The sequence below is a fragment of the Schistocerca cancellata genome, chromosome 6 (assembly GCF_023864275.1).
Source record: "Schistocerca cancellata isolate TAMUIC-IGC-003103 chromosome 6, iqSchCanc2.1, whole genome shotgun sequence".
Taxonomy (NCBI): Eukaryota; Metazoa; Arthropoda; class Insecta; order Orthoptera; family Acrididae; genus Schistocerca; species Schistocerca cancellata.
The window spans coordinates 458300060-458444238 of NC_064631.1; the positions used below are offsets into that span (position 1 = coordinate 458300060).

Consider the following 144179-nt stretch of genomic DNA (forward strand, 5'->3'; position numbering starts at 1 on the left):
AAAGGATGGGATACATTGAGTGAGCACGGCTAAAATAGGTTAACTTCCGATGTTAGCAGCCGACGGCACACTCCTCCTCCTCTTCTCCCTCCCCCTCCTACCACCACCACCACAACCACCACCACCACCACCACCACCACCACCACCACCACCACCGTCATGTCAAAACTGTCTCTCCGACAAGCCTTGATGGTGACGTGACGTGACATGACACGAATCTCCTTACCTTTGACGGCCTGTGTGAATGCCACCATTTGAAATGCAGTGTGGAACTTTTTGACATTACGCAACGTTCCTTCAAATGTGAATCGCCTTAAAACTGTGTGTCAGTCATGAGACGAACCCAGAACTTTCGTGGACGATGTTGTTGTTACCAAATGAGCTCCAGTTAAGACCCACGAACCGCCCTCACAGCTTTGCTTGTGGCAGTATTTGACTTCAAATGTTTCAAATAGCTCTGAGCACTATGGGACAACATCTGAGGTCATCAGTCCCCTAAAACTTAGAAATACTTAACCCTAACCAACCTAAGGACACCACACACATCCATGCCCGAGGCAGGATTCGAACCTGCGACCGTAGCGGTCGCGCGATTCCAGACTGAAGCGACTAGAACCACTCGGCCACAACTGCCGGCAATATTTGTCTCCCACATTGCAAACTTCGCAGAAGCACTTCAGGAGACAGATATCTTCGTTAGAAGCACCATCGACATTGCTGATGGCACATTAATATTGCATAATCATTGCTATCCTCAGTGAAAGTGAAGAAGAATTACAGGATATCTAATAGTACAGAATATAGATTGAGAGTGAAACGAAGGAAGAAGAAAGCTTTGAGAAATAGCAGGAATGAGAACAGCGAGAAACTTAACATCAGGATTTAGGGTCAAGAATTAGATGAAGTTAAGAAACTCTACTACCTAGGCAACTAAACAGCCTATGAAAGACGGAACAAGGAGGACATAAAAGTATACTAGCACTGGCAAAAAGAGCATTCTTGGCCTAGTATCAAACGTAGGTCTTAATATGAGGAAGAAATTTCTAAGACTGTACATTTGGAACAAAGTGGAACATGGACTGTGGGAAAACCAGAAGAGAATCGAAGCACTTGAGATGTGCTGCTACAGAACAACACTGAAAATTATATGGACTGATAAAGTAGCGAATGAGGTGGTTCTGTGCAGAAAACACCGACAAGAACGAGGGACAAGATGGTAGGACATCTTTAAGGCTTCAGGGAATAAGTTCCACGGTCTAAAGTGAACTGTAGAGAGTAAAAATTGTAGAGGAAGACAGAGATTTTAATACATCCAGCAGATAATGGAGGACGTAGGTTGCATGTGCTACTCTGAGATGAGCAGGTTGGCACAGGAAAGGAATTCTTGGCGGGCCACATCAAACCAGTCAGAAGACTCATTAAAAAAAAAAATAGTGAAGTGTCCATGAAGTTACATAAAAATAGCCGCTGGAGCATGCAGCTCTCGCAGCAACGCAGGGCGAACTGTTACGTAGGATTTTAGATGGTTTTTCTCAATGTTTAACTGACAACAGGGATATTTGAGTGGCGTAGCAAAATGCAAGGCAACCATTAATTGTGCTATACAGGTTAGGTGTTTTATGTCCATAAGAACCTAAATACTGACGAGGAAGAAAACTACAGCCAGCCTCACTATTTTTTGTAAAGGAAAGTGTGATTAACAAGCGAATTCAGCCCTTAAGACCGTCGTCAGGCGGCAGCGAGGATTTCTTGCACAAATTTCACATTTTTTTTCTCTAGTGCCGAAACTACATTCGGTGCAACAAATCAGTCGATAAAAACTAGTGTCACCGTTGTTCTTTTTCTTCCTATGATATTTCCGAAAGTATCTGCATTGTTCTCGGGCCGTTATAGATTAAAAAGAAATCTTCATTTGCGACAATAAGTTTGTTAACTCAAAGTAATCGGCTAAAGATCGTCTACAAGTGCCTAATTTGACCTAAGTGTTCGCGACATTCGATGTAGTTTGCTTGATTAAAATAATTAGGTTAGTCACCCTCAATGTTCAGTGCCACTAAGCTGTCAGCGGTATGATCCGAGTACTTGGAAAACATTTATCGAATCCCCTTGTGTTGTTTTCCTATTCCGAGCCACCTCACTGCATCTCCGAGCGCAGGAAAACTTGTACATACCTGTTATGAACTTAATCCGGTTTCTAGTGAAAGATAAAAAAAAAAGGAAAGCGTGACACGTGTGGTCGTCAGTGTAGTTGTTACACGAGATGTAATACGGAAATTGGAATTTGTAGGGAGAGTCTGACAATGAAAGCAAAATGCACAGCGACACATGGTAGGTTCTTGCAGCTCTTTCGCTAATCAGTCTTGCTCCAACTACCACGCGAGTATCTGAAAAAATTATTAGATGATAACGGAAAGTACATCGTTCCGTTCTGTTCACTGCCCACACGGACACAGAAAGAAAAAAAAAATTCCGCTTTATTCATATAAGTAGTAAATGGAGGAGAACAGACAATTTTAGAAATCCAAAAGGCGTCCTACACAGCATCACATAGTCACTTAGTAACTAAATAAGTAGCATACACAATATCTTCAGTTGGAAAGACGACATAGATAATACTGTGGGGAAGGCGAGCCAAAGGATGCGTTTCATTGGCAGGACACTTAGAAGATGCAACAAGTCCACTAAAGAGACAGCTTACACTACTCGTTCGTCCTCTGTTAGAATATTGCTGCGCGGTTACCAGGTGGGATTGACGAAGGACATCGAAAGGGTGCAAAAAAGGGCAGCTCGTTTTGTATTATCACGTAATAGGGGAGAGAGTGTGGCAGATATGATACGCGAGTTGGGATGGAAGTCATTAAAGCAAAGACGTTTTTCGTCGCGGCGAGATCTATTTACGAAATTTCAGTCACCAACTTTCTCTTCCGAATGCGAAAATATTTTGTTGAGCCCAACCTACATAGGTAGGAATGATCATCAAAATAAAATAAGAGAAATCAGAGCTCGAACAGAAAGGTTTAGGTGTTCGTTTTTCCCGCGCGCTGTTCGGGAGTTGAATGGTAGAGAGATAGTATGATTGTGGTTCGATGGATCCTCTACCAAGCACTTAAATGTGAATTGCAGAGTAATCATGTAGATGTAGATGTAGATGCCAATGGCTTAATGAATTTTTGATTAACAGACTAAAACCATTACGCTATACTGAACGGCGGTTGTTCGGTGGAAACGAAAATGCATGAACGATTTATTAGATAGACCCATCGTATCTATCCGCTAATTCACTGACCTCGGTGTTGTGTACAAGAAAGTTTCGTACTGAGATGTTACTAGGGGATTGCAAAAGATTTGGACGAAATTTCCGTAGAAGGCAATATACACAGAGGTGACAAAAATCATGGGACACCTCTTATATCGTCTCGAACCCCCTTTTGGCCGGCAACAAGTTCTTGGAAATTCCCGGTAAAAATATTGAACCATGCTGTCTCTATACGCTTCCATAACTGCGAAAGCGTTGCCGGTGCAGGATTTTGTCAGCGAACTGATCTCTCGATTATGTCTCTCAAATGTTCCATGGGATTCATGTTGGGCTATCTGGGTAGGCAAACTGTTCGCTCGAACTGTCCAGAACGTTCATTAAACCAATCGCAAATAATTGTGACCCAGTGCCACGTCGCACTGCCGTAATAAAATAAAAAAATCGTTGGTCCAGAACATGAAGTCCATGAATGGCTGCAAATGGTCACTAAATAGCCGAACATCCAGAGGACCCCGTCCATTCCATATAAACACACCCCCCACCATTATGGAGCCACCACCAGCTTGCACAGTGCCTTGTTAACCACTTCGGTCCATGGTTTCACTGGGTCTGCGCCAGATTCGAAAACTACCATCATTTCTTATCGACTGAAATCGGGATTCATCTGACCAGTCCACGATTTTCCCGTCTTCTAGGCTACAACCGATATGCTCAAGAGCCCAGAAGGGATGTTGCAAGCAATGTTGTGCTGTTAGCGAAGGCACTCGCATCTGTCGTCTGATGTCACCACAAATTTCCTTCTGTGGTTGCTTCACGCTGTGTTGCTTGTCTGTTAGCACTGACAACTCTGCGGAAACCCCGCTGCTTTCGGTCGTAAAGTGAAGATTGTCAGCCACTTGGTTCTCCGTGGTGAGAGATAATGCCTGGAATTAGGTATTTTCGACACGCTCTTGACAGTGGATCTCGGAATATTGCATTCCCTGACGATTTCCAAACTGGAATGTCCCAAACGTCAGGCTCCAACCACCATTCTGGGTTCAAAGTCTTTAATACCCGTCGTGCAGCTATAATCACGACCGAAACCTTTTCACTTGAGTCACCTGATCACAAATGACAGCTGCGCCAATGCACTGCCCTTTTATACCTTGTATAAGCAATACTACCACCACCTGTATACGTTCATATCGCTGTCCCTTGACTTCAGCCACCTCAGCGTAATGCTTATAACACATTCCTATAGTATGCCTCTATTACCGAACGTTAGGAGAATGTCACATAGTGAAATTACTGAGCGATAATACTAACAGGCTATGTGAAGTACCTACAGGTACAACACTTAAGAGATAAGGCGAATGGAGGCAGACTTGCTGGAAGAGCGCATAAATATTACACCAGAGTTTGGTTAACAGACACGCGCTAATACAACAGTAAAATTTTAGTCCATACGGAAGTGTACCATATATCCTCAGAGAATTTCAATAAAAATCTCTGCAGTCTGTTTTTTTGTGTACGTTATAGATAATCTTCCGCTCTCTTTATTTCATCGCTGCTACTCGGTGGCTCGGTGCTACAGTAGATAACGAATGCAAAGGTTTGACTGTTACTAATCACATCTTTCATCTCTGGTTGATGACAAAACTGCAGAGTTGCACAGTGATTCGGTATCCATTTAACGCTATAGATACTCCTATAACTGTTTGGGTACGTCAGTTCAAAGGCCGGGGGAAGACAGTAACATACCATATCCAACAGGACCATACCTAGTAAAGCACTTGGGTCATAAAAACAATCTTGATGACTTCTTTACTTGTTTCTTTATCATCATAATGTCAAAGAAGAAGACGGAATTTACGTGTTTATCTGCGTCTGCTGTCTCTGCGAATAAAGCAAGAGCGTTTTTGAGGTCTCGGATGAATCCTGTTCGCTAGATTGAGAGAACTTCCTTGCTTCCGTACTGTATCTCGCTCAGGGATCACGTGAATAAGAAAACAGAAACTATAGAGTGCGCACAGAGGTGTTTCTCCCTAGATAAATAGTATAAGGAATAGGCTAGAAAATGCTGGTGCGAAGTACCCTCTACCGCGCATTATACAATGGCTTGCGGAGTAATAAGCAGGCGCGGATTCTGCCACGTCGTGTTTGTTCCAGCAGTTCGGGCAATATTTTCGCCTTGGGCAGTGCTCCGCGCAATCGAACACACATCCAAGACGAGAATTGCCTTTACGTAGATCCTGAAGCTGTAACGGCAGCGTTGCGTCCTGGAAGTTACCAGAGCACGTGTCGCTATCAGATGGCGTGTACGGACACAGCACGCTTCTCAGAACACCGCCTCGGATCCGCCTAGTGGTCACACAGCGAACAACGCAACACGTTTTGCCAGTGGCAGTGACTGTCTTATGAAACCAGAGCGCTGCATGGAAAATTTTGTAATCGGTTCTAATCGTTGTGCTCAGTTCTATGGCATTTGTGACGCCAATAACTGCCTGTCCTCCTCATTCCTCTAGATGGCGCTCGTAATGCTAGCTAGTAGAGTCCGTAGTATTCGTTATTCAGCGTACATCATGGAATGAAGACTTCTACGGAATTCACTGCTCTGGTCTTGATCCGAATGTTCGGTGGACTAGTGTCAGAGGTTCGGGGTTCGGTAAATATTTGGCCTTTGTCAGTTATTGCTTTATTCATCTCTGGAAATGATTTGTGCACGTGAATAATGGTGTATGTGAATAACTTGAGATGTGCGGTGGAGGATGTTTTGTGTCACCCCCCTTTTCCCTGTTCTAGTGGTGACGAATGAATGACTGTTTGCAAGTATCCATAAGAGTTAGGTTGTCTTTCATTTTACCTTCGAGGCCCTTCCGTTGGATATGCGTAGAAGGAATATACTGAGTGACCCTTCTATGAATGTACGCTCTCAGAGATTTAACAGTACCAGCCTTGATGCATACAGCCTCTTCTGTGGAGCCGCGCGGGATTAGCCGAGCGGTCTTGAGCGCTGCAGTCATGGACTGTGCGGCTGGTCCCGGCGGAGGTTCGAGTCCTCCCTCGGGCATGGGTGTGTGTGTTTGTCCTTAGGATAATTTATGTTAAGTAGTGTGTAAGCTTAGGGACTGATGACCTTAGCAGTTAAGTCCCATAAGATTTCACACACATTTGAACATTTTTTTTTCTCTCTTTTGTGGAGTCTGCCACTGGAGATGAATGAGCGTGCCCGTGACGCTTTAGCGCTAATAAAGCTGACCTGAGTTGAAACGCGTTACTCTTCTTAAGGTCTTCCCTACTTCCTTTAGTAATCCGACGTGGTGGCGATGCATAATGCCTGAGAGTACGCCGACGAAAGACTAATTTGCAGTAATAGGAAGAAAACTAACGATAAAACTGTCTTTGAATGGTGACCACGAAATATACAAAGTTAAAAAAAAATGGCTCTGAGCACTATGCGACTTAACATCTGAGGTCATCAGTCGCCTAGAACTTAGAACTAATTAAACCTAACTAACCTAAGGACATCACACACATCCATGCCCGAGGCAGGATTCGAACATGAGATCGTAACGGTCGCTCGGCTCCAGTCTATAGCGCCTAGAACCGCACGGCCACTCCGGCCGGCTACAAAGTTAAAGAATTCTAGTGTCTTGGAAGCAAAATCCGTGACGGTACGAGGCAAGAGGGGCACATAAGTAAACCATTACACGCAAAGAGGGAATTCGTTGCCAAAAGAAGTCTACTAATATCAAATATAGGTCGTAATTAGAGGAAAAACCTTTTGAGAAAGTACGTTGAGCACAGCATTGTATGGTAGTGAGTCATAGAGTGTGGATAAATCAGAGAAGAAGAGAATCAAAGCATTTGAGAGTTGGTGCTTTAGAAGGATGCTGAAAAATCAGTTGGACTGATGAGATATGAAATAAACAGGTTCTGCCCAGAATTGGCGAAGAAACGGGCGTATGGCGAACACTGATAAGAGAAAGGGGCAGGATGATACGGTATGTGTTAAGCTATCAGGGAAGAATTTCAGTGGATCTTAAGGGAGTTACAGAGGATAATAACTGTAGCGGAATACGGAAATTCGCACATCCAACAAATTATTGAGAACATAGACGAAATTGGTACAAGAGAGGTATCAGCGGCCTGCTGCTCAAACCAGTCAGAAGACAGATGACTCAGGAAAAAAACTGTCAGTCTGTTGAGAAATATGCATCGGTTTAAGCTACCTCCTTCATAGATTACACTTCTTGAGGCTTCTTCCACTTAATCTGACATCCGCCTTTCCTACAATTCGTTTTATGGGGTCTTCCGATTTGCATCGTTCTGTCCATATGCATATACTTAAGGAATTTGGCTGATTCCACTGATTGTTCTGTAGTCGTGTAATCACACAACAATGGATATTTACGCCTACATATGCGAAATCGTTCGCAGTTGTGTTGTTGGTTGTCGACTGCAATCCCATCTCTGTCTTTTTGCATTTTGATACTATTTCTAGCGCTACAAAGTCTCTGCATGCAACAGTAACATCAGCGAACAGCCTCACCCACTTGGTCATATATACAGTGATACTACTATGTCTCCCTTCGAATCACACCCAACGTAACTTTTATGTGCGAAAATTTGTCCGCAGTAAGAACGACATCCTATCTTCTGTTTCCTACGAACTCTTCAATCCAGTTATAAAGCTGGTCTGGTATTTGGCACACTCGTATTTTATTGGTCAGTTCAAGGAACGCTAGGGCAAGAGGTGGACATAGCACTTCCACTTGTACCATAACTAATACGGCATTGAGGTATTCACGCCATGTTTCAGGTTGAAGACCGCTTTACTTGTTTGCGTCATTCCATGTAGTGGTCGTTGCCGTTCTTAAGTCCATATCTCGCCAATAACGGTAGCTGTGGAAGATCACACTTAACAAAATACCTGCTTCCATCTTTAGGCTGGCAGGCGATGTGACGAAATTACGTATTTTACTGTTATCTGTGAAGTGAGCTGCCGCAGTGGCAATTAACTTCTTAAATACAACCTAATTAATCACTTACTCGGCAAGCTCTGGTGTTAGTGGAAAAAGACATCAATCTTAGAGGTAATTAAACAAATATATTTGTTTATTTTTTGCTCCTGTTTTTTCTACAGTCAAGTCTTAGTGTTGAAGATGTATAAACAGGAACCCTAATCGCAATTCTAGCAAAGTATATGATGCAAATGTGGATTACTTTAGACTGATATACAGTTCCGTAATTCCACAGTGAGAAGATAGTAAAGTACGTGAAACATATAATACATTTTATTTCTTAGGAATTACGATAGCCGCGTGTTGACAGAGTACCTTGATATTTCTGTTGATAAGCTGCAGAAGAGCATATGTTTCTGAAACACAACGTACGGGCAGAAACTTTGTATTATCATTGTTTAGGTACGACAACAAATATAAGAAATCAAGAAACGTATTCGTGTTTCTGTGTCTAGTTACCCACTTTCTGCTTCCTTCAATTGCCTTTTGTAAACAAAATTACAGTTCGTGCACGGCGATAATCAATTTTCGTGGAGACTAATGGAACTTTTTTCGTGCTTGTGGTTATATATGCAAGTGCGACTATATAAATAAATGAAGCAATACAAGGACACGACATGTTACAGTGGAGCGTGACTTAAGGTGATAATGCACAGTCGGCTTCACCAACGTGTCGCTCAGTACTGCGCGGATAACTCCAACACAGAACATATTACTCACCAGTCCTCCTTTTCGAAGTCTGAACGAAAGTAACTACATTATTTTTAAGTCATTGCTCAATCCAGCTGTAGCGCGGGCAACTCTGTATATGGAAACAATGTCATTCGGCTGACGAATTTCGAGTATCATCGGTTGTCCTCCGTGTTTCTAGATAGGCACAAACTTAATGAGCTCACTATAGCATGTATCCAGAGACTAAACTCAAGACGGTCTCCCGCCGTTCCCCTGTGGGAGTATAGAACTAATTACAAGCAGTTGCTGAGGAATGATTTGCAACCCAGGAGAAACATGTAATGAAAAGAAGCATCACAGAAACAAGCGCAAAACCAACACCTTCAGTATGACACACACATATTATCTGTTGCGCTTGCCACTATCTTGTTCAGTCTACTGTGCAAGGTTACTCAGCAGCGGAATAATCTGCCGCACAAACGCAGAATGCTCAACGTTAGAATTGCAGATACATGGTCATAGTTCCTTCGTACTGTAAACGTAAAAGTCAAAAAATTCAAAGAGGGGATGTATGAGTTAAAGAGTCGGAAGTTGCATAGAATCAGGAGTCCGATTTTCTTTGCACATTGCATAAAATTAAAACTAAATCACCTTCGGCACGGACGTCCACAGAAATTTATTCAAAGGTGGAGCAGGACGGGGAAGGCAAAACTTTTAATATTGCCTTTTTTTAACATAAATACGTATTATTTCCAGCTGTCTGAACAAGAGGCCTAGCGCAATCATAGGAAATCACTTGTAGAAGCGTGTGAGAATTCTGTGATGAACAAAATACTCTGTATACCATATTCCAGGTGGGGAAGTGGCATCTGCCCCCCTCCCGCCAAGCCACCCCCCCCCCCCTCTCTTGCACAGACGCTTACGTCCTTTGATAGATAACAGTCAAGAACTACATAACAAAATAAAACTGATTCCTGTGAATATTTCTGCGTCTAGGTTTGAACCAAATGCACGGAGGACACTTCCAGACATCTGCATCCCACCAGTCTTATGCATGATACGTAAAAGTGGACAACGATGTATCCTGTAGCAGCTACAAGTGGCATCAGTTTTCACTTAGAATTATTTATTTATTTTTATAATAAGCTTGACGTAGCTGGAGCAATATAATTGTGTTCTGTTGTGGAAGTTTGCTATCGTGGATGAAAACTTCGGATATGAAAAGTTACACAACTTCGCTGAGAACGATGTAGGCATTTTTATACACGGATTGGAATAAGACAATTATTGATTGTAGACGAATTTGCAGCCTTGCAGTGGGAAGACAACTTCGTTATTCACATTGATAGCAGCTTTTTCAAGCACTTGTAATGTAATTACTAATAATGATCATGCTAATGAAAGATAATTAACACAAGCAGAAGGTCTGGGATAACCATGAATAAAGATTCATTTTGAAAAAGGAGACTGAGTGCATGTGCGCCAATACGTTTTCTTTTAAGTCACTTGTAAACCACGTTGTAGGGTAACACATGAGGTAGCTTAAGTGTCTAGCAGTGGTTGTGGTATGCGCAGTACAATAAATCTGTTTGTCAGAAATGCATGGGTTATCCTACAACGTGGTTTTCAGGTGACTTAAAAGAAAACGTATTGGTGTGAATAAGTGTTGGAGATGATGACGAAAGAATACAGAGCGGCTTTAATAACCTCAGCTCATGATCCAAATTTTGAACATGTTCCGAAAATCTAACTGTGAACGAAAACATAGTTTCGTATTACGCTAAAACTGCTACATGTAGGTTTTATAATTTTTTCCCCTTCACGCGTTTTGAAGACTTTAATTTTAATCTTACGGCAGAATTTCTGTAATTCACTCTTCGTTTGTACTACCGAGAAATGTTGGTGATTTTTTTGTTTCCTGGATTGCTGTTCGGTATGAAACATACGTTGTACAATTTCAGACGTAAATTATCTTGAAGCTCGCCACCAAGAACAATTTATCAACGTCTTGGTGGCGGAAGTGCATCCAACTGAATGATACCAGCGTTGTTCAAAATCTTGAACACACAATATTGTTACACGTGAATAGCTTTATACTGGTCGTACAACATGTTTCACTACTGTAGTTTATTTTTTTTTTAACAGAGGATTTACGCAGACAGGGCGTTTTGATCCACAGCGTGTGATTTTTATCAACCCACTGTGCAAGTAAAGCTGTATGTTGTTAATAAAATGAAATGTGTTCATCCGCTTAGTAAAAAGGCATGAAATTGTGTGTTTTGCTATGGTTCCATAAGCTCTCACAATGCTTATCGTAGTTTCCTGCGCCAAGTACTCTATCGTCAATTTTATTCGAAATCCTTCTGGAGCAAAATTTACTCGTAAACCTTTTCTTGTGAGGCAGTTTGACTGAACTTTCTCTGTTATGAAAAATCTATAAACTTTATTTCAACAGAAGCAAAATTGGTATCTAACTTGCCTAAAAAGAAAGTGTGTAATTGGGAGTTTTCTCGTGTATTCCAAGTCTATGTAAGAAATTCCTGGCGAGAGTGAACCACCTAAATTTCACGCATGGGACAAGACGTAAAATTGAGTAGTGAAGGTAGCTTATCGTTTACTCTGATTACGTAATCAACGCATCTGACAAAAAAAGTACACTTCTTTATAAGGCGTTATTTATCGGGGCCAATGTGCCTTTGCCTTCGAAATAAGTATTTATTCTGTTGAACAGCTCAAAAGAGAACGTCTGTACTCTCACACTGAAGTAATAATTTTTACTACTGGACTCCTATAGTGACGTGTAATACTGTCGGCTGTCATCACAGACTAGCAGAGCGCCTGTGAACAGTTCGGATTACAGCAAATTTTATACTCCTAGCGTCACCGAAACAGAAGTTGACGTGAAATGTCTTTGTGAAACATTTTGAGAATAAGCGTTTACGTATAAATCTAAGCAAAGAGCATATCTTCACACGCTGCCTGAACTTTTGCCACTCTCCCCATGCTATTAACGGGGCGAACCTGTAGAAATGATTTTCTTACCTCCAAGAAGTAATGTCGCTTGCGTGATCAAAATCTTAAATCGCATTAGTCAGACGCTCTTACTAAGGCACAGGGTTATTTTGTGAGTATTTACTAGAACGCTGCCATATTTTCCTGGACAAAAAGGGCGGAGCTCCTGCAGTTTATTTTTCTTCATATAAGATCGCGTTAATATTATTATCCGCTTCAGTCTCTCACAAAGAAATTAACACCGAGTAATAAGCTAATTTGCTCAATACTCATTACAAACACACTTTGAAAACATTCTACCTCGCAAACAGGCGTTTACAGTATCCCAGAAATGTTTATGAGTAAAGCAAAAATATTGTGTACTGCAAAAAGATTCCCGCGAAACTTGTAGAAAGCAAATTTCCCCCGAGCCAGCGCAGCCACTCCTCACTCGCTGGCGGCTCGCCCCGTACTGCAGTTCTTCTCTTTCACGCTCATAGCCCCTAGTGGAACTTCAAACGCTTGTATGGTGCTGCCACCTAGCTAGAGAGCAGCGGAGACTCGGCGCCGCTACGGGTATCGCCGCCGTGTGGAATAAAGCCGCAGTTCAGCTGTGGCCGTCGCCGAGTGAGGATCTCTCCGCAGCGCGCTGAACTTGTACTGATGTGACTAACGCCATCTTAGAGTGGATTTTTTTTATCGCGCAAGATTATTTTAAGATATTCGTCATCTTTATAAAGCGAAGTAATGCGTTTTTCGTCAGAAATGCTTGTTTTGAAATTCTTTTGATTCATATAAAAGACAATTCCGGAGTGTTAGGTTACACTAAATCCAAAAGAGTTACAAATGATCAAATTCAGTGTTAGTTGGACGCATATATCTTGCTCCTATTAATGGTTAAACTTGGAGAATCCACAAGCCAAGCGAATTGTGGAGCTTTATTCTTACTGCCTCGCGTCGTCGCGGCGCCAGATAGACTCCACCTCCCGCGCTCCCATTGGTGGGCGCTCGCTGCCTACGTCACGGGCTGCTTCGAAGCTACAAGCCAGATATCAACAATTGCACGCGGCGGGAGCGCCAGTCACAGTGCATACTGACTACGGAGAGGTTGGAAGGTGGTATAGATGAGTGCGTGTGGCCAGGAGTTTGACGGGCGAACCCCGCTAGCGTGATTGCTCCATAGTCCAAGTGTCGCGTGAAGTCGAGAGCTCCGGAGTTGTTTTTTTTTTTTAATAATTTGAGTTTGAATACTGCCAGCACGTAGGTAACCCATCATCGGGGAAATCATTCAGACTCCTCGGAACTGGCGAGGAGCAGGCCTCATTTTCTGGCCCCTAGTGTTTTGTGTTGAGAGGCGCCCACTTCGGCTGCCTGTTGCGAGCACCATGGTGCCCCAGCAGCAGAGCGATACCAGTCGCTCCAACAGTCCCACGTCGAGTGGATTACCTATGTTCGGGTCCCAGCTTGTCAACAAGGACTCTTCCACACCGTACACAGATGCCACCCAGGTGAGTTAAGTCAATGGCACCAAAAGTTTAACATTTTAATGTATCGCTGGGTCCACCGTCATTTTAGTTGCTAAAGCCGATTTTCGATTGTTGCGGGTGCGTATTGTTGAGGCGGAGGTGATTGATTCTTGAAACGGCAGTGTTCGTAGTGGTGTGTTTACAACAGTAACGAGCCAACAGAATACAATGCGTTTAGTGCGTTTAGACTTACATTTTCAAAGACGATTACAGTAGTGGTCAACAATGAAGGTTCGCTAATCGTAGGCGATTTTTGTCTTGGCGGTTTAGTGCTTGTAATCTCTCTGTTAGTCTTCTGAAAGATTATGGATCATTGTTGAGTTGAAGCATTTAATTTTCGCGGTGTTCGGCACCATTTTCGTCACTTATTAAGTTCTTGCTTTCTTTCTTGGGAACTGGCATTGCACCGATCTACGTGTAGTAGACTTGATTGGAAACTAAAAAACTACGTCGCGAAGAAGAAAAGTGATTGGATTAATTTTTGTAAATATGTATTCGTTCGGAGAAAATCCCTGTTTAGCCTGTTGTTCGTCACGCTATGTATCTTTACGATTCGACAGTACTTTGACTTCGAATGTGGTTTAAATTGTCAAAACTCGAGAGGTGAGACGGTAGGTTACATGTCTGATGGATCCAATTGGCGTCGACAACAAGGAACATAATTTCTGTAAGGTAGGATTTAGTTACGAATACAGTAAAAGCATTTGCTCTTCGCGCAACTTCTCTGCTATGGCGTAAAATTCGTTGTTCCCGTCCAAAGCAAATAGGAACGCTGAATAACTCGTCGACACGCAGTCACACTGAAGGTACTGTGGTACTTAGTTAACTTTGTGGAACCTTATTTACAATCTAAAGTAGTTCTCTGGTGCTTTGTTGGGAAACGAGGAACTGTCTGTCACTGTTGTGTCCTAGAGTTGTCAGGAAGTTCGGAAAGCTGCTGTAGTCCCTGATGTAGCCAGTTTCTCCCCGCCTTCGTACTTTTTTGCCGTGGACGTTGCAGACTCATTGAATCATCGCCGAACCGCGAAGACAGCGCGCGAAAAACTTGACGCAGCGCTGACGCGACGTAACGTTCAAATGTGAGTCGCCTGACAGCTCCGACGTCGTAGATTTCAAGAAGTAACGAGAGAAATATTTTGTTCATTTTAGCTTGGTATTTTGTCAGACTCATGAACTGAGTGAAATAGGATTCTGTAAATACTTCTATCACCAAAAACATCTGTAGTTCGGCAATCATAGTTGGTTCGGACATGTCAACGGAGGGAATCCGACCTCACCATTCTAAACTGGTCTAGGTAGAACAGTGATTGAATACCTCGTTCAGTCCGTGTTGAAAAGTTACATTGTGTGCACTGTACATTTCCATCGTGCTGACAAGTCTTGCTTAACAGTGCAAAACCCTATAAATTATTAAATCTCTTGTGCATCTAGTTGTAATTTTTTCATGTTTAGCGTCATTTCGTTCATGTGATACGTCGCGAACAATTTCTTCGTTTCAAAGTGCGGACTTTGGATTTCTATAATACTTTCGTGAACTGTTTTCACTGATGTTGTCAAAGGCGGGTTAGTGTATCACTCGTCTGCTGACGAATTTTCATCCGTTTCCCGTTTGATATTATGAGTGGTTCGTGAGATACCTAGTAGTAGTCGTATACAACAAGAAATGCTTGCAAAATGGCTTAGGACTGCGAAAACATGTATCATCTCTTGTGACATTTAATCATCCAAATTCCTGGTTTAGCGTAGTGTAGATTTTTCGTCGTTAGTTCGTACGAAGACGTTATACTTTCGTCGTCTGCGTTAGGTTTACTTGATAACTCGCCAGTTATTAGGCGAGCAATTGTTTCTCAGATGCCGCAGACCAATTTGCATGTCGTACACCAGGTGAGGAAGTTTTTCTTACGTTTAGCGTTCTAACTTTGTTCGCGAGAGACGAGGTGACGGAAGAAGTTTCGTAGTGTCGCTCCCACACGTTTTTCGGGCATGTGTTTACATGTACAGGTGGAACACTCACTTGGGACTTGTTACCAACATTGATTATCCGAATTTATTTTGCAGTTCTGGTTCGTATAACTAGCGCGAACATGACGTTACTTTCGCGTTTACCCGATGTATACTGTATAAAAACGCAAGTCAGTTTTTCTTATGAATGGTTTCATAAAATAAAGACGATGTACTGGGAATACTTACCACCAAAACTTTTATAAAAGACCGCGATGCAAAGTGAGGAGAGAGGCACACTCTGAGACTTTAGGCTCTGGCGACCGTGCCACAAGAATCGTATGTGTCCTGTAATATTTTGATCCACTGCGTTTGCTTCAATGTCGGTTCGCGCGCTGTAGTGAAAGTGCACGCCAAAGTCCCGCGCTTGTGTGGTTGCGCGCGCGTTCGCTCGGGCCTTGGCGGACGTCGGCCAAGGACTTTAGGGTCTTAAGACTTCCGCGTCCCAGTGCGCGCACACATCCGCCAGGCGTGGACAGAGTTAAGATTACAGAAGCGGGCTCTGTGTGTGTGTGTGTGTGTGTGTGTGTGTGTGAAGTTCTCCGCGGGCGCCGAATTTAGAGAGCGCTGATGAGGAAGGGCCGCGCTGAAGGCCGAAAGACTCGGCGCCAAGTCGCGCCGGACCTCACCTTGCACGTCTCGTATATAATCCGACGAGGGCGCCTAAAGAGGCAGAGGACGCGGCCAACTACTGGCGAACGGCCGCGTATCGTTCGTCCAGCGGCTTTGCGCAGCTCTGGCGGTCAACCTTAGCGGCGAACTCGCGCTAGGTTGAAACCTCATGAGCGCATTTCTCCATTTACTGTCTCGTTATTTCGTGAGCCCTCTTCGCTGTCCATCCTCAGGATCGGTAGGTTCGTGAGAAACAAGTACGGTCTTGTAGAGAGTCGTAAGAGGCGCAGAATACTCGCTCTCTTGAACCACACCGAAAAGTATCGATAGTAAACGTAACGCTGCAGCCCGCTAACTTCTTCAGACACGTTTCTGTCGTGAATCAAGAAAGTTACGAAAAGCGGTACACAAGATTACGATGCAAGTCACATCGTTGCCGACTACGTTCTAAATTTCGTCGTTACCATTCGCCCATCTCGCGTTCTTGATCATTTTCGCGCTACAATCCGTGCCAATAAGGTTGCATTGTTGGTAATCTTGATTAAATATGAGTGCAGCGAAAATACGGTTTCGATGAGTCGGTGTGTTACAGACAAATCTGAAATTCGACGCGTTTGGTATAGTTCACATTGCTAAAATGTTCAATGCACAGTCGGTGTATCGTGACGTTTTCAGTTAAGTGAGTAAAAGAAATTTTATAAACACTCGTTTGTGATGTAGGAATAGATTGTTCTTAGCCACATCCTTGTAGCACACTGCGTACTTCACTGGTAAATGACCTAAACTTCAAGGCGCAGAAAAAATTGTTCAAATGGCTGTGAGCACTATGGAACTTAACTTCTGAGGTCATCAGCCCTGTAAAACTTAGAACTACTTAAATCTAACTAACCTAAGACATCACACACATCCATGCCCGAGGCAGGATTCGAACCTGTGACCGTAGCGGTCGCGCGGTTCCAGACTGAAGCGCCTAGTACCGCTCGGTCACACCGGCCTGCTATGGCGTAGAAATCAGCCGTTTTAGCGTATTGGCCTACCATTAAATGTCGCGTTCTCCGTAGGAGTTTAGGTTCTCAGATTCCTGAGTGAAGTTGTAGTATCGCTTATGCTGATTGTGAAATCAGATCATTTCCGTGACGTTTTAGGAACCATTAGGCGTCATAACTAAATTGTTCGTAGGTGACATTGCGTGTCATTCTTCAACTAAAAGTAGATAAGAAATTCATATAAAATAGTGACGCTGCATATGTTCGGAATTGTTTCATAAAGCGCTTCCCAAGCACCATTACGTTGTTATGGTTGTTCGGTCGAAACCGACGACAGTGAATAAGAAGCGTTTATAGAAGACTGCAAAAGCGTTTGCCTCTCACAGCGAAAGCACAAATCCAAGGCAAACAATTTCAAAGTTAATTCTAAGCCTGATGTCATATTCGTCTTCCATACAGGTTTAGTTAGCTGGCGGAGTCGTAATTATTCTGTCGAAGAACTACGTATACAGTAACCTACGCGTTATCTTATAATTTGGTAATTCATTTACTATTTTAGACGGTTAGCGAAAAAATACATCCTATTGTCACATTTCAGCTGTCTAGTACCGACTGCCAGAAAAACAGCGATGAATTGAAAGTAAAGCTGAACAGATTGCATTCCTCGTACGTGGATATATAACCTCTCTCTGAAGCGATAATTGCGAATCTTAGGTGTTTAAGACATTTTACATTTTAGCGTTGTGTGAACTATTTATATATAAGTGTAATGATACGCTTACGGAACAATCACGAGAGGGCAACAATCTACAGTTACAGTCATGGTACTTGTCTTACGCCCAGCGAGGTCTGCAGTTTTATCACTTTTCTTCACGTTGTGCTGTATGCTGTCGCTAGAACTCTCGTGCCGCGGAAGAACGAATCGAAACCGTTTGTAGCAGCTGTAGGTGATATCAAGGCCACTAAGTTGCTAAAACACACTGTTGAAACTATCAAAATGCACTGTGTAAAAAGTTGCCGAAATTTAAGTCACGACGCGATTGGAAGACTGAGTTCATACCTTCAGGTACTGACGTACTTTCCTTTCTCATTTATACACAGCGTTAGGTGATCCAAAGTGGTCGAGTATGGAGTAACATTATTACATGTAAATAGGGTCCTCCGTACGTACCTCGTACACCATAAACTCTAAAAATTATTTCTTGCATGACGAGTGTGTGTCGAGTATGTTACTGCATTGTCTCTTACCGTTAGTTTGTGTGTGCGCTAATAACGTTTTGACGTTATGTTAGGAGGTACTGCGCGTGCTGCCAAATAAGTTTTCGCCCGTGAAGAACTTATCCGCTCGCTGCTGTAGTTGATAACGTTGAAGTGCTGCAGTGAAAAGCCCGCACACCCTGAACGTGACAGCGTCAGTTACGTCGCGAACGTTATCTGCTTCTACAGCCTTCCCAACGATTGGACCTGTGACCTGCTTAGTGTACCCCGCAGCAGCCTGCGTTAACGACTTTTTTCCGGTTTCGCGCGACCTTTGGCAACTGAAAATGACTCATTTGCGGTCCGTACCTGTGCCGCGCTACAGTCTTGTCCAAGCGAGTCTTGGTATGAAATGCACAAGGCAAAAATTGAAAAATTCCTGACGTATCTCACTGTGGAGCGTTTCTGCTGATCGGCTCCTTAAGAAAAGGAACTTGGGTGAAGCACATTACGGTTCAAAGAAGACACGTCCAACAGCTTTTCAGTCTACACACACACACAAAAACAGTGTCAGCGATCGAGGTAGCTGATAGGTGAAAACACTGGACTTATTATTCGGAAGGCTCTGAGCACTATGGGACTTACATCTGAGGTCATCAGTCCCCTAGAACTTTCAACTACTTAACCCTAACTAACCTAAGGACATCACACACATTCATGCCCGAGGCAAGATTCGAACCTGCGACCGTAGCGCTCGCGCGGTTCCAGACTGTAGCGCTTAGAACCGCTCGACCACTCCGGCCGGCTATTATTCGGAAGGCAAGTGGTTCAAATTCGCGTCCGACAATCAGGACTTGTCAGTTACTTACTTTGATTACTCGAAACAAATTGTGCTCAACGAATATTAATCCCAACTTTCGCGAAGTGTTCAGTATCTGGTGAGCTCGGCTTCAGGAAAAACTCTTGCTATTAATTTCGTATTATGTGCTGTGCCCAATTATTATTGGCGAGGTTCTGTGGTGTATTTAGTCTCTCTTGACCATCTTGATCGCTTTACGCAGAGCAGCATGTACGGTGTAGCTGTATGCGAAAAACTACCTTTCACTAGTTGTTTGTAAGTATGTTACTGGAACAGACAATTGTACAGCTGCTCGTGCTAACAGTAAACTACAGTATATCCAGTGGGAAGCGTTTTGTCGGTGACGTCGTGAAGCTAGGACTGCAGCTTTAGGGCAGCAACTCCGCCGTCGACGGGACGAAAAACAACCATGTAAAGATTTGTCGAAGATATTTCTTAGACAGATCTCTTACTAAAGCGAGGACATCGCAACTACATTTTATTAAGGTGTGACGCCCCGTCAAAGATTTCAAAAAAAAATTGTGAAAGACTTTCTCCGAAGTTGGATACAGGCTTCCCTAAAATATCAACAAAGTTTTTTTAACAGTGTAATAACATACCTAACGTCGTTCGTCATTTCATTACTCTTGAGCTATTATAATTAGGCCTAATTTTATTCGTAAGGATCGTTGTGATCAGAAATGTTGAAGTATATCTGTAACAAATAGTTTATCTGGTGCCTGAAACTACGCGGACGTTAACCACTGAACGCGACGCACTGGCCATATATTACGATCTAAGCGAAATGAATATCATTCCGTATGTCAGCAGCTCTTGGTCTAGTGCTGCCTGTGGATCATGGGGTCCCGGGTTCAGTTACCGGCCGAGTTGGGGATTCTCTCTGCCCGGGGAACGGGTGTCTGTGTTGTCCTCATCCTTTCATCATCATTATTATTTTGGGGTGGTGATAGGAATGACATCCGGCCACCCCTTGAACTAACCACGCCAATGTCTCTCTTAAGCGTGCCGACCCTGTGCAAAGAAGAAAATAAGATTTCAGTGTGTGCTATCACTATCGAAGACGACGTCTAGGGAGACTTATGGGAGACTTATAATTAGATAAGTGTGCGTCCCAATTAGGAAGACATGCACATCGGGACGACTTCCGAGAGTGCAACGCATCGTTCATAATTATTACCCCGTCGAAAATGAAACAACGAGAGAAGAATGTATTTACCTCGCATGTACATTGTCACAACTCACTTTGACGAAGGGAACTTGTAGATGTAACCGGGATTCGAACTCGTGTCAGTGGTGTTCTTGCTCTTATCAGTCATCGCTCAGTGGTTGTACTCGCTTGAAACCTTCTGGTCAATAAAAAGAGTTCCGTAAAAAGCAGTCGTATTCGTAATTGAAGGTATGTACCACATTATATACGTTAAATAGAGAGCTCAGTGATCTTTGCAATGCAGTCGACTACATCACACCGCTGGTCCCTTATACCTTTGCTCATTGCTGCCGAGATTGGCCTCAGCATAGTACCGTATTTCCAACTCCACTGCCAGTACTACGGGAACAAAAATTTATGTTTTCTGTTCGATACACACATTGTTCAGCACAATTTCACACACATCGTCGTCGAAAATTGGCCTCGTCTGTAGATGGAACCAGGAATTGATAATAGCACAGAAATGCACTTTCGGCCGCGATAAAAAGGAGATCGGGTAGATTTAAGTAATAAACATGGAAACTCCAGATCATCACCAGCGCTAATCGAAATAGTCTCCATTGTCGGGCACGAGGGTTGATAGCCACAAACTTAAAACCGAGTGATTATTCATAGAACGTAACAGTGGTAATAGATACTGGCGTGTATTGAGTAAAGTTGTGTTCCAGTAGTGGAGTCCACTGTTACGGGGAGAGGAGAGTCATAGAGTCGCCTGGATGTGTTGTTAGGTTTCCATGCCGGTGGGTTGCATAAGTAGCAGGGGCACGCTGTAGGCTGCGATGATTGTGGCCCGCCATACCAAGGTCCAGCACTGGAAATTTGATACGCGTTTAGGGGGCACTGGAATGCGAAAACCATGGGATGATTAGACCATTCTTTTGCATTAATACATAATAAAAGAGATTGCAAGTAATTCTCCGAATTTCCTCGTATCGACAGGTCATCTTAATCTATGAACTTGGTTTGAACGCCAATTTAAAGGCATAATACAATGTAGAGGTTCCTTGGTCTTCATCCATTTAGACATTCATGAATTTTCTTCAAATAATAAAAATTGAATCCTCATCTCATTATGTCTTCCGTACTTCATAAAATTTTCGTCCATATACCAACTTGCAGTGTACTATTTGGCCTTTACGGTTATGTATTTGACCTGTTCAAATTTTCTTTTCCATCGCTTTCCAGAATTGACTGCAACCACCCGCCGTCAGTGAAGCTTCAATTTTTGATTACCATGACTAGTTTTGAATCACCAAGGGACTCATCATCAGATGTTAAGTCGTTAGGCGATTTGCAAGCGATTACCGCAAATAAAAATTGAAGCATCATTGTGACTGTTATTTCTGGAAACCTTTATTCATCTCAGTCGCAGTGTTCAACTAACATAACAGCTGCGTTTGTAAAAAAATCCCGTAAAATGGTCATGCAATATCGTTCTGTCTCATGATCGTAGGCCAGATCGCCGCCACGTTGTGTGACCTCCTACTTCCGAATCTTTTCGTAATCGTAATAGACCGGATTACGTTAAATATCGTTTTCACAATTGGTATTTTCTTACTGACCTTCCGCCATTCTGGAGTTCAGTCTCTGAGATTGTGCCATGTTCCATCATATTCTACCTCACTTTGTTAGTGTAATTGCCTGGATTGAAACGATCTGATTGGCTATATTTGGGGATTAATTAGGAATGATTGGTATTTGATGCAATTACAATTTCTTTTTCGTAAAAAAATTAAGTGGGAAATTATAACCTCCAGAACTGTTGTCGCTAATAGGTCGTTTCCAAACGGTCTTGTTCCCACCATAAGTAATTCGCTTATTCTGAACGTAGTTTCACTTATGTACTAATGATGAGCTGCCCATACCAAGTAGATTCTGCGGAAATACAGACTGTATTTTGCTCATGCTATATCAGATGCCTAACGCAAATGTGCGTCTTACGGTATCAGAACTATGACTTTGTTGAAGTTCTTTAAATTTTTCTTTCGACCATTTTTCACCCCACTTGTGCAATGTTAACTGTAAATACTAATGCAGGTAAAGGACCCCGCATCGTCATACCTTTGTTAACGACGCTGCCGTGAAAGAGTCATGAACAGTTTTGCAATAGAACGTAAGCTCCTCAGTGGAAAAAAAGAAAAAAAAGAAAAACCTGCCCACATTGCACCAGATGGTTCAGTTGTTTGCGGGCGTTCTACGATACTCGGAAAACTGCTTGTTTTGTCAGCTAGGTAGCGCATTGGGGAAACATTGGAGTCGAATTCTGTAGGACAGTGGTGCAGATCTCTATCTGGCGAATCAAATTTATATACGATATAGCAGTGCGTGTTTTGTTAAAAAGTTCGATGATCTTGCATCTCCGAAGGAACGCATCGTAATCCTTAACAAGACAGGTACTGCAATATCGTATTTAAGCGCCGACACTAGGCAGCGTCTCGCTATTAAAATGTCGCCCCCCCCCCCCCCCTGAACGGGAATTAAAGTAAGTGTACGGGTGCTGGTTGTGACGCCTAAATGACGACAAATGGAATTTTGGGTTTAGCTGTGGGTCGGGCGCAGATTGCCAAAGTGGTTACGGCGAGCGCTCGCGTAACACTGGAAATTCGCTTTCGAGTCCTTGTTCGGCAAGCGTTTTCATTGTAGTTATTGGATTATATAGCTGATGTTTCTCCGTATACGCAGCCTACCATCATACGCAGCCTACCATCTACATGGCTATTCCGCTAATCAGCGCGGAGAAAAACGGACGCAAGTATATTTGCGTGCGAGCTCTGATTTCCCCTATTTTATTATAATGATAGTTTTTTCCTCTGCAGGTCGGCGTAAACTGCGAGTACATAACATCCAGTCGTAGTTAGATTCAAATGGCTACGGGACATAACATCTGACGTCCCCTTGACTTAGAACTACTTAAACCTAACCAACCTAACGACATCACACACATCCATGCCCGAGGCAGCAGTATTCGAACCTGCGACCGTAGCAGCAGCGGGGTTCCGGACTGAAGCGGCTAGAACCGCTCGGTCGCATCGGCCGGCGCGGGTTCAGGTTTTCTGTAGCTTCCGTAAATTGCTTAACGCAGATGCCAAGATAGTTCTTCCTCTAGTCCCAGGTTGTGGTTCATCTCAAATGATCTCGTCGTTGACAAGACGTTAACATTAACCTTCCTTGCATTCTTGTCTTGTTACGTTCATTAACTAACATGAAAAAGTAGATATTACGAGTGTGGGCAACATACTCTTTATTTTCAGGCACGCCCAACATAACAGTTTCGCACTGTTCATTTTATGTGCTCGTGATTAAGAATCGCTTCTCTGCGAGCGCTTTTGATTCGAATCGAGTTAGCAGATGTCTCGCTTCGGCGCAAGTTCTAGGTTTGGTGGGTGAGTTTTTACAATTGCTAACCGTCGGTGCAACACTTGTTATTCTTTTGTTTAAAAAAACAGTGTCTGATAATGTCTAGCTGAAACATGTCATGAAATAATGTGAATAAATAAAGTAAGTGATCTAGACAGAAGTCGAGCAGGAACCTTGGATGGTTCTGAAGATTACGTAAGTTAGCGGTGCACGAGTTCTCACACGCGTACCGGAGCGCCGAGTTCGTCCTTGGGAGAAGCGTGCAGTACCCCCTGTGGGCCCCGTCGGTTTTCCCCGGTAGCTCATTCACCCGCCACTTCTCGGCATCGTCGCGCTCGTCATCGCGTCGCATCTGCGGCTTCACCGTTACCGTAGCAGCGTGACTGGCACCGCCGCCGCCGCTGCCTCTGTTGCGAAAACCCTTGGCGAATCGACTGCGGCGCCCGGCTGTCTGCGCGGCCGGCATAAAAAAGAAAGTGCAGCTCAGCTGGCACACACACACACACACACACACACACACACACACACACACACACACACACACACACAGCCACAGCCACGGCCAGCTGAGCGCTCGCAGCTCGCATTGTCGCGCCTGTTCGTTTGTTCGCCCATCTGTCACCACACAGCGCAGCTGTACCGTCCAACGCTTCTCACTTCTCGCATCCCGTTTGGTGTCGAGCCACGAGCAACATTGATATACGAAACTTCACGACTTATTTTATAAATGGGTCAGGTAATTCACCACCTCGTCAGCCGGAGTCACGTCCAATCTTCAATATTTACCGGGGCCGCGCGTTGCAGCATCGTGCTCCCATCGTCAGGTCCATGAAATATTCACACTTCACGGGAATCAGCGCTATACGCTCACTATGACTTGACAGACTGTACAGGAAATGCTGATGACCGACCGCAAATGATTCTGCTTACTCCTCCACTTCCAGCATCTCCCGCGCAGTGTGTCAAGTTAGTCATCGCGAATCATTCTATACACCTGATGATGACAGCATGCTGCAGAAACGTTTGGTGCCAATTAATAACCGGAAGAAAAACGTAGTTGCAGCTGAGAAGTGTTACTTTATAAACCTCGCAATATCAACGAAAGCATCAACAAATTCCGTCCACGGGCAAATTTATAAAGTGGCACAGTTTACTCCCCTTCGATGTGGTTGATTTCTGGATTAAATGATGCTGCGTTTTCTTCGGTATTGCTTGTGACGAAATGATTTATGACCGTCCCGATCCCAAACCGGAGTGTTCGCACCACTCTTAGTTCCTGGCGTATTCTTTTCCAGGTATGTGCTGTAGCCACATTTATTACACGAAATTGCGGAAGGGCGCGTTTCAGCTGCAGCATACGAATTATTTAAGGGAAAAAACCATCATCATCACATTTCTGTGAATACGTAGCGTCATGTTACTACCACACTGACACGTCGCACAGGAGCTGCTTGAAGCGAATATGAGGGAACTACATACTTGTACGTGTCCAGCTTACCTCACACAGTGTGTAAAGTTACATTGCGCGAATATTGGAAAAAGTGCTGAGAGATACATACTTCTCGAAAGCAGGGAGTTTTTTCTTTTGTTCGGCACTCCTGAAGATGACAGCATGGTGCCAAAACACACCTTGTCAGGTGTTTTTTTGAAGAGGTTAGGGTAATTTTGGAGAGACCTCTCATCCAGTTCTATTGTGATATGCGTACATTTACTTTTAATACGTTCCAGTGCGCAAGTGATTATCAGTCATATACGTGTTATTGCTGTCGTTTTCTACGGACCATTACTCGCAAACCCTGACGGTGCGCTGTGGAAAAACCAAGTTATTGTTCAGTTTCAACATTGAACTGTAAGTCCCTCAGTAATTGATCGGGTGATTCAATGGAAGGCAAGGATGCAGAAGGTGGTCTGTTTTGTCTGAAGCCGACCTTCAAATTGCGGACAACTTTTTGTGCACAAGTTCCGGGGAACTACATTGAAACTATTTTTGTTCATTTTCATTTTGCAACAGTGCGAAGAAGGCATGACTAAAATTGTGGTTGTTTAGAATAATCGTCAGAGACGTTGACGTATATTGAAATTTGACGATGCCGTAGTAAAAGTCCGCTGCTTAGCTACACTGCTACAGCTTACGTGGGATATCTGGTTTCTCTCTCGCTCTTTCTCTTTTTCTTTCTGCCGTATAGTTGGTGAATAGGCGAAGAGTCGATACGATGGTACTTCTAGCAGAGATAGTCACATTATTTACCTATTTAGACAGCGTTTCTGAGGTCTAAGAAGTCTACTCTTCGTTTACCAAGTTTTAATTTTTTCCTCGCTTTTTTTTTTTTTTTTTTTTTTTTTTTTATTACTGGAACAGCTCACTTAGATGAATGGCATCGTATATGTCCGATATAACTGGTGCATCCCTCCTCACTTACTCGCAATTAAAGCAGGTATCTGTGCTAAATTTCTCAACCTCTGCAATCGCTTTTATGCTTCCCGAGATCGCGTTCGTTGGCTCAAGAATAGAGAGCAGAAATTGAACAAGGATAAAAATGACGTAAATTTAAGATATAAGGAAGAAACATTGTCAGCAAAAATTTCGCAAAGTTCTTTGCCTATTGACTTCAATTTTCCGCACAGACACTACACACTTAACAAAATTTTGATGGCCATAGACAAAAGTTCTTGGTCGATTTACTTCAAATTTTGCACAGTACTCTAAAAAACGCTCAGACGGGCATAGGCTGTATATGTTTTTAAACTACGCTCTATAGGTTTTCTATTAAAACACTGCTAGAAGCAGTCCGCCGCTCGTGGTCTCGCGGTAGCGTTCTCGCTTCCCGAGCACGGGGTCCCGGGTTCGATTCCCGGCGGGGTCAGGGATTTTCACCTGCCTCGAGATGACTGGGTGTTTGTGTTGTCCTCACCATTTCATCATCATCCAGGAAAGTGGCGATATTGGACTGAGCAAAGATTGGGTAATTGTACGGGCGCTGATAACCAGGCAGTTGAGCGCCCCACAAACCAAACATCATCATCATCATGCTAGAAGCACTCTGGACTCACATTCGGGAGAACGACGATTTGATCTCGCGTCCGACCATCCTGATTCAGGTTTTCCGTGAATTCCTTAAATCGCTTCAGGCAAATGCCGGGATGGTTCCTTCGATAGGGCACGGCCGACTTCGTTCCCCATGCTTCCCTAATCTGACGAGATCGATGACCTCGCTGTTTGGTCTCTTCCACCAAATCAACCCAATCCAAATGCTAGAAAGAAAAGAGCTATGCTGTGAAAGTGTGTTACTTAATTTTCTTTCTCGAAGTCAGTTTTAACGACGATATCAGGGCATTTAAACCATTACACAAATTTTCTTCCATGTATATTATTTCTCTTTAAGTATAAGCAATCGGTTTTAACAGAAAGCAACAAAATGGTGTTTATGCATAATCGGCTTATGATTAAAATACTACTACTACTACTACTATTACTACTATTACTTCTGAGTCGCCCGAAAATTCGTAATCCTACCCGTTCGCAGATTAAATCCATCCAAAATTCTGCCTGAAGCCTACTATCCTCCCAGACCCAAGACTTCGCACACCCCGTATACCAACAGATTTACCCAGTCAGTCTAAGCGACTTCAGTTTCAAACCAATATTTCCTTTGCAACACAGTCAGAGAGAGGGCAGCTTCGTACTCGAATACCATAGAGGGCGGCGCAGTGAGACGTTGACGTTCAAAAGGAATACGGGTAAGAAGTGGCAACAAGCGAATTTCGAAGAAAAGCGATGCCCTCACTGGTGCTGTGGAAATCCCCCGACGGCCTCGAGTTCGACATGAGAGCCCTCAGCCGTCCATTGAATAGCCAAAAGGGCCTTAGGGGTTGACAATGCCTGACCCGACTAAGCTCCCTGCCACTCCTTGCTTTAGAGGCAGAAGTAAGCGGTACAGTTAGGTGCTGCGCTGGCCAGACAATAGCGGCGAGGGTCTGGCGCGTTTGACGGATGGTGGGCCCGCCCCTGTCCTGTTTCCTTCCGAATGGCGGCTTTCTTCAAGGAAGGATGTGAAAGCTCGCGCCTGCCCGCCGTGCCAGATGTTATTTTTCTGTTACTGTATTTGCGGGACTGCACTGTCCATCAAAGAAGCAAAGCAGGCAACACTACCAGAAAACATCCTTCTCTCTCTCTCTCTCTCTCTCTCTCTCTCTCACACACACACACACACACACACACACACACACACACACACACACTCTTTACACGAAACGATCCTATTTCCGCGCAAGTCACCATAGCGGAGACACCACGCATATAATAAAGGCAATGACGACCAACGACAAAGCTCGAAATCGTAACGGAAATCGGCAAGATCCCGCGTGTAATGAGGCAAATGAGAAGGGGCACTACATCAGTAGCGTGTGTAATAAGTTGAGAATTTGGGTACGACGGGAGGCGTGCTAGGGTAGTCCGTGTGGTTGTGCTGGCCGCTGTGTCCAGATGGCGTTGTGGTCAGCGCATCTGCCTAGCAAGCAAGAGACTGGAGATCGAATCCAGGTCAAGCACAAATTTTCAACTTGCCCCACTGATATAAATCAGTGCCTAGTGGCATCTAATGTCTATAATTCATTTGTCTTTCCAGCGTATTATGAGCCATTCCTACAACTGTAAATTCTGCTTTGTGAATGTGCCTCACGAATATTCTCTAATTCGCAACAGTATGTCAAGTTATCACGCGTGTTTCGCACTACTGGAGAAAGTCTAGTGTAGCCCACAAGAACTCGTATAAGTTGGCCGAAGGTACTTGTGAGAGTCACAGACCTACGCTGGAGCCTATGTTATATCTTCACCATGAACTGTATCACTCAGCCATAGCGGGAACTATAACGTTGAAACATAATATTCCTGTTTCGCGATCAGCATCTTGTACGCAGATAATCCAGTAATCTCCTCGTGATTGCGTTTCCTAGTTTCGCACCGTGTAATGATGTAGCATGTTTCCTAGATATCTGGTGTGTGGTAGTCGTTTAATGACCGCTAGGAACGGCGTGCTGGTTAAAAGCGCTTGAGACTTAATTCGGGAGGGACTGGTTTGGATTTGCGGACCAGTCATTTAATTTAAATTGTTCCGCAATTATCGTAAATTCATTATGATATGTGCCGCGGTGGTTCCTCTGGAAACCACGCGACTAATTTCCTTCCGCATCTTTCTCAAGTTTCCTTGTAAATGACATTGCTTCCCAAACAGTTAGGCGGCCGATATTACAGTATTGTTAAAGTTTCATCTTGCGAGAACCTTTGCGGGAAACTTCGACAACAATTTTTCGGCTCAGAAACTGTTAATATTTTTTACGTAAATCGCTGTGCGACGTGTAGTTTATTCTTCCCACGCTCCATCCTTGAAACGGACGAAAAGAAACTTTTAGTAAATTGTACCCAACTGCCACGCACGTCAGTTATTCGCAGAAAACACAAGTAGATTTACTGAACCTTGGGGACGTACAGCACTGATCTTCATTCTTTCTTCCAATTCTGAGATCGCTATAGGTTGTGAACGAGACGATGGAGAGCCTTAACCAGGACATATACTCAGAGCCCATAGGTTCAAAGGCTGATCCCGTTCTACTAACCGTTGCAGTTTGCTGTCGCAAGTCATAAATGGAGAAACGGATATCCCAAGAATATCCACGGGAATTTTTGAAAGAGGGATGGCGATATTTTCTGTTTAATGTTCCGTAGGTAAATTTAGGTACTAATGTTGGAGAAGTAATTGTGAAGTATGCCGAGCGAATAACTCTGATAATATTCCAGTCGAGCCATAGAGCCCTAGAGTTTTCAATTTTTTTTTAATTAGGTGAGGTGTCAGGATTATTCCTTTGAGTAAGCTGCAACCTACTTTGTGTAGCAAGCGTTTCCAATAAATAACGGCGTATTACTGTTCTTTATTTACAATGCTGTGTTTTACATTGTTGTAGAACAAGCTTTGAAGGAACTTAGTGTTACATGTTGATTCTTCGAATAAATGACGATCTGGCACCTTACTTTCGTAATGATGAATTACAATACATCCATTCGTTCCAGAGTACTTCCTGTCCTCTGAGAAATTACTCATCAACGTATTTAGAATTTGTTTGAATATTCAGATATGGCAGTGAGAAATTTTCTTCAGAGATTAAATACAACTGTGTCAGTTGGCTGTGCGTCTAAATGTACATACGTAGAAAGCCACCGTATGGTGCGTGGCGCAGAGTACCTAGCACCTAAACTAGGAATCTTCTTTCCTGATCTGCTCACAGGTGAACGAGAGTAAAACGACTGTCTATATGCCACTGTACGAGCCTGAATGTTTCTTATCTTCGTGATCCACAGGCGAAATGACCGTTGGTGGTAATAGAATGGTTCTGCAGTCAGCTCTAAATTTTCTCAGAAGTACTCCTCGAAAAGTTGGTTGTCGTCCCTCCAGGAATTCCCACTTGAGTTCACGGAACATCTCCGTAATACTGGCATGCTGATTGAACCTACCGGTAACAAATCTACTAGCCCGCGTCTCAACTGATGCGATGTTGCAATCCGACATGGTGGCCATCCCTAACACTTGAGCAGTACTCAAGAATGGATCGTACTATACGCGATTTATTTGCTGATGACCCACACTTTCCTAATATTCTTCCGATAAACTGATGTTCACCATTCGTCTTCGCTACTATCGACCGTTCGTGCTCATTCCATTTATACTGCTCGTGGTCTCGCAGTAGCGTTCTCGCTTCCCGAGCACGGGGTCCCGGGTTCGATTCGCGGCAGGGTCAGGGATTTTTCCTGCATCGATATGACTGGGTGTTGTTGTGTCGTCTTCATCATCATCCATCCCCATTACGGCCGGAGGAAGGCAATGGCAAACCACCTCCGCTAGGACCTCGCCTAGTACGGCATCGTTCCCCTACGCTCCGTCACGGAGTATGGGACTTCATCATCATCATCACTGCTTTTCAACTTTGCACTTGCTATGCTCTTCACGTTTAGAGGGAATACCACTTCGGCTGACGCGTGAAGGGGAATTTGGACACAGGATGGAGGTGTGGTAGGGAAGTGGTTGCAGTCGTGCAAAGCGACAGCGGAACGGTAGCGTGTGTAGTGGTTAGCACATCTGCTTAATGAGCTTGAGACCCGGGTTCGAATTCCAGTCTTGGTACAAATTTTTATTCGTTGCTTCAGTTTGCATATACTGTATTCGTATACCTAGAAATTAATCGACTTTGCCGGCCGATGTGGCCGAGAGGTTCTAGGCGCTTCAGTCTGGAACCGCACGACCGCTACGGTCGCAGGTTCGAATCCTGCCTCGGGTATGGATGTGTGTGATGTCCTTAACTTAGTTAGGTTTAAGTAGTTCTAAGTTCTAGGGAACTGATGACCTCAGATGTTAAGTCCCATAGTGCTCAGAGCCATTTGAACCATTTTTAATCGACTTGACTGTATGAAACAGTACACGACTGCTTCTATTTTCGAAAGTTATGGTCTTGTACATTTTTCTACATTTAGAGCAAGCTGTCATATATAAGACCATCTAGAAGTTTTGTCTAAGCTATCTCGTTCCTTCCTACAGTTTCTCAACGACACCTTCCCTTAAAACACAGCATGGGATTTAGCATGGGATTCGGAGTACGTGTACATTAGGCGCAGAAGAGACGTGAACACCTGTACCATATCTTCAGTGCCAGTTGGTCTATTCTTCGGACGGACGCAAGAACAGCCGAGTTGCTGGTGGCGAATGCAGCCACCGTACAAGGTCGCCAGTTCCGCGCAGCTACTACAGCCATCGCGTGGCGCATTCTACCGGCGGCCGGCACACGAGAATACTACACGGCGTATCGCAGGGATCTCCGATGTGCTCCCGCTACCAGGACGCGCGTGCGGCTGCATATATCTCTGTGCCAGCCAGGTCCCGGTACGCCTCGAGATGTCGCGACACACGAGACCCCTGCCGCGGGCTTGTGTTGCCTTGTTCCGTTCCACGCTGCCTCGTCGTATTGTTCCCCCCTTATCCTGCGGAACGCTCGTGCGACGGTACCGCCACAACTCTGCCGTCTTCCGCCTCCACATTTCACCACCAGCGCCGCCACTACCACCTCGTTCTGTGGCTGGTATTCACATCACCGAAACTCTGAAGGCACTGCCTACGTTAAACGTGCGTGTGCACCACAGACCGATAAAAAGTAGTTCGCATCCGTCTTGCAGTCAGCAGCCCCACTGCACACTTGCGTGTCCGTGGTGACAGAAAATCGTTGTAAAGTGTCTTATTTCTTACAGAAATAACTATTTAGTTGTGAATTCCACATTTCTTAGTATGCAATGCGTGGGCGAAAGTATTCATCGAACCACAATCAGACTATTTGTCTACCGTTCCACTCTCCACCAACACTTCGGAAATACGAACACCTAAAACTTTCCGTGCTAGCTCTTGATTTCTCATTCTATCATAATGTTCCTCGCTCTGTTGGAGGGCGGCAACAAAATATTTTCTTAGGAGAAAGAGTACCACCGCAGCAGTATCTTTGAGAATGTCCTTATTCCATCACACAACTAGTTTCGGCGGCACATTACCGCCATTCTCAGAGTCCACCACTGCCAAAAGAGTAAATTTATTGTAGGACACTTGTTACTAGCACACGTGGGATTTCATCAGAACTCTATACTCGATTCCCTGTTGATTCCAAAGCCATTTTATTTTGAGAACTAGGGGAGACACTGTAATACGAAAGCTTGTTTTGTGACGAACTTAGCGGCGCGACTACTTAACTGAGACTTTGGTCAACGATGGCGACAGTTGAAACGGAATGATTGTACGCCATTATTGGCCGGAGATCCACTCCGGGGGTTTTCGGCTGCCTTGTGCAAGTATTCTTATTTGACGGCACTTCGGTGACTTGCGCATCGTTGATGGTGATGAAATGATGACAATAACACCCAGTCCCCGATCTGACGGAGAATCGCCGGCCGGAGTGGCCGTGCGGTTCTAGGCGCTACAGTCTGGAACCGAGCGACCACTACCGTCGCAGGTTCGAATCCTGCCTCGGGTATGGATGTGTGTGATGCCCTTAGGTTAGTTAGGTTTAGTTAGTTCTAAGTTCTAGGCGACTGATGACCTCAGAAGTTAAGTCGCATAGTGCTCAGAGCCCAGCCTGACGGAGAATCGAACTCGGGACCCCGTGATGTAGAGGCAGCAACGCTTCCCACTGACTACAGCATGAGCTGCGGGTGGCGGCAGTTGATCAGAAGCGAACAGTGGACATCATTGTATGCCGTGCACCTGGGGGTGACATCACCAGCAAAAAAACTGGACAGTTTGTACGTTTGATGGTCAAATCTGTTACAATAACTATTTTTTCAGTAGTTTATAGTTGCTGCTATGGTGTCAAATTAGCGACTCATCCTCTTCCAAAAGGTTTTGAAATACGCTTTCATATACAGTGCAGTGAATGATGAACTGCTGTAACGAGGCGCGCTCCCGAAGGCCGAGGATCTCTTGTAAAATGGGGCATCACCATCCACTGTGCAGGTGCCTGCGAAGCCTCGTCGACCGTTGAGCGGTGAGAATTCGACTGCGCGCCCGGTAACAGCTACATGGCGCCGTTATACGATGTGATGTCTGCAGTCGCGGTAGTAACGACCCGGAGGCTGCACCAACGCCTCACCTGCAATGTCTTGAAGCTGGCCCGGCTAGAGCACACGTTTATCGGTGGCGTACCAGCTAGACCGCGAGTTCGATTCCAGTTGCCGTCCAAACTGCCAGATGCATGACGCCGCGTAACTCCGCCCGAAGTTTCAAATTTACATTGGCGGACAATGTGCGAGCGAGTCCATCGTGCTGTATTTTTAGGAAAAAAATTACAGTCCTGTGAGTTTGTAAAACCATTTTTCACTTTGTTTCAGAAAGAAATATACTTCATATCTGCCAAAAAGAACAGTGTTTGAAAGTAATACACTTAGCGATCCGACAGTTCATCGATATACAGCAGCTGTAATGTCCATCCTGTAATCTTTACCGAAAGAATCAGCAAAAAAAAAAAAAAAAAAAAAAAAAAGTTATGGAAGAACAGAAATCAGTATCAGTCCGCTCAATAGTCCTGGTATAAATGAGTAAAGGGACATAGCGATTATTAACGGAACACGAACTACTAACTGTGATTTTGTTAGGTTGCTACACTTGACTAAAGTCTTTAACTCGGCCATTGCTGGTAGGGGAGGGGGAAGGCAATCAGTGTATTCGAAGCAGTCTTCTCAAGCTGTCTGTGTGTGAATAACTTCATAATTCTCGTATCTAGTGCTGCTACATATCCCTGGTTGAAACAGCTGCACATTCCCGCTGTTGTACGAAGCGAATTACCGCACGATGCTCCAGCTGAAATGTGCTGCGGGATTTTGGAAAATTGGAAATCTGTGGTAAGATCTTATGGGACCAAACAGCTTACGCACTACTTAATCCAATCAAACTAACTAACTTACGCTAAGGACAACTCACACACCCATGCCCGAGGGAGGACTCGAACCTCCGACTGGACTACGGCGTCTTGTCACGGTCCGCGAGGCTATCCCGCGCGGCCTCGGAATTTTGTTTTGGATCCTTAAGTGCCATGTCACAAAATTGCAGCGATGATATGCCATTTGCAGGAGGACTGCAGAGAAGTATACCTTCAAACAGAATATTAATTACGTAACATTGTTTTTTCGTGGTAATACCCAAAATTGTATGACTTCTCAGTGTCCGGTAGTTCTTAGAGGTGGGAAGTGTAGGTACTGTAGTTGCCCAGAGAGGACGTGATACATTATCGTGGACAGCTGCTTCACACGCGTCGTCGGACTGAGGGCAAGAACTCTTACTGCTGCCGTCCATGCCGTAACTTCTCGAGTTTCGCGTCGCCGGCCGGCCACCTCCGTAGCACAAGTGGCGTTCCCAGAATGCCCCGCGGCCGCAGTGTTGCGTGTCGTGGTCGCCTGGGAGCCTTCTGGCGCTGACATCGGACCGTCCGACTCGGGCAAACAGTTGATACCCGCGGCGCCACAGATAACGGGCCGAGCACATAAACACGGGCGCGCACTCCGGCTCTCCCGTACACAAACTCTGCGTCACGGGGGCTCTGCGATGCGTCTCCACTCGTGCTGCTGGCCGCTGGCCAGTTCTCATCCGAGCCGTCTGTGGCGCAGACGTAGCATTTCTGATCGCCTCTGTCTGTATGTAGCGTCCGACACTGGTCTTGACTATTTGTCGCACTGTCCCGAAGAACTGAAGATTCTTGTTGTATTCGTTCTGGATATCGATTCTGTTGACTGAATGCTGAAGACTGTTCGATGCAGTTATGCACTGGAGTCTGTCCTATGCAAGTTTCTTCATCTTTGTACAACTATTTCGCCCTACATACGTTTGAACACCTCGCTACGTTACCATATTGAAGATTCCTTGATGCCTCGGGAGGCAGTGTCCCATCAATCACTGCAATTAGTCAAGCTGTGCCACTTTTCTCACCAGTTCGATTCAGTACCTCTCCATTCGTTAACAGATTTGCTCCATATTTAAACGCCCCGTGTATTTCGATGGAATCCGATAATGGGTGCGTACAAGGCAGTCTTTGTGATTGTATGTCTATATCGAAACGCATTTGCCCCTCATACACCTCTAGCCACTGTTTTCATCTGAGGTGCGTCAGCACACGTTCAGTCTTTAAGTAATTTGTTTTGTTGCCCAACAACCGAATAATAACCACTGTGAGTCAACGTGGAAACATCATGAACTGTGTGAAAGCTATCCGTCGGAGAATTGCAGTGAAAAGAAATATTCCAAACGTCATTTCTCATAAGTTACATTCTGACGTTAGTAGCCGGCCGGGGTGGCCGAGCGGTTCTAGGCGCCAGAGTCTGGAAACGCGCGACCGCTACAGTCGCAGGTTCGAATCCTGCCTCGGGCATGGATGTGTGTGATGTCCTTACGTTAGTTAGGTTTAAGTAGTTCTGGGGGACTGCTGACCTCAGATGTTAAGTCCTATAGTGTTCAGAGCCATTTGAACCATTTTTGACGTTAGTTTGTGCAGCAACGATCATTGTCATACTTATCCTATAAGTTGATACACACATGAAAGCAGTCTGTGGATTAATATGTAATTTCGAAACCTGTTACAGTGCTTTCTCCGTAAAGCAAACGAAGATTAAATTGTGTGTGGTTGCTGCTGTTTGTATAAACACGCTGAAGTAAGAAAAACCTGCACCGTATTAGCGGCGAGGTGTGACTCCTGACGATCTTCGTCCTACTAGATGGCGCAATATGGATCCATACTTGACAGGGCGGAACGAAACGTCGAAACATTCAACAGTGCATTTCAAATGACAACATTCACACATCCTCAAGATCGAGGTCTCTCTTGAAGAAAGTTGGAAGAGGTTGGAGTCCGGTTGCAGGTGCCGTCCGTTAACATCGGAAGTCACGCTATTTCACCGCGCTCGCGTAGTAGTGTATTTCGTGCTTTCTCGTCATCTTAGTTTCATTTTGTTATGTTGCTTTGTTTTCGTGTCGCATCACAGATGTTCCATGACGACTCGGATATTTCTTACAAATGTGACGTTCTTCCACAAGAGAGACAGGGATATCAGAATATCAAAACTGAGGAAGCAGTTTCCGCTGAATGACGTTTAAGTGAAAAATTCTGCTCCATTGAAGGAGAAAAATAAGATTGTTTCTGACGTCCTTCGCTATGCAGGAGCGAAACAAAGAAATATATTCGTCAAGGAACTTGTATAGTGTAATATGGGCCAAAGCGAATCGACGTCTTGTTTCCACGTTCTGCGTCGTATGAACCTTCCACGATTTTCACGCTGACGTCTGACGTTCCGTTCGGTTGACGTCTAGGGTGAATCGGCCTTTATTCGCAGTTAGAGTGCGGGGTCCGTTTATCTGTTCCGGTCCGTGAACGGCGCTCCGCCGAGAAACCGGACCCGGCGTGCGGTGCAGTGGGAGCTGGGAAAGGCATTTCCGCGGGTCGCAGCCGGCGGCCTACGGCGGGCGGCCAAAGCTCGCCTTGCAGATTCCTCCCCCCTCATGAGTATTCATCGGCCCGCCGCAGCCCTTGTTGGTGCAGAGCACGCTTCGGCGCGTAAACACTTCCACGCCTCTGCTCTCTGCGAGGCCGCTGACAGATTTGTGTCTTGTTGACGACCTCCTGCGCAGGCCAACTCCTCCCTCGTATGGTGTACGACTCCGAGAAGGCGACCGTGGGAAAGTTTCCTGCGCGCGTGTTTGGTCTGTGCGGCCGGCGTCTCCGTTAGCAGATAACGCCGAGAATGTCAACAGTTCGTCGACCAGACGTTGAGGAAATTCCAGGACAGCAGAAAGTTAATTGCTGCTGACTGGTCAACTACTGTAGTGACCTACAAATGTAATATTGCGAATATATAGTTATTGTATGATTATATGATAGCGGAACAGACACTGGTAGCAGTTACTTCTGTAAAATATCTGGGAGTATGCGTGCGGAACGATTTGAAGTGGAATGATCATATAAAATTAATTGTTGGTAAGGCGGGTGCCAGGTTGAGATTCATTGGGAGAGTCCGTAGAAAATGTAGTCCTTCAACAAAGGAGGTGGCTTACAAAGCACTCGTTCGACCTATACGTAAGTATTGCTCATCAGTGTGGAATCCGTACCATGTCGGGTTGACAGAGGGGATAGGGAAGATCCAAAGAAGAGCGGCGCGTTTCGTCACAGGGTTATTTGGTAAGCGTAATAGCGTTACGGAGATGTTTAGCAAACTCAAGTGGCAGACACTGCAAGAGAGGCGCTCTGCATCGCGGTGTAGCTTGCTGTTCAGGTTTCGATATGATGCGTTTCTGGATGAGATATCGAATATATTGCTTCCCCCTACTTATATCTCCCGAGGAGGTCACGAATGTAAAATTAGAGAGATTCGAGCGCGCACGGAGGCTTTCTGGCAGTCGTTCTTCCCGCGAACCATACGCGACTGGAACAGAAAAGGGAGGTAATGACAGTGGCACGTAAAGTGCCCTCTGCCACACACCGTTTGGTGGCTTGCTGAGTATAAATGTAGATGTACACTGTTTTTCGAAGATCAAGTATGTGCAAAATTTTTGTTGCAGTAACGCATGTAGCCAATTCCCCCTCCCCCCCCCCCCGCCCATCCCCTCCCCTAATTGTGTGAATTGCATATATGGCTGTCAGTGAATGGAGTAAAACGTGCCTTTACTTGGTTTCCATTATGCAACTGTTTCGACTGTGATGCGACTTGCTAATCAGTGCGTAAAAGTACGACGGTCAGAACGGTCGCACGTGGGTCTGACTCTAGCAACGCTTCAGTTCACGTTTTTAATGTGCCTAGTGTGATGCTACTAGGTTGTAGTAACTCTGTGGTCAAGGTTCCAGCGATGCGTAGTCTACTAGGGGCCAGGCAGACACAGTTCTTTGTCGAGCGCCAAGTGCTCGATATAGTGCCTGTTTTCCAGATAACTTAGAAATGCATTTTATTTAATGGATACCATGAACTACAGCTTTTAAATGTTTCTGAGAATTAATGATTTGACTCAGTAGTTTTTTCACTTCATTAAAGCCTGGCAGTTACGACGAAACAACAAACCAACCTTAGTGATAAGACACACGTGTAATTACCGCCAGTTTTTGTCTCCGCAGATGGTTTGTTGTATTGATAATTTTAATAAAGTGACATACAGCTACTACGCTAAATCATTTTTCCTTTTTTTTTTAATTAAAAGTTCCCGGCGAAGCAGGACAGGCTACCCACTGACAGTATTTCCTCGCGCCACTGTAATCTGACAATCAGAATAATTTTTATTCCAGCTTTATCAGACTTCACAGTCAGTGAATTGACAACCGTGTCTAATACGGTAGTTGTAACTTGATACAGTTGTCATACGTTGGACAGAGAAGTCTTATAATTTGGTCGTTCTCCAACGATTACACAAATACATGTATAAATTGGGGAGTTTCTGGCCACTGAGCCAAATACGTACATTCTAATGGGTTGAACCTACGCATTCATTTATAAACGCCTTCATTGACTGAACTGTGCCGTAGTGGAACAAAATAAAGGGAATTTCTACTCCATTCAGTTCCGACCCGTGTTCAGTGGATGCAAAATCCCAAGATAGTTTCCTTATATTGCTCGTCGCGTTCATCAGATTTGGGACGTCAGTCCCTCCGCCCCCCCCCCCCTCAACCCCTCCTTGCATCTACTAATGACTTCGTCGTCAATGGGACGTGAATGCCCCCCTCACCCCCCTCCTTGCATCTTCAAACCTTCTGCTCCGTCTCTAATTCTAATGGCGTTGTTGCCTTCAAGGCGGTAAACCCTAATGATCGTTCCTCGAACCAAATCAAGAATGGGAGTTAATCTAAATCTAGGTCATTACCGACGGAGCTATAGCCCTCTGTCATGTAAGAAAATAAATCGCCATTGGCTCTGTTCCTACAGTTTAATCGCTGACACAATGATCGTATTTCACAAAGAGTATAATGTTTCTCTTGTAACCTCAAAGCTGCCATTACTAACATACATATAATTTGAAGATATCCTTTTTTCCTAGGTTTTGTGCTTCTCTGTGCCTTGTTCACCCCCTAAGCGTCCACACAATCGAGATTTCAGTTCGACATTTCTATAGGCAAATAACACCGTAAGAATAGTCAGTCATTATCCCAGCAGCAGATGGACTGAATGGCGATTCCGATATTACGGACGGTATTCGCCGTTTCAGCGATGGGGTATTGTCCTGGACAGCGGCGAGGCAATGTGAAATGGTACGCAGCAAGTCACGTATCCAAATTTTACACTATTTCACAGAACCTGCTAAGTGCCTCGTGCATTCCCATCAATTTGATGCCAACTCGCTGGCCTCTTTTTTTTCATATTTCATCAAGCATTCTCTCATTTGGCTTCAAATGATTTAAGTGGACCCCGGTACAGATTTTCCCACCACAGGAGAAATCTTTCGTGGTCGAAGGAAATCGAACATTGTACTATCTCGTCAGTAACCTGCAACTTTAACATATAAACCATGGAGTGCAGTTATATACTTCAGTGATAAGGGACACTGTAGTTTATTATAACCAAGACTCGTAGAGATCGTCTTGACTGTACTACATAAATTAATGGCAGTATAATCGTTTTATGTAATTTACAAAAATTTGTAAGCTATGTTTTTCATACTAGCAGCACATGGGAATCGGGCTGCAATCCCGAAAGCAGTCTTAGTGGAGGATTTATAAGTAAATAAAATCAAAGTGTGACAATGGACTTCTTATGCCGGAAAAATATGATGTAACGATTTGCCCATAGGTGATAGGTACTTTCTCCCTTCTCTGCCACGAGAGGGACCGTTGGACGCAAATGTGTTGGACAGCGACTGAGAAGCAAAGCTCTCTTCCTGGAGACCGCGTGGTGTCGCGGAATGTTAGTGGGACAGCGGCAGGAAATATGTGGGAATTTCCTGTGCAACATCGCAGCGGCTGATACGACGGTTCGCGCGTCACGACTGGATCCCGCCTCTGTCGGTTCTCTCTGCAGCTGGTCTACCCAACTTTTCAGGCACTTAACGTAAAGTTGAGAGACGCGTTACGAGTGGGCGATGGCGATTTGTAGATAGCGATAAATTGAGCAGAGTTTTGTGTGTGATTCGGTTGTGGATGTCTTGAGAATACCATTGCAGCATTCATTTGAATGGTCCAAATCAAGGTGAGCGAAACACCCATTGCCCTGTCAGTTCTATATGTGCAATAAGTGCATGCTGCGCAATTGGAAACGCTAAAAACCTTTGGGCTGAATTGGTCTCAGGTCTCCGAAGAGGATGGCATATGATATCCATTAGGACCGTGCACACTGTAACCTTCGCACTGCACTGGGTGCTTGTGTTGTTCTCATCAGCGGAAGTGGCGAGATTGGAAATGGAAAGATTGGAAACTTGTACGGGCGCTGATGACAACGATGTTGAGCGCCCCACAAACCATCATCATCGAAGACTTCTCTTTCTATTCTTCTTATCATCCGGCAATTTTTTGCTCCTGATCCCATCACTTCCATTCCATCGTCAAATGCATTTCTCGCCATCATATGCCATGAAACAACCCACTCGATTCGTACTTCTCTCGGTGCCTAATCTGTGTGATGCACTTTCTTTTTATAACGTATCCGGTTGCTTGCTTTTGACACCCTTCCGCACATACCGTTTTACACGAAATTCACTGCTTGGTTTTTAAAGAAGAGTGAATCTCCTTCTTTTGTAATTTCATAATGTTTTCACTGGTTCCAGTGGCGAGTACTGTTTGGAAGATAGTGTTCTAGAGAAGTTGACAACACTCGTTACGTGAATTTTGGAGGAAGGACCCCTAACCTCGCACTCAACGCTCTGTGATTTGAAAAGGAAGAGCCTGTGCTATATTTATGATCGCGAACAGCTGTCCTTGCTTCGGCTAGGGGATGGAAATAAATATCTGCGCTTAGAATAAGCTGGAAATGATGGCTGTACTATAGAACCCGGCCTGTTCTCATGGGTTGGGTAAAAGAAGGCGCGAGAGGGAATTGAAACGATGGGAATGTAGGTTTCTTTCCATTGCATGATGACAGTGACCAGATGGTTATCTTCCAGATTCTTGTCCTCTGCGTGCTTGTTCTCTGTCTGAACTGACCTCCGTTCTTCCGTTGATTACGGTGTAACTCGACAGGCTATTCTCACATTAGAATAATGTTCGCCAAACCATGCGGACGTAACACACCGGAAATCCATAAAAATCATGTAATCCACAACTATTCGATGATCTCGAAGTCCGAATGATATGTTGTTGTTGTGGTCTTCATTCCTGAGACTGATTTGATGAAGCTCTCCATGCTACTCTATCCTGTGCAAGCCTCTTCATCTCCCAGTACTTACTGCAACCTGCATCCTTCTGAATCTGCTTAGTGTATTCATCTCTTGGTCTCCCTCTACGATTTTTACCCTCCACGCTGCCCTCCGATGCTAAATTTGTGATACCTTGATGCCTCAGAACATGTTTTACCAACCGGTCCATTCTTCTTGTCAAGTTGTTCCACAAACTCTTCTTCTCCCCAATTCTCCTCAGTACCTCCTCATTAGTTATGTGATCTACCCATCTGATCTTTAGCATTCTTCTGTAGCACCACATTTCGAAAGCTTCTATTCTCTTCTAGTCCAGACTAGTTATCGTCCGTGTTTCACTTTCATACATGGCTGCGCTCCATACAAACACTTTCAGAAATGACTTCCTGACACTTAAATCTATACTCGATGTTAACAGATTTCTCTTCTTCAGAAACCCTTTCCTTGCCATTGCCAGTGTACATTTTATATCCTCTCGACTTCGACCATCATCATTTATATTGCTTCCCAAATAGCAAAACTCATTTAATACCTTAAGCGTCTCATTTCCTAATCTAATTCCCGCAGCATCACCCGATTTAATTCGACTACATTCCATATTCTCGTTTTGCTTTTGTTGATGTTCATCTTATATCCTTTCAATACACTGTCCATTCCGTTCAACTGCTCTTCCAAGTCCTTTGCTGTCTCTGACAGAATTACAATGTCATCGGCAAACCTCAAAGTTTTTATTTCTTCTCCAAGGATTTTAATTCCTACTCCGAATTTTTCTTATGTTTCCTTTACTGCTTGCTCATTATACAGATTGAATAACATCGGGGAGAGGCTACAACCCCGTGTCACTCCCTTCCCGACCACTGCTTCCCTTTCATGCCCCTCGACTCTTATAACTGCCATCTGGTTTCTGTACAAATTGTAAATAGCCTTTCGCTCCCTGTAGTTTACCCCTGCCACCTTTAGAATTTAAAAGAGAGTATTCCAAGTAGAACTATTTTATTCTGCAAAGATGCTCACCCTGTGTTACAAGGTAATTTGCCAGACCCACGCGTTGTGGAGTGTGCCTGTGCCTGTCCCCGGCAGTGCTAGGGCATAACAAAGAGATTGTCATTGTCGAGACTTGTTCGAGCGACTTTGGTCACGTTTGATGTGTCTGGGGTTTGAAATAAAGAACGCTCCACCAGCGTCTCACTTGAGGAAGTTCCAAAGGCTGCTTCTCAGACGAAAGAACCTTTGGCGTGCTACCTGCCGGCCGTTGGAAGGGCGAAGAAAAAGCAGCGTGTTGTACCAGCAGACCTTAGGGCTGCCGTTCCAACCAATCTCGCGAACCCGCATTGCATTTCATGAGCGCCCCTCCCTTACTGCATACAGGCAGGCGCCAAAGGAAACTCACAACTTCCGACGCCCCTGTCTTCTTCCTCCCACACAGTCGCCACGCCCTTTGCTTGCTTTCCCCTCTCGCAACACCCCCCCCCCCACTCTCCCCTTCCGCCCTCACCCGTCTCCTTTTTCCGATCCTCCGCGTGACACACAGCCGCCTTTCCAAGTAAGACGTTTACGGCGAAGAATAAGTTGCGTGCCGATCTGCGTGTAGCGGGATATTGCGGGGGTGTTTGCTATTCCCCGCGCGGCGCGCTCAACAGTTTCCGATGTTTTCGGCGCGCGGTTGCCTGCGCCGCTTCGCCTCCGGAGTTAAAGCTGACGGTCCGTTGCGCGCGCGTGTTCTTTAAGCACAGCGCCTTGGCCGCACTCTGCCCGTGGGTCCCCAGAATAGACACGGCTCTGGCCGATAGCGCACCCGGTGGCGAACCGGCCGTTCTGCCCACCAGCTCATCCACTGTCATAACACTACCGCCGGGACGCAACATTTATCAGCTCCCCCCCCCCCCCCTCCCCCACTCAAACGCACCAGCACATCCTGATGGCCTGCCACAGGGTCACCCATGTCGCGACTGTTCCGATGGGTGGTGCTCGAGACTTTTATAATTGGTGATTTTGTATGGGCATTAGTCCATGGTGTAAGACAGAGTGCAGAATTTCAATTCTGAAGCCACTAGCCAATCTAACGACCCTTTTATCCGAATATGAAAAAATACCCCGCTGTCTGTCTCTCCTTATGAAATTTGTTTTTACATCACACCATATCAAATTGTTTTAAGAGAGTACTGGGATTCAACATAAGCATTTCTAACATAAATGGCTCTGAGCACTATTGGACTTAGCCGGCCGCGGTGGTCTTGCGGTACTAGGCGCTGCAGTCCGGAACCGCGGGACTGCTACGGTCGCAGGTTCGAATCCTGCCTCGGGCATGGATGTCTGTGATGTCCTTAGGTTTAAGTAGTTCTAAGTTCTAGGGGACTGATGACCTAAGATGTTAAGTCCCATAGTGCTCAGAGCCATTTGAACTATTTGAACTATTGGACTTAACGTCTGAGGTCATCAGTCCCCTAGAACTTAGAACTACTTAAACCTAACTAACCTAAGGACATCACACACATCCATGCCCGAGGCAGGATTCGAACCTGCGACCGTAGCGGTCACGCGGTTCCAGACTGAAGCGCCTAGAACCGCACGGCCACACTGACCGGCAGAGAAGTATCAATGACAGTGTGATGCCGACCGTTGTTAGGCGAGCTGCGGTCATGTGTCAAATAGTTTTATCTGATGGAATAGAATGACTGTGAGAGCAGTTGTTGTTTAATTTTTATCTCTTTGACAATGATTTAATATCAGCTGGTCTGCCTCCTGTGTACGTTATATCCAAATGATTTATACATGTTGAGCTACATTCAGATCTGATGATGACACCTTTAGCGTGTTGAAACCGATCATCTAGTAAACAGTATTTAAGCGATCTTGGCTTTTGAATTATTTCTACAACAGGGTGATCGCCCCACAACACATTATGTATTCACTGCTAAATATTATGCAAATGCCGGCCGGTGTTGCCGAGCGGTTCTAGGTGACCGGTAAGGCCACAGGTTCGAATCCTGTCTCGGGCGTGGATGTGTGTGATGTTCTTAGGTTAATTAGGTTTACGTAGTTCTAAGTTCTAGGGGACTGATGACCTCAGATGTTAAGTCCCATAGTGCTCAGAGCCATTTGAACCATTACGTAAATGTTTTCTGTTGCTCATGAGTTATGCCTCCAGCAATCTCCCTCAGAATATTGTTCAGCTAGATATTTTGTGTGGTTCTTTGTGGGTTGTTAACAATATTGTCCATCAGTTTAACAGATTCAATGGGCAAGCATCAACCCACAAATCCAAAGTCTTGAGCTCAGTCCTCATTCGGTCGTAGGATATTTGAGTCATTAGTCGCGTAATGACAAAAAACCGTTCGTGGACCATCTTCACCGAATGTTGCGCGGTCAGTGGCAGGGCCATTAACTTCCAGGTATTGGGGCCTCCATGGCAGTATGCGACCTGTGCCCTAAACTGAAGGTCTCCCTCCCTTTATTTTTGACATCCTCACGAAATATTCTACTGGTAATGGTAACGTGCGATTCCATCCCGTGATTCACCTCATAAGTTCACGGTGAAGGGTTTCCTGGGCGCTTGTGAAAGGCTAACCTTTCACGCTTCTCGCTGTAACTGTGCGACGGTTACGGAATCAGGTTCGTTTTGTTATTCGTAATAGTAACGAGCAAGTTGCGATACCGACGTAGTCACCAATGTTATTCTAAGACATGCGCATGAATATGATGTCTTGCTGTTATTTCTCTCTCCTAAAGACATAAATAACTCATTTTTATATAGCTCGTAAGTGTTATCGAAAGGAAGAGAAATTTCTTTCGTGACAGTTGTAAAATAACATTACTATGCTGGGGTCAAAGTACTAGAGTTATACTTGGCTAGTTTTTTTAGGTGTGTAATGACTGCAAGTAATAAATTTGTAGCAGTGCAGAAAATCAGATGCATGCATAAATCAAAATCGCTCAACCCACATCGTGCTAGACTTGGTTCGAGTGCCTCGCACAGTGTCACCTTTTTGACACACACACACACACACACACACACACACACACACACACACACACACCGTACATGTACTAGCAAGTTGCCTTACTTTACCGAGTAACACGGACTCAAAGGAAATATGTTTGGATTTCTTTTTGTGTGATATGTATCCTTTACCTCGTCTCAGATTCTACCGCTCAGTAAAATATTTTCATTTTTTTGCGCTGTATGGCAGTGCCAATACGTAACAGCATTATCGGAGCAGTGTTGCGGTATCTAAATTGTGGCATCGGCGTTGTGTTTGCTTATCTGTCTCCACGACGTAATATGTTATTCACATTACTTAGAAATTGCGTAATAGTGCCTCCTCACTTAAAGGCTCTGCTGGAACGTTGGAGATACGTTTGTGTAGCATAATCATTGCAACACACAGATGGGTTCGGAAGAAGACTGTTAAAAGGTGTGTAAGAACATTGTTATGTAAGGAACCTGCTACTTAGTGACATTGTACGACCTTTGAGAGCTTTGGGGTCAGAACATGTGATTACGATGTGTGGCCCCGTAATAAATATTTTTCTTGGATGAGTAAGCTTTCTGGTGAATTAAAACACTAGTAGTTATGTATAAGCTAAAATAGTAGTCAATAACAGATCTAATAATGAGGGAAAAAGGTTAAAATTATTGCTGCTTAACCATAAATAAAATCAAAGAGACAGAACCAACCACCCGGAACTCTTCTTCGATGTTTGGAGATTCTGTAATAGTTAAAAATTACAATGCAATAAATTCAGTAGCGAAATAAGACCTCTCACAGCGCTGATGCTAGGTTCGAATCCTACCTCGGGCATGGATGTGTGTGATGTCCTTAGATTAGTTAGGTTCAAGTAGTTCTAAGTTCTAGGGGACTGATGACCTCAGATGTTAGGTCCCATAGTGCTCAGAGGCATTTGAACCATTTGGTTCTATAATCTCAGGTTCAAAGCGCAATCGAGATCCCTCGTATTGGAATTTTCGGCTTTGGGACTCATTTACGGCGACGTGTGTCGTCTAATTGTCAGTCATTGCTAGTGATCTCTCAGAAATATTTAGATCAGAAGATGGTGTAATTCGGACGAAACAAAAATAAAAATTCTGCCGGACTGTGCTTTGTCCGCAGAAGTGAGCCTTGTCCTCTTAAAGGAACGACCTCTGCGTCCGTTTTATTCAGTTTTGGGGAAGCTCCGAAAATTCAAAAGTGATTGACCGGACGGAATGCAGAGTCCAGTGCCTTAAATACTCCGCCTGCTCTGTAGAATGATTGGCTAGTTGACCAGTGAGTTATGTTCTTAAACGTATCAGTGACATGTGTCTTGATACAGGTAAGAGTTGCAGCCAGTTGCGTGTCGTCGGCGCGGCCGAATGACAGATGGCTTTGGGACGCAGTTATTGCCTGCCTGCTGGTCGAAGGAGCTGCCGTCAGCGCGTGCGCCGCAGCCGAAGAGACGGCGTGGGCGGCGGCGGCGGCTTGGTCCGGCGCCAGAAGCCAAACACTTTTGGTCTATTCCTAGATAAGCGCGGGCGCTATTCCTAGATAAGAGCAGCCGCTATCTGCGTGGCCCCAACAGACCACCCGGACGCCCAAGGTACGTCTCCCCGGGATGGCGCGGCCGTTTTTCGCTGGGGATATAGCGCCTCGGTGCGGCTAACATTTGATATTTCCCACTCCCGATCGGTGTACCGCTACGCGAAGGCCGTACCGCAGTACCAACGCCTGGAAAGGCTTCCAAGGTTATCTGGTGGAGCGGCGACCGGGTGTCGAATATCTCTCCCGCCGGTTGAGGCCCCGCCGCCAGCTACTAGATGCTCGCAACGGTCAGGGAGCAGTGCCAGTTACGATTAGTCGCAAGTCACCAAACGTACTGCGCGGCAGCTGCCGCTATTTATTTGTAACCACCAACGTGACTTCGTCGTTACCCGCCGCCGCTCTCGACGCTGGCGCGTCCTTAAATTGTTATATAATTCCGGCTCTTATTTACAGCTGCCGGAACACACCTGTGCTTAATGAGTGCTAATTCGGCAAGGTCAGCGGGAAATTGCGCCTAGGCTGCTGCCGCCTTAGTGTCGAAGGCGGCGCCATTACGGACCGAGATCTGTATCTGGTCGCTGACGCGCCGCGCCATGGCCGTTTGCGAGCGGAGGTAGGCCGTAACGAACGTGGGCAGCGAGTGTGGAACATGGCATCCAGTGTCGCTGTGTTTATCTTGCGCTGTGGAAACCGCGCACCAGAAACATCCTCCACAGGGCTTTATATTCTCGGTGTTAAAACCTGTGTCATGCTTGAGTTAAAACTCGAGCTTCTGTTAAATTCACAGTCTTGAGCGTTACGAGTGCCATGGCAGCACAACACGTAGGTAACACTCTTTTTGACTGGTTTGATAGGGCTTGCCATGAATTCCTCTCCTGTGCGAACCTTTTCGTATCAGAGTCGCACTTGGCACTTGCAAGTTACGTCATCAATTATTTGCTGGACGTGTTCGTCTCGTGTCTTCCTCTACAGTTTTTACCCTCTGTAGGTCCCTCTAGTACCGTGGAAGCTAATCCGTGATGTCTTAACAGGTGTACTATCATCCTGGCCGTTATTCTTGTCATTGTTTTCCATATATTCCTATCCTAGCTGATTCTGCCGTATTCCGTTCCGGTTTTCCTCACAGTCGTCATTCTCTACCAAATACAATGCTGTGCACCAAATGGAAGTTGTCAGAAATTGCTTCCTCAGATTAAGGCCTATGTTTGACGCCAGTAGACTTCTCTTGGCCAGGAATACCCTTTTTACCAGTGCTGTTCCGTTTATGCCCTTCTTGCTACGTCCATCATGGTTTTTTGCTGCCTAGATAGCGAAAATACGTAACTTCGTCTAGTTCGTGATCCCCAATATTACTGTTAAGTTTCTCGCTGTTCCCACTTCTGCTATTTATCACTCTTTTCACCTTTCTTCGACTTACCCTGTCCTAATAAATCCTGCACTCAATAGACTGTTCATTCCATTTAGTAGATCCTGTAATTCTTCTTCATTTTCACTTAGGTTAGCAGTGTCATCAGCGGGTCTTATCAGTGATATATTTTCACCTCGAATTTTAATCCCACACTTGATCCGTCCTTTCACTTCCGTCATGGCTTCTTCCATATGTAGACTGAACTATGTGGTATTACACAATACACACGGAAATATCAGAAAATTCCTTTCACAGCTCACGTTCTTAATCGCGCGTAATTTTGATCATTTTTATATTACCTTGGCGCTGAATTTTTTAGTTTATTGAGAGTACAAACACAGGTACAGGCAAAGTCTGTATGTTAACGAGATTTGTGGAATGTCTTACGAAGTGTATTCCTTGTTTCAGAATAACTTCATGGGTGTACCAGAACCAAATGGTTAATAAAGATAATAATTAATAAATAAACAACACTCATGGATTAGGCGTTAGGCCTATTCTGACTGGCCAAATGCACCGTACAAGGCAGTACAAGGAGCGATCTGTTTGCGCGGTGAATGATGGGTAGTGAAACGACGAATCGTGAGTCACATGATTAAAGATGATGGTGGAAACAGTGAGAAAACTGTTCGGTGACGTCGTCATGATGTGGGGTAAGAGATGTGGCGGCATAACTGAATACGTTGCGCAGAATGTTTTCATATAAAACAGGATATCCTACAAAATTCAAACTGTTCCCTTAAGTACCTGTCTAGCCAAAACCTCGAAAATCGGGGCATTTCGAAAATACCCCACAAAGTTTTTCATAGGTTTACGCTACAGATCAGTCCGCTACTAAACCACCTTAATCCCACATTTATTGGCTTTGCCAACTCACAGCCAACATTAGAGTACGAAACAATATCCCAAAAAATTCTGTCGTATGCCCAGAAACAGCAATACACATGAAAGCCAGTAACAAAGTTTGCAATGTGTAGTAATAGCCAGATCAGTTGTCGCCATTATCGCGCTATCCATGTCGAAAACGAAGGTAAGCAATTCGTATCTCCGCCGAAACAAGTCATTAGATTCAACGATTCTCATTGGCTACGGCCAACGGAAACGAGTTTCCAGCAGCAGCATACAGCAGAGGAGCCGCCGATACTTTTATGTGCAACCGAACAGTGTCTGCTGCTTCAAAAATAAAGTTACATTGACAAAATTTGTGTTCGGGCTTGTTTGACAAAAGAACGGATAGAAAGGAGCTTATACTGGCTGCTTAAACAGTACATATGTTGCTGTTGCTCGCGGCCTGAGGAGACTCCCTGGTAACTGGAGAAACAGTGCGTAACTGTGTAGTCGGAACGGCCGCGGCGTGGCCATCAAATGCGGCCAACAGGTGCTGCCGCGCCGAGGTATTAAAAGAAAAGCCCGGCCAGGCGCGGGCAGCGCCATATCCCGGCGGCAGCACGTGTGCCCCGGCAACACGTGGAGTGGCTGCACGTGCCACTGCCTCCTCTTCCTCCTCCCACCTCCTCTTCCTCCACGCAGACTCTCACTCTCGCTCACAGCTGCTGCCGTCGCTACAGGTAGGCGGAGTTTTAATTAGCGCGCTCGTCCGCAGGCTGCCAGCACGCACTGCGCGCGCGCCCGTGTGTATGCGTGTGTGTGTGTGTGTGTGTGTGTGTGTGTGTGTTCTGAGCATTCGTGCGTTCACGCGGAAACAACGGCCTTCGAACATACTGCGTGAAATGGGCGGAGCGTTTACGGCATTGGACTCACTTTCATGAGGACCTGGGTTCAAATCCTCGTCAATCGCCCCGAATGAACACTATCCATCGTACTGTGTAACACTCTGCTGTACATTTCGTTAACCTTCTGTTATGTAGTAATGGCGCTCTTGACGATCTAGATTGTGAATGTAACAGAAGCTTGAGCTTCATCTCATACATGACGTAGGGGGAACTCAGAGAGGACATGACAGCCTTGTAGAGGATGTTTGTGACGCACCGTTTCCACAGCGCGGGTTAAACACACACACTGGACGCCATGTTTCTTACTCAAGTAAATGCTGGAATGATCCTCCTCAACTGCCGATTTCCGTACACATCCATCTAGCTGAATTGTTCAGCAGTACTTGTGGCGGAGGAAAGTAGCCGTTCCCTGAAGAACGCCTGACTCGCGGTATGAGATGACACAGAATGTTTCCTGGCAAGTGATGTCACGTAGGTTCCGTAAATGCGGGTCTTTTGCGTTAGTTACTAATTTCTGTATTCCGTATGTTGTTAATCTCAAGTGCAGAATACGCATTCCCGGGCGTATCTTAAGGCCTGAGGCGCCCTCAGGTTTAAAATGTGTGCAGCGGAAGGGCAATTAAAATTTTGTGGAACAGTCTTTAGTTGCTTCTTGTGTCGTAGTTCGGTAGAGATTGTGGGTAATCACTTACGTGGAGAAAATCACATTTAAGAAATTTCAGTGCAGAGACAAAAATCGATTGACTGAAAACGGAATAATCCCGAAACTGTAGTGGTTCTATCCTGTGTACACAGCCACAATCAAATAAGACAACGCTCAAACTTCTTACAGAAACTGTGGACCCTTTCCTCAGAAAGTTAGGAAATCAGGGTCGTACTAAATGTAAAGCTTTCAATTTGCGTCAGCCTGCAGACGAGGGTGAAAATATATCACCAGGAATTCCGTCTAAATGGTGCTGCCGACGTGGCGTAATTGGCTGAACGCAGAGATCAAAGACTGCAGATGATGCGGCAACACCTCTTCCCCAAGTTAAACGACTGGAATGTTTGCCTCGAGCTGTGATGGTGTTAGCGAGTGCGACACGTGACTCATGAGCTAATCATCGTTCTTTCTCTGTAATATACGGTCGAATTGACTGCCTCATCAACGGCTGCATGATGTAAGGTAGCAAGACATAGGACTAGTCGTGAAGCAAAAAAAAGTTTTTAGAGTTACTTTGCCAGACCTCAGATGTTACCTCGACGATGTGTACCAATTGTTGCTAGAATATAATCAGACCGGTACCAAGAACAGGTTATCTGGACCTAGACTTCGGGAGAAAATTGTGTACTACTTCAAACATTTGTAAGGGCTTACATAGAAACCCCATTACTCGTCACTATTTTATCAGTTCCCTCCATAAATAATGCTGACCATGAACGGTTCCTCCCACCAGCCATGCCTCCTCAGTTGAGTCATTAACCCGTCTTGACTGCCATGCGGAGCATCCAATTCCCGGTACTGCAAAGGATCTGTGATGAGAGGTTCGGAACGAGCTACTCGCTGCGTAGTGAGACCAACTAAGGAGCTACATGAATGAGAAGTAACGACTCCCAAGCCGAGAACGGATGGGATATCAGTCTCGGTTAGTCTAGGCCCGTGATGGGTCTCGTCGCGAAGTTAGGTTATTTTTTGATCTTCACCGAAGCGAGCTATTGCGATTCCATCTGAGAAAATACCGTTGGTTATCGTACATCTCTTCCGTCGTATACCAGAAATTAATTATGTCTCTTCATCAGTGTTTAGTTCAAACTTTTCGTTTTGTGTTAGATATTACATGCGACAATATTTGGACTTACGTTTAGGCGAGGGTTTATTGAAAAGTAATGCCTCCGAATTGTTTATGTGAAAACTCCAAAAGCTTTTTAAATTACACAAGAGGTTTTTAACATCCTGCATTCGTTAACAGTCAGACATTCCGCAGTGACGCGATCAACAAACTGGTCGCTCGTTGGGAGAAATGCGTTCATCGCCAGGATGACTATATTGGGAAATAAATATATAGCCATGAAGGGTAAAGATAGCGCGTATCAATAACTTTTGTTTTATTTGAGAAGCTTTCGGTTTTGACGTAAAAATTTGGAGGCACTACTTTTCAGCACACCCCCGTACAAGGTAATGTCACACACAGAAGTTATACGATAATACATTTGTTTTAAAAGCATACAAGTTTGTAGACTCACGCGTAATGAAGCAGTTTGATGTGCGATACGAAGTCATATCAGCGATTGGAAGTGAAATTTCTGGAGAGAGTCTTAAGTGCAATGATCTGATGCGATTAGATAAAGAATCGACCACGATAAATCGCCCATCGAGGTAGATACAGGACGTGTTAAGCTAATTCTGTCCGTTGATCGTTTAGATTATGAGGTGATAAGCAGATACATAACAGTGCACTTTCAGAGCTCTCGACAGCGTTTGAAAACTAAGAAGGAAAAAAAATTGCGGGGAACAGAGGGTTGTTTCTTCCATCGGCGGGAAGACTGCCCCCCCCCCCCCCCTGGTCCCCATTCTTCCCTAATCGGAGCTTGTGCTCCGTCTCTAGTAACCTCGTTGTCGACGGGAGTCACACTGCCCTCCTCCAACCATATGAGCAGCTCTTGCATTGAGCTTTAGTATTTGGCAAATCATAAGTTATTCCCCAGTGACGGTCCTATACAAATACGTAGCCAAACCATGGGATTCGAACCTGTAACTGCTTAATTACTTTCACATCAACTCATGGATTTCTGAATTCATATCACCTCAGGGATCACGGATTGCCCCCCGAAGTCAGGTGACGCAGTGGTCGAGACAAGCGACCCGCATGCGGGCGCACAGGGGTTGGAATCCCCCGTATGGTCATCCGTCTCGTGATTTTCCTATTGCATTCAAACTAATGCCTGGGAGAAGAGTCCTTCCAAGAGGACAGGCGCATTTACTGCTCCGAACGAAGCCAAATTAATTTTTGCTCCGCTTCGCCTCTTGTGTCTTCATTGGGGCCGTAAAAACACACATCCTTCAGCTTTGTCACGTCTCCAAGTTACTTGCTCAGACTTAAAGATATTGCCTGTGATTTCGGGGAGCTACGACTTGTGTATTTTATGTCTCGGAACAATGGTGGATTATTCACCGCGGCTGTGTGAAGCGGCTGCGGTGTTTATTTGGGGCAGGACACGAGCAGGCAGCTAGCTTGCTGCGCCAGAGTCGGGAACGCTGTTGACAGGCGAGGTGGTTGACCTTGCCGCGGCACACGGCCGCTAATCGTGTTTATTGGTGGCACGACGCGGCGGTCGCGAGGTACGGCCCAATCGCGAGCGACGCCCTGCCGCTAACAGCACACGTGTATCCCCCCTTGTCGCTTTACTGTAATAGACTCGTTTAAAAGGTCTGTCAGCGTCCATTTGCTTCTCCTGCCTCGGTCCTTGTCCTTTAGCCAACTCGCTTGCTACGTTTCCACCGTGCTATATTTCGATATCTTCAGAAGTAAGGTGTTCACTGAAATTAAACGCTCCATTTGCCAGTTTTTTTTTTTTTTTTCCTATACAACTGGTTCCTGCTCAATTAAAAGTACTTTTGTAGTGATAGAACGAAAGCTTTCACGACCGGGTGATATTGCTACTGGCAAACCTTTCGGGATATAAGGTCGTCCTCCATGAAACTCATGTGTTCCCAACGTTTCGTCCAGAACTGCGATGGACATCTTCGGCAAACTTTTTGTATCCCGTCTGGAGGGCGGTCGTGGGTTGGATCAGGAAAAGGTAAAACACGTCGGTACTGGTTTATGAATTTATATCCCCGTTACTCAAGCAATAAGAATACATAACTTGGAATGAGGTGCGAAGCTGAAGCGAAGTGTCCTGGCTGGCTGCACCTGACGAAATGGGCTGAAGCAGTCGCAGAGCTCGTAGACCTCGACAACACCGGCTAGAGGGCGCTGTCGTCTGTGTCTCTTGGTAGTGCCAACCTTTGAAACTATGTGGCATCGTTACTATCGATACCACAAAACTCATAGGAGGGGCAACGCGCGTGGAGATGTTTAGCGCAGTTCCGGACGAAACATTAGGAACAGAAGAGTTAAATGGACCACGACCTCGTACCCGAAAGGTTTACCAGCAGCATTTTCTTGTAAATTAGGGTTTTGCTTCAGCTGGCGAGACGTGCCCATCTAGCTTTAACATTTTACTGTGTCCTTACTGTCCTCAGGGGATGAAAAAAGAAAAACCGAAAACCATATGTAATTCAGTTGGGAAAAGTTTGTGTACAGAAACATACAGTTGGTAACTAGAGAGTGTTACTTGAATAAAATCGCAGTCGTAAGTTGAAGAAAAAGTAGAGCCCTTCGAGAAATGGCAACGCTACCACTCGTTCATAAACAGTCCTGTACAGGGTTTACAACAAGAGACACCCGACACGTCACACGGGTGATCTTGCTGCAAGTCGAGATGTAGTAGTGCGAGGAAGTTCAAAATGGTTCAAATAGCTATAAGCACTATAGGACTTAACATCTGAGGTCATCAGTCCCCTAGACTTACAACTACTTAGCGTAACTAACCTAAGGACAACACACACATCGATGCCCGAGGCAGGATTCGAACCTGCGACCGTAGCAGCAGCGCGGTTCCGGACTGAAGCGCCTAGAAACGCTCGGCCACGACGACCGGCGGCGAGGAAGTGTTCAGAGAAATAACATATTTTTGCAGCTCGATGAACTTTGCAAGCAGTTTCTGTCTCAGTCTTCTCCTGCTGACATGTTGGAATGGACCTACATTCACACCCTGCAGCAATGTCGGCTGGGTCTGGGAGCGATTGTGATTTACAAGTAGCTAAACGCGTCGCGGGTCCCTCTTTGTCAGGATTTTTTTTCCGACCGCAATTCTGACGTCGTGTTACGTGGCCACATCTGTTAAACCTCTCGTTTGTAAGTACGTTCAACAGTCTGCCGCGAAACAACAACAAATCCAGCAGCTTCTCACATCGTACGGCCGTGGGCATAGCCAAATACGATTGTTGCATTTTGCCACTCTATCACATCCTCAGATTTACTAGTGTTTACGTACAGTGTCCGCTTGAAACACAAATGCCTCACAGATCGCTACTGCCTTGAGCGTTTGAGCACGTGACTCGAACCCTTCTCCATCTGTGAAGGCGTAACGATTCATATGTGTGCGCAAAACGGGGTGACAAATTTTTTATCCTGCAAGCTTAATTAGATTACGTTTCTTATTTTACTTTAAATTTGTTCGTTGCATTATTGTTACAAAGTTACTGAGGAAAATGACTTCTTTTTAGTACAGCTATGTACATTTCAGCGCTATTTAATATTTCTGCTGAACCGTATATTTACGTATTTAAAGCGATTTTGAGCCATGGAAATCGAACGACGTTGAAAACTGGGAGTATCTTGTACGTTATATCATGCATATTAGTTGACATGTTTAAAGAATTAAATGTTCATTCCTAATAGTAGCCATAGTTGAAATGCATTCGTAAAATTTGCCCTGTGGAACTCCTGAAAAGGGACAGACCTTTATCGTTCATGAAATAAAGCACAGAACTCGTGTTTACCAGTAAGGCCAGCACAGCTTCACACCCATCGAAAGCGCATATAGCGGAATGGGACTTCATAAGCACTATGTCTGCACAATTTATATAATGCTGTACTTCGATTAAAATTACTTTGTCAGTGACAGATGTCTGTGGTGGGGGTCGCATTTGCGGCCTGTACACGTAATGCCACGTTCTCATGCGATGGACAGTTGCGCGGGCACAAAAGAAAAGTACTCCGTGGTGCTCCCTCGCGGAGCTTACGGAGGCATCGGTACTACGGAAGGCCAGTGAAAAAGGTTATGTTCGGCACGGAAATTTTTAAGTCTTCTAGTGCCCTGAAGTTTCTATCTTATAGTTCTGCTGATAGTTTCCAGTCGCCTTCAAATGCACAAGAACGTATTATTTTTACGCGTAATTTTCCTGCATTATCTTGCCTCCGTCTCCCACCCCTCTCTCCCTCCCTCCCACCCCTCTCTCCCTCCCTCCCTCTCTCCCTCCCTCTCTCCCTCACTCCTTCCCTCCCTCCCTCCCTCCCTCTCTCCCTCCCACCCTCTCCCGTCTTTCGAAATTGCTGACGGTGAAAAGTGTACCACCCTACCGTGGGATTTGGACGTATTATCTGCATATTTTCTCTTGTCTTCCTGAAGCTACAGAATACAGAAATGCAGAAACCTCTCGTTTTGATTTGCGAAACACACATGCAGCATGTATTCGATACTACAGCAGTTGCCGTTCTGGAAGCCTGCGCCCTCTGGCAGGGATGGGATGAATTACTCGGCTTCATTTGATGTTGGTGGCGGCACTCTGAGCTTATGGCCAGAGTTCGCCCCACCCCGCACCACGCCCTTTCCACACGCGGACATTTGCCCACCACGACTTCTGTGGCCCGCGCCGCGCTGGTCTGGCGCACAGTAGCCAGAGGGGTTTAATGTAAGCCGCGCTCCGGCCTGTAGCGGATCACACAGGATTTGGCCTAGGACAGAGTGAGAGGGAGAAGCGCACACCGAGGCTTTTGATGAACAAGCACGGCTAATGAAAATAAAACGCTGTCTCCTTTTATTACCAGATGAAGCTCTGCTGAACGCCCTCTGAATGAAAGCGCATTACGGAGGGGTTGTATAGAGAGAGAGCGCTACCCTACCCTCCAGCCATTTTCCGGTCCCCTTCTATAGACAGCGTGTAAACATTTCATGCAAATTTTGATGTCCTCGTGTTTTAGCGAAGTGTTTTTAATTTTATTGTGCGTGATCATTCGGCGAATTCACCCAGCCATGTACGAACGTTAGCAGGAGCTGTCTGTTGTGAATTTAGTGCTAACATCTCACCGTCTCAAATTTGTGCTGTCGAAAAGATACGTCGCCAATAAAACGACAGCTGAAGTCCAAATTTTTAAGCAGGAATACGATCGGCAGAGGTTAAACGTCAAACTTTGTTCAGGTTTCTAAATAAAGCTGCTAGATTGATCTAGGCTACCGTTTTAACTGATCTTTATTATTCGCCTTGTTGTACAGAGCCGCGCGGGATTAGCCGAGCGGTCTCAGGCGTTGCAGTCATGGACTGGTCCCGGCGGACGTTCGAGTCCTCCCTCGGGCATGGATGTGTGTATTTGTCCTTAGGATAATTTACGTTAAGTAGTGTGTAATCTTAGCGACTGATGACCTTAGCAGTTGAGTCCCATAGGATTTCACACAGATTTCTTGTACAAAAAAACTTCCATCAATGAACAACAGCCGTACTTGGTCGCTACTGTAGAGATTAATCCTCACGTTTTGGTATCTTTGTCAATAAACATTCTTAAACTGAATACCGCATGACAGCAATTTGAGACTGCTCTATATCTATTCTCGTTCATAATCTGACTGAGAAAGAGGTTTTAGGTTGACATCGAACGCCATCAAAAACAAAATAGAAAGTTAAATATTCACTATATTAAAACTGTGCTAGAATGGGAGTCGAACGCGAAACTTTACGTAATGCAGTCAGTGCTTGCTCTTGACAAGCTATTTTATATAATTTTCGTTTTATTGGTCTTATCAAGAACATTCACGCTAAAATACTTGATATCCGAACTTCTCCTGTGAACGATTGCAGCGGCCATCTTCTGGCCGAAACGTTGGTTTTACTATAGCAGCAGTAGTTTTTACATTATGATGCGGTACCAAACCCAGAAAACTTTTATGTCGACTGACTCTGGCCGCGGAAGCCTATGCAATTATATTCTCCTGCGAAGTTTCTGGGCTTGTAAAATTCTTTTTTCTACCCAAAATCATTTTGGCAACATACCTTCCTCGCCATGTACAATGTTTTTGGAAACACTACAAAGTTGTGAAGTGAAAATTCATTGGAAAAAAAATACTCCAGGAGCTGGCAACGGTCTTGCCGCAGTGGCTACACCGGTTCCCGTGAGATTACCGAAGTTAAGAGCTGCCGGGCGTGGTCGGCACTTGGATAGGTGACCATCTAGGCCGCCATGCGCTGTTGACATTTTTCGGGGTGCACTAAGCCTCGTGATGCCAATTCAGGAGCTACTCGACCGAATAGTAGCGGCTTGATGTCAAGAATACCTTTAACAACCGGGAGAGCGGTGTTCTGACCCCACGCCCCTCGTATCCGCATCCTCCAGTGAGGATGACACGGCGGTCGGATGGTCCCGGTAGGCCACTCGTGGCCTGAAGACGGAATGCTAATAATAATAATAAGAGCTGTGTTCTGCCGGCTCCGACGGCAAAGCAAGCACCGCGAGGCGCGGCGGAGTGTGGTGGGCAGTGCGGGATTACGTGACTGCGGGCAGGGCAGGTTATCTGTGGCACCCGCAGCCCAGGCTGGCGGGTAGGGCATGGCACTGCGCGTCAAGGGCGGGCAGCGAGCCCTGCGGGCGGCTGGTGCGCTGGCGCGAGCCCGTAATTACAGAAGGGCCCGCACGGCGAGCCGCGACCGACCGACGGACCGAGCTAGCCGGCGAGCGAACGAACCGCCGCACCAGTCGTTGCTCCCGCGTTACGTAAAGCCTGTGCCGGCTGCAATTACACTGTGACATCAAGGTCTGGTTCCGCGAGTTCTCGCCTCAGCGCGCCGCCCGCAGAGAGGCTGGCGAGCTGCCGGAGAGAGAGAGAGAGAGAGAGAGAGAGAGAGAGAGATGCGCGCGCTCTAGAGAGCGACCGTAGCTGATACGCCGCACATCCACCAACAGCTGTACTGTGTCGACGCCAGAATTAAAGTCGGACGTGACGCTGCGTCATTTGCTGCCCCATCTCCCTGCAGTAGTTTGTGGTTGCACGTACTCTGCACGGTAGAAAGGCAAAAATTATTTTTGTCTGAACTGCCTTTGCTTGGTTGTCAATAGCGAGACAACAGTTTCAATGTGAAGTTCAAAAAACGGTTCAAATGGCTCTGAGCACTATGGGACTTAACTTTTGAGGTCGTCAGTCCCCTAGAACTTAGAACTACTTAAACCTAACTAACGTAAGGGCATCACACACATCCATGCTCGAGGCAGGATTCGAACCTGCGACCGTAGCGGTCGCGCGGTTCCAGACTGTAGCGCCTAGAACCACTCGGCCACATCGGCCGGCCAATGTGAAGTCACTACCAGGACTTTTTTTCTGGAGACAGCCCTTCAGAGCTCTTAAATGATTCAGAAAATACATGAAGAACATCAAAAGTTGTTACTGAAACTTCTAATATTTTATGTTTACGAAAACAAGGGATCGATTGACAGCTCACATCCTAAGGCTTCAAGCAGTCATCAGTTTGGCGTTGGAAGGAAGGGGGCGGGGGCTTACCACTGTAGAGAGGGAGAAGGAAGCTTGAACACTTTAAACTGGTTCAAAAGGATGGAGGTTGCAGATACAGAGATGAAGAGGCTTTGCAGTGTTGAGGATGACACGGTGGCCGGTCGGTTCCGCTTGGCCTTTCAAGGCACGGGGGGAGGGAGAGAGAGAGAGAGAGAGAGAGAGAGAGAGAGAGAGAGAGAGAGAGAGAGAGGAGTAGTGTGAAGAGCTTGTCATACTATTTTTCGGACTTACAGCAACAACAAAAATATTTTCGACTGGCCTGGATCTTGTAGGCTTTTGACATGCCACCGTGTTCAGAGTGTACTTCGAGTACTACAGTTCAAGCGACAGAGTCAGCTGCTGTTGACAGCACGATACTGTGGAAGGTTTACCATCGGTTGTGGATTGTTTAAGGATAGGCGCGTCAGTTTAATGTTGTACATCAACCGGTGGCGAATGGCCATTCCATCGAAACCACGGCCACTGCACGACTACTTGTGCCTACGTCACAGAGCATAGACCGAGCGACACCGCCATTGGGCATCAGAAGGTTGGAAAAAGTCACGTAGACTAACAGGCCACGGTGCACTTTTGCGTTCGTCGATGGTGGACTACGAGCATCTCGAAAACTGTATGAGGTTCTAGAAGGGTGTTGTACATAGTCAAATCGGGTCTTGGTACATCGGTCAACCTTGTCTCACAGGCAAACTCGATCACGTGTATCCTTTTGTTTGCCTAGAGTGACCTGAAGAGGTCATTAATGTACACCAAGAGTAATCTTCACTCGAGAAGCATGCCGGAATGGTTTGGGGATCACCCCACCGAGGGCACATGGATGCCAGGCACCTCCTCCACGGGTCAGGATGTTTTCCAATGTTTTGGGTGTCATGTGGTGTCATGGGATTTGTAGCCGGAGTCTTTGTAAGGAAGAGGACGCTACACGTTGAGAGTAATTCACTTACTGCTGTTGCAGCTTTGGATACAGCCGAACGTAGTATGTCTTTACACTTCCTTCAACCTCTAATTTATTTGTTTCCATTATAGGGAGCGGACGCCGTCAAACGGATGATGGTCCATGACTGCATTAAGTGCAACAACAGAAACTGAGCGAATTAAACGATTTTTTTTCGTACTTCGCCCCTCTCACATTCTTGCAGGGCCCATTCTCATGCCACACACCTTGTTATTAATCCGATTTCTTCAATACTGAACACTTGCGGACCTATCACCCAATGGCAACATGCCTCGAATCAGCAGACACAATACTAAGTAAAGAAAAATGTGCTCACGCGCTGGAAATGTATGGCACTAAACTTAGAATTGGCGCCTCTTTCGTCATGGAGTTTCTCAGACGCGCTTTGCTTTTACATGAAAGGCAGCTCCAGTGAATGTTTTGGAATATTATACAGTTTTCATTTTGCATATATTTGGAAACTTCCTCGGCGCTGACGATTTCTTCCTCTCTTGTGATCACTTGTGCAAAGTTACGTAAACTGATTTACTGCAAGGCCATCACTGAAGCTGTTATACAGTACTCGCTAAACAAGGCCTGGAAAAGTGTAAAAACTGGACAAATGCTAGTAGGACTAGCAGTCTGATATATATATAAAATAGCTTTTGATGAGTGAGTTTGAGAGTATCAAAATATGTGACATTAACAGTCTTATCTTTTGACTGCATTGACATAGAAGCCTAATTTTTTTTTACACTGGCAAAGGACCGTAGACATTAGTATTTCACATAAATTTCACCTTGATACGAGTATATCTGCCCGTCTGTGGCAAAAAAGGATCTTAACAGACGGACAAAGAAATGACCCTATAAGGGTTCCTTTTTTACCGATTGAGATGCGGAACCCTGAAACTGAATAATTTAGACGCGAAAATGTGTCAAATGTTCGTAAATGAAGTGAAACCTGACTTTTCAACCTGTGAGAGCGTGAGAGAAAACGGAAATCATCACGTGGAACGACATTAAGTGCAATTCGTTACATAAAAAACTTTTAATGGTGAGTTGGTGACTTGTACTGACACAGCTGTGCGCTATTAGAGGACAGCCACACAAAAACCATTTCATTCAAAACGCGAAACGTAGTCTACCGTATTAAATACTGATACTGGGACACGAAATGAGGTTTGTTTCGTAAGTGTGTGTTTTTATTTCTGTTGCGGAAAATGGCGACTCTAACAAACATGTCAAAAGTATATGTTGGTGGTACTAGAGGGCGGAGAGATGCGAAGAGTTAACCAGATGGAAAAAAGAGCTGGATTTACCCGTTGCTACCCGGCCTGCTCTCCACGGCTGACGGGTTGCATCCGACGTCACGCGCGCCCTTGCCTGTACCTGCCAAGGTCGTCGGGGGGCTGGGGGGACGAAGGGGCCCACCTGGCCGCCAAGAGGTCCGTGCCAACACCTGTCGAGCCAGACAGCTGCCGCCCGAGCCGCTGACATCCGCCATATTTCGCCCCGGCTGTCCGATTCGTTTTCTGACCAATTTCTCTAGGAATGTCTGTCCAAATCTCTATGTGAAGACGCTCGCCTTATTATAACCCTGCAGATGTTACTCAGGCAAATTGCAGAGGACCACGATACAACTGTTCCTGCCTCCCTTGTGCTGTTCTCGAAACTTATTACTGTTTGCGACTGACATTGCTCCCACCATTGTGAAGAGATTTCTTTAAAGTCAGTACCGCCATTAGACTGTTGTTTATTTACAGTGTTACGTTTACACTTACACACTCATAATTTCGGCTTCTAAGTGCCATTATCAATGTGCTCCGTCTTAGACAATGTATAACACTTAAAACACTTGATAATGGCACTTTCAAGCCGAAATCATGAGTGTGTAAATGTAACACTGTAAATAAACAAGTGTAATTGCGGTACTGACTTTAAAGAAATATATTATGACTGTAGCCCCGCATTATGAAAAAATTAATAATTGTGAAGAGAATCGTGGTTTTCAGTCAGAAAACTGTTATTGGGCCTATACTGTGCAAGTCTCTTCAATTCTGAATAAGTTCTGTAACCTACATCCATTGGAACCTTATTACTGCCTCCTTTTACATTTCTTACAACATCACCCCTCCATTACCAAATTGAATAATATTTCTTGACACCTCAGGTTGTCCCCTACAAACCGATCCCTTCCCTTGATCCTGCCACACATTTATTCTTTCCCCAATCGATTCAGCGCCTCGTCCATAGTTACTCTGGCTACCCATGTAATCTTCAGTATTCTTCCACAGCATCACATTTTAAGTCTATATTCTTTGTGGTAATTGGTTACCGTTCACGTTTCACTTCCGTGAGGAATAGACTCTCGACAGATACCTTCAGAAGACTTCCTAACACTTAAATCGATATTAAATGTTCATAATTTCCTCTTTTTCCAGAAACACCAGTCTGCATTTCTTTTTTGTAGCCGCACTACTTCGCCCGGCACCAGTTTTTTTTCCTTCCAAAACAGCAGAAGTGATGGATGTGCTTCTAAGATAATTCTCTTTCATTGTTCCGTCTTAGTCGCACATTTTTAATTAGATCACATGTCTCGATCACTCAGAATTATATTCAGATCTAAGTAGTTGCGTCAGAAACCCGTTTCTGATATGTGATTCTGAGTAGATAAGAAGGGTTACTGACGCAACTATTTAGATCTGAAGATCATTCTGAGTGATCGAAACACGTAATTAAATTAAAAATGTGCTGAGACGGAACAATAAATGAGAATTATCCAGTTGCTGATTCTCACAATACGAAAGTATCGGCTGTAGTGAAAATGATGTACTTCTTTCTAGAGTCTCGTTTCCTATTTTAATTCCACTGCATTCCATTGCTCTTCTTTTACTCTTGTTATGTTCATCTTACAACCACTTTCCCAGACAGTATACATTCCGTTCAACCTCTGTTTCGAGTCCCTAGCCCTGTGTAACAAAATGTCACCCGTAAACCTCAAAAAATTTGATTTCTTCTCCCTGAACTTTACCTTTGCAAATTTCTGCTTGTCTATCTTTAGACTAGCCCAGTATATAGATTCTGTAACACCGTATATACGCTAAAACCCTGCCTCACTCCTTATTCCACTACTGCTTCACGTTGTAAATAATCTCTCGTCCCCAGCGTTTCATATCGGTTATCTTCAAAATTGCGTTGTGTTGTCAGAAGCTTTCACTAAATCTAATAATAATCAGTACCTTCTAGAACGTGAAAATGAATGGAAAATGAAGTGAAATTCTGATACAGTGTAAGAAGCACTCTTTCCAGCTATAAAGCCTCCGTCGTCCACCACAGTATTTAAGTCTGTGCTGAAGAACGCTGCGCGTCTTCATTAGCTTTTCCCGTGTGTTGTAAGTTTGTGATAGTGCGTTCACAGTCCGTGGAAGCCAGTGGCTTACCTGTCCAATAATTCGCAGTTCGTAGGATTGAATCGCAAGTCAGGGTTGCTGACTTAGACCTGGGCGGTGGGCGAAAGCAGTCAGCGCGACTTGGCAGTTAGCATCATATCGCGCAGCGGAACACGCCTTCGTTATGTTGGTGAAAGCGTGCTTCAGCAGAAGAAACTAGAAATCCGGGTGAGGTAATGGCTGGGCGGATGCACGCTGCCTGCGGCTTCACCGTGCCATACTCTCTCAGTGGGTTTACTCACTCTCCTCCCGCGCGTGGTGGAGTAATTTCCTTCGCATTCTGCCGCATTTTGTATCCGATATAGGTGACTCTGTACTACTGCTCCATCAAAATTTTTCAACTTCTATAGTGCACGGAATGGAATCCTATTTCACCCTACGTTAGATACTAACCACTGCATTAAATGGTTGCTGTTGAAAGACAATTCCGTCACTGGACTACAGACGACGATGCCGCAACCAACCGAGGTAACTAAGGCACCAGAGTGCATCGGCACACGAGTCGTAGATACCCCGTTCGAATTCTGGCAGTGAAAAAATTTTCATCCTCATCACGTGACCTACGAAGAGTGCTTGAAAATAATTATCATCAGACTTTCAGCCAATGGTCAGATTCAGATCACAAACCCTTCCGCAGTTTCTTGTGGAGTGAGGATATGTGAAACTGCTTGTGATCGATCAGTCGGATGGAGTCGTTAAGACGATGCCCCCCTCCCCCTTAGTGCCATTGTAGGGTTGGCTCTGTGCCAACAAAGGCCCTCCTCTCCCATACATCATCTTCATCAACGCATAGTCATCATCAGAAACCTACAATTATAAAACAACATAAGACTACATCACAGCCGCGCGGGATTAGCCGAGCCGTCCAAGGCGCTGCAGTCATGGACTGTGCGACTGATCCCGGCGGAGGTTAGAGTCCTCCCTCGGGCATGGGTGTGGTGTGTTTGTCCTTGGGATAATTTAGGTTAAGTTGTGTGTAAGCTTAGGGACTGATGACCTTAGCAGTTAAGTCCCATAAGATTTCACATTTGAACATTTTTTGAACTACATCACATAACGCGCGCGCGCGCGCGCGCACACACACACACACACACACACACACACACACACACTTTTACAGTTGACAGAGCTGAAGGATTGTATAAGGCCTTGAGATAAACTTCAGGGAAAAAAAGAAAAATCCTCCAGACCATAGCTACGGAGTTTAGGCGCTATCAAAATCAGTGCTATAAGCTTATTCTGTTCCATTAATATTATATGGCTGGATAGGACTTAGTAACAAATTTGTTTAGGAAGCTATGAGAACAAGCGTGACTGTAACACTGCGGTAAAATGTCTTAGGCTGACGATTTTTTTAAGTCGTGTTGGAACGACAGCCATTGTCTTAAGCAGTGACTGAAACAGTCTAGACCGTTACTTATATTTATTTATTTATTTTGGTAAACTGTTTCAGTCAATCGTGACCTTCATCAAATCACATGGTGACATATGGAGCCGCTACTGGGAGATTCTGTACTTAACCAAAACGTACCAATCAGCCACTGCAGTCCACGCGTTTTCGAAATGGCACTGAAGATGGTCATGTTTGTCTGAGACCGGTAACCAGAAGGACCTAGTCCGTTTTTCCTATAGCCATACGTTGACCAAAGCGCCAAGACTTTCGGCCTCTCCGTCACCGATTATCGTATACACGTTCGATTCATTCAGCTATAGACAAAACATTCCAGCTGGATGTTTTAAAGCAGTAATTACGGTGGGGGGGGGGGGGGGGCAGGAAACTACAACTTCAGCTTCACACAGTAGCGACATACACATGAGACAGCAAAGACAGGCCAAAAGTCGGTTGTTAAATGACTTCCACGCGATGACATGGGAGGTTGGTTGGTTTGGGGGGAGGGTCATCGGGCTAGGAAAGGATGGGGAAGTAAGTCGGCCGTGCCTTTAGAAAGGAACCATCCCGGCATTTGCGTGGAGCGATTTAGGAAAACCACGGAAAATCTAAATGAGGATGGCCAGATGCAGGTTTTAACAGTCGTCCTCCCGAATGAGAGTCGAATGGACTAAACCCTGCACTACCTCGATCGGTTGGCATGGAAAGATGAATTCAGGTTGTACGCATCGTTCTACAGTCTCCACCTTGACTTGCCAAATATCGTTATAATGATTTAATCATTACTGATAATCAAAAGTAACAGGAATATAGCTTACAGTTTCAGTTGCATATTTTTGTCTTCTTTTGTTAGTTTGATACTACTGTTAGTGTGTTAGGAAGAGGAGAATGTTCTCTTATCGCACTCGCTTTGATGTTAGGAGGCCCTCGGTAGAAGAAAGTCTTCAGCATTGACGTGGATTGAAATGGAAGAAAACGAGTAACCTGCAACAGGAATGCCATGACGGGGGGAGGGGGGGGGGATAAAAATTAAAACTGCCTTCGACCCATTGCAGCGCCTCAACTAGAAGTGGTTTATTGAGAGGATATGTCTAGGACTTAGCATAAGCAACCAATTTTCCGGGAGGGGCTTTAGTTAAATGCTGTCGCTGAACCGTGAGGGCCGTTGGCGTCTCTGACAGTGATTACTTTTTTCTGGAGGTGAAAAAAGCTATGTGAGCTGTGTTGTGCTGTCAAAGGTCTTTGACCAGTCCACTATAAAAGTTTAAGACGCTGGTCAGCATCACAAACGCAGTCAGATATTTTAAAAAAGGTCATTTATTGCCAGGTACTTTACTGTTTAGTAAGGGCCTTAAGCTTAAAAAAAATAGGTCTAACTGGGGATTGAACTTCGCGCCTTTCAGCTTACAACTGCCGAGAATTCCGTATCGTCTAGTACGAGCCGTGTCTACACGCCCCGGTCGTTCACTTAGGCTGCGTTATCCTCTGACGTGCTGATAACAGTAGATAATGTCTACACGAAACTGCTGCTTTCAGTAGCTTGCTAAAAGTGTGGTGGCCCCATTTCGTCAGCGCGAATGCTTTGACAAGATGATGTCGTGCTTCATAAGCGTCCATAAATCGTAGAGTTTCGTCGGTCCGGAGCGCCGGCTGCACGTCCGCGCTGACCTTGGCGAACGTATCGAGATTATTTTTGCAAAGCGTCGCGAGCAAACTGATGACGCGGCTGGTAACCGGAGCTAGACTCCATAAATTTATGACAGCTCATTACAAATTTATGACAACTCATTTAAGTATGTTGTGTTTTTGCCGCTACAAGGAAATGAGAGAAAAAAAAGAGGCGAAATAGGCCAGAGGCTGGGCGCTTAGGCGATGGATCCGCTTTGCGAAGTGCGTGGGTAACTCGCTGTTGCCACGGGTCCGAAAGTTGGCCAGCGACCGCGGCGGCACAGTCAGCGGGCGTCGCCTGCCGGAAATGGAAGTTCGCTGTTCAGCTTTCCTAATACCGCCGCTGCGGCCGGTGCCGCTGCGTCATCTTGCAGGCTCGGTCATCAGTTTGGCGTTCCAGCTGTTCATCAAGGACTCTGCGTCCTGAACGTACTGGGCTCGCTGGCTTAAGCCATCGTCAAAGGCGGACCGTGTTGCTGAACGCTCAGAAACGATGCAACGTGCGCATACGGTTCGTGTGCCGCGGCCGTGGTACGTGCGATCGCAGCGTGCTCCAGCGGCAGATTTCGGCTGTATCTGGTTCTCAAATCTCATTGTTTAGGAAACGGACGGGCGTAAAATTTCTGCGTTAGCCCAGTTACAACGCTCATATCCTGCTTTGTTCAAAATATGCTCGCCATGTTATGCGTTCAGTATACAAAATAAAAGTTTCAGTATCCATGAACGTGTTATAGGGAAAAAAGGAATTTATCATGTGCAGTCAGTATGTTCCATTACAAATAGTGCTTTACAAATTTACAATAGTTCTCCCCATAAGATAAAAAGTATTTCATCGTTCTACTTTTTAGTAAAACCCTAAAGTCGTTCCTACTTGATCACTGTTACTTTTCAGTAGCAGAATCCCTAGATGTGAAAAACAAAAAAGTGCAAACTATCTTACTGCATGTAGAGCAAGCTGTCTTGTTGATTAACCCAGTGGAAACGAAAAAAATGTTCAAATGTGTGTGAAATCTTATGGGACTTAACTGCTAAGGTTATCAGTCCCTAATCTTACACACTACTTAACCTAAATTATCCTAAGGACAAACACACACACCCATGTCAGAGGGAGGGCTCGAACCTCCGCCAGGACCAGCCGCACAGTCCATGACTGCAGCGCCCAAGACCGCTCGGCTAATCCCGCGCGGCAGTGGAACAGACTCACTGCTCAGAAAGGCGTACTTTGCATTTAGATAACATCTCGAATATTACATACTATACTTCTGCTAAACTAATAAGAAAGTATCAGAACCTATTAGAAAACGCGAAGGCTAGTGGAAAAAATATTTGACTTCATTGAGATGCAAACCAGAAACACATCTCAAACATTAGAGTACACCGACTGTGAACGATTTGCTACCAAATTTTGCCTCTTGCCATGTCCTGAGAACTTTAATCATAGATATGTTATCAGTTAACATTTGATTACAACAATTGTTCAAAGAACAATGCGATTTTGATGGATCTTCAATGTGCCGTTGCCTTGAAACGGCGTACTTTCATGATTCGCAAGTTACAATAATACCTGACATTCTGTTACAACAAATCACACACTTAACGACGGGCTCTCGAGAGATTCTCAACCTGCTGTTATATATATAGATAGCCAATATGGCTTCTCGCGACTTTGCACTGAAGAGATAAGTTTGCACTGAAGAGAGAAGACGGTATGTGACGTATGTGTATTCCTTCAATCTCACTGGCTTTTTACACGCTATGACGCTACGAACTCGTAGTTCGAATGCACAGTCCGTATGCTGACAGCTTTACGAAACAGGACGCATCGTGGCCGGTTGAGGGGGAAGAGGAAGATAGACTGACTCGACTTAAGCCAGATTGCTGTTTGCCGTCTTAGAGATACGTGCGGTGCAGCAATTGGGAAATTACTGGCAGCAGTTCACGTGTCATCACTCTTTGACAAGTGAACGACACCTCATGTGTTGCAGTCAGGCATGTCCCCATTCTTCTCGTCTCAGCTCTCTGTGTCGAATCCAGCCACTGGTTTCTCTCTCTCTCTCTCTCTCTCTCTCTCTCTCTCTCTCTCTCTCTCTCTCTCTCTCTCCCCCCCTCCCTCGCCCTCCCCTTCCCCCCTGCAGCCAATGGCATTTCAGTATTTTATGCCATACTCTGATCTATACGTGTTATCTCTTTGATTGCTAAACCACATGCAGCTTTCCAGAGATACTTCAGCGCATCCGGGATTCTGATGCATGTTCGGTTTGGGGCATTTTTATATGAGAGTATTTTTTTAGATAAATGCAGACCATTCTGTATCTGTGTTTTTGCCTGGTTAATGTAAAGAGTTTTGTGGCAGTGGCTTCTGAGTCATCGTCCACGGAATACACTTCCACGTGTCCGAAGTGAGTAGGCTGTGCCCGTTTTACACCCAGTGCAGCGTTCACAGACAGCATACGAAGCTAACAATTAAATGCCTGTGCTTCTCTATAAAGTTCACAGTGGCGGTTGCGATTCATTTTTATGGTATAAACTCTCGACATGTATTACATTTTGTCGACTAGTGTAACTGATCGTGAAGTAGCACAGGCTGACAGGGAGTTTTGAAGACGTAGCCGCTATGATGTTGTCGAATAACCGTGTATTCACATAATGAGACCCCGTCTATCTTAAACAGTCGTGCACAAGACAGACCTATATGACAGATTTTATAGCTTTTCCTTCCCATCGTCTGAAGGAAGGAGGGTCAGATTTGCGTGTGAGAGACGGAATCCAAGCTGGGTTTGAACAAGGATGAGACAGGAATGGGTTGTGACCTGTTCAGGAGGACTCATTTTGGCTGGAATGATGTTGCTGAACTGCGGAAAACATTCATTTGAACTGTCTCGCGTGGATTTGGAGATTCCCAATGCAGTGTCATGACCAGCCCATCGCATAGCTCGGTCTCCGTCATTCGTTCAACTGCAACTGCTTACTGTTCTTAAGCCTGATGCCACATTTCTTCGATGGTATCGAGCGGACCCAGAAGTGAATAGTGTCTTGCATAATATAGATACATGTAGAAGGCACCGACCATATTCGTGTATCTGTATAGCAAGGATCCCGGCTGGCCGTTTCTGTGACGTAACGAAGCGTAGCGGCCTTGGCGTTCGGGGACGCCATTGGCGCTCACTTTGGCAGGTGAGTGATTCCGGACCTTACCGCAGAATCACATCACGATTGGTCTAACGCAGGGAGGAGCAGTCCGTCTGGATCGGCAACCATGGCCACTTGTACGTGTTCTGGCCTGGCGCCGAAATTCACGGGGAACTGCGTTACGGCGTTCATATAAATCAGACTGGAACCTGACTTCTTCCAGGCCTCGGCATGTGTGTCTCAGGCCAGCGAGCAGACCATTACGCCACCAACTATAGCCAGGAAACAAATGTTGATACGAAGCGATAAAAACCTCATAAATTCATCACCGCAGCATGCACCATCAATCATATTTAATAGCTTGTAGCTGTAAGCAGCTGCTTCTGTCCAGCTGCTTTTTCGTTGTCCGCGTTTCTTGCATTCAAAAATATTTCGACAGCCTTTCTGCCGTGTGCGGTCTGTTTCTTGCCCCACATCGGCTAGTTGAATCCCCCGAACTATGCTTTATATGAGGTCACTAGAGTTGTGCCATTTCATCCTCACTTTATTTTTAGAACCTTTTTCGTCTTTACCAGAGTAAATCCTCCAGTGGCTATACAAGCGATATGGCGCAGTTGTAAGACTTTGGATTAGCATTCGGTGGAAAGGCGGTTCCGTTCTCTGACCGCCCACGCAGTATTCTGTGGTTTCCTTAAATTACTTAAGGCAAATGCCATTCGTCGTATCTCGTAAGAGAACACGGGCGCTTTCATGCCCTAGAAAAGAAAAAGTCCTTTCTTGTATGTGGCTTACTCTTAAGACGGAAGTGTGGGTGGAGTAACGACCAAGGTCATAGTTACTTTCTTCCTCAACTGTTTCCGTAGGTGCTACTCGGATTCAGCCGCTTGGCGTTTGGTGATAGAATTGGGGAAGCGTAAAACGTCACATTCCTTCTTCGCTTGAAGTCCACTGTGTTCAAGGTGTTGGTATCCGCGTTCGGAAGGTGCGGAATTAATCACACTACCGTCGTTGTGATTATGGTGTTTCTGCCGAGCGACGGTACAGTTTCGTTGAGAAAGACAGTTGCAGTTGGCTTGCCCTTCGCGAATGACCATGTTAAACTCTCGTCGTTCCTTGCCCGTCCCAGATATAAAGAAAGTGAAGTACAAGTTTCTTGCCGGGGCGTCATGATAAGGTGTTCTGTTTTATTCATGTGCATCGTCTATGCATGATTGGTATATATAACTATAGTGCGTTTCAGTACGCCAGATCACTTCATGACGGACTCTCACCTTGAAGTAACTAATCTAGCCACTTTGAGTCCCAGAAATTTTTCCTTTAAGACTTCTGTCTATCATAATGCAGCTCCTCACTTGTCCTGGCCCAACATAACAGAAATTGCGCTATATTGATGTGGTCTGTTTCCCACGAAGAATATACACGATGAGAAAAGCGAATCCCGAGGGGACCAAAATTTGCAAAGCGGACATGAATATCTTAACGATCGTCGAATTTGTTGTTTGAGAAACAGTTACCTCATGTATCGTGCCAATAGGTTGTGCTGTGCTCTCTATCTGGGTGCCAAGGGCCTTTCCACAGTGGTAAGACCGGTTCCCTTCAGATCATCGAAGTTAAGCTCTGTTGGGCTTGGCTAACACTTGGCTGGGTTTGCCGAACGTTGTAGGCAGGGGGGGGGGGGTGCTCTCAGCTCTTGTGAGGCTAATTGAGGAGCTTGTCTGAGAAGCAGGAGCTCCGGTCACGAAAACTAATAACGCCTGTAAGAGCGGTGTGCTGACTACATGCCCTCCCATATCAGCATCCAAAGACGCCCATCGGCTGGGGATGACAAGGCGGTCGGTTGGTACCGTTCGCCCTTTCCGCGGCCTTTTTGGACTGAGAGATGGGTGTATTTGGGTGTCTTAACTGCAAACGGTCCTGTCAGATGTGACAGTCTAAAGTAGGTGAATGTTGTTCACTGTTTTGAGTGCTGCGAAGATTCAAATTTACCGTCGAGCACGGGAAGTTTTCCGGAGCCAATGCCAGGTGTGCGACGTTGACATAGCCAAAGGAAAAGCGCCTAGTCACGCTTTACTTTGCACTGTCGCAGGTGTTGCCTGCGATGTTTATCGAAAGCTCGCGCGCGTGTGTATCTTCTCGCTCGTTTCGGCCCGCAGATCGACATCGCGGTGTTTCTGGAACACGCTGTCGAGACGCCCCCGTGTCTGCAACAGCCGATGCGGACTCCTGCAGAACGCCGTCTCCGTCGGCGCGGTTGTAAATTTTTACTTCCTGCTATATAAAGTTGAGTCAGGGGCCCTAAAACCGCGCCGGCGTAATGTAGTTAAACAGATGGAGAGATAACAGAATACGACCATCAGCGCGAGGCAGGCGCAGCTCTGCTCGTGCACTGGCCTTCTCGTGGCTTCCACGGCACTGCAGAATACGGATCAAGTGGCATAGGGTGCGTTTCTGCAGGGCAAACATCACATTGACACATCCACCTCCAGCGCATCACAGGTCCTAGGTAGGTCAGTGCTAGATTTTCAGTAGTCCCAAGAGTCTCCGACGATCTACGGATTCGCTTGCTAAACGTTAAGTGAAGCGCTGATGATGACTGTCTGGAGTTGTATCGTCATGTTGTGTTGAACTGTTTTGTTCATAACGTTTCGTCCAGAGCTGCGGTGGACATCTTCAGAGGTGCTCCTGGTTCCGTTGGGGCTCGGGAAGACCAGGCGGAACCGTGCGCAACGTCTGATGATGTCCAACGTAACTCTGTACGAAACATTTGAAACGAAAAGTTTTCATCAACCACAACCATACAACCCGACAGATTCGCTAGCAACTATGACAACCAGCCCTTGAAAATACCGGGTGATCAAAAAGTCAGTATAAATTTGAAAACTGAATAAATCACGGAATAATGTAGATAGAGGGGTACAAATTGACACACAGACTTGGAATGACATAGGGTTTTATTAGAACCAAAAAAATACAAACTTTCAAACAATGTCCGACAGACTTCATCTGATCAGAATAGCAATAATTAGCATAACAAAGTAAGACAAAGCAAAGATGATGTTCTTCACAGGAAATGCTTAATATGGCCACCATCATTCCTCAACAATAGCTGTAGCCGAGGAATAATGTTGTGAACAGTACTGTAAAGCATGTCCGGAGTTATGGTGAGGCATTGGCGTCGGATGTTGTCTTTCGGCATCCCTAGAGATGTCGGTCGATCACTTATACACTTGCGACTTCAGGTAACCCCAAAGCCAATAATCGCACAGACTGAGGTCTGGGGATCTGGGAGGCCAAGCATGACGAAAGTGGCGGCTGAGCACACGATCACCACCAAACGACGCGCGCAAGAGATCTTTCACGCGTCTAGCAATACTTTTTTTCCCTAATAAAACCCGATGTCATTCCAAGCACGTGTGTCAATTTTTACCCCTCTATCTACATTATTCCGTGATTTATTAAGTTTTCAAATTTATACTGACTTTTTTGATCATCCGGTATGTGTAGCTGGGGCACTCGGCAGACTTTAAAGATGTTCTTGAAAACCACAGCACTTCACTACTGTCGGTTCTAATAAAAGAGACCCCGTCTTCAGTACCGAATCGAAACTGCTCTGCGGCTGTCATAATGTTCACATGATAAGAAAGATAAGTTCCATCCCGGCCTGTCGAACAGCACTGAGAAAATACGCACTCATCCATTGGCCCAAATGGGGACCAATTTCTCTTATGGAGTTAATTCGTTTTCTCACAGCGCTGTTGTTGCCAGCTATAAACTGAGAAGAACTAACGGCTGTAGGCGAAAACAGTAGCCTTCGACAAAGGTGATACTACTGAGACGTAACACTGAAGTTAAACTTGATGTTTCTCCCACTGTCTTAGTTTCGGGATGTCGACTTTTCGATTTTGTGATTGTCTTGTTCTTTCATCATTGTGATCGGCGACAAATGAACCCAACAAATGTTACTGCTCATACCGCGTGTAAACGTATCTTGCGACACGAACTCATGTTTTCTGTATGTTCCTGTTTGATTGCGATGCGCTTAGAGACTAGCTTCGTGTGTCTTTTCACGAAAGCTTTAGCGTGCGTGATACATGGTACCATTGTGACTGCGATCGCTACTCCGAACTATCGAATTACCGCGGCAAACAGTAAGCAGAACAGAGAGAGATACGGGGTGAAGGCGCAGAAGCAGATGATGCCAGTGGCGAATCAGGCGAAATATGCAGCTCCGTCGCTGACGGCGATCACTTGCTGCTTTTGGCGCTGCCCGCGCAGATGACGTCACAAACACGGCAGAGAGGGCGAGGGAGCTGCTCACGTGCCTATAGCATGCGCGTTCTCTCTCGCTCTCTCTGTCTCTCTCTTTCTCCCTGACGGGCTGGAACGTGACGATGCCTGCGTATGCATCCGCTCTTTCGCTTACATTTGTGCTATAGCTGTCGTCTTGGTAAAAATTCGCTATATCAGCATGTTTTGGGACAGATAAGTAAAACAGCAACCAGTTAATTTATCGCGTGTGTGCCCTCCTTCGCAGCGGAGGTCAGTTACATGCACTGGCGCCCGATTCGCTTATCTGCTCCATTCCTGGTGGTGGATGAATGTTTTCATCACCAGTACTTGGCCGGCAGCGGTTAGAGAGGAGAAATCGTGGGTCGTTAACTTCCTGATTACAGGATTCTCCACCAGTATCCTTTGTTCCCTTCCAAATCTATCTCTCTCTCGTTAAATTACTACATTCAGGAGGTCATTGTTGATGTCGATCCATCCGTCGAATGGGAGTTTTACCTACGGCGACCCCTTAGGTGGCATTGAGAGATCCATAGAAACACAACATTTCACCATATACTACAAGCACTCATCATTTTCACTTGCGCTAAACACGTTACATCCAACCTTGGCAAACAGAAGTGCTGCCTGCAGGGAAAGCTGCAACGGTTGTAATTAACAGATAAACCAGGCTAGATGAAGAGCATATGGAAAACATACTGAGATAGCTTTAACAACAAATGGGATCTGGCAGTAAATCTAGACAAGGCGGAGTATATGTGTGTGGGATAGTACTTCGTGAAAATTGACAAGGGGGAAGGAAAAGTAAAATCCTGCTAAAGATATAAATATCTTTGATCAATGATAGGTAACTCCGGTACGTGCGCCAAGGATATTAGTTCCAGCGCAGCTGTGGGGAATAATGATACTCGGCAGGACATTAAGAAAAAAGAATATTCCACATTGTGGCGAAGAACTTACTTCTGTATGGAGCGGAGATATGAAATGGCCCGAAACAACGAAAATAAGGGTAAATTAGACATGATATGATGATTGAAAGTTAACTACGTTCAAAAATGGCTCTGAGCACTATGGGACTTAACTTCTGAGGTCATCAGTCCCCTAGAACTTAGAACTACTTAAACCTAACTAACCTAAGGACATCACACACACCCATGCCCGTGGCAGGATTCGAACCTGCGACCGTAGCGGTCGCGTTTCCAGAATGTTGCGCCTAGAACCGCTCGGCCACACCGGCCGGCAAAGTTAACTAGGGTTGTGTTGACGATGGTGCTAAGCTATACTTTAAACCTACAGCGTGTTGCCACGCTGTCAGTATCGGAGAATACCGCGTCTCATGAACGAAACTAGACAAATAAATAAATTATACGCGAACTGTGGTTCCTTATTTTTACATTCACGAAAGATACAGTGACACGCTACCGCCGAAATGACGTCAACTTGGAACTTGCATGCCTGGAAGTCAGTCAAAGGGACAAGGTTCTGGTGCTCAAAATTATTTACGTATACAGCTCGATAGTGACTTGAACAGATCGTTTGTGGTCGCTGTTGGAATAACTACATGTAGTCAAGGGACGTTCATATTTCGTATCGTGAATATCCTACATCTCGTAGGAAAGGAGCAAACAGAGCTTACCGTTTATACGAGAAAATCCCGAAGCAGATGACTGCAGTATGGACGAAGCGTCTAAAGCGAAGAGGAGCACGGCGCGGGATAGGCCGTGCGGTTCTAGGCGCTACAGTCTGGAACCGCGAGACCGCTACGGTCGCAGGTTCGAATCCTGCCTAGAAAATGGATGTGTGTGATGTCCTTAGGTTAGTTAGGTGTAAGTAGTTCTAAGTTCTAGGGGACTGATGACCTCAGATGTTTAGTCCCATAGTGCTCAGAGCCATTAGAACCATTTTTGACGCGGGATAACATTCTAGATGATTTTACATTCAAAAGAGAGACCATCCCTATTGAAGGCAACTGCTTCACTTACCGTCGACGACGGGGTCGTTAGAGGCGGAGCACAAACTCGGATTCGAGAATGCTGGGGAAAGAAATGGGCTGTAGCCTTTTGCGAAGGCACCAATTTTCGCCAGGTGGAGATTTCCTCTGCTAACTGGGTAGTCGTTAGTGCTTGCCTTGTGCGGTGGTCGTACACTTGGCGCGTGGGAGCGGGTGGCAACGGGCCGGTTCTGCAGACGGGCGTTTTGCGTGAGCAGCGGAAGACGTGGGCGTCTGTCTGGTGCTGGTGGCGCTGCTGAGGACCTCTATTGAGGTCAAGTCGCGGCCAAGGTCGTCGCAGACGCTCGTCTCGCTACGAAATTTCGGCGACCGCTCCTGCCGCGACACTTGCTCACCTGCGAAACCCACCTTCCCAGACGCTGCAGTGGCTTGTGCGAGCTTCTCGCCTCCTAGCAGATTTCGTCCCTTACGAAACGCACCGTCGCGACAGCTTTTTCTTTCTTTGGTGACATTCGCCGTAACGACGTGGGTTTTCAACACAGCCGCCTTGCTGAAACATGACAGCTCTTACCAAGTTTATTCTTCGTTCACGCAGGACAAGGTTTTGAGAAGGAATTGTGCATCCGTAGTAGAATTACAACTAGCATAAATCTATCAGCATTTTAGAGAAATGGAAAGGAATGTGCGAAGTAGCTTTGTCTCGTCGCACATCAGTCTCGGCAAATTCAATGAATATTAGCACTATTTGTGCTTGACATTTTAATAAGTGCTCTGTTCTGCACATAAACCTATCCATTGGTTACAGACATCCATGTCATAAGCATACGTCTAAAATCCCATTGTATATTTAAACATGGCAGGTTCAACCGCAGGCGGACAAAATTTGGAACGTTCGTTTCGATGGTGTTTTGGAAGTGTGCTTATGTAAGGATGTGTGCACATACATTGCACGCTTGCAGTGATTCGCGTAGATGGAGTATACATTCCAGTTTAGCAGCCCCAGTGGAAATTTTTCTTTCTGTCTCTTGTAAGAATTGTCTTCACTGCCGCTTGCTGAAGGTGCTCAGTTATTGAGGCATCCACTTTATGTATTTGCCAGTAGAGCATGAGCTTTTAACTGAACGAATGGTTGTAATAGTAAGAAACATAGAGGTATGAACACAGGCAATTAAAATTTGTGGAGCATGTAGCAGGTGGCTGTTACGAAAATGCAGCTACTGACGGAGATCCAGTGTGGGTGCAGTTATGGTGTAGTAGTGAAACGTAATAGGTATTCTTATACATTAATGAGGAACTGATTCACGCTGGAAAAACACTCAGTTCCAGTTTTGGACACCACATGCAAATCTGGGCGTTGCACAGCATCTCGTCGCCGTCTCCGGTGCTCATGTGGAACAAATAGTGTACGTGGTGGCTAATAATGGAATCAACGTTGTACCTTTCTCACTGTTTGACCTAATACGCTATATATGGAGACATTTCTATACGTCCTTGCATTCACAGCGGCAGATTTGCACATGGTGGCCACAATTGGAACTAACTTTTTTTCCAGTGTAAATCGGTTGCGCATTATCACATTAGAATATCTACAGATTTTCCCAACTGAATAGCCATAAGGCATTTTATATGTGGCCTTGATCCACAGGTTTTTTTCTGTTTAGGTGGTCTGCAATGGCCACTCACTGGATGTAATCCAGTGCGCTCGATTTTTTACCGTTCTTTTCCAGATGTAACATATTTCGTTGTATGTTTGGTAAGAGAGCAGAACATGCCCCGACGACGTCAGCTTACACACTCGGATTAAAATTGCTTTCTGATTGATAGATCGCAGTACCGGGGCATTGTTGCCAGCGTGTAGCCAGCCACACCTCACAAGGCGCTGCGCGTACCTTCAAAATAGGCAACACAGCCAGCCACGGCGCTCGAGAGAGAACTGGGATTGGCTAGCGGCCGGCCACTTACTATTCGACTCGGTGAAAAGTAAATCACAGAGCTATTTTAATAGGAGTACGGTCTGGACTACCGGGCGTTCGACAGTTCGTTAACTCTGGTGACCTGCTGGTGTATTAGGGTTAACTACGACGCTAGTGAGATAAACGACTGCGACCTAACCGACTTGTGAGAGAATACTAGAACAGAATGATCTCACGCCCGGAGTAGTGTTTCTGTTTTTCTCGAGGGCCTAACCACTCCGCAGATTTATGAAAGCAGCGTCACGCCAGCTGTTAACGCTATCGCGTTAATTTAAAATACGCCGAAAATAAAGCGTCCCACCATTTTGGGGCTGGGTCTCTGGAGAGGAGTTTATCCCGAGGCGCCACTGCCGGCTGTCAGGCAGAATGTGCCTGGCCTTGTGAGCTGACACCACATCGCAGTTTAGATGGAGCTCGGCCGGCGGACTGAGGGTAAATTAGAAAATGCTGGCGCGCGGGAGGTTTTTTCGGCGAACCCACTGGCAGCTTGCCGCCTCGGCAAGGCCGAAGGCAGAGGCGTCGGGTACCCTTCAGCGTCACGTTGCAGCACAGCAGATGCAGGACAAAATAGTGGCAACATGGTTCTGCTCGATCAATTCTGGGGGTGGTGTCCTCTTATCGACCTGGACTTTGCACTTCAGCGAGAAGCATCGGTTATGTCGTGTTCGACACAGACGAGCGATGTTCTTGACGCTTCTCGAGCTCAAATTATTACAAGAGACCCGTTGTTTTCCCAGGCTAGCACAGTAAGACTAGTACTCAGTCAGTAACGAGTGCCTTCTCTACGATGCAAAATTACTGTGTGCCCTTAAATAGGATAGCGGTTCAAAGCCGCCGTCAAGCCATCCAAATGTAGGTTTTTCCATGATTTCGCAGGAGAACGCCTGGATGTTACCAAATCAGAGCCTGCGCCACGTCACCAGTGGCCACCTTGTCGACGGAATTAAAACCCTTACCTTCATTCCTTCTTAGAATAGAGCATTGGAGTGAAGATTATATTCTGTTGGCCTCCATACTGTCAGGCCTGTAAAAAAGCGATGTAATTTTAGAAATGCGCAAAAGAGTAAGACAGTCGTGCTTGACCAGGACTCAAACCTCAAACCTTGAACCGGGCCTTTCCCAAGCAGTGCCATTACCGACTGACTTTTTCAGTCTCGACTCGCCATCGCAGCTCTGCCAGTTCCTCTTATCCACTTTCGAAACTATGCTCCCTGCGTATTTCTTGGACTACCATACAGAAACATGTAAACGAAGGCGTCTGTAAAGTTGGCAAAATACGATCGTACTTGAATAGCTGAGTTATTACGAGCAGTGCGTATGTAATGTAAGGGTCTGAATTCCACTCCCGACCGATAGGTACTTTTAAACTTACGGATAGTTTGAACATAGCACACGCTCCTATCTAGAGTGCAAAGATCAATCTGGAAGGTAGTTGCATTAGTGACGAGAAATAATTATCGAAAATGATACCTCAACGGGAGTCTTGCAGGGTAAACCTTTCCCTTCCACTGCATTTCCTGTACGGCAGCTGTTTTGTGGTGGTGTTGTGGTCTTCATTCCGGAGACTGATTTAATACAGCTCCCCACGCTGGTCTACCCTGTCCAGGGCTCTTCTTATCTTATTACCCCCCCGCCGCCCACACACTCACGCTCACACTTCCCTCCATTGCCAAACTGATAATTACTTGATACCTCAGGATGAGCCCTATTAACCGATCACTTCTTTTGGTCAAGTTGTGCCATTAATTCCTTTGGCGGTTCACGAGCAAGAATCATGATTTTGTATCACCCTTAGCTGTGTGTCAATTTCCGTCATCACATGCTGCAGAGTTGGGCAGTACTGCTTTTATTCTCCTACGAAGAGACAGTATTAAAAGATGCAGCACATTAGTATACATAATCAAGGCTTTTCGTAGATGGTTAGTGACTATGAACTTGCGTCTTCTCTTGACTGTTACGAGCAGTGTTTAGTCACTGTGTCGTTCAAGAATCCGTTGTGTGTGTGTGTGTGTGTGTGTGTGTGTGTGTGTGTGTGTGTGTATTGAAACTAGGTTAGAAACAGGGGTATCGCCCATACGAGGAGAAAACATTTATAGCGTGACGTTTGACGTGAGCGTCAGCCGACGTGACGTGCTGCAATCAGTTTACACACAAATCTGCTGCGAGAGCTGAAATTGCGTGATCACGCGGGCAGCGAGTCATTGGTGCGTTTATTTTCCGTGGGGAAAAACTGTCTGAAATTGACATTTTGGTCTGCGTGTCTGTATCTCGCATTATCTCCCCGCCTGGGCCTTTCGAAATTTCGATAGCTATCCGGCGATCGGCGCTCGCTTGGTGAGCGACCTTCGCCTGCGCTTGACTAAGCGCTGCGGCGAGGTTTCAGCGACTGACACACGCCTCGCAATAAATCTGGGAGAGCAAAACAAGTTCGCGGTCAGCGAAATGCGCTATGAGCGCTGTCGAAACGTGCACCGCCACTTGCTATTAACGGCCCAGAAATCGACCACAGGCTGCTTGTTCAATTGTAGTAAATAAGCTGAAACATTGAACAACAGAAGGAAAACACGTTGCCGGTCATTTTACAAGGTCACAGAAGTAATTTCTGATTTGTCATCCTCAGGCTGGCAGTGAATTGCATAAGGTGGACATCATGAGTAGGTGGTCTCAAACCACAGGGAGACGTTTGGGTATCACAATAGTTGAGAACGTGTTACTAGGATTCTAGAGAAGAGTTTCCTTGTGAAGTTCTCCAGTATTAACCCCAAGACAGGTGACATTTAGGAAGAATATATATGTGAAGTTCTCCAGTATTAACCCCAAAACAGGTGACATTTAGGAAGAAATTATATATATATATATATATATATTGTTCTAAAAATAGTGTGTGGAACATTGTCAGGAATGCAGTAGGAAGCAAAAAATCTGAGCACTGAAGATGGTTTGAAATAAAGCGAAACACGCATAACCGTAAATAACACTTTTATAGTCGCAAAAGCGGAATATTACATATATTACGGGGCTATTGTTACTATACTGTGTGGATGCTTTGATTGTTGTTGACATACGATCTGTTGATCGTATTTAACCTCCGTTATATTAAGACACTACAGTACGTGTTGATCGCAGGTAGCAAAATTTCGCGTTTCCGCCTGGAGCAGTTGTTCCTGCCAGTACACGCATGTGTTGCGAGCGTGGTTGCGTTCTACGATCCTCAGGAATAGATCAGGAAATGGAACACCAGTTGATAGCGTATCGAAGATATCAAGGAAAGGCAACATCTTTCCTACGGCATGCCTCACACTTGTCAGCTAGATGGAAATGTTATGATTTTCGCCTGGCAATTTTTTTTTTTTTTTTTTTTTTTACTGCCAATCCCGCGAAGCCACATCGGCTGCTCAAGTGTGACAAGCTGCTACTACGCCTGTCCTGGCTGCTACTACGCCTGTCCTGTACTCTGCCATACCTCGTTTCGTAAGTCGTATCGCGATCGGTGGGGGGGGGATCGGCACGTCTGGTACGCGAGACGCATTACTGGCTGGGATGGGATAGGACGTGCATACACTACTCATTACATTTTCATAAGCCTGTGAATAATTGGGTCATGGAATTAGGTCATGTTTTGTCTTACGCAATGGGATGCTAATGAAGCAAGAGCACAGGTCGCGGTACGCACATTTGAATACTCAGGCGGCGAGGGAGTCGCTCTGGAACTTCTGAAGGCCGCACCGTTTCGCCACCGCATGCATATTGAGCGTGTGCTCCATTTGCACTGGTGTAGCCGCAGCTCTTAAGCGGATGTCTGTAATGAATAAGGAAGTGAACTGGGTGTTGCGCAGTCCCACTGGTAATACGAGAATTTTTCCTCAAATTGCTTGTCCGGCAAAGATTAGTGTTTTTCTGCACTAGTGTTCCCTGGTGATTGTCGTTCATGCATTTTTTTTCCTAAGACAATACAGGGAAAGTAACGGGAGTGCATGTTTTTTAATCTTTGCCTCGTTTAACATTTACCACATTTTCTTTAACTGAAAACTTCGTAATAATCCCGCAAGACGTGCACAGACATTTATTGCGCTTAAGGTGGAGCAACTAATTAAATTTAACTCTACTAAATATAACAATTTTTCATTCGATGATCGTTTAGTAACAAACGGTGCTCTGTAGCAGTTCTAAATATTTTTGACAGCTGTTAAGCGAATCACTTCCCTCATAGATAACAATGATACCATTCTGTTTCGAATTATTTGCTAAAGCAACAAAAGTTAAATGAATGTCCTTCAATTGGATCCAAAGCATAATTTACATTGGTTTCATAACAAATGTTAATACCGAGAACTAAGTTTCTTTGAAGCATATTATTGACTTCATAGGTAACTAGTTTAAAACAGATTGTCCAGTACCGACGATTCTCTCACACGGGTATAAGGAGATCGTTCACGTGCCCCAGGATGTTCGTTTAGAATCGAAATTGGTAGCAGATCAGGACACACACACACACACACACACACACACACACACATTCAAAACATTTGCGCGCTAGAACTGCCGTAAGTGGTAGTACCGTTCGACACAGTGCTCATTTGTAACTTAATTTTTATTACGACGGTTTTCAGTCGCCGACAATTCGTTTGGAACTATACCAACGTGAAACGAAGAAAACAAAATGTAAACAACGTACGAATTCAAAAGCACATGCAATAAAGTAGACGTAATTTCGTACTTACGAAAGATACAAACAGTGAAACTTTTCTTTCGCTATGACCAATTAAAGAGTGGTTTAGTGACTTAGTACGTTTTTACATTTGTTTTCTTCATACCGCGTTCATATAGCTTATGGATGATGGTCAAGACCGAAAACGGTCGGAATAATTACGAATTTATAATATGTAAGTACGAATTTACAATATAGCACTGTGTAATACATTTTCTATGATACATTTCTGGTGTTGACTGTCGCTTAAAAAAATTATCCTTGGAACCATTGTCACGTTGGATCGTAGAACATTTAAAGTACTTCAAAGTTCTGCCACACAGCACACATTTCACGAATGATTTTTACATATATATACCGGATGATGAAAAAGTCAGTATAAATTTGAAAACTTAATAAACCATGGAATAATGTAGATAGAGAGGTAAAAATTGACACACATGCTTGGAATGACATGGGGTTTTATTAGAACCAAAATGCAGGCTGGCGCTCCACCCCATATTGCTAGACGCGTGAAAGATCTCTTGCGCGCGTCGTTTAGTGATGATCGTGTGCTCAGCGGCCACTTTCGTCATGCTTAGCCTCCCAGGTCCCCAGACCTCAGTCCGTGAGATTTGGGGTTACCTGAAGTCGCAAGTGCATCGTGATCGACCGACATATCTAGGGATGCTGAAAGACAACATCCGGCGCCAATGTCTCACCATAACTCCGGACATGCTTTACAGTGCTGTTCACAACATTATTCCTCGACTACAGCTATTGTTGAGGAATGATGGTGGACATATTGAGCATTTCCTGTAAAGAACGTCATCTTTGCTTTGTCTTACTTTGTTATGCTAATTATTGCTATTCTGAGCAGATGAAGCGCCATCTGTCGGACATTTTTTGAACTTCTGTAATCTTTTGGTGTGTGTCAATTTGTACCTCTCTATCTACATTATTCCGTGGTTTATTCAGATTTCAAATTTATACCGACTTTCTGATCACCCGGTGTGTGTATATATATATATTTAAATATATATATAGTCATGGTGTTAATAACAGAAATGTATTTAAATAATAAAACAAGCCCCTCTTGTTGGGAGCATTCATTTATGTGTTCCTTATTTTTATTGTTGCAGACCAAAAAGAACAACCCGAACCACATCAAGCGACCCATGAATGCCTTCATGGTGTGGTCACAGATCGAGCGGCGCAAGATCTGCGAGCAGCAGCCAGACATGCACAATGCGGAGATTTCGAAGCGGCTGGGCCGCCGCTGGAAGATGCTCTCAGAGGAGGAGCGGCAGCCCTTCATCGACGAGGCAGAACGGCTGCGCCAGCTGCACATGAAGGAATACCCGGACTACAAGTACCGGCCGCGCAAGAAGGCCGTGAAGCCGCCTCCCAAGAGCGCGTCGCCCTCCAAGAAAAGCAAGAAGAGCGCTGCCGCAGTGTGCGCCGCGACGTCTGTGGCGGTGACGGGAGCAGCCGCGGCTGCCGCGGGGGTGACGTCGACTGCGACATCGGTGCCCACCCAGAGGAACGATTCCAACAACAACGGTCTGGAGGGCCTGTCGGGAGCGGCATCCAGGGGCGGAGTGAGGATCCTGCCGCCTCTGAGTCGCAGCAGCGGCAGTAGCGCACTCAAGGTGAAGCTGGCCATCGACCGCAAGGCCAAAGAGGTGCGCGCCGCCCGGCAACAGCAGCAGCAGCAGCAGCAGCCGCCGTCACCACCACTGCTGCAGTACGCCCCGCAGCCGCCCAACGCTGCCGCCAAAGTGCCGTCCAGTCCCTCCTGCGACACCCCCGACTCGCCAGAGAGCGCGTCGCTGTACGACGAGGCGTCGTCGACGACATCCGTCGCCGTCCTGGACACGAAGTTTGTGACGCCCGTGGCGGTGGCACGCCTGCCCTCGCTGGTTCTAGCGGCGCCGTCCCCGTCCGTCGTGCCAGACATAAAGACCCTGCTGGCTCCCGTCAAAATGGAGCCCATGGAGTACGAGGAGATAACCATCAAGGAGGAGCCCATTGACGTGTCCTGTGACCCGGCCGTGCCCGACGTGGCCGACGTCGCGCCCTCGTCTCACAATCACCACCACTACCACCAGCAGCAACAGCAGCAGCAACAACTGCAGCAGCACGGCGCCGTCGAGAACCCGAGCCTCGCCGATCTGGACTCGCTCACGGACCTCTTACAGATCTCGCCCGACTTCAGGGTCGACCTGGACACTTTTAGTAACGTTTTCACCAACGACCTGGATTCCTTCGACACGACCAGCTCCAGCTCGGGCTCGCACCTCGAGTTCTCGTGCACGCCCGACATGACGGACATGCTGTCCGACTTCGGCGTCACCGAGTGGGTCGACAACAGCTACTGCTGAGCTGTCGGCCTTCGCTGCCGCCGTCGTCGCCACTGCCCTCCCGGAGTGTGGGCCACTACTTAGACGATGCAGAGGCACGCCACCGACGCTCGTCCTCACTTTCACTCGACCTTTCTGTAATGCGTAAAATGTAGGCGCGACCGACCCTCCCTGTTGCGCGGGCGCGGGACGTCCTTTTGCCGGCCCGCATTTGTCGTTTCTATTTCGTTCTCCGGTCGAGGTCGAGCCTACATTTTGTGCGCCAGTTTATTACGTACCGTACGTGTACGGTATTCGTGTAACGCGAAGCTCTGCACGTACGTCAGGTTTTAAGCTTTTTTACCGATATTATTTTCTCTTAGTAGACTGCTTTGTGCATATGTTACGGCACATCTCTAATTTTTTAGTTTAGGAACATTACTTTTATATACGAATTCTAATATTGGACGACAGAGTGTATTCATTCTTAATGTACAAAGTGTAATCTAATAGATCAGTTTTTTCTGTTTACGACATTTGTGCTTGAGCTTACAGTACGCTGAACTCCGTGAGCTTGCTGCGCGAACTCCGTACGTATGGATACCCTGGATGGTGGGATTTGTTTGTTATTTCCACTGTTTTAATGGAAGAACTAAACTAGCCCATTTGTTGTAAATTTAATGTCTTTATGCACTATGACTGTAAACGGTAACACATTGCTCAAGGGTAAAGCTTCGTATGTCGCATTCGAGTGTCGAGAGTTCCTCGTAGCTGCCGTGTCGGCATCTGTCTGTAATGTACGTACGTCTACAAAAGCTTAAACCTTGATGTATGTGTTCGGCTGCACCCTTCGGTGTACGTTTCACTTAGTCCACATTGATCTCTATGAAAGCGTGTATCATGTCGATCGAGTCTAGTTCCGGTACTGGCTGCTGTCTTTACTCCTTGTTAGTGCCTGCAGACCTGCTCCACAGGCAGTATTAAGGCCAAACTCAAATACACGTGCTCTGAGGAAAACTACTATCTGGCTGTGATAACCTGTCTCGGGTGACCAATCTGTTTTCTTCTTGTTGTTCAGACTGGTGAAAAATTGAAAGAGGTTAAGCAGATGCTAGAAAGAAAAGGTGATTTGTGGAAATTTGTCCTCATGTATGATAAGAATAAGGCCTAACTGGAAGTGCACCGTACGGATGAACACCTTCAGTGTTCACAGGAACTATACTCACATATCATGATACGTCATTATAAGTCATTATCGTTAATAAGTTCATCAGTCTAGCATCGTTATCATACATGGACTGTTTGTGTTCATGTTGCATTTGAAATTGGCAGAACAGTAAATGAAAATATTGGTACTTAACTAGGTAAAAAGAGGGTGTACAAAATTGAGAAAGCACAGTCAGGAGTTTTTCTTGTATGAATGTGTGTATTCAATATTGGAAGATTGCATAGTATATAAGAGCTTTGTGGTGGATAGTTCCTGATACACTAGCCACCTTGACTCTATATATATATATATTTGATTTACTGTTTAAGTTAACATGGTTTTGATATTTTCTTCTTTCAAATAACAACCTATAATTAGAGAAGAATGTATGTAGTACGGTTATGTATCTGAATAATAAATAGGTGGGACTTTCGGTTATCTGTGTACTTGATTTTTTTGAAGTTGTAAAAATGTTCCTGTGTTTTCAAATATGATTTTTGTAACTCCCCATCATAGGTATACATATGTGGGAAATCTCTTATATGCTTATGTATCATGTTTTTAACATATAACTATAGTCACTTGTATGATAGACAGCTAGGCAGATATAAAAGCACAAAGTTTAATTGATGGAACTTTCTCATCTTTGTGTGGAACAAGTATTTTAATAATGATGACACACGATATGTGGTGTATATACCTGTTGACCTGTTATCTTAATATGTGTGCTATTTCTTTTTAAATGGAACATCTTTCCAATTCTCTAGTTGTATATGAAAAAAATTCTTGATGGAGTATATAGCCTGCATATTACCGCGTGTTCCTCTCAACACATTTTTAAATGTGTGCATATAGAAAACAAGTCCAGTGAACTGGCTTGTCAGTAGAAAAGTGAAAGCTTCATTGTCATGTTGAGTTTGCCAAAAGAAGAGAGGAGAAAATTGTTTCTTAACATGAGCTGAGTTACTTGTGATAGCAGAGCGATTAGGCATTGACCTGCAAATGTTGTCACAATTGTTTAAGGGAAAGAGAAGAAAATACGTTATTAGTAATATGAGATGACGTTTCTGTGTTTGAGTTCGCAGCCTTTGTAAAGTGGGTCATACCCAGTATTTTGCTCACCTTTTGTACATTATAATCCTATGTTTTTATATTATTGTTATGTGATTTATAAATATATATATATATATAAACCATTTATGTTTTTGGTGAGGTCATCTACTAAAGGCAGAAGTTGCGGATATGCACAAAAGTACCGTTAAGTTATTTTACTGCTGACCTGATGTATGCCAGTCTTGCACTGTTGCTTTTCCATTGACTTTTTCTGTTAAGGCTTTCGAGCTGTAAAACTTAGGTTCTCGAACCTCAATTCGTAATTCTAAGTCAGTTATATATGTTCTGTATACAATTTAAGACAGCTTTTGTCATTTTTTGTACAATTAAAATATTTATTAAAAGTTTGTTTGTTTATTTTGATTTATATGATTTGAGTGCTTTGTTAAATGATCCTTCTGTGCTTTTTGTTATGTGAATATTTTGTACAACCTCACTGAAATATATTATGCATAGAAAGATAATTTATGAAAAGAAAATTAGCAATATTTTTGCATATATATAATAAAATAGTGTAAAAAGTTTACCTTACAGCATTTTTGTAAAACAGCCCATGTATCATACTTCATATATACATATTAGTTGAAATAACATGTACATTTTGTATGGTAGATTGTTTATAAAAATATATGGTACACACACCATCCCATTTATAAAATCTTCTTTTTATTAAAACCAAAACCTCAAGTAGCGTATATTACTTGAAATAGTTGTTGTTCTGCACAGACCACATTCTGGGGTCAATGAAGGTAGCACCAGATGTCAAGAGAGAGAAATTAAAGTAACTGTAACTGTGTAGGTACACAATTTCAAACAAATATTTTCACTTCCCAGTTATGAAAGTAAGTGTAGGACAGACTATTAAATACCCAAATGAGCTTCTAGCTATGCCAACCAAACATCAATTATAGGGAAAAAAATGAACACAATGGGCAAAATAGTTTACAGAAATATGTACTGTTGGTTGTATCATCATCAATGAGTGCTTCAGGTATATGCAGCTGGAAGTTATGTTAATTTCATAATTACTTGTAGAAATGGAAAAACAAGGATGCTTTATGCTGCTCTTATATTTTTTCACACAAGCGGGATGATATTAAAATAATAAGTCACTAATATTCTCATGAGAAAAATGGAATAGACAATACTATCGAAATGCTGCATATCACATGCAGAATCCACATGATAGGAAAAAAAAGGATGTGTTGCGAAAGTAATTGACTGATGAATTCTGAACCCGTTTTAAGCAGTTATAGTTGTTTCTTATTATCAGGCAAAAAAGAACACAAAATTAAAACAAGAGACACATCATTAAGTAGAATAAAATGTTTGGCTAAGCCAGTGTCTGCGAACAGTTTCCTAAATTTCTGTTCTGCGATTATTATTTCTATGACCATTACAATATAATACGAACAAGATGTGTAACAGCCTGGAGAAAGGCAAGGTAATACAACATTCAATAACACAATTACTTGGCTTCAGTGACTGATGCTCTCCTTAGTTATCACTGCTTTTTGATAAGATTTTGAGTTGTACGGAGGTACTGTAGAATGAGTAAAATTCAGTGCTCTTGGTCAGGCTAAATGTATGTTACAACTCAGACTTGCATTCCACACTTATACGGCATTGTGTAGCATTTCTGTGATACATAAAATTTCCATTAAGTGCAGTCTCTTTTAAGGCCAAAATTGTACTCGTCAGAGACGAGTGTAAACTATGTTGGGATTTCAGTCTAGTTGTTGGATATGGAAATTGAGCTCAGTCAAAATTAGCAATTTACACTTTGAGACGAGCTAGGTTCAGTCATCACTCCTAGTCACAGTATATGCATTACAATACAACACAGTTTATTTTCTGTGCTCATCAAATATGTACACCTGTTCTGCAGCAAGAGGCAGCCTATCTGGTGTCAACCAGTCCTCTTTGGTTTCTATTGGGATTTCAAACACACACTACTTCCTAAAGATATATATATATATATATATATATATATATATATATATATATATATATATATAAATATAAAAAGAAAGATGATGAGACTTCCCAAACAAAAGCGCTGGCAGGTCGATAGACACACAAACGCACACATACACACAAAATTCTGGCTTTCGCAACCAACGGTTGCCTTGTCAGGAAAGAGTGAAGGAGAGGGAAAGACGAAAGGATTTGGGTTTTAAGGGAGAGGGTAAGGAGTCATTCCAATCCCGGGAGTGGAAAGACTTACCTTAGGGGGGAAAAAGGACGGGTATCGCGCGCACACACACACACACACACACACACACACACACACACACACACACACACATATATATATATATATATATATATATATATATATATATATATATATATATATATCCATCCGCATATACACAGACACAAGCAGACATTTGTAAAGGCAAAGAGTTTTCAAAGTCTGCTTGTGTCTGTGTATATGTGGATGGATATGTGTGTGTGTGTGCGCGAGTGTATACCCGTCCTTTTTTCCCCCTAAGGTAAGTCTTTCCGTTCCCGGGATTGGAATGACTCCTTACCCTCTCCCTTAAAACCCAAATCCTTTCGTCTTTCCCTCTCCTTCCCTCTTTCCTGACGAGGCAACCGTTGGTTGCGAAAGCCAGAATTTTGTGTGTATGTTTGTGTTTGTTTGTGTGTCTATCGATAAGTCTCATCATCTCTCTTTTTAGATATATTTTCCCACGTGGAATGTTTCCGTCTATTATATATGGCATGAGCGAGATCCGGTGACTTCGCTCGCTCCACTTTTAATTCTGTATTCAGAAGTATATATGCCATGGACATTAATACTGAAAGTGGAGTGGTGTAACATGGTAATGAAGTGGCTTCAAATAAGGTCCTATTAATTGATACAGTACAACTTAAAGCTGGCAAGGTAATAGTCATTGCTGTTGATCTTAGAATATAGCATATGGGTTTTGCTTCATTACTACCATAGCCATTACAGAAATTTGAAACACTACCACAGTTAAAAGTGGTCTCATATTTTATCAGTACAGGTGGTAGAAGTCTCGAAACTACACTATGGCACTGGAAAATCTAATGAAAGACTTGCACTTTGGTTTCAAAGTATTTGTCCCCATTTCTTGCCTTGTTAATGACAAACGTGTATCTGCTCCACTTTGTCTTTCATGGGCAAGTTAATGAGTATCTATTACATTCCCAAATGATCCAACACCATTCATTCTATCTCAGGAAAATGAATGCATTGTTTAGAACTTTGCCAGTTCTTTGTGTCTTGATTGACTTGTATGTATCTATCCGTGTAGGATGATGCCTGTAGTAAAGTATTTACCTATATACCTGCCCGCACTACACGTTAAATGTATGTCTACGGCTTCTTATGAGGAGGAATGCTTCACCTCTGGTAAATCATCAACAGTGATAACCTTCACTGTGGGCATATTTCAGACAAGTACATATTATTTTCCTAGGTAGCACCAACAGTCTCAGTTCTGTATGCAGTTACAAAATATTAAAGTTTAAAACATATGCCTCAGGTATATTGCTCAATCTAGATGTGCTACCTGAACTATTTATTTCCAACCACTGGTTCCTTATCACAAGGGGACACATCCTGTACTCCGTGTATCATCTTTGACAGTAATGTGTTGGGAGACTGTGGTGCATATATTCCCACATTTAACCAGACTTACCACATTGATACAAATAGGAAAGTGACAGTAGATGCAGAAGACATCCCGGGTAAATATTGACGCTACAAAGAAAGTAGTATACGAGGGTTGAATGAAAAGTAATGCCTCCACCTTCGTTAATTGGGTTTGGATGGGAATATTTTAATAAATCAAACGTAGAAATAATGCTTAGAATGTGTTCTTTAATTACCAATATTCACTTTCCCACATAATCACCAGCCAATTGGATAAATTTCTGTCAACGATGAACAAGTTTTCTGTAGCCGTCACGGGAGAAGTCGACATTGTTTCCGCAACCACAGTCTCACAGCTCTCTTAACGTTTTCATCAGAAGCATAATGATGTCCCCGCAGATCGCCTTTCATTATCGGGAACAGATGGAAGTCAGACGGTGCTAAATCTGGACTGTATGGAGGATGCCGTATGTCTCTGGAGTTCTGCTGTGATGGCAAATGAAGTGTGTGGTTTGGCATTGTCATACTGCAGGAAAACATTTGCCTTTTCCTTTCAGACCCTTGTTAGCCGTCGTTTCAGAGTTCGCAGCGTTGTGAATTAACGTTGAATTATTGAGGAAGGCCGTTGCAATTCGACCGAAACGTCGGTTTTAGTTTATTATTGTTGTTAGTTTATAGCAATGACGCGGCATAATACCCAGAAGAATTTTAATCACTATGGCACCGGCCGCGGAAGCGTACATTGTTATAACTCTGAATTATTGTTGTTCCATGATCAAGAAAATCAACATGGATAACACCATCTGCGTCCCAGAACACTGTGGCCATGATTTTTCCAGCTGAGGGCTGCATCTTGAATTTCTTTTTCTGGGCGAGTCACATCAACACAATCACCTTAAACTGCTTTCATTCTCTGATCAATCTCCTTTGAGCTGATGCCTTCTGCTGTCAAGAATTCAATGACAGCAAGTTGCTTAAACCGCATTGACCGACCGTCTGCGCAGGATTCAATGCTTTACACTGGAACAACACAACCATTCAATGCTAAGGCTTCCCGCCAACTGGAGCTGTAAAGCAGAGGCTACGGAACAAGCCAGTACCTGCCGCTTATCAATGCTGCCAACTGTTGAAGACTTACGAAGGTGGAGGCATTCTTTTCAGTCAATCCTCGCATTTAATGGACAATTACTGACTGCTGGGAAATATTGTAGTAGTAGTCGTCTCAGCAAGGTACTATCTGTTTCTGTTATTAAATTCACTTCCGAAATTATACAAAATAACGCAAATTTGTTGTAAATATTGCTAGTATCCTGAAGTACTACTTCATGAAGGCAAAAGAAAGCATCAGAAATCGCTGATACAAAATAGTTGAGTAGACGGTAAGAGCGTTCTTAGTGTAAGATACGTAGTCTTCTTGGAGATAACAGACCAATAATTCCATATACTGCATAACATTTTCACTTTCGTATTAACACAGATGCAACTTGAAGCATAAACAATTTGTAAGCTGATGTGCATTGATATTACATTCTAACTTGTATAAGAAACAAAAGGTTAACGTAAACTAACAATTGACGAAATTATTACTAATAAAAAAGGCTGTTTATGTAAAAGATTTATTGAAGTTTGAAAATTTTACACTCAAACAGTTAATGTATGGGTACTAGAATAAGGTAATCATTATTGTTTCCAGTATTGTTTTCAGTCTTTTTTAATTGATGTTACAATGAAATGCAAGTATTGTTGTTCCTGACCAAAACAGCAGGATGCTTGGTGCATGGAATTTGCGCTGGCCTTTCAGCATAGATGTCTCATAAATATTTTCCAAGACAACTAAGGTGGCCGTAAACATGTATACACGACAAGAATTACATTTGCTATCAGATCGAGATTTTCAGATGCATCCAAGGGAAACAAGTGTTAATTAAATGAATTTGTCTGGTTTTAGGAATCACACAAAGATCATCACAGAAGAGATTATTTTAACTGATTTGACTGTGGGATCTTATTTTAACATTGTAATTGTTACACAATCTAACACACTTTCACTTATATCTGATTTTTTATAATCGATAGGTTAGGCCTAAGCCACTGGACCGATTTCAACCAAATTTGGTACGCACGTTACTTCCTGTCTGCAAAGAATCACTGTGGAGTAACAACTCACCCATGTGTCAAAGGTGTGGGGATGAAAAAGTAGTGTAGCCCATGATGCCAGAGTACCCATACTTATTCAGTAATTGAGAGACTATTAAACAAACTTCACATATAACTTCAAACCCCTATGAAACTTCTACTCGCTGACGACCTCCAAAATAATTATGAAAAATTTTATTACTTACTACATTTTCGCTTTTCACTCAGTAAAACTGCTACACGAAGCATTACATTTAAATTTATTTCTTCTTTGATACTAAATGTATTCGTGACGTATTTTGTAGACGGTATTCACATAAAACAAGTTACCAACATGTGGAATATTGATATGTACAATGAAATATACCAGAAAAGTTACACAGTCGACAACACTCAGATCAGGAAATATGACGCCATAAATACTGAATGCGTTAAGGACTACCACATCATACATGACATTTTAATTTTTAGCTCTTTGCTACTAACTATTCCTAGTACACTGCGCGAACAGCTTCTACATATGCTGCTGAATGTACCTAGAAAAATAAACACTACTGGCCATTAAAATTGCTACACCAAGAAGAGACGCAGAGGATAAATGGGTATTCATTGGACAAGTATATTATAGTAGAGCTGACATGTGATTACATTTTCACGCAATTTGGGTGCATAGATCCTGAGAAATCAGTACCCAGAACAACCACTTCTGGCCGTAATAACGGCCTTGATACGCCTGGGCATTGAGTCAAACAGAGCTTGGATAGCGTGTACAGGTACAGCTGCCCATGCAGCTTCAACACTATACCATAGTTCATCAACAGTAGTGACTGGCGTATTGTGACGATACAGTTGCTCGGCCGCCATTGACCAGACGTTTTGAATTGATGAGAGATCTGTAGAATGTGCTGACCAGGGCAGCAGTCGAACATTTTCTGTATCCAGAAAGGCCCGTACAGGACCTGCAACATGCGGTCGTGTATTATCCTGCTGAAATAAAGGGTTTCGCAGGGATCGAATGAAAGGTAGAGCCATAGGTCGTAACACATCTGAAATGTAACGTCCACTGTTCAAATTGCCGTCAAGCGGACAAGAGGTGACAGACGTGTAACCAACGACACACCATACCATCACGCCAGGTGATACGCCAGTATGGAGATGACGAATACACGCTTCCAATGTGCGTTCACCGTGATGTCGCAAAACACGGATGTTGTAAACAGAACCTGGATTCATCCGAAAAAATGACGTTTTGCCATTCGTGCACCCAGGTTCGTCGTTGAAAACACCATCGCAGGCGCTCCTGTCTGTGATGCAGCGTCAAGGATAACCGCAGCCATGGTCTCTGAGCTGATAGTCCATGCTGCTGCAAACGTCGTCGAACTGTTCGTGCAGATGGTTGTTGTCTTGCAAACGTCCCCAACTGTTGACTCAGGGATCGAGACGTGGCTGCACGATCCGTTAAGGCCATGCGGATAAGATGAGTGTCATCTCGACTGCTAGTGATACGAGGCCGTTGGGATCTAGCACGGCGTTCCGTATTACCCTCGTGAACCCACCGATTCTATATTCTGCTGACTGTCATTGGATCTCGACCCACCAATGTCGCGATACGATAAACCGCAATGGCGACAGGCTACAATCCGACCTTTATCAAAGTCGGAAACGTGATGGTACGCATTTCTCCTCCTTACAAAGGCATCACAGCAACGTTTCATCTGACATCGCCGGTCAGCTGCTGTTTGTGTATGAGAAATCGGTTGGAAACTTTCCTCATGTCAGCACGTTGTAGGTGTCGCCACCGGCGCCAACCTTCTGTGAATGCTTTGAAAAGCTAATCATTTGCATATCACTGCATCTTATTCCTGTCGGTTAAATTTCGCGTCTGTAGCACGTCATCTTCACGGTGTAGCAATTTTAATGGCCAGTAGTGTATCATTTTATGACACACAGTTCAAGACGTGTGATGACATAAACACTGAATCCGTGCGTAACTGTCGCATCATGCTTGACGTTTCAATTTATTGTTTCATTACTAGCAACAATTTTGCAGACGGTATATGTGTATATATATGCCGCTGAATGCACAGCATGAAGCTGCGTGAAATTTAAACTGCAGGGCGAAATTCGCTAGACACATAGGTGAAGTATGTGTACAAATACTCGTGAAATATTTTAAATATGTGTGAAATACGAGGTGCGATAAAAATAACGGGAATTGTTGTTTTTGTTAAAGAATTTTTATTCATCAACATCTGCTTTGTCGCTTTAATAGTCATTCCCTTCAGATATAATACACCTATGTCTGCATTTTTTCCGATCTTGGATGCACTACTGGAAGTCAATTTTCGTTAAGGAGTCGATCTCCTTCTAGCGATTCTGTTTGTATATCTGGCAAAACGACGTCCTTTGATGGTTCTCTCCAGCTTCGAGAATAGAAACCGTTTGCAGGGAGCCATTTATAAAAGCTGTGGATCGTTGTTGACTTCATTCAGTAATTCCTGAGCAATGTCTAACCGACGTCGTTTTCGGTCGAAATCCAACAATTTCTGATCAAACATCGCTACCGTACGTTTCATGCCAAAAACATGTGAAAAAATTGCTTGGCATGAGTCAAAGGATATTTCGACATCATCAGCAACATCTCTGATGCTGATTCGGCGAATTTCCAGCACCATTTTGTGTACTTCTTCCACCCTGTCGTCATTAACTGATGTGCTAGGGCGATCGTCGCCTTCAACATCTTCTCGGCCCTCTTTGAAACGTTTATACTACTCTTAAGCTCTTGTCTTACTCGTAGTATATTGGCCAAAAGAGACAGACAACATTTTGATTGCGGTGCTGCACTTCATTCCATTTTTCAAGCAATGTTTAATGTTAATTATTTGATCCATCTTTCTCGAAAGTTAAAATTAACCGACCACTCGAAAAAATGTACAACTGAACACGACATGACAACTGCAGATGGGAAGAGCCCAAGTAATTTTTACTTCAGCAATTTTGACTTCATTCAGAACTGATCAAGAAAGCAAATCAGTTTAGTCATCCAATTGTATTTCTGGGTGGTTTTTGTGAAATTTTTAGTTTGCTATGTTTCAAGTGTTAAAATATTGAACTCTGGTGAGAGCTATAAGAAAATATGTACTGTGTACAGTACAAATAAAAATAGATAGAAAGCTAGGAAGGAAACAAAAGTTATCAAGCAGTAAGTGTAAAGTAACTTCATGACAATTTATTTTAGAATAGTGAAGTGTAGCATAAAAAATTAATCAACAAGTTAAATATATTAGAAAATGAAGGTCGTATAGACATACCAATGAAAGAAGTGAGGTACTTCCACAAACTGCAGAAGATGTTGCAAGAGCAAAGAGAGCTGAAAAATAGAAAATCGTGTGAGGTATCTTAAAAATAGACTAGAGTTTCAAACAGTTTATGTTAGCAATGTGACAATATCCTAAACTGAAAAAACTACTGTTTACATATTTTTTCCAAGAGGATATAAGAATTAAGCACCAAAAAAATCGTGAGAATAGTATGAAGAAGACAAAAACATGTTCGATGCACCCCATATTCTAGATGTCGTAAACGTTTGTGCATATAAAGAGATGAATCAGAAATATTACTAACGTCAATTATGGCCAGATGGGATACATTACCTGATGACAAGAAGGACATGCTGCCACAAATTTAAAATAAAATGTATATATAGCAAATCTCGAGAGATAACTAATCCCTTATAAAGTCATGAATGCAAGTAAAGACAAGGTTGCGTAAAGAAATTAGAGGTGCAAAGAAAGAAAAGGCACTTTTGGATGATAGGTTTCATTAGATACAATTAAAGATGGAGAAAAGTGAAACACTGTGATTACCCAGGGAGGTGTTATAGTCTGTCTGGTATTGTTAATCTATATAAACGATTTAGGAGACGCTCTGAGCAGCCCACATGCAGATAATGATGTCGTTCATCGGTGTGGTGAACTCATCAGTCGATCAAAACAAATTATACAATTACACAAACAAGATTCTGATGCGGGGTGTAAACTGGCAACTGACCCTGAACAACAGTGTCTGAGATCCTCCACATGAACTCTAGAAACATAAATGTTGCTTACATGATAAATCACAGAAACGTAAATGTTAGCAGACGACTACATTACCTGTTGAAAACAGCACCCAGAAGACATGGTTGAATATCAGTGCCACTCTGTACACCTACACACCACTGGTGGGTATGTAAATTATTGGACTTGTAGGTCTCTGTGACGGCTTCTAGAGTACGTTAGTGTTGTTACTAGGCAGGTATGACATGTAAGGGGCGTGAAAACAATTAGATTTTGAGTAGTTATTGTGAACGACGCACATGCCATGTACTCATATGATGCAGTATTATCAGCACCGCAAAGAGTTTGAAATGGGCCCTATTGTAGTTCCTCATTTGGCCAGGTGCTCGAATTGTGCAGTATGCAGATTTGGGAGGCATTTGGCTGTGACTACCCAGACATTTCACTCAATATGAATTCGTCATCAAGGTTCCAGTTGACCATATCTGACTACCAAAAGGTAGGATCACCATATTTTGAACTAACCACTTCATAACCCCTTTACATCTGCACATCCCATCCCGAAACAAGCAATGGACTCCCTGCAACATTACCGCACCATTGCTTGGAGACTATCAGTAGCCTGACTAGGGAATTACCATTCCATGTGCAGTCTGCTATTAACACCACAACACAAGTGGCAGTGTTTGGAGTGACCACTTGACTGGGAAGAGAGGGCTGCTGATGAATGGAGCTGCATTGTGTCCAGTGATGAATTGCAGTTCTGCACTACTTCATGCAGCCATTCTTTGCGAGAATGGCTGCAGCCTGGGGAAAAGTGCTACTGTTCTAATGTGTTGGGGGAGCACGGCGGTGTTCTTCCTAACATCACGGTATGGGAGCCATTGGATATGAGCTCATATCTCGGTTAGCAATGATTGAGTAAATTCTAACGGCACAACGGTATGTCTTGAACATCCTGCAATCTTAAGTGTTTCCTCTCGTGCGACCGTATCAAGGTGTCATTTTTCAGCAGGTCAGTGCTTGTCTACACGTGACACGAGTGCCTGTGATCTGTCTGCATGATGCTGAGATATTCCCATGGCCAGCAAGATACCCAGAACTCTCAGACAGAACGTGTGTGGAACCAGTTCGGATGTTAACTCCGTCCCAGTGCCAGCGTCCAGGATAACAAGGTCGTGTTACAACAGCTTGCCTGACAAGTCGGTACATTATTCCATAGTCCTGGTTTTGTTCCTTCGGCACCACGTTTTACTTTTATAGCACTTGCACCACTGGTGAGTGGTTTTGGAATTCCAGCTCGCCGTACAATTCCCTATGTATGGAAATCCCTTTGCGTTTCTCAAGTGCTGACAAGGTTTGCGAATGCGACATTCAGTTCTGCAGTGACTTTTGAAGCTGTCGTCCTCTTATTTTTCATCACTATCCTCTTGAATGACCATCTGTCATCCTAACTCACTGCACGCTTTCTTGTGTGTTGTGTCTTAGCGAAGGATGTCTTTCCTTTTTCCTTATATGTGGTATAGATCTTCAGTACAATGCCTCAGGTAACACGAAACACTGTGGGTACCTTAATTATGGAAGCACCAACAGTTTGCACCCACGTTCGAATTCGCTTAGCTCCGATATAATGCACTCGCAACTATGCAGAACTCTGTTCTGACTGCATCTGGCACTTGCAGTGGATTTGAGGTCACTGCGGAAGGTGCCGTTCATGGTCAAATGCAAAAGCACCGTGTGCAGACTTGGCTAGCACCTGTGTTTATGTTCAAACATGCAGCTCTCACGGCGTTTTCCTATTTGCGTCTAACACCCGTACTTGCCAATATTACAGCTTCCAGTAGAGTTCATAAGGTTAGTGAGGAATAGGAAATTGAAGGAGGTGTGAGACAAGGTGATTATTTATCACCAAAATCTTCTTCAGCACTGAAAGAGCAGGTTTCGAGAAGTTTAAACTAGAAAAACGAGAAGTAAATACTCGTTAATGCAATGTAGTCAGTGACGGATTTTGCGAGACACCTCTACTCATTGTTACGCTGAACTGCACAGCTCTACTGTCTGTTAAATCAGCATAACATTCAAGGAGGCTAAGTGATATCAACATATTGTTTTCAGATGTGAAGTCGAGAAACTATTCGAACACTGTCACACTGATTTGGATAATGTGGAGACTTTTAATGAAACAAAGTACCCCGCACTGTCACGAATTAGAAGGATAATACGCACTGTCGGTTTAGAAGTAGTCTGTCACTATGTGCAATCCACAATCATACTGAAGCATCGTTACAGGACTACCAGGAAAGTATGTGAACATAGAAGCAGGGTTAGATACAGAAGAAAATCCACTTAACAAACCATTCAGAGCCACAATTATGACAATAAGATTGACAGAGGCAGAAAAAGCAGGCACTAATAAATGTGTAGTTCAGCAAATTTTTCAGCTTTAGATCTACAGGGTGTAGACCCAAGGTAGCGTCAAAACTTATGGGGGAGAAGTTGTCAAAGGATTTCTCTACTTATTGTCGGTCTGACTGTTAGTGGCTCCTACATAGAAGAAGTAAAAACCTTGTCTCCAGGGAGATTATAACCGAAAACTAGCGCGTTCTTCTGCTTTAAGGATGAACACTTTACTGACTTTACCGCTAAGCTAGCATATAGCGTTGTCAAACAGCCGTCCCTCCTCCCCCCCAATGATATCTAAAACAGAGAATTCGCAGCTTAAACGGCGAAGTAAGCTGCAGTTCCTGTTGGAACGAGCTTCCTGGTCCCAAAACGATGAATGTGTTCCTAAATGTCACCCCTTAAGCGAGAATAATTCAAAATATTTAATCACATGATAAGAAAACATCGAGTGAATTTACCAGGGTAATTCCGAACGAAACCAGGAAGTAAATCGACAATCACGTAGTTGCCAAACTATTCTACGATGTTGACACTTCTACATTACACTAGCGAGAGGCAGAATACGTTTCCTCGACTGATGTTCATGTTCAGCTAGCTGGCACTGGGGAAGCTCGCCTTTCAAAGACGCGCTGTCGCCAGCTGCCACTGCATTGACCGGAAGCAGAAATACCTAGTACATGTATAAGCTAATGAGTTTTGTCCCCATTTATATTGATTGAGATCCGAGGTAGAGGCAGGCAACCATTCAGATTTGGCACAAATTTTAAGTGTGGAAAGGTCTCGATCACGATCAAAAAGACCACAGATGGAAGAATTTTAGGGGAAAGGAAATCGAATGTGAGAAGTAATGTTTTTGTTTCTTCTGTATACCTAGGAAATGTGACACAATAATGAAATACTGATTTTACCAGTGAATTCAGCATCCCAAAATGAGATAAATCCACCTGTTTACTAACCAGATGTAGAAAAAGTTTCAACTTGGTGACTAGTTTATTAATTATGGAAGCAAAGTCGATCACGACACCTAGAAACGAACTGTTTTCCCTTAACTAAACCTGATATCAATTAAATTTCATTTTTAATACATTATATGTGTTTAAACTGTCAGCACGACATTGCTGAATGCTTGCTGGTTCCATAGATACCATACAGTCATTCTGAAACTATATTCTAGGATTCCTCTAAGAAATTAATAAATCTGAAGTTGAAACTAATTAAATTCATAACCCTATATTTTGCTACCATGAATTGAGGATATGTAACAACTAAATATCATAACAGAACGATAGCTTTCGTGGAGCATCAACACATTTGACTACTTCCAAAATTGTATCACATAGTAACAAAGGAAGCTGAGGTGCAATATTAAAATTGAATTAAAGAAGTGTTTTCAAAAGAAAAGTACATTCAGCTAAAGCTGGAGGATGAAAGATGATTTTTACACATGTAAGTGTAACCCAAAAACATCAGCTGAATTACGAGTTGTATTGGTTCAAATGGCTCTGAGCACTATGGGATTTAACTTCTGAGGTCATCAGTCCCCTAGAACTTAGAACTACTTAAACCTAGCTAACCTAAGGACGTCACACACATCCATGCCCGAGGCAGGATTCGAACCTGCGACCGCAGCGGTCACGCGGCTCCAGACTGTAGCGCTTGGAACCGCTCGGCCACTCCGGCCGCCCGAGTTATATTACTAAAATATTAACTATTATATTAAATTCTCCGTAACTTCAAAAATATTACAGACACGCAAAATCTGAGATCAGTTTTGGAATCAGCACACAAATTCCTTTAAGATAGACATTTTACAATTCAATTCATAGCACTTTTAAATTGCGTAAAAAATTAGATTTCTTTTATTTTGCTCAGATGGCAGAACATGTTTTGGAAAGAATTGTTGCTTTCAGGTATGGTAGCTGCCACATTAATGTACTTTACGATTTATTTAATAGGCATAGAAACAACTCTGAGCCAATACTAAAATAAACCAAAACAGTGATAGTCTTCAGGCAGTTTAATTCAACTATGAAGGATATGTTTATACTTCGGTTTTGTGCCCACACATCCCTTAAACTGGCGGGGAAAGGCATGTCTATAAATAGATTTTAGAGAGATGCCAAAAGATAGTTCAGAGTGGATAGACGTTGTGGTAGGTCATATGTTTATTTCTCTGAATGCAATCCAAACGTAAGCTCTTAACGGTCGGAAAACATGGCCGATGTCTGTTGTTATTGTGAAATTCTACTGTGAACTGTGTTGACGTACTAAATATTGTGAGACGGGGACATGTTTTGATTTAGTATTTACATGGCAGATAACACACTTGAATTCTAAGAGCGGACTGCTAGAATGGACTACGGCCAGTTTAATTATTTAAATGTGACTGATGAAATCCACATGTTGGATTTGTGGTATCATTGAACGGGGGCTCAGAATTTAAATTTAAGCAAAGGAAACGTCACAGATTGTAATATATTTGTATTTGTATTGAACTCGCCGCTCTTTTCACAAATCCGATACAGACTACGATCACTGCTTCTATTCCAAATCGATTTTTTCACTGAAAACTCCTTTGTAAATTACAACCTCAAACTCTACACAATAAAAGTTGGCTCTCATGCTAGATAACAGACACTCCCGGCCACTATTTTTGCTTGAAATTATCCGTCTATTATCATATCGATCTTTTTACTTGTATTCACTTCATCAGCTTCCTTCGTGTAGTTCAAGTTTTCGTATTCGTTGAGAAATTATACCAAGTTTTGCTAACATGCAATGGAATTCAGAACCTCTAATTGTAGGGGCTTGCATATGTTAATAAGAACCTCTACAGCTATTCTGGTGTGCTCACCATGTCACGTTCGCAGCACTCGATGCTCACCGTGTTCGAGGCAGGCGGTCGGCGGAGTGTTCGCGTGCTCGCCATGTTCCAGGATGTGCCTTCAGCGTTACGTAAGACGATTTGACGTCTTGAGTTATGGTATCGGGATAATTTTGTGAGAATTTGTTATGAAGACTGGAGGCAGTCTCACCTGATCATGTTCATTGAACGAAACCATTCGTGACATAAGAAATGGAATTGTAAATACTTATTAAGCTTAGAATGGAACTGCTGTGTAGCAGAAAATGACGAAGATTAATGCTATAAAGGCTGATATGAGAGTAATGCCGTCTTAATTTTGACATTTTCTTTTTAGCAAATTTGTGTATTTCAGTCGAAGCATGAGTGCAAAATACCTCCAGTTTGATAACTAGTTTTGCTTGAATAACGGTGTTTCAGTTACTGTTAATTAATCAAAACATCGATACAGATACATCGCTAACTCTTACAGATCTATCCCAGCCGCATGTACGGCGGTAGTGCACCTATTCTTGAGTACTGCTCGAGTGTTCGGGACCTGTACCAGATCAGATTAAAGAAAGACATGGAAACAATTGAGAGGTGGGCTGCTAGATATTTAACCATCGGTTCTAACAAAACACAAATGTTACGCGGATGCTTCGGAAACTCAAGTGCGAATCCCTAGAGGAAAGGCGATGTTCTTTTCGAGGAACACTATTAATAAAATTTAGAGAATTTGAAGCTGAACAGAGTACGATCTTACTGCCGCCAACATACGTTTCGCGTAAGGACCACGAAGGTAGGATACGAGAAATTAGGGCTCATACGCATAGAGGCAGTCTTTTTCTCTCACTCTGTCTGGCCGGCCGGATTGGCTGTGCGGTTCTAGGCGCTACAGTCTGGAGCCGAGCGGCCGCTACAGTCGCAGGTTCGAATCTTGCCTCGGGCATGGATATGTGTGATGTCCTTAGGTTAGTTAGGTTTAATTAGTTCTAAGTTCTAGGCGTCTGATGACCTCAGAAGTTAAGTCACATAGTGCTCAGAGCCATTTGAACCATTTTCACTCTGTCTGCGAATGGAACAGCTACCTAGCGACATTTGTTTTAGAGTGTTTTTAGCCCTTCCACCCCATTTCAATCCGCTTTAATGAATATGGTGCAAACAAAAAAGTTTGCATGCCAACAAAACCGGCAACATGTGAGATACTTCCAAAGTCATTTGGACGTACTGAAGTATTTGTGTAAATGGCTTTCGACATAAATTTACATGAAATTTAATCTGATTCATAACACACATCGTGATTCTAATGTAGAGCTTTTGATGCCATGCGAATGAAGTCGTAAACCACCATAATTAAACGAAGTGGTAGTGGAGTTGTGAGGACGAATTTGACACTATATACTTATTTGGATGTGGTGTCTGTTCCGAAAGAACAGACCTGCAGCCGTCTAGAACGAAATTAGAATTACATATTAATACCTTCAGCTGCTGACGGGCGTTGATATATATCAATGGGGACTAGTGAAAATGTATACCCTGGCCGGGACTCGACCCCGGGATCTACTGCTTACGTGGCAGACGCTCTATCCACCTGAACCACCGCGGGTACAGACGATAGCGCGACTGCAGGGACTGTCTCGCGCACGCCTCCCACGAGACCCACATTCTCAACTTACATGTCCACACATTACATTCGTAGTGTCCCTACCCAACACACTGATTACTCGTGGAAGACATTCTTACCAAGTCCCGTAAGAGTTCGGGTATGTGTGCATCTGCACATAAGAAGAAGGTCTTGGCCGGTATTGTCAGAACTATATACTTATATGGATATGGTGTCTGTTCTTTCGGACATCTCCGGACATGTTCGGACAGTCAGTCATAACAGTGCAACGACACTTCAGGACGAAGTTCAACAAAGATCCACCAACTGCTAACTCCATTCGGCGATGGTATGCGCAGTTTAAAGCTTCTGGATGCCTCTGTAAGGGGAAATCAACGGGTCGGCCTGCAGTGAGCGAAGAAACGGTTGAACGCGTGCGGGCAAGTTTCACGCGTAGCCCGCGGAAGTCGACGAATAAAGCAAGCATGGAGCTAAACGTACCACAGCCGACGGTTTGGAAAATCTTATGGAAAAGGCTAAAGCAGAAGCCTTACCGTTTACAATTGCTACAATCCCTGACACCCGATGACAAAGTCAAACGTTTTGAATTTTCGGCGCGGTTGCAACAGCTCATGGAAGAGGATGCGTTCAGTGCGAAACTTGTTTTCAGTGATGAAGCAACATTTTTTCTTAATGGTGAAGTGAACAGTCACAATGTGCGAATCTGGGCGGTAGAGAATCCTCACGCATTCGTGCAGCAAATTCGCAATTCACCAAAAGTTAACGTGTTTTGTGCAAACTCACGGGTTAAAGTTTACGGCCCCTTTTTCCTCTGCGAAAAAAACGTTACAGGACACGCGTATCTGGACATGCTGGATAATTGGCTCATGCCACAACTGGAGACCGACAGCGCCGACTTCATCTTTCAAGCCGGCCGCGGTGGTCTAGCGGTTCTGGCGCTGCAGTCCGGAACCGCGGGGCTGCTACGGTCGCAGGTTCGAATCCTGCCTCGGGCATGGGTGTGTGTGATGTCCTTAGGTTAGTTAGGTTTAAGTAGTTCTAAGTTCTAGGGGACTTATGACCTAAGATGTTGAGTCCCATAGTGCTCAGAGCCATTTGAACCATTTGAACCATTTGAACCATCATCTTTCAACAGGATGGTGCTCCACCGCACTTCCATCATGATGTTCGGCATTTCTTAAACAGGAGATTGGAAAACCGATGGATCGGTCGTGGTGGAGATCATGATCAGCAATTCATGTCATGGCCTCCACGCTCTCCCGACTTAACCCCATGCGATTTCTTTCTGTGGGGTTATGTGAAAGATTCAGTGTTTAAACCTCCTCTACCAAGAAACGTGCCAGAACTGCGAGCTCGCATCAACGATGCTTTCGAACTCATTGATGGGGACATGCTGCGCCGAGTGTGGGAGGAACTTGATTATCGGCTTGATGTCTGCCGAATCACTAAAGCGGCACATATCGAACATTTGTGAATGCCTAAAAATAATTTTGAGTTTTTGTGTATGTGTGCAAAGCATTGTGAAAATATCTCAAATAATAAAGTTATTGTAGAGCTGTGAAATCGCTTCAATCATTTGTAATAACCCTGTATTAATACGAGGGCCGTTCAGAAAGTAACCTCCGGTTGATTTAAAAAAATACACCAAGTTAAATAAAAATATTTTAATATATACATCTTACAACTACATCTTTGTACTATTTTTCTACATAGTCTCCATAGCGATTGAGGCACTTACCGTATCTCTTCACAAGCTTTGAAATTCCTTCTGCATAAAAATCACCCGTTTGTGCCTGGAGCCAGCCTGTGACCGCATCTTTGAGCTCTTCGTCGTCATCAAACCGCTGTGACCCGAGCCATTTCTTCAAATGCATGAAGAGGTGATAATCACTTGGCGCCAGGTCTGGGCTGTAAGGTGGATGGTTGATAACGTCCCACTTGAAGGACTCAAGAAGGGCCGTTGTTCTGCGAGCAGAGTGAGGACGGGCGTTATCGTGCAAAAAAAACGATACCGGAAGTCAGCATACCACGGCGTTTGTTCTGTATAGCCCGTCGTAACTCTTTTATTGTTTCACAGTACACGTCTTGATTAATGGTCGTACCACGTTCCATGAATTCAACCAACAACACCCCTTTGGCATCCCAAAACACCGTTGCCATCAGTTTTCTGGCAGAAGAAAAATCTTGCGAGGCTTTTCTTGGCTTGGTAGGCGAATTTGAATGTGCCCACATCTTTGATTGTTCTTTTGTCTCAGGGTTCACGTACTTAATCCAGGTTTCGTCACCGGTCACAATTCTGTTTAACAATGGTTCTCCTTCGTCCTCATAACGTGACAGAGAGTCTAATGCAGAGGCCATTCTTTGAGTTTTGTGGTGGTCGGTAAGAATTTTGGGCACCCATCGTGCACAGAACTTACGGTAACCCAATCTTGCTGTCACTATCTCGTACAAGAGAGTCTTAGAAATCTGTGGAAAACCAGTAGACAACTCCGACATTGAGAAACGTCGATTTTCACGAACTTTTGCATCAACTGTCTGAACGAGTTCGTCAGTCACCAATGATGGTCTACCACTCCTCTCTTCATCATGAACGTTTTCTCGTCCACTTTTAAATAAACGTACCCATTCACGGACAACTCCTTCACTCATAACTCTTGGTCCGTACACGGCGCAAAGCTCACGATGAATAGCTGCTGCAGAATATCCTTTGGCTGTAAAAAACCTTATGACAGCACGCACTTCACATTTGGCGGGGTTTTCTATTGAAGCACACATTTCAAACTGCTACAAAAACTAAACTAGCGCAGGTACGACGTTCACTCGACCACGGCTTGATGCCGACTGACCTGTTGAGTGCGTGAACGCACAGATGGCGTCGCTACTCCCCCCACAACCCGCACTGTGACCGATCGGAGGTTACTTTCTGAACCGCCCTCGTACATTCAGCTGCTGACGTTGGTAGGGACACTACGAATGTAGTGTGTGGACATATAAGGTGAGAATGTGGGTTTCGCGGGAGGCGTGAGCGAGATAGTCCCTGCAGTCACACTATCCTCTGTGGCCCCAGTGGTTCAGGTGGATAAAGCGTCTACCATGTAAGCAACAGATCCCGGCAGCAGCTGAAGTTATTAAATTATATTAATATATAATTCTGATTTCGAATTGATACTATGTCAACGGGTGTAGCAGGCAGTGTCTTTGACAGCTACAGATGTAGAGGCTATCAAGATGATGTATTGTTTTTGCCTAGTGCAAACGTGACGACACTAACGTAGCGAGATATTTAGTGCTTCGCACTCGTATTACTGTTTTCATGCTACACAATAATATATAAACATTAAACGACGTTTTTTTTTTGTTATTCAGAAAGTTAGAAAGTAGTCACATAGAAAGGTGCAGCCCTGAGCTTGCAACCCTGGACTACCAATGACCGCAATATGAGCATATTACGGGACTTGCGGATCTGAGGATTTGCGTTATTAGCGGATGCTCTATTGCTCCCATTTCAAATGAACACGGTTAGATTTCATACTTATGGAAACTATTACAGACATAAAAAGCCTCGATTTTTTAATTGCCATACTGATAGATTTTCAGAGTTAACAACAACAGAAAATACCTGAGGAACACCGAAGAAATAGAAAAAGACGCACCGCAAAGGAATTATCCGAACGGAACAGAAATCGGTAAATGTGATATACATGTACAAACAAATTGAGCGAGTCAGTGAGACGTTGGTCCACCTCTAGCCCTTACGCGTAGTGTTATTCGATTTGTATTGACTGATAGAGTGGATGAATTGATATAAAGGCGCGTTAGATCGTCAAAATTCCGGGCTGGTAGTAGCACCCTGTCCATAATGCTACAATCGTTCTCAATTGGAGACAGATCGATCGATCTTGCTGGCCAAGGCAGGATTTCGCAAGCAGTAGAAACTCTCGCCGTGTGGGGATGGCCGTTTTCTTGCTGAAATGTACGACCAAACTGGCTTGCCATGAATGGTAACATAACGGGAGTAAAATAACGTCGACGTACCACTGTATTGTAAGGGTACCGCGAATGACAGCCAAAGGGGACCTGCTATGAATTGAAGTGGTACCCTGGACCATCACTACTGGTTGTCGCGCCGTATGGATATCGACAGTCAGGTTTGCAAACCACTGCCGTCCGCGGCGTCTCCAACACATCTTCGGTCTGGAATCTCATTAACTGGGATAGAATTGTCTTCAGTGGCGAATAGCGCTACGAACTGAGACCGTATGACCAACTTACTTTGGCCATCGAGATTGCCGATCTCTCCCAACTGAGCATGCTTGGAGCATTATCGGCGGGGTCCTCCAAACAGCACGGGGTACTGACAGTCTAACGCGCCAGTTGGACACAATTTGGAACGATATCGCCAGTAGGATGTCCAACAACTCTATCAGTCAAAGCACGATATCCCTTAGGAGGACATCGAACAATCAACCAATGCCAAGCCGAATGACGGCTTTCATATGGGCCAGACGTGGACCAACACGTTAAACACCTTAATGACTTGCCCAATCTATGAAGCCCTTTCTCTTGAGTACATGTTCGCCCCGGTAGCTGAATGGTCATCGTGACGGACTGCTGTCCTAAGGGGCCCGGCCGGGTTCGATTCCCAGCTGGGTCGGGGATTTTTTCCGCTCAGGGACTGTGTGTTGTGTTGTCTTCATCATCATTTCATCCGCATCCGGCGCGCAGGTTGCCCAATGTGGCGTCGACTGTAATAGGGCCTGTACCAAGACGGCCGCACCTGCCCCGTAAGGGGCCTCACGGCCAATGACGTCAAACGCTCATTTCCATTTTTTCTTGAATAATCATCTAATTTTTCTAAAATTGTAATCATTCGTTTGCCTGTCCATGTGCATCACATCTATCGACTTCCGTTGCATTCGGAAAGTTCCTTCTTGGTGCGATTTTTTTTTGTCTTAGAGTGTATTTAAGACGGAAGCTTCACTCTAGACCAGGGCTTCCCAACCTGTGGTCCGCGGACCCCTTAGGGGTCCGCCGGCTCTTTCTAGGGGGTCCGCGGCCACCTTTCACCAAATCGTGTAACATAATGAGCAAAATTATTGAAAAAATGTAAAAATCAAATTCATCACTATTTTTTTTCGTGTGAAAAAATATTTGTACTTTTACTTCAGTTCGTATCCCCAAGCAGCCTTGGCGGTTCCTAAGTGAGAACGTATACACAATTTAGTGCCGGAGAATGCGGTTTCTCTGTTCGACTGTTTAGCAACAATACGGGGGGGGGGGAGGGGGGAGGGGTGTTTGTGCGCCGGCTGACGGCGCTAGATGCGCTGAAAGCTTTTACGTATGCGCGGAGCGAGCTTTGTCGACCAATCACAGCGCTCGCTGGCACGTATGCCGCCCCAGGCATCATTAAATGTTAAACTTGCTTTGTCAGCGCACTACCTATTTCGTAAGTCGATTTTTGACCAGTTTATTACTTCCAACATGAATCGGTGGCTGAAGTCGGGATCATTGAAGAAGGGTGCAGTTTCTCCATCGCCTTCACAACAAGGGAAGTTTCCAGTTGAAATGAATGAGGAGGGAGGACGACCAAAGGAAGACTTTACATCCATTTGAACATTTTTCTTCGGATTTCACGAAAAACCACACGCCCACACACACGACTGTTACGAAATATGCATGCTCCTTACACAACAGTAGCTAAATAGTGGAAGTGAACAGACCATAAGCGGCAGCTTGTCCACAGCGAACAGTTTGGACGTGACGTTGATTGCTCTTGGAGGAAGACAGCTCCATAGCGTGAAATTTCAATTACCAAGTAATTTTAATCAGGCTATAGTGTGCTGAACAAAGGGAGTAAATCCACTAGTAAGTATGTGGACACAGTGGGAATTCAAACTGGATCGTTAATTTCAAGTTGTTTTCATCCATCTCTAAAGCAAAGACTATTGATACTTCGGGAGGGGGGGGGGGGGGAGGGGGGTCATTGGGAACATGGAACTTGCATTAAGAAGCTTTCAGTTCCCAATGGGTTCCGCTCTGAAATTTAAAGTTACTGTGCTCTTGACTGACTAGGCATCCGCCATGGATTTTCGACTGAAGAAGGGGCCCGCCAGCTGAAAAGGTTGGGAATCCCTGCTCTAGACGATGCAGTGGGATTTCTTACTACTCGTTTTTCTAGGGTAATTCCAACAAGGGTAATCAGGGCCGGTGAACTGTGACTAATTATCGGATATCTGCGTGACTTGCTCTGGCGCCACAGAACCTCCGCCTAAGGCTAGCACTGGTCGTGCCCAGTTCACAGAGGCCGGCCTGTCTAGCGGCGACAGTCGCGTAACTCGACTGGCGCCGAGTCTGCTGGCGACGCGAAATTAGGAACAGACGCCCAGCGCAGCGCCGGCGGCGCCAGATAAGACGACACTGCGACGCCGCTTCCCACGACCAGTGGGCATCCACGACCGTGAAGGGGCGTCGCGCGGTCCCTCCCACAAGGCTTCACTGCACGCTCTCCACAACAGCGGATTGAGACTTCCTCCACTGACGGTCGTCGTACACAGCGGCAGTGTAATTATCGATAGGGTACTGGGATACTCTCTTTCAAATTCTGAAGGTGGCAGGGGTAAAATACTGGGATCGAAAGGCTATTTACAATTTGTACAGAAGGCAGATGGCAGTTATAAGAGTCGAGGGACATGAAAGGGAAGCAGTGGTTGGGAAGAGAGTGAGACAGGGTTGTAGCCTCTCCCCGATGCTATTCAAACTGTATATTGAGCAAGCAGTAAAGGAAACAAAAGAAAAGTTTGGAGTAGGTATTAAAATCCATGGAGAAGAAATAAAAGCTTTGAGGTTCGCCGATGATATTGTAATTCTGTCAGAGACAGCAAAGGACTTGGAAGAGCAGTTAAATGGAATGGACAGTGTCTTGAAAGGATGGTATAAAATGAACATCAACAAAAGCAAAACGAGGATAATGGAATGTAGTCGAATTAAATCGGGTGATGCTGAGGGAATTAGATTAGGAAACGAGACACTTAAAGTAGTAAAGGAGTTTTGCTATTTGGGGAGCAAAATAACTTAAGATGGTCGAAGCAGAGAGGATATAAAATGTACACTGGCAATGACAAGGAAAGGGTTCTGAAGAAGAGAAATTTGTTAACATCGAGCATTGATTTAAGTGTTAGGAAGTCGTTTCTGAAAGTATTTGTATGGAGTGTAGCCATGCATGGAAGTGAAACATGGACGATAAATAGTTTGGACAAGAAGAGAATAGAAGCTTTCGAAATGTGGTGGTACAGAAGAATGCTGAAGATTAGATGGGTAGATCACATAACTAATGAGGAGATATTGAATAGGATTGGGGAGAAGATGAGATTGTGGCACAGCTTGACTAGAAGAAGGGACCGGTTGGTAGGACATGTTCTGAGGCATCAAGGGATCGCCAATTTAGTACTGGAGCGCAGGGTGGAGGGTAAAAGTCGTAGAGGGAGACCAAGAGATGAATACACTAAGCATATTCAGAAGGATGTAGGCTGCAGTAGGTACTGGGAGATGAAGAAGCTTGCACAGGACAGAGTAGCATGGAGAGCTGCATCAAACCAGTCTCAGGACTGAAGACCACAACAACAACAACAACAACGAATACTAAACCGAAATTGTATTTGGCTTTGGAATTACGGTCTCACTTGTAGTTTACGCTGACGCCGTAAAATTACTATTACATGTATTTGCTCTGTTTTCACACATATACGAGGGTAAGTCAAATGAAAACCTTAAATTTGTAATAACAAATCGAAATTTCGCGCCGTTATCCTGTAAATTGGTAAGCGTGCTGCAAACAGCGTGCAGGATGGCCTGTAGGTGGCAGCACAGTGCAGATGCACACATACCGTCGCAGTATCAGTATAAAGACGGCCGCCCCACTTGTGACTTGCACCAGGGAAGAACAGCGTTCTGTTATTCGGTTTTTGCGTAGTGAAGGTGTGAAACCTATTGAAATTCATCGATGAATGAAGGTTCAGTACGGTTAGGCATGTTTGTCACAACAGCAAGTCTACGAATGGAGTAGGAGGCTCGCAAATGGTGTGACTTCAGTGGAAGATGCACTTCGTCCAGGTCAGGCACAACGAGTTGTGACTCCACAGAACATGCAGCATTTGCAGCCATAGTGATGGAAACCCACCGAGTGACACTGAATGACATTGCAGCATGTTCACAGATTAGTCATGGGTCAGCAAACCACATTGTGCATGATGTGCTCCACTTTCACAAAGTGTCTGCAAGATGGGGGCCACGGCAGCTGACTCCTCAAAATGAGAGAACGACGTGTTGATGCTTGTGAAGAACTTCTTCGGCGCTTTGAACGAGAAGGTGATGGCTTCCTTGCGAGAATCATTACTGGGGACGAAACCTGGGTTCACTTCCACCAACCGGAAACGAAGAGAGCGAGCAAGGAATGGCGCCATTCCTCATCACCAAAACCAAAGGAGTTTCGAACAGAACCATCAGCAGGGAAGGTTATGCTGACTCTCTTTTGGGAGAAAAAGGTGTCATTTTGGAGCATTACATGCCTAGAGGGACCACTGTCACCATTGAATAATACACATATCTCCAAAAAAATCATCTACGGCCTGCAGTCAAATCAAAGCGACGTGGATTGCTGTCAGCAGGTGTCCTTTTACAACATGACAATGCAAGGCTCCACACTGCCCGTACAACAGTTGCAACAATCACAGACCTGCGTTTTGAGTGTCTTCATCATCCACCATACTCACCAGACCTTACCCCAAGTGACTTCCGTATGTTTGGATCGCACACGGATGCAATGGGAGGAAAGAAATTCTGTTCTGATGAAGAATTACGCCACGCGGTGCATGAGTGGTTGCGCGGACTACCAAAAGATTTTTTTTCTAAAGGAATTTATGCACTTTGTAAGCGCTGGAGGACTTGCATTGAGCGTGGAGGTGATTATGTTGAAAAAAGATACAGCTTTGTAGCACTTCTGCACAATAAATAATATTTCAAAAAACCTTTAAGGTTTTCATTTGACTCACCCTCGTGTTTACAAGTAACAGCAATGGCGCATACTTATTGATACTAATGTGTCAAAGCAGGAAAAAATATTTTTCTTGGGTAAGTACCGTAAAGTACTAATTGCACTGAGACGCCAAAAGTCATGGAATAGCGATATGCACATATACAGATGGAGGTAGTATCGCATACGCAAGGTGTAAAAGGGCAGTGCGGATATAAAACCGTCATTCAAATCAAGTGATTTATGTCAAAAGGTTTCCGACGTGATTATGGCATCACACAGCGACTTAACAGACTTTGCACGCAGAATGGTAGTTGGAACCAGATAGATGGGACACTCCATTTCGGAAATAGTTAGGGAATTCAGTATTCCACCATCCACAGTGTCAAGAGTGTGCCGAAAATATCAAATTTCACGCATTGCCTCTTATCACGGACAACCCATTGACCAATGGCCTCCACTTAACGACCGAGAGCAGCATTTCTTGAGTAGAGTTGTCGGTGCTAACAGACATGCAACGCTGCGTGAAATAACGGCAGTAATCAACGTGTGACGCACGACGAACCTATCCTTTTTGGAAAGTTGCTGACATTTGGAGTCCATGGGCAATGGCAGCAGACGACCGACGCTAGTGCCTTCGCTAACAGCACGACATCCAGAATGAGATATTCACTCTGCAGCGGAGTGTGCACTGATATGAAACTTCCTGGCAGATTAAAACTGTGTGCCGGACCGAGACTCGAACTCGGGACCTTTGCCTTTCGCGGGCAAGAGCTCTACCACTGAGCTACCCAAGCACGACTCATGCCCCGTCCTCACAGTTTTACTTCTGCCAGTATCTCGTCTCTTACCTTCCAAACTTTACAGAAGCTCTCCTGCGAACCTTGCAGAACTAGTACTCCTGAAAGAAAGGATATTGCGAAGACATGGCTTAGCCACAGGCAAGGGGATGTTTCCAGAATGAGATATTCACTCTGCAGTGGAGTGTGCGCTGATATGAAACTTCGTGGCAGATTAAAACTGTGTGCCGAACCGAGACTCGAACTCGGGACCTTTGCCTTTCGCGGGCAAGAGCTCTACCACTGAGCTACCCAAGCACGACTCACGCCCCGTCCTCACAGCTTTACTTCTGCCTGTACCTCATCTCCTCATGTCAGCGCACACTCCGCCGCAGAGTGAATATCTCATTCTGGAAACATCCCCTAGGCTGTGGCTAAGCCATGTCTTCGCAATATCCTTTCTCTCAGGAGTGCTTGTTCTTCAAGGTTCGCAGGAGAGCTTCTGTAAAGTTTGGAAGGTAGGAGACGAGATACTGGCAGAAGTAAAACTGTGAGGACGGGGCATGAGTCGTGCTTGGGTAGCTCAGTTGGTAGAGCAATTTCCCGCGAAAGGCAAAGGTCCCGACTTCGAGTCTCGGTCGGGCACACAGTTTTAATCTGCCAGGAAGTTTCATATCAGTGCACACTCCGCTGAAGAGAGAATATCTCATTCTGGAAACATCCCCTAGGCCGTGGCTAAGCCATGTCTTCGCAATATTCTTTGTTTCAGGAGTGCTAGTTCTGCAAGGTTTGCAGGAGAGCTACTGTAAAGTTTGGAAGGTAGGAGACGAGATACTGGCAGAAGTAAAACTGTGGGGACGGGGCGTGAGTCGTACTTGGGTAGCTCAGTTGGTAGAGAACTTGCCCGCGAAAGGCAAAGGTCCCGAGTTCGAGTCTCGGTCCGGCACACAGTTTTAATATGCCAGGAAGTTTCATCACGACATCGCCTTCAGCTACCATCCTGGGTTTGCGACGATATCGATTGGACCCTAGACGACTGCTAAACCGTGGTGTGGTCAGGTGAGTCCCGATTTCAGTTGGTAAGGGATGATGGTACGGTTCTGGTGTGGCTTGAAGCCATGGACCTCGGTTGTCATGAAGGCACTGTGCAAACTGGTGGTGGCTCCATAATGGAATGGGCTGTGTTTACATGGAATGGACTGCGAAGTATGCTGGGAGGAAACTCTCCACAACCAGCACTATTCAATATCTGCACAAGAAATAGGGGATTATACGATCCGTTCAGAATGCGCAGAGAAATAGGTGACCAACAATGAGGACCCCTGTAACAATAGACAGAATTCGCTTGAAATTTGTGAGAAGTCCCCGCAAGTTGGTAAGGAGGTTATCGTAGCTGGTTGGTGTGGATTTTAAAAGCCTATCTTGTAAGTATGGTGCACGAGTTGAAATGTATCAGGAGAAAAGAATCCACTGTTGTAAATGTCTGTTAACATCAATTACTAACGGTTATTTGGACCCTTTGCTTTTCATCATGTCAGATGCGGCTGGCTTCATTTCACAGATTATGTAAACTCCAATAATTGTAGATTCTGGTCTGAGGACAACCCACATATTCTGCATGAAAAACCTCTCCATTGAAGATGATAAGTGTTCAGGGTGCATTGTCCGGCGTGCACATTAATGGCCCCATGTTTTTCAATTAAACGCTGAACACTGCTAAATAACTAGAGATCTCTGACTCTTTCATACACTGTTAACAGACGCAGAGAAGCTGTATCCAATATTCCAACAAGACAGAGCAACCGCTCACACGTCCAGCCAAACTATGGCCCACTTCACCAAAGTGTTCCCTGAAGACAGGCATGTCAGTAGCGACCTCTTACCCCTAAGGCCCCGGACTTAACATCGTATGTTTTTTATTTGTGGGGCACGCTAAAAAGCAAAATGTGTGCTGATAGTCCTCTCTCAATGCAAGATTACTGGAGAAATTAACAACATCACTCTTGAAGACTTACGGCGTGTTGCGGATAACGTCGTCAAACGAAATCAGCGATGCGTGGATGCCCATGGCCACAACTTCCAGCTTCTCTTTTAAACAGGTAACTACATGTTTTAACGTTACTATTATCTGTTCTTTTTTTTAGTTAGTTCATTGTTACTTGAATATCGGGCGTGAGGCGTACCTGTTTTATGTGGACGCCCTGTATATGTCCCGCTCACTGCCATTCTATTTTCATTCCGATCATAAATACACTTACTCTCGTGCTCTGTCCGCAATTTGTGGTCTAGTGGTCAGTGTTGCTGTCTCTAGATCACTGGGTGCCGCGTACGTGGCTGGGTCGGAGATTTTCTTTGCTCGGGTACTGGGTGTTCACGTTGTCGTAATTATTTTATTTCATGTAACTTTCATTGACGCGCAAGTTGCCGAAACGGCGTCAATTAGGAAGCCCTGCACCAGCCCCAGATTGGCTCTCTTACGTTATTTCATTTCCTCTAGTTAATTCTCTGATCAATTTGTTTGTTGTCCTGTCACTCCTTTCAAGTCTTAGTAAGCATCTCTCCATTCCTCGATGAGAAACAGTCTGTATTTCAATTGGTTTCGTAATGAAAGACGATGTCTTATATGTCAAAAATGGCAAATTTTCATTTCCAGAAAACACTATTTTGTTTACTCTTGCAAATGGTTCAGATGGCTCTGATCACTATCGGACTTAACTTCTGGGGTCATCAGTCCCCTAGAACTTAGAACTACTTAAACCTCACTAACCTAAGGACATCACACACATCCATGCCCGATGCAGGATTCGAACCTGCTACCGTAGCGGTCGCGCGGTTGCAGACTGTAGCGCCTAGAACCGCTCGGCCATTCCGGCCGGCCTTACCCAATGCACTACAGTCTATCGTACCCAAATTTTCCCACTGATGAGTCGCTTCTTTTTAGTCTTCGCCATTAAAATGCCGCAACGTAATTTTGTCGTGAGACCTGATGCTATTTATAAGCTTCTGTAACTCACTATAGACGTTTCTGCCACCTCAACAAACGTAAACACGTTGCTGCATAGACTTGAATAATTCCATTGGAAAATAGTTTGTTTTTAAAATACCTCCTGCCATTACATCTTAGACTCATTCAATACCTGCAATTTTTGTTTTGTTTGCTTCCCCTGATGATTGTGTCGATGTGAGGCAGTGAAACTTCGGTATTAACAAACGAATTGACAAGCGGTTAGCAACCCACAATGCTCTGCCCACAGGATTTTGATGTTTTCGCAGACTATGCGATTACATTGTTGATTTTGAAATATGTTTGACGCTCTCAATGCTTTACCAACGAATTATAGTGTGCTCGCAGACTACGAGTTTATACTGTTGAGTTTGAAATATAGTTGATACGAGATGCTCCACATTTCTAAACTATTTTATGAAAAATCGTGCTGGAATACTATCAGTTGTTAAGTGAATATTTTTATTACGCTCAGGCTGCAGAACGTAACCTCACCATATGTGTATATAACCAGGATCATTGAGAGCCAGCGTCGGCCCTGGAGCAGGTTTCGCCCGAGCCTTCGCACATCCTTTTTTAAAGGCCTGTAAGTAAACTATGAAACAGTAACTGCAAAACACAGAGAGAAAGAGAGAGAGACAGTAAGATTGTGATATTTAAGGTGATATACAACTTTTCATTGTTGGACTCTGCCATTTATGTTATTAAGGTTCAGCATATTTCGTGCCAGGTCCTCCTAAGTTTTATAATCTACTCTGCTCCATCATGAATCGTAGAACATTCTTTATTGCTTCCAATGTAGCCTGAGCAACACAGACGTCTGGAAAACTCAGCTCTTACTCAAGGATTTTGTTTAGACGCCGAAGTCAGTGAGTCTTCGTTAATAGTTCTTAGGTATTGGTACGGCTACATTCTTGTAGAATTTCGATCAGAAGATTCTGCAAGAATTCAATATCTTCAGCTTTGTATCGCCTGCTCTGCTGCTACTAAATGGGATGTGTTTTATTTAGAAATGTAGTCAGATGGATCTCAGGAGCGCTTCTTGCAGGAGTCCGGGCGCCAGGGATACAACGCTTTCGTTGGGCCTGTGTATCGCCCATCATGACCTCGAAAATGAGCCATCTTTTTGAAGTTAGAAACACGTAAAGTCAAATATGTTGTTAAATTTCTCTGTTTTGAATGTCAGATAAGAACAATATTACAGGTTGAATATGTATGGCTGATGTCACCAAACGTCTTATTTTGAAAAGGAAACTCCTGCTCGAATATATCTCTATTGTCACGGAATGTCACTGTCGAGCAATAAGGTGTACATGTCACCTGCGTCGTATTTGGAGCTCACTACGTTTAAATTGTACTACCAGTGCCACAGTGATCCACATTACATGTTCTGGCATCAGCTTGATGTAAAGGTAATAATGATTGATCACTGTGGAACTGATAATTAGATATGAACGTAAGGCATTCCAAGTAATTACTCAGGCGACATGTACACAATTGTTCTTCGATAGTTTCTGACAACTGACGACAGTAGAGAACTATTTGAGCAGTTGTTGACTCTTCGAGATAAGCTGTTTTATGACGTCCACATTACGATGCATCTATAATTTTGTACGCAAATCACTTTTGAAACAATGAAATTTATAACCAAATCTTCCACTCTCTACGTATCCTATATTGCATTTCAATGGACATACGCAGTCGCAGTCGGATTTTTTTCTTGTGTGTTTGTGGTTTTAGGGCGCAAAACTTCTATGGTCATTAGCGTATTTCTTGTGTGTGTGTGTGTGCATGTGTGTTTCGGGGATGGAGGGGGATGGGTAGCTGGTGAGCGGAGAAACTGCCATATCGGTAAAGAAGGACAAGTTAAAAACTGTGGCCGTGTGCTAAATACCCATCAAATGCCCATGTCCGATTCAAATAAAGTATGATTATTATTCATTTTCAATCTCGACAAGTAACAAAATTGAAATGGTCTATCCTCAATAATTCAGAAGAATCTGTATGGGCTGTAACTGTTCATTTGCACCTCATAATACGTATATAACGGTTTTTGTATTTATGGAATTACCGTTTTGACTATCTGTGACTATGACTTGGAAATGGGTTCCGACCCGAAAATAGTGAAATTTGCAACTCTGGCTGGTTTTTCATTGTACTGATTAACAGAAGTTGTTGGCCTGCAATTATTCCAGCATTCTGGAAATTCACGAATACAGTGAAATTGTAGTTACTATTTACCCGCGATGGCCAAAGTTCCCAAGTTCGGGTCCCAGTCCGGCACACAGTTTTAATATACTAGGAAGTTCCAAATCGACGCACACTATACTGCAGAGAGATAATTCCTTCTCCAAACAGCTTCATTCTGGGCACTGGCACTTGCCATTACTTTTACAATACTGTTCTGAGCCTGGTTCTTGTCTTTCTGAAATTTTCTCCATAAAAATCTCGAAACATTGGATGAAACTATACACAAGACAAGTATTGTTTCTTATCATTCACACACCATTGTTAACTTTAACCAGTCGTGACACTTGAAACTCGCACTCATAACTTTCTCGTGGTTACGAATCGTTTCATATTTTATATTCATTAAGCCTCCACATTGTTCCTAAAAATTCTCCACTAGACTCAATCGATCCACTGACTACCCGGTAATACACGCTCGATCGAATCGAAAACATCCCGAACCATAATAGACTATACGTAAAGATGGTTCAAATGGCTCTAAGCATTATGGAACTTAACATCTGAGGTCATCAGTCCCCTAGACTTAGAAGTAAGTAAACCTAACTAACCTAAGGACATCACACACATCCATGCCCGAGGAAGGATTCGAACCTGCGACAGTAGCAACCGTGTGGTTCCCGACTGAAACGCCTAGAACCGCTCGGCCACAGCGACCGGCCATTAAGACTCTAAGACGTTTCGTAGCCTGATGAACTTGTCGCTCGAAAATGGCAGCACGATAAAGAGATACATGTGCCACTGTTATGTGCAAATGAGGAGGCGTGTGCACGGTAAGTTCTGCGCAGACTGAGGCGGAGCTTGCTCTGTAGCGGAACAAGTGGGCTGCCGGCCTGTGCTCCATGCCCCAAGTTCCAACTGTTGTCGAACCTGGTAACTTGTAACACTGGGTAAGCGCTAGACTGGCTCTGAGCACTATGGGACTCAACTGCTGTGGTCATAAGTCCCCTAGAACTTAGAACTACTTAAACCTAACTAACCTAAGGACATCACACACATCCATGCCCGAGGCAGGATTCGAACCTGCGACCGTAGCGGTCGTGCGGTTCCAGACTGTAGCGCCTTTAACCGCTCGTCCACTCCGGCCGGCGGTAAGCGCTAGACTGAGCCACTTGTTTCTGTTTCTGACTCTCCCTACAACGATTCAAAAAAAAATGGTTCAAATGGCTCTGAGTACTATGGGACTTAACAGCTATGGTCATCAGTCCCCTAGAACTTAGAACTACTTAAACCTAACTAACCTAAGGACAGCACACAACACCCAGCCATCACGAGGCAGAGAAAATCCCTGACCCCGCCGGGAATCGAACCCGGGAACCCGGGCGTGGGAAGCGAGAACGCTACCGCACGACCACGAGATGCGGGCACAACGATTCATATGCTCGCAAAATTTTTGCTGTTGGTTGACGTGTAAACTTCATGCCACCTGCAACACTACAGTGGTTAACAAGGAATCATGTTCAGTTTTGCGTGTGTATATTGAACCGGGGACCTACAAACGACGGAGAGGCTTCATTCCGCCGTAGCCTTCAGTGATTCACAACCCCACAATAGGCCACAGCAGTCCACCCACCTCACCGCCGCCCCACACCGAGCAAAGGGTTATTGTGCAGTTCGGCCCCCAGTGGACCCCCCCTGGAAGTCTCAGACCAGACGAGTATAACCCTAATGTTTTCGTGGTAGAGTAATTAATTATGGTGTACCCGTACGTGGAAACAGTGTTTGCGCAACAATCGCCGACATAGTGTAACTGAGGCGGAATAAGGGGAACCAGCCCGCATTCGCCAAGGCAGATGGAAAAACGCCTTAAAAAACATCCACAGGCTAGCCAGCACACCGGACCAGCGATGCCAATCCCCCGGGAGGATTCGTGCCGGGGACCGGCACGCCTTCTCGCTCAGGAAGCAGCGCGTCAGACCGCGCGGCTAGCCGAGCGGGCAACTTCAGTCATTAGTAAGGCTCATTTAAAAGTATTGTGTTAACAACTATGGCAAGAAAAACGTTAGCTGCTAACGGTTCACCGTGTGCAGCAGGAGGCGACAGAAAATGAATGTGTGTGAGATGAGGAGATCAACTTTCTATGAGATGTATGTATTACACTTCACAAAATGAACATAGTCGACATTCAAGAAACGTTCAAAACAAACCATTAATTTGTACCATGAACTTCGAATGAAAAATGACGCACCACAGTGACCACAAATTTTCGCACCATAGAAAACGAAGGCGACCTCCTTGGGAGTTACAAACCGTGCTGGACCTTTAGTTAGGTATGCGCTCATAAAGAATGCATATAGATTCATATTGGCGTAACGGGGTGATGAGAATTGATGGAATGTGATGACATGCAGCCGAATGCGAAACAGTCTGTCATGGAGCTTATCGTAAAACTGGCAACCCTTTAAGGCGTAGCTGCAGATAGAGTGACAATGCCTCCAGGTGGTAAGAACTGCAATGTTGCACACTTTTCAGGAGGGATAGTTTGCTCTAAAGGAGTATGACTTTTATATACAGACCAGTAATAAAATAGAAGCAAGTTATTTTGATCAGTTATCGGCCAAACGCAGTGCTCATGCCATAGTTATAGTTCTCTTACGCCCATTTTCCTGCTCTTGCTGGCCGTGACGTAAATATTCTCTACTGCCCTTGCAAGATCACACACACGAGAAGAAATCGTAGGGGGCAGAGCACGTCCACCTTCTCGCAGTACAATAAATAACTGTTCAGCCAAAGTACCATCCAGAGTACAGTCGGTATAATTTTATGTAAATGCGTTAAGGCATTCATGTTAGTTGATCTTGATACAACTCTCTTGGTACCTCTAATTGACGGGGTTCCTCTTCTCATATGCATTTTCTCCTCAAATCCCAATTGGTCGGTGTTGAACACAATGTCCTTACTGAACGATGGGATAGTTTTGTTTATCTAATCCACAAATTTTTGGCCGATTCCCCTGTTTGCTGTGCATCGTCAAGTTGACACTGTGTTTGAAATTTCGTTATCTTATGTCTTCCAAATCCGTAGCATTGGTTGAAGCTATACAACCATCCACTCCTTCCCTTGAAACAACCGTAATCTACACTACTGGCCATTAAAATTGCTACACCACGAAGATGACGTGCTACAGACGCGAAATTTAACCGACAGGAAGAAGATGCAGTGATATGCAAATGATTAGCTTTTCAGAGCATTCACATAAGGTTGGAGCCGGTGGCGACACCTACAAAGTTCTGACATTAGGAAAGTTTCCAACCGATTTCTCATACACAAACAGCAGTTGACCGGCGTTGCTTGGTGAAACGTTGTTGTGATGCCTCGTGTAAGGAGAGGAAATGCGTACCATCACATTTCCGACTTTGATAAAGGTCGGATTGTAGACTATCGCGATTGCGGTTTATCGTATCGCGTCATTGCTGCTCGCGTTGGTCGAGATCCAATAACTGTTAGCAGAATATGGAATCGGTGGGTTCAGGAGGGTAATACGGAACGCCGTGCTGGATCCCAACGGCCTCATATCACTAGCAGTCGAGATGACAGGCATCTTATCCGCATGGCTGTAACGGATCGTGCAGCCACATCTCGATCCCTGAGTCAACAGATGGGGACTTTTGGAAGACAACAACCATCTCCACGAACAGTTCGACGACGTTTGCAGCAGCATGGATTATCAGCTCGGAGATCATGGCTGCGGTTACCCTTGACGCTGCATCACAGACAGGAGCGCCTGCGATGGTGTATTCAACGACGAACCTGGGTGCACGAATGGCAAAACGTCATTTTTTCGGATGAATCCAGGTTCCGTTTACAGCATCATGATGGTCGCATCCGTGTTTGGCGACATCGCGGTGAACGCACATTGGAAGCGTGTATTCGTCATCGCCATACTGGCGTATCACCCGGCGTGATGGTATGGGGTGCCACTGGTTACTCGTCTCGGTCACCTCTTGTTGGCATTGGCGGCACTTTGAACAGTGGACGTTGCATTTCAGATGTGTTACGGACCGTGGCTCTACCCTTCATTCGATCCCTGCGGAACCCTACATTTCAGCAGGATAATACACCACCGCATGTTGCAGGTGCTGTACGGGCCTTTCTGGATACAGAAAATTTCGACTGCTGCCCTGGCCAGCACATTCTCCAGATCTCTCACCAATTGAAAACGTCTGTTCAATGGTGGCTGAGCAACTGGCTCGTCGCAATACGCCAGTCATTATTCTTGATGAACTGTGGTATCGTGTTGAAGCTGCATGGGCAGCTATACCTGTACACGCTATCCAAGCTCTGACTCAATGCCCAGGCGTATCAAGGCCGTTATTATGGCGAGAGGTGGTTGTTCTTTGTACTGATTTCTCAGGATCTATGCTCCCAAATTGCGTGAAAATGTAACCACATGTCAACTCTAGTATAATATATTTGTCCAATGAATACCCGTTTGTCTTCTGCATTTCTTCTTGGTGTAGCAATTTTAATGGTCAATAGTCTACGTAGCGCGCATCCTCGAAACACGCAAGCACCAGTTTTTCTAACAAGTGCGCCTTGCCCTCCCTTGAATATCTGTAGTTTTTCTCATGCACTGCATGGTTATACTTCTGTGGACTTATTCGAAATGCGGATGATCTTCTATGTACGTAATCATGTCTAGTACCCACTTCTTGGAGAACGATTATCCTTCACTACATTTCACTAGATACGGCACTAGCCCTGTAGCACTGTTGCCAGTTACTCGTCGATTAAGCAGTTCAACTACAATCCGTAGCCTCATCCTGTGTTCACCAGTGGGCCATTGGATTCCTCCAGTCCAGCCCTGATACTATTAGAAGTCAATATTGTGGTTGCATGGTAGAGAATATGTGGGGCGCCGAATGCCGTAAACATCACTGGCCTTTTGCGACCTCGTATCCAAAGGGTTCCTTGTAAGTACCTTCAACATACCTAAACCAACTTGAAAATCAACGGTATATGTTCCATGCGAACCCCTAAACGTACGCCACGGACAGACGCGACAGAATGACGCTATTACGGAGCGTCATATGATGTACTGCCCCTTGCCACTGGGCAACTATCCACCAACCGCTTTCTGACTAGGATAAAAACTACAGCTTCTGGTGTGTTTTCTAAATTTCATAAAATACTGTGCTCTTTTTTTTGCTGAGAGATGATTTTTTTTATCAGTCGTGGTAAATTTGTGGGGCGGGGGGAGGGGGGATTCCAGAAAACTGTAGCAACACTCATGTCAATGCTGACTCTACGATTAATCTTAGAAAAGAGACAGACTGTCATATTTGTATCATTTATAGATTTAGAGAAAGCTGTTGACAACATTGACTGGAGTACACTCTTTGAAATGGAGAAAAAATACATGAAGTGAAAGGTTGTTTACAAATTCTACACAGACCAGTCTGCAGTTACAGGAGTCGAAGGATACGGAAGGGAAGAAGTAGATGGGAAAGAAGTGAGACGAGGTTGTACCCTATCCTTGAGCTTATTCGGCTTGAACAGGAAAGCAGTAAAACAAAATTACGCAGAAATTAGGAAAGGGAATCGAAGTTCACGGAGAAGAAATTAAAACTTTAAGGTTTTCCAATGACAGCATTTCTGCTAGAGACGGCAAAGGACTTGGAAGAGCAGTTAAAAGGAACGGATAGTGTCTACAAACGATTTTATACGATGAACATCAACGAAAGTAAAACAGGGCTAATGGACTCTTGTGAAATTAAATCTTCCGATCCTGAGAGAATTAGGCAATCATTTGGACATCAAAAGAAGCGGCGATGGTCGAAGTAAGGAGGATATAAACCGCATGCTGGGAATAGCAAGAAAAGAGTTTTTGGAAAAGGTATATTTGTTAACATCTAATATATATTAAACAATTGGCAAGTTTCTTCTGACAATATGTGATACATGTATACGTTTTAGTTTGTTGTCAAATACATTTTTCTACTGACTAACCTGACCACGATCTTACCTAACGGATTGTATGTATCTAATGCATCCAATGCTGTCAAAAACCTTCTTAAACTGTTACTGGTTTAGTTTTACACATGGATCACCCTCTGGTACAGGTCAAACATTAATTATGGTATTTTGTTCTCTGCAAAATCTTGCAGCGGAAGAACACTTGTGTTCATATAGCAAAAATGAGTTGAAACATGTATTAACAACTCTGCTGCTTAGCTATTCAACGTATTATTAAGGCAGCGATATGTAACGCATCAGAATGCAAAATGTTATAACGGATTTTTTGACCAGTGCCAGAAGATGGTCGGTATATAGACCATAATTACTAGCAACTTGCTGACGGTTTTGACAGCAGCTGATGGTGTGGATATAGATTCGCCTTTCAATGAGACATACAATGAAGTGACAAAAGTCATCGGATAGCGATATGCAAATATATAGATGGCGGTAGTACCAGGATGAGTCAAATGAAAACCTTAAATATTTTTTTAAATATTATTTATTGTGCAGAAGTGGTACAAAGCTGTATCACTTTTCAACATAATCTCCCCCACGCTCAATGCAAGTCTTCCAGCGCTGACAAAGTGCATAAATTCCTTTAGAAAAAAATTCGTTGGTAGTCCGCGCAACCACTCATGCACCGCGTGGCGTACCTCTTCGTCAGAACGGACCTTCTTTCCTCCCATTCCGTCTTCGAGTGGTCCAAACATATGGATATCACTTGGAGCAAGGTCTGGTGAGTGTGGTGGATGAGGAAGACACTCAAAACGCAGGTCTGTGATAGTTGCAACTGTTGTAAAGGCAGTGTGAGGCCTTGGCATTGTCATGTTGTTAAAGGACACCTGCTGACATCAATCCACATCGCTTTGATTTGATTGCAGGCCGCAGATGATTTTTTAGGAGATTTGTGTATGATGCACTGGTGACAGTTGTCCCTCTGGGCATGTAATGCGCCAAAATGACACCTTTTTCGTCCCAAAAGAGAGTCAGCATAACCTTCCCTGCTGATGGTTCTGTTCGAAACTCCTTTGGTTTTGGTGATGAGGAATGGCGCCATTCCTTGCTCGCTCTCTTCGTTTCCGGTTGATGGAAGTGAACCCAGGTTTCGTCCCCAGTAACGACGAGGAGGATCTTCCACTGAAGTCACACCATTTGCGAACTTTCTACTCCATTCGTAGACTTGCTGTTGTGACAAACATGCGTCACCGTACTGAACCTTCATTCGTCGATAAATTTCAATAGGTTTCACACCTTCACTACGCCAAAACCGAATAACAGAATGCTATTCTTCCCTTGTGCAAGTCGCAAGTGGGGCGGCCATCATTATACTGATACTGCGACGGTATGTGTGCATCTGCACTGTGCTGCTACCTACAGGCCATTCTGCACGCTGTTTGTAGCATGCTTACCAACTTAGAGGATAACGCCGCGCAATTTCGATTTGTTATTACAAATTTAAGGTTTTTAAATGGTTCAAATGGCTCTGAGCACTATGGGACTCAACGGCTGTGGTCATCAGTCCCCTAGAACTTTTAACTACTTAAACCTAACTAACCTAAGGACATCACACACATCCATGCTCGAGGCAGGATTCGAACCTGCGACCGTAACGATCGTGCGGTTCCAGACTGTAGCGCCATTAACCGCTCGGCCACCCCGGCCGGCATTTAAGGTTTTCATTTGACTCACCCTCGTATGTGTACACAAGGTATAAAAGGGCAGAATATTGGCGGAGCTGCCATGTGTTCTCAGATGATTCACATGCAAAGGCTTCCGACGTGATTATGGCCGCCTGACGGGAATTAACAGACTTTGCACTCGGGAAGGTAGTTGGAATTAGACGCATGAGACATCCCATTCCGGAAATCGTTAGGGAATTCAGTATTCCGAGATCCACAGTGACAGCAGTGTGCCGAGGATACTAGATTTCAGGCATTAGCTCTCTCCACGGACAACGACCGAGAGCAGCAGCGTTTGCGTAGTGTTTTCAGTGGTAAAAGACAAGCAACGCTGCGTGAAATAACTACAGAAATCAGCGTGGGACGCAATATGAACTTTTGCTTCAGGAAAGTCGCCGACATTTGGAGTTCATGGGCTATGGCAGCAAATGATCGAAGCCAGTGCCTTTGCTGACAGCGCGACATTGCATTCAACGTCTCTCCTAAGTTCGTGACCATATCGGTTGGACACTAGACAACTGGAAAACCATGGACTGGTCAGATGAGTCCCGATTTCAGTTTGTAAGAGCTGATAGTAGGGTTCGAGTGTGGCGCAGGCCCCACGAAGCCATGGACACAAATTGTCAATAAGGCTTCGCGACGATATCGGTTGTACCCTAGACGACTTCCCACCGCTGCAGAGTGAAAATCTCATTCTGGAAACATCCCCCAGGCTGTGGCTAAGCCATGTCTGCGCAATATCCTTTCTTTCAGGAGTGCTAGTTCTGCAAGGTTCGCAGGAGAGCTTCTGTAAAGTTTGGAAGGTAGGAGACGAGGTACTGGCAGAAGTAAAGCTGTGAGTACCGGGCGTGAGTCGTGCTTCGGTAGCTCAGATGGTAGAGCACTTGCCCGCGAAAGGCAAAGGTCCCGAGTTCGAGTCTCGGTCGGGCACACAGTTTTAATCTGTCAGGAAGTTTCATATCAGCGCACACTCCGCTGCAGAGTGAAAATCTCATTCTGGAAACATCCCCCAGGCTGTGGCTAAGCCATGTCTCCGCAGTATCCTTTCTTTCAGGAGTGCTAGTTCTGCAAGGTTCGCGGGAGATCTTCTATAAAGTTTGGAAGGTAGGAGACGAGGTACTGGCAGAAGTAAAGCTGTGAGTAGCCGGTGTGAATCGTGTTTCGGTAGTTCAGATGGTAGGGCACTTGCCCGCGAAAGGCAAAGGTCCCGAGTTCGAGTCTCGGTCGGGCACACAGTTTTAATCTGCCAGGAAGTTTTATAGTGTATCCTTCTACGTAAGTTAAGTGTAAATGATAAAAAGTTCATGCAAGATGAGAGAATAGACGCTTTTGAAATGTGGTGCCACAGAAGTGTTGAAAACTAGATAGGAGGATCCGATAACTAATGAGGAGATGCTGAATAAAATTACAGAAAAACGAAATTTATGGTAGAACTTGACTGAAAGTAGGGACTGGTGGATAGGACACATCCTGAGGCATGCAAGAAAAATCTATTTTGCAGAGCGCGGCCAAGGGATGAGTACAGTAAAGCCGTCGGCACACGGACCGTGCATCCGAACGTTGAGCGTTGATCGTGCCGAGTTTCTAACGTCATAGCTTAGAAAAGCACCTTCGGGAGTCTTTCCGAACGCGCAGAGCAATATGTGGCATGTTAGATATTCTGAGTGTGCGTCTGAGCGTTGAGCAATGAGATGGTACAACGCCACCTACGTCACACGCACGCCGTCTCCCTTCAGTACAGAGTTGTGAGGCGCCATATTGGCATTCATTTCAAGCCTGTATGTATACAGGATGTTACAAAAAGGTACGGCCAAACTTTCAGGAAACATTCCTCACACACAAAGAAAGAAAATATGTTATGTGGACATGTGTCCGGAAACGCTTCCTTTCCATGTTAGAGCTCATTTTATTACTTCTCTTCAAATCACATTAATCATGGAATGGAAACACACAGCAACAGAACATACCATCGTGACTTCAAACACTTTGTTACAGGAAATGTTCAAAATGTCCTCTGTTAGCGAAGATACATGCATCCACCCTCCGTCGCATGGAATCCCTGATGCGCTGATGCAGCCCTGGAGAATGGCGTATTGTATCACAGCCGTCCACAATACGAGCACGAAGAGTCTCTACATTTGGTACCGGGGTTGCGTAGACAAGAGCTTTCAAATGCCCCCATAAATGAAAGTCAAGAGGGTTGAGGTCAGGAGAGCGTGGAGGCCATGGAATTGGTTCGCCTCCACCAATCCATCGGTCACCGAATCTGTTGTTGAGAAGCGTACGAACACTTCGACTGAAATGTGCAGGAGCTCCATCGTGCATGAACCACATGTTGTATCGTACTTGTAAAGGCACATGTTCTAGCAGTACAGGTAGAGTATCCCGTATGAAATCATGATAACGTGCTCCATTGAGCGTAGGTGGAAGAACATGGGGCCCAATCAAGACATCACCAACAATGCCTGCCCAAACGTTCACAGAATATCTGTGTTGATGACGTGATTGCACAATTGCGTGCGGATTCTCGTCAGCCCACACATGTTGATTGTGAAAATTTACAATTTGATCACGTTGAAATGAAGCCTCATCCGTAAAGAGAACATTTACACTGAAATGAGGATTGACACATTGTTGAATGAACCATTCGCAGAAGTGTACCCGTGGAGGCCAATCAGCTGCTGATAGTGCCTGCACACGCTGTACATGGTACGGAAACAAGTGGTTCTCCCGTATCACTCTTCATACAGTGACGTTGTCAACGTTACCTAGTACAGCAGCAACTTCTCTGACGCTGACATTAGGGTTATCGTCAACTGCACGAAGAATTGCCTCGTCCATTGCAGGTATCCTCGTCGTTCTAGGTCTTCCTCAGTCGCGAGTCATAGGCTGGAATGTTCCGTGCTCCCTACGACGCCGATCAATTGCTTCGAACGTCTTCCTGTCGGGACACTTTCGATACAAACGTACCGCGCCACGGCTATTGCCCCGTGCTAATCCATACATTGCACTGACTGCAAAACCACGTTCGTGATGAACACTAACCTGTTGATGCTACGTACTGATGTGCTTGATGCTAGTACTGTAGAGCAATGAGTCGCATGTCAACACAAGCACCGAAGTCAACATTACCTTCCTTCAATTGGGCCAACTGGCGGTGAATCGAGGAAGTACAGTACATACTGACGAAACTAAAATGAGCTCTAACATGGAAATTAAGCGTTTCCGGACACATGTCCACATAACATCTTTTCTTTATTTGTTTGTGAGGAATGTTTGTTGAAAGTTTGGCCGTACCTTTTTGTAACACCCTGTATTTGCCGTTTCTGAGCACCAACAAATTGAGAATCATTGGAAAACGTGTCGTTAATTGTGTGATTCGTTCCAATAAAATAATGAGAATCATCATATTCGTGGCAAAAGAATTATTGTAACTTGCGTATTAGGAGAGTAGGCTATTTGAAGGCAGCGACACAGTGAAGGTCCACCCAAAACGCATTGTTCTTGGTACAATTAAGTTATAATTAAATTTCGATCGGTAACATATCTACGAGTAAGGTTTCAGCAAGGAGTAAGACAATGTGATTAGAGTCGTAGCGTGTGTTGTTGGTTTAGCGTAATGGGTAGCGTCACTGTTTGGACATTAGGTGTATATTAGGGCGGTGGTTCGCGTATTAACACTTCCGAATTTTTTTTTCAAGCATTCGCGTTTTTATTAGGTTCTGATACTTTATTATTAGTTTAATATAAGTATATACTATAATATTTGATGTTATGTAAATATAAGTTCAGCTTTTTTTGAGGGGTGAGTTTGTTCGATTGGCTTAATCTACAGGACAGCTTGCGCTACTTGTATAAAGATATTTTGCTCCTTTTTCTTTTACGCTTCGTAATTCACGTGTTGCAAAGATTCTGCTAGTGAGTAGGAACAGAGATCAAGTAAGACTGACCTTGGGGTTTTACTAAAATGTGGGAATGATGAAATAATGTTTATCTTATGCGGCGAAGTATTCCAAATTTGTACCGCACTGTTTGTAATGGAACTTTTATAAACTTGTGTCCTTATTGATTGGACATGATACTTTCCTTTTCGTGGACGATGGAGGAAATGTGCGCTTTAATAGAGCTAATGTGGGAATTTTACGCGCGCCCGTTCAGTAAACAGCGTGATTTACGAACTAGAAACATCCCTGCCGCTGGAGTGCGTTGCGATCGATTATACCACGTTGGGGCCCACGTATCGTATGCACAAGTCGCATCGTTCCTGTGCGTTCAGCAGTACGTTGAACTTGGCATGCTCAACGTTGACGTTCGACAGCACGGTCCGCGTGCCAACGGCTTAAGGAGATTCAAACGGATATCAGTTGCAGTAGTTATCCAGAGATGAAGAGGCTGTACACAAGACGAGTAGAACTGCTTCAGATCAGTCTGTGAACTGAAGATCGCAACAAGGACGTAAAGGGAGGGTGGCGTAGGCGGCGGAAGGGTCGAGTAATGGGGTGCGCGGGGCACCGGAGGCGCGTCATGAGCTCTGGACGGGCTCCAGGCGCCGCGCGGCGTGTCTTTGGGGCCGTCTCCCCGCGTCGTCGCACAGCGGATCCGCTCGCGGCAAAAAGCGGGCGGCTGCAGGCGCCCGCGCATTAGTCTGGATGGAGCGACGGGTCGCGACATGTCCGCTAGGGGAGTGCGGAAAAAAGGGCGGCCACAGACATATAAAGACAAACACTGCGGCGCCGAGGCCGACGCGAAACCAGACCCGCCCCCCGATACTCGCTTCTGCAGAATCAGCTGCCGGCGGACACGCGTTCTGCGTATTTGCCAGTCAAGAGACAGCCCAAGGGAATGCTGCACCGTTACATTAACTAGACTTGCCAATTCGATTCGTTTTTCTGTTAGTGACTTCAAACTGTGCAGTGTCATGAGCACAGGGTAAGTTGGCCTTCACTCTTGTTCGGCATACTAGTGCATATGAGTCTGGACACAAGGTTTGTGTATGTAAAAATATACACTGAAGAGCCAAAGAAACTGGTACACCTGCCGATTATCGTGTAAGTCCTCCGCGAGCACGCAGAAGTGCCGCAACACGGCGTAGCGTGGACTCGAATAATGTCTGAAGAAGTGCTGGAGGGAACTGACACCATGAATCCTGCAGGGCTGTCCATAAATCTGTAAGAGAGAGTGGAGGTCTCTTCTCAACAGCATGTTGCAACGCATCCAGGATAGGCTCAATAATGTTCATGTCTGGGAAGTTCTGTGGCCGGCGGATGTGTTTAAACTCAAAAGAGTGTTCCTGGAGCCAGTGTGTAGTAATTCTGGACGTGTGGGGTGTCGCATTGTCCTGCTGGCATTGCCCAAGTCCGTCGGAATGAACAATGGACGTGAATGGATGCAGGTGATCAGACAGGATGCTTACATACATGTCACCTGTCAGAGTCGTGTCTAGACGTATCAGGGGTCCCTTATCACTCCAACTGCACACGCCCCACAGCATTACAAAGCTTCCAACAGCTTGAACAGTCCCCCGCTGACATGCAGGATCCATAGATTCAAGAGGTTCTCTCCATACCTGCACACGTCCGTCCGCTCGATAGAATCTGAAACGAGACTCGTCCGACAAGTCATCAACAGTCTAGAGTCGGTGTTGACGGCCCGAGGCGAGGCGTAAAGCTTTGTGTCATGCAGTCGTAGAGCGTACACTAGTGGCCCTTGGGCTCCGAAAGCCCATATCGATGATGTTTTGTTGAATGGTCCGCACGCTGACACTCGTTGACGGCCCAGCATTGAAATCTGCAGCAATTTGCGGATAGGTTGCACTTCTGTCACATCTAACGATTCTCTTCAGTCGCCGTTAGTCCCGTTCTTGCAGGATTTTTTTTCGGCCTCAGCGATATTGGAGACTCGATGTTTTACCGCATTCCTCATATTCACGGTACACTCGTGGAATGGTCGTACGGGAAAATCCCCACTTTATCGCTGTCTCTGAGATGCTGTGTCCCATCGCTCGTGTGCTGACTATAACACCACGTTGAAACTCCCTTAAATCTTGATAACCTGCCATTGTAGCAGCCGTAACGGATCTAACAACTGCACCAGATACTTGTTTTCTTATATAGGCATTGCCGACCGCAGCACCGTATTCTGCCTGTTTACACATCTCTGTGTTGAATACGCATGCCTATACCAGTTTCTTTGGCGCTTCAGTGTACATTGTGTATTTTTGTTGTAATAATGTCTAGATTCATGGTTCGTTGGATGCCTGAAGGAGATTAATGTCCGAAGTAGCAGCAAGGCAGCCATTAGTCGTTGCAGAAACCAAGACGTAGCGACACTGCTGAGTAGGTGTCCAGCGCTCGAGCTCGCCGATGGCCGACGGTAGTTACGAAACCATCGGCAAAAGTAGAGGTGGCGTTACGTATTTATCCGTAATGATGGTTCCAAATGACTTGCATTTGAGAATGATTCACAGTCCACGTATGAGCTTCGTATGGTGGTAGTTATTGGTGTAAGTGATTGTGTCAGAAGTTATTCTTCATGGTTGAGGTCTATTTTTTGGTCTCGTGGGGCCACACCTTCTGATAAGCAGACTTACAGCTTCGGCAAGTCAAATTTTGTGAAGAAACTAACGTTACTGGCGTGGTGAAGAGATTTTTTTCTCGCAAGACCGATTTATGGCCGACTTGTTCGAGTAGGTTCTGCTGGTAGTCTTTGCTCTTAGGAATTGTTTAGAAATGGCAAGAGTATTTATTGATTGACTGTTGTGGCTGCGAAATTTTTTTCTGCCAGGACCGATTTATGACCGACTTTGTTCGAATAAGTTCCACTGGTAGACTTTTTTCCTACGAATTGTTTAGTGTGTGTGTGTGTATGTGTGTGTGTGTGTGTGTGTGTGTGTGTGTGTGTTCAAATGTGAGTGAATTCCTAAGAGACCAAACTGCTGATGTCATCGGTCCCTAGACTTGCACACTGTTTAAACTAACTTATGTTAAGAAAAACACACACACACCCATGCCCGAGAGAGGACTCGAACCTGCGGCGGGAGCGATCGCGCAGGATGTGACATGGCGCCTCAAACCGCGCGCCCACTCCGCTCGGCGTTTAATACTGACAATGGATGTTTATTGATCAATAGTATTTTGTGGGTGGAAGTAATGATTAGTAGTTTGCGTGAAAGGAACTGAAGTAGCCAAACCCTTGTTTGGTGGTAGTTATTAGTGTAACCGATTGTTTCGGAGGTTAACCGAATTTTGTCCGTATCGTCCTGCTAGTTGGCTAGAAGCACTCCCAGAGGTAACTGGGCTGTTTTATTTTGTGGAGACCTGGGTGGTTTTGTGGTGCCTCGAGTGACGTACTGACTCGAGTGCGTATTGATAAAGGTATAGGTGCTAGCAAATTACGCCCTGGTTTGCTTGGCTTGTTAATATTGACTTTGCCCACAAGCATTTGAGTTGATCGTTACACTGGCCACTGTTTAAAGTAAAATCCGCCAAAGTGGAACCATCGAACGAATTGAACGTAGCAAGACATACTAGACTGACTATTAAAGGCGAGTGGACAAATTTTATATAAGGAACTGTAGTGGGTAGCAAATGGCTAACGTCTGAAGAGACAGAATATTATTGATATATATAGTTTTCAGGGACCAAAGAGGCGATGGCACTAGGAGTTTTGTTTCTTTTTTTGTGTTTCCCTAGCGTTTGCGGGGGAATTACTTGTTTTTCTGCTGGCAGTCGCACACTGTACTGAAATATCAAAATATCAAAAAACCAATTAAAGAAAGCTCTTCTGCAGCGTACGTAGCAGAAGAGTAAATTAAAATTTGTGTCAACTGTTCATTTTAGTAAATAGTAACATTTCTGGTCACTGACTGAAATATTTTGATATTACGTCGTAGATAAACGTAATTTTACTTAAAGAAAAAGTTTGCAAATTTATCTTTCTCCTACGAAAGTTAATGTCACCATTATTCATGAGTTAATCTCTCTAAAGGCGAAGAAAATCTACAGGGAAAGTAATAAACTGGGATTGGTCAATGAAAAGTTAAGAATATTCGTTTCTTTGGTTGGTGAAAATTAACTTGGTCGTATAATTTGCCATTAACGTAGTTGAAGCGGGGGAGGAATGATAATTGCGTAATAAACGACTGAGTAACAAGAAAATTAGTTAAAGGAAAAGAATTGAAATCATCCTCAACTGGGAAATGAATTTTGAGTAGCCAACATTTGTTCGTGTGATTCTTTTCCGTAGTTAGTGAAAGTGATCGCAGATAGGTTGCATTATCGCTGCAATACATTGGCGTCCAGCTAACAAATTCACAGAATTCCGAATTAAAGAGAAAAATTTTGATAATAAAAGAAAATATTTCCATGCGATCTTAGTTACATCGTATTATAAAGAAAGAGAGACCAATTTTTCTCATCATACTAGTATTAAAAAAATCTGTATCAAATTAAATCACCAATACTCCGTAGTAGTTGAGGATTTTCTGACTAAACGCTCAAAGATATAATTTATTTGCCGCTATTGAATTTATCTCTATAAAGAAAAGAGAACAATTTTACGCATTTCATTAGGAACAGGTTTTTTTCGAAGTTTTTTTCATAACTAAACGTTCGCCTATAAAGGTGTTGCCTCTTCATATTGGGCAAAGCTAAGCATATTTTTTAACTGTTCCTTAATCTCGAGTGGGATCTGTGATAATTGAGTTTTTGACGTAAGTTAATACTGTAAAGTACAGCGTGTGTATTTTTTATTTCTTTTCTCTTTGAGCGTAAGCTTCCCTTTCCTTGCAAGAATCGGTGTATATATACCGGTAGCTAGAAACAGTATATATATATATATATATATATATATATATATATATATATATATATATATATATACCGGTAGTCATCAAAAGAGAGTAGGATTATGTACTAGGGTTTTACTTCCTGAAATGTAGCTGTTACATCGTAAAGAAAAATTAATTAATTAATTAATTTGCTTGACCTTTGACACAGGTAAGACAGGTACTGGATTTAAACTCTCTTTTGATTCTTTTTCCTAGATGCACGCATTCTAAAATTTCTTCCCTGTCTAAGATAAAAATCGGTGAACACAATTTTTGACTATATATGATTATGAATGGATTTGGTACAGGACGAGTTGGCGGTCGGAGGTTTTCCGCTTCTCCGGTTCTCAGAGAACGCCAGGCAAAGTAGGAGAAAACTGCTAAACTCGCGATGAAGACTCTGTCTCCCTCGGCAGCAGAAATATTCACAGTCGCCGTAAGATCTTCTGGAAAACACTTTCAGAATGAGCAGGTTGAACAACAGTGGCAGTATGATACCTTCTGACTAACAAACTGGTCGCTTAGGGAACGTCTTGAACACATAAGCTGACGGCGAAACATTACGCGTCGTTCGGACCGTGATAGTAGTGGATTCGCCCAGTATTGTTAATTCGCGAAGAAATCACTGTGGTATTGCTAAACACACTAATAGTTTTTATGAACGTCCGGGGATCCAACATCGAATAAAAGTTCATAGACGATATTTACCTTTTTTCATAAAATAAACTTTTTTTATTCTTGATAATTGCGATTACAAGCTGTATCTCCTTTGCACTTCAAAATTACTTGTATATGCAAAACTTACCTGACTCAAAAAACACGATGTCCAATCGGTATTCTTTTTCTCCAAAAATTACAAAAACGGCTAGATGCCTTTTTTTTTTACAGCAAAGAGCGTTGTCGTCATAGCAAAGAGGAAAGAGCGTTGTCTCTCAATTACTGTAGCGCATCATTGCTGATACTCGCAGCCCGAATATTACAATAACATTACATTAGGTAGGGACACTACATTTCATTCTTCCTTTCTTGAGAGAGTTGTTGGATTCTCAGAAAACAATGAATTTAACGCCCGAAGTCAGGCATAATGTATAACTAAATCTTTTATTATAATCGTTGTACATACTTCTGGTGTGCTAAATGGCAGGTGTACCGAACCAGTAGCGTGACACACACACTGTGACGTCTTGTTCAGGGGGTCCCTGTTGTATAATCTTAAACGTAAATAGGACTATGGTTTGCACACCAACAGAGTACAACACCCTCACTGTTCATTCTACAGAGTAAATTAGAACTCTACCGAAAAATTTTCAAAGGTGGTAGTATGAACCAAAACAAGTAAAAAACCTCTAGTAAACGAGGGCTATGAAATGCATACCTAAAGAGCACCTTCTGATCTTAGCTACTGTAACACACATATCTTCTTCAGAAGGCTCTTTGCTTTCCATATTTTCAGAGGTGGTAACGTGGACCACAGCAAGAGAAATAGCTAATAAACGTACACTCTGAAGCGCATACCGGTGAAAGAGTACCGGTCATAAGATTCACTGATCACATACCTACCCTCAGTGAAAGTGAGTAAGGATTGCAGGAACGTAACGAACAATCTAATGAGTACAGACTATGAACTGAGAGTAAACCGAAGAAAAAAGGAAATAATCACAAGTAGCAATCTCTTAGCAAGAGACTTAAAACCAAAATTGGGGACTACGAAGTAGGCGAAGTAAAGAAATTCTGCTAATCTGGAAGCAATAAAACGCATTACGAACGAAGTAAGGTGGACATCAAAAGCCGACAGCATAAGCAGAGAGACTGGCTACAAAAAGTATAAACACGGGCCTTAAAATAAGGAACAAATTTCTGAGAACGTACTTTTGGAGTACAGCGTTCTATGGAAGCGAATAATGGACTGTAGGAAAACCAGCAAATAAGAGAATCGAAGCGATTGAGATATGATGTTACAGAAGGATGTTTTAAATTAGGTGGACTGATAAGATGAGAGATAAGTTCGAGAATCCACAAATGAGGATGTGAACACGGGGTAAACATTGACAAAAGACCAAGGAACGGGACAATAGCATGTGCGTTAAAATGCCAAGCAAATACCTTCCATAGTACCTGAGGGAGCTGTAGAGGGTAATAACTGCAGAGCATTACAGAAATAGGAGTACATTAAACAAAAAATGGAGAACGTAGGGTGTAAGTGCCACGCTGAGATGAAGAAGAGATTGGTACAAGAGAGGAATACGTGGTCAGCTGCATCAAACCAGTCAGAAGACTGATGACCCAAAGACCAAGCCGGCCGAAGTGGTCGAGCGGTTCTAGTCGCTTCAGTCTGGAACCGCGCGACCGATACGGTCGCAGGTTCGAATCCTGCCTCGGGCATGGATGTGTGTGATGTCCTTAGCTTAGTTAGGTTTAAGTAGTTCTAAGTTCTAGGGGACTGATGACCACAGCAGTTAAGTCCCATAGTGCTCAGAGCCATTTTTGAACCCAAAGACCAAAATCTTTAAACATTGTTACTTGTTATGGTAGATCCAGGGTGAACCCAAAATACACCGACTAAATTTAGAAGATTGTTCAAGGCTATTTTCTCAATATTTAGAACCGTGGTCTTCGGGAGACAGTTACCGAAAAATTGCATTTCGTTTGATTTCTTACTGCTATTTCTGTTTGTGCCTGTATTGCACTGAAAACAGATACATACTGAAAGTATGGAGGGTATTAGTCGACCATAATATTATTGTACCTGGAACGGAAACGCTTCGGTAGGCTTCTCGTTGAGTTTTTATCGTGATATTTCACGAGGGCACACTGGACTACCTGATAGTATAAGCACAACTGTCCTGAAAGCATTCATAGTGCGATACGTTGTCAACAGATACCACTTCACTTGTTTACTGTAAGGTCATTGCACGTTCCCTAGAACGGGCACAGAAGACCAGTGCAGTCATATCGTGGTCGGGTAGTATGCGCTGTGTGTACTGTCTGGAAAGAGAATTGTTTGATTCACTAACGGTACTTTCTGTTGTCAACAGTAATATCTGCTTTATACTTTGCTCTCTGTCATGCCTGTAATACTGCTCGCATCTGTCTCAGGTTTTTTTTTCAGCAGTGTTATGTGTACACTTGACAGCACAAAAAATGGCCTTGGGTAAAATCTGAATTACGCGCCGTGTTACGCAGGAGGCAATTTGTAGTGTGCCAACATGGACGTACCATGTCGTTATTTCGCCGCTTCAGCGAACTCATGTAAGCCCTATTTACTGAAATAATTTGAATTAAAGTTTGTTAAATATATGCTCTTAAAATTTGTTCTCTTTGTCTGTTTATTCCATTTAATCCGAGGAGAATGCAGACGAGGTGTTCCTGCTGTGTTCAGGTGACAGAGCCGACGGTTGTTATTGGGGAGAACGCCGCTCCACCATTGTCTTGATCCCAGAAGGGGCTGTTAACATGAACGATATTCGTGAGAGAGCTCCGTATTGTGAGAAAATAAAACCACCGGTTATATCGTTAAAAAAAGCAATCGGCTGCTGAGGAAGTTTTCTTGGGTAACGTAGTCTAGAGTTATTTACACGAAAATTTACATTTTTTTTAATTGTCTCAAATCTTCACGTTGGAAGTGGATACTGAGAATTAACGTGAAAAGGAAGTCCACAGGAGATACTGAAGTCATTTCTTGTTCCTGAAGTATTTCTGAAAAGTATTTTACGAGTATTGTGCAAGTCACAAGTTTTACGAAACAGAATTTTTCATAGTTTTGATTTGAAAGTGTTTGTGAAGAATAGTACTCCGATACCAGTAAATTCAGAATCTATAAAAAGTCGTTGAGGTGAGTTTTGATCGACGTAATACTAAGCTATTGATCTCAGCACAGACGGATTTCATGGAATTCACCGTTGATTTTTAAAGACTTAAACTAAGTCGGTGCACCGAAAGTGGCACTCGAAGTTAATTAAATGAGTACTCAGTTTGCATAATCCAGGTTAAGTGACTGAAATATTACGGCTAACGGTGTTTGAATATTCGATTCAAAACATTACCATACAGCGAATTTAAACAATATCACTGACTGAAATAATTTTTTTTCACGTCAACGCTTCATTGTTTTACGTAACATTCTGCAAATTGTGGTCTACGACAACGAATTATACGGCACACTTTAAGCTAGCTCTTCTCTCTAGGCCGATAAAATGATCCAGTGCAATATATTCAAGGTAATCCAGAACAATAATAACATGAAGCAATATTAAGGAAGAAATAAAACTTCGTATGCGGCTTCGTCTCATTCAGATAAACACGGTCACGTTTGTCAACTGAAGAGTATTCTACGAAGGAAGGCAGCTTATTCACGTCGTAATACATCATGTAACGGGAAGGTTCAAATGGTTCAAATGGCTCTGATCACTAAGGGACTTAACATCTGAGGTCATCAGTCCCCTAGAACGTAGAACTACTTAAACCTCACTAACCTAAGGACATCACACACATCCATGCCCGAGGCAGGATTCGAACCTGCGACCGTAGCGGTTGCGCGTTTCCAGAATGAAGCGCCTAGAACCGCTCGGTCACAGCGGCCGGCTAACGGGAAGGGGTACCTCGAATCACATAAGGTTTGTACAGGTCTGCTCATAAACGTAAGGGACATTTGTAACTGTGGGTGGAGTAGGAGGACTAATACCTTTTTGACTCTTAATGTAAAGACGCACCCTCTCAAAACACACAACAGAATTTCACCCTGTCATTCGTAGCACTGCAAAGCTAGTAAAGGTGCGGTGTAGAATCAAGAGGGGTAAGCAGTATCTAAACGTTGAGTCTGTAGTATAAAGCATTCCTGTCTCAGTGGCGTAGTAGATGATGTAGCAGGCAACTCCCTGGTGACATTAACGATTCTTGGCCCGGGCTCAGGCCACTTTTCTCGCATGTTCCGTTCCTTCTCTGCTCGTACGTTCTCAGTAGGGTTTAGGGCTGGTGCAGAAACGGCCATTTGAGAGGAGAAATCTCATTCATTTCTGCAAACCACTCTTACTCAGTCTCTGACATATATATAGGAGACTGCTTCTGCTGGAAATAGACTACTCCCTCAGGATATAGTTGTCACAGTGACGGGACCATGATATTATAATACGGGTAAATTGGGCAGCATCAAGTCGACCATCTATCTTGCGAAGCATTCCAAGTGCATGGGAGTACATTCAGCTCAAAACTGTCGCAGACACACGGCCACTGCAACGTGACTCATGGATGTATTTGGGATCGAAACGGGCATCTTGTGGGCTGTATACTCTTACTTCACTACCATTTGCTGAGGACAATATCGAGTCCTCAGAAAGTATCACATCCACTCAGTCACAACTGACATTATATATATGAAGATGGTATCTGTTCTTTCGGACATGTCTGTAAGGACAGATACCATCTTCATATACATATATACAGGGTTATTACAAATGATTGACGCGATTTCACAGCTCTACAATAACTTTATTATTTGAGATATTTTCACAATGCTTTGCACACACATACAAAAACTCAAAAAGTTTTTTTTAGGCATTGACAAATGTTCGATATGTGCCCCTTTAGTGATTCGGCAGACATCAAGCCGATAATCAAGTTCCTCCCACACTCGGCGCAGCATGTCCCCATCAATGAGTTCGAAAGCATCGTTGATGCGAGCTCGCAGTTCTGGCACGTTTCTTGGTAGAGGAGGTTTAAACACTGAATCTTTCACATAACCCCACAGAAAGAAATCGCATGGGGTTAAGTCGGGAGGGCGTGGAGGCCATGACATGAATTGCTGACCATGATCTCCACCACGACCGATCCATCAGTTTTCCAATCTCCTGTTTAAGAAATGTCGAACATCATGATGGAAGTGCGGTGGAGCACCATCCTGTTGAAAGATGAAGTCGGCGCTGTCGGTCTCCAGTTGTGGCATGAGCCAATTTTCCAGCATGTCCAGATACACGTGTTCTGTAACGTTTTTTTCGCAGAAGAAAAAGGGGCCGTAAACTTTAAACCGTGAGATTGCACAAAACACGTTAACTTTTGGTGAATTGCGAATTTGCTGCACGAATGCGTGAGAATTCTCTAGCACCCAGATTCGCACATTGTGACTGTTCATTTCACCATTAAGAAAAAATGTTGCTTCATCACTGAAAACAAGTTTCGCACTGAACGCATCCTCTTCCATGAGCTGTTGCAACCGCGCCGAAAATTCAAAGCGTTTGACTTTGTCATCGGGTGTCAGGGCTTGTAGCAATTGTAAACGGTAAGGCTTCTGCTTTAGCCTTTTCCGTAAGATTTTCCAAACCGTCGGCTGTGGTACGTTTAACTCCCTGCTTGCTTTATTCGTCGACTTCCGCGGGCTACGCGTGAAACTTGCCCGCACGCGTTCAACCGTTTCTTCGCTCACTGCAGGCCGGCCCGTTGATTTCCCCTTACAGAGGCATCCAGAAGCTTTAAACTGCGCATACCATCGCCGAATGGAGTTAGCAGTTGGTGGATCTTGGTTGAACTTCGTCCTGAAGTGTCGTTGCACTGTTATGACTGACTGGTGTGAGTGCATTTCAAGCACGACATACGCTTTCTCGGCTCCTGTCGCCATTTTGTCTCACTGCGCTCTCGAGCGCTCTGGCGGCAGAAACCTGAAGTGCGGCTTCAGCCGAACAAAACTTTATGAGTTTTTCTTCGTATCTGTAGTGTGTCGTGACCATATGTCAATGAATGGAGCTACAGTGAATTTATGAAATCGCTTCAATCATTTGTAATAGCCCTGTAGTTAAGGCTCACTGGCCATTTGACCATCTTCTTCTGTGCGGATGCAGAAACAGTCCCCGAACTTTTTCGGGAATCGGCGAAAAGCCGCGAGTAATGAGTATGATGGGCAGAGGCACTATGAATATGGTGCGGGACAATAAGTTGGGAATGTGGGTCTCACGGGAGGCGTGCCAGAGATAAGTGCCTGCAGTCGCACTATCCTCTGTGTCCTCGGTAGGTCAGATGGATAGAGCGTCTGCCATGCAAGCAGGAGATCCCAGGTTCGAGTCCCGGTCGGGGCACACATTTTCAACTGTCCCCGTGGACTTATATCAACACCTGTATGCAGCTAGGGGTATTCATTTCATTGTAACAACTGACATTGTTCTAGCAAACGCAAATCGATAGAGACGAAGACCATCATGGAGCCTCTCCTTGACGGGTGCACGTTTGCTAAGTAGTCCGGCCTGCCAAAGCCGGCACCGAACCGTATCCACCGACCTGGGAAACACAGTAGGATGTTTCAACTGCACTGCGTTTAAGAAAGCAGTTTGCCGCAACATGTTTGACAAGTTCATTATTCTGAACAGGTGTCGTTACGCGTCAGAGTCCTGTTCCCACACGCCTACTGGATTCTTCAGTGTCTTGATAAAGTTTTATCCAACGTCGTGTAGCCATACCGTGACCAGGCTTCCGATGCCGTCGAATTCCCTTACTCCATAAGAGCAATGGTAAGGTCACGATACACAGTTTACGATGAGCCACAGCGCACGAATAATGTGACTCGACGGAAAGCGATGTGATGCAGGTAACTGACCTTGCTCGTGTACGGATACTGCTGTTGTGGGACGAATGGTGCGCTTGCAGACGTAACTCGCCGCGACAGTCAGACTATTACTGTACAACATCAATGAAACTGCGTGAATAATTCTCACGTATTATGTCGAGTAGAGGTAGGGCCTAGTAAATTTAGGTTTTGGACTCCGTGGAGCTCTTTCTACACCAGGAGTGACTCTCGTTGATTTATAGCGAAATTCCGTCGCACCTTTTATGGGAAATTAGCTGCACACCATCGACTATGTTTCATGTAATACAGTGGAGAACTTCATGGAGAACAAATTTTTCAACCGGAAGAATGTGACCTGTAATGTTCGGATACAGTATTAGAAGTGTCCTGCTTGACACAATCACGTCGTTTAAATATGTGAACGTAACGTTGCGAAGCGATTTGAGGAGGAACGAGGGTGTGAGAATTGTGGTAGGGGAGGCATATCGTCGACTTTGGTTTACTGGGAGCATCTTAGGAAAGAGTGGTTCACTTGTTAAGGAGACCGCATATAGGACGCTGGTGCGACCTATTCTTGAATACTCCTCGAATGTTTGGGGGATCCGTACCAGGTCGGATTTAAGCAAGACGTCAAAGCAATTCAGAGGCGGACAGCTAGAGTTGTTAGTGATAGGTTCGAACAACACGGAAGTGTTACGGATATGCTACGGGAA

The 144179-nt window shown here is 44.4% G+C and overlaps 1 protein-coding gene across 1 annotated transcript; it reads left to right on the plus strand.

Moving 5' to 3' along the window:
- The first annotated feature begins 12964 nt into the window (after positions 1–12964).
- Positions 12965–88288, plus strand: LOC126190756 (transcription factor SOX-12-like). The gene is made up of 2 exons (XM_049931271.1): positions 12965–13430; positions 84185–88288. Exons 1-2 carry the CDS (start codon positions 13308–13310, stop codon positions 85424–85426), a joined length of 1365 nt encoding a protein of 454 aa, XP_049787228.1. The 5' UTR covers positions 12965–13307; the 3' UTR covers positions 85427–88288.
- The last annotated feature ends 55891 nt before the right edge of the window (positions 88289–144179 follow it).

What these genes read in the sequence shown, in the direction of transcription:
- LOC126190756 (XM_049931271.1), top strand. Translation starts at nt 13,308, where the DNA reads ATGGTGCCCCAGCAGCAGAGCGATACCAGTCGCTCCAACAGTCCCACG. An exon ending in CGTACACAGATGCCACCCAG is followed by an intron (nt 13,431 to 84,184) that starts GTGAGTTAAGTC and finishes TTATTGTTGCAG; the next exon opens with ACCAAAAAGAACAACCCGAA.